Genomic DNA, 128510 nt, shown 5'->3' with positions numbered 1-128510 from the left:
TAAACCGGACACAAACCAGGAACTGCTATCCAGAATCCCTCATCATCTTCCTCTCCCCTCTCTCTCTGTGTTTCTACTTAACCAATCCCTAGCCAGCATGACAGGTGAGTAGGGAGTACACTCTTAGCCCCGAAACCAACGAGACGTAAGTTGCCGGTGAACATTATTAACAAGACGTGTACGCGCTCCAAAATGTAAAAAGGCAAATAAAAGTTCTTTCCTTTTAAAGGTTAACATTTTGTATTATTTTTATTATTCCAACAAGAACTAATGAAGCCAAGTGCCAACCAGTGTTGCACTACCCAAAGCAAAATAAGTTAAAAAGAAAAACAAGAAGCAGTTCAAAGAATTAAAGAAAGAAGCGGTTCAAAGAATTTTCGAGCATTTATTACGATAGGCAAGAGATTTTTTTTTTTTAAATTAAACTTTTCAAAAAATTATATTTTTTTTTGTGCTTATGTATTTTTATTATCGCACTATTTTTTAAATAATATTTTCAAATCAAATTCAAGTTTTACATCTGTTTTAATAAATTGTTAAGTGAAAGTAAACAACAGTTAGAAAATACCCTTCTCCTCCCATGTTAAGAATGGCTTTCTAAACAATATTATTTCAGCACGGTAACAAAAGTACATAAGTGCCATTTTTTTTTTTTTTTAAATAAACTCAACCGTTCAAAGGATTAGACTTTTTTTGATTTAACAGTTCAAAGAATTTACATTTTTTTTTTAAATTCAACAGTTCAAAGAATTTACATTTTTTTTTTAAATTCAACAGTTCAAAGAATTTACATTTTTTTTTAAATTCAACAGTTCAAAGAATTTATATTTTTTTAACTACACAGTTCAAGGAATTTACATGTCTTAAAATTCAACAGTTCAAAGAATTTACATTTTTTTTAAATTCAACTGTTCAAGGAATTTACATTTCTTTTAATTACACTGTTCAAAGAATTTAGATTTTCTTTTTAACTACACAGTTCAAAGAATTTACATTTTTTTTAAATTCAACAGTTCAAGGAATTTACATTTCTTTTAATTCAACAGTTCAAAGAATTTACATTTTTTTTAATTACACTGTTCAAAGAATTTAGATTTTCTTTTTAACTACACAGTTCAAAGAATTTACATTTTTTCATAAACTCAACCGTTCAAGGAATTTACATTTCTTTAAATTCAACAGGTCAAAGAATTTACATTTTTTAAAATTCAACAGTTTAAAGAATTTATATATTTTTTTGATTCAACAGTTCAAGGAATTTTTTTTTTTTTTTTAAATTCAACAGTTCAAGGAATTTACATTATTTTAAAATTCGACAGTCTGAAGAATTTACATTTTCAATTCAACAGTTCAAAGAATTCACAATTTTTTAATTCAAGAAATCAAAGACTTTACATCTTTTTAAATTCCTCAGTTCAAAGAATTTATATTTTTTAAATTCAAGAGTTCAAATAATTTACATTTTTAACAATTCAACAGTTCAACGAATTTACATTTTTTTTTAATTCAAAAGGTTAAAGAATTTACAATTTTTTAAACTCAACGGTTTGAAGAATTTGGATTTTTTTTCAATTTCAACAGTTCAAAGAATTTACAATTTTTATAGTTTATGAAATGAATGCCTCTTGTCTTGGGGAGGCTCCATGTTTTGTCAAGCTTCTGGTCTTGACCTTTACTCTTTATCTGAAAAAGAACACATACATCAAATCCGTCACCAAGGTCGCTGGGAAAATAATAAGATCCTTCCATTGACCCAGTAGATATCTCACTGTTGATGCAATTCTCTACCTATATAAGAGCCAGGTACATCCAAGGATGGAGTATTGTTGCCACATCTGGGCAGGAGTTGCTAGAAAGTCTTATCCTGCCTTGACAGAGTTTAAAATAGACTTTGTAGCCTAGTAGAAGATGCCATTTTCTCTTCCCTGCATCCTCTTTCTCACAGAAGAGATGTTCCAACCTGTCTCTGCTTTGTCGTTATTTTCATGGCAAGTGCTCATCTGAGCTCCAATATATGGTCCACACTCACCAAACTTTCACAAAAAATACTCGTCTAGCTAAAAAAAAAAAAACTATTAATAATTTCTCCACTCTTTATCTGTGCCTAAACCTAAACGTAGATTTTATGAACACAGCTTCTTTCTTAGAACTGCACGCCTGTGGGACTCTCTTTTGCTTGCCTGCTTTCCCACTGATTACAATATGGTCGTCTTCAAGTCCAATGTAAACAAGTTCTTGATGAGCCTTTCTCCTTCAGTAATCCAATTTACCAAATTCCCACTACTAATGATTACTACAATATTGTCCCATTGACTACTATACACTCTTTAACCCTTATCCTTGAGTTGCCTCTAGGCCTTGGTAGTTGGTGACTCCTATGTAAAAAAAAATAAATAAATGAATAGGTACATGCAAAATAAATACCGATGCTCAAACTATATAAATATTTTGACCCCTCCCTTTACTTAAAAATTCACTAAAAATCAGGAAATTAACCAATTTTAATGAAATTTTCATATCTTAGGACTTTCCTTTGCTAATTTATCTTTGAAATAGACCCCAAAAAATTAATATTTATCTTTCAAAGGATTTTTACAATAAATTTATTTAATTTCTAAATTTAGCTGAATTAGTAAGCTTGCAATGAAAACGTTTTTCATAACTTTTTTTTTTTTTTTCACGTGTAAAAATTGTGGGAGCCTTTTCTAGTTTCACACAAAGACACGCGTTCACATCTCAAGCTATATTACTTGTCATATACATGATGATTACAACGTCTTGTCAGACGAGTGCCACCCCCTCAGACACTGAAAGTTCATGAGCCCGAAAAAGACATATAGTCCTGCCAGCGAATTCACATGCTCAAGCAGACATGACACTAAAGACGGTCATTGTTATAGATACATATATATACACACGCACGCACACATACATATGTACACATATCACACACATATATACATGCGTACATGCACAATACACAATACGCACACATACATATACATACACACACACATGCAAACATAAACAAGACGGTCATTGGTATACATGCATATAAATATATACATGTATACATACATGTCTATAAGCATACGCTCATATATACCCATATGCATACACAATGCATAATAAACAAACATACATATACATACCCACATGCATACATACTCATATACATACATATACATCCACATATACAAATACATACACACATATACTTACACATACATATACGTACACATATGCACAAATATATACATACACTTACCTACATATACATACACATCTATATATATGCATTCATACACATACACACATATATGCACACATGCATACATACACATACATGCAATATACACACATATATGCATACAAACATATCAATGTATATATACACACACAAACATATATACACATAGACACATATACATACATATACTCATAGATATAAATACATATAAACACACATGTACATATATAAATATACACACACACATACATATGTAAATATACATACACATATACATACATAGATACATATAATGATGGCAGATTAATTGTTACATGCATCCAGCATTACAGGCGTACACACGTCACAGCTTTTTATCGCCACAGGACTTTTTTTTTTCTTTTTCTTTTTCTTTTTTTAATAGACAAATGCCTAAGGGAGTATCTATACACAGATGATGTTACAGAGTTTTAGCTTTGTACGACAGCTAAATCTCTCTCTCGGTTCAAAATGTTGACATCCAGCAACAAGCAAAAGCAAGATAGCCAGCAACAAGTCAAACTGCAGACCAGCTTAATGTGGGTACTGGTCTCCCGCTTTGTTGTTGTTGTTTTTTTTAAATAAAAAATATATATACATACATATACACATATACATACACACACACATACACACACACACATACACACACATACACACATAAACACACACATATACATACATATTAAATTCCACAGGCAAACAACGTCGCAGCCCACAAGAGCCATGACAGTCAAAGAACCAGAAGTCCAATAAATGTATACATATATATGCATATATGCATGCACACACGCATGCACATGTACACATATACATGTACGCACTTGCACAAACACACGTGCACGCACACACATACATATATATGTTTGTATATATATATGTATACGTACACATACACACACATACACATTATCATTATCGTGTCTATTCATTGAATTGTAACATCATCACTATCGCCATGTCATATACATACGCGCATACAAACATACGCGCGCACGTCCACACACGTACATATATTCACGTTCGCGTATATACACTCACATTCACGTGTATACACACACACGCTAACGTACACACATGTACTCACATATGCGCACACATATGCACACATGGACAACGTCACTTCCCCTTTCAAAGGAAATCCACACATGTGCAAAAAACCACCGGAAACAACTATAAAAGCAAGAGACAAGCTGTTTCCTGCCCTTTTCAATTCGGCTTCCGAGCTGAGAGGTTCTACGAACCAGCCGCCTCCCTTTTGGGAGGCGCGCACCCGCGCACGTCACATCCCCTGCTACTGTATGTGTCGGGGCAAGAGTTAACAGACAGTAAGTACACCTTACACGTTTTCTATCTCCATGGCCTGGATTGACTTTTTCTCATTTTCTCTCTCTCTCTCTATACTACAATAGACTTTCCTTCTCACCAGCTAACAGCGAGAGATGCACACCAAACTGGATTGATTTTCTCTCTTTCTCTCTCTATGACAATAGACTTTCCTTCTCACCAGTAAACAACAAGAGACGCGAGCCAAACTAAACACGTGCTGTACCCTTTTCATTCATGTGTTTCTTCACGAAATAAATTCTAGTTCGTTTAATTCAAGTAAATGCGTTTTTCCTTTCTCAAAGCAATTCATTTTTCCTATTTTATACGACTGGGGGATATATATAATATATCCACCAGTCGACTACAAATTGGCGACACCCGAACGTGAGATGAACATGCATTTCCTTCTATACCCTAGACCGCTACAAAATATTTTTTTTTCCTTTTGGAAATTAACTTTAGTGGTTCACATTAAAGAAGTAGGTTCTGCAGACAAGTCTTGTTCTGAAAACTCTGAACAGTTAGGTCACATGACAAGTGACACCGGTGCTTCTACCATTATTGATTCTTTGAACGAATTGTTCGCTATGCACTTTTTCGTTATGTTTATAGCAATAAATGTTTGAAATTTCTTTGAACGTTTTCTTTAATTCTTTGAATTGTTGTTTTTTTTTTAACTTTTAGCTTAACTTGCATTTATATTGTATATTTCACCAGTTCGCTTTTCTCTATCTATATAAATAAAATGAACTCATTTTTTCCCCGTCTGATTTTGACATTAATAGGATTAAAAATCAAGATATTTCATGCAAATATAATATGCACAAACGGCAGAACAATATCTGAGGTGTGTTATAGGCTTATTATTTCTCAAATTCCTCGATAATCTTAGATTTCTATACTTTTTCTGCTGAGAAGTCACGGCCAAAATCGGTTAAGATCAATGGAAGTGGTAAAATATTTTCTCTCTAATAAATTCCTCCTCCCCCTGCCACCACTTAACACCGTTTGAGGATCGTTCACAAGGAACAGTTGAGAAGAGAACACCGGTTTGGCTTCGTAGTTCTTTCATGTGAAGTTATTTAAAATCACTAAACTAAGCTGCAGTGCTCTGTGGCGTAGTGGTTAGCGTGCTGGACGATTCACATTATATTTTCACGTTCGCGCCGACCTACCGTAGTCGTTTTTTTTTTTTTTCTAAACAACTGGAATGGACTTTTCTTGGTGGCCGAACTGTTAACGTTGCAGATGTTTGTTTTTTTTTTTTTTTTCACACTTTATTTTCCTACTTTTACTCATGACTCCGGGTTTGATCCTTCCTACTTACCTACCATAACATTTTTTAAAACTCCCCCCCCCCGTCCCAGAAACAAACACTCGGGCAATGCCGGATACCCCCGCTAGTTAGTAATAAGTGATTGTGTCATTCAGCTTGGCTAGGAGCAAAGTGTTATGCTATACTTTGTTGCGGACCAAATGTCGGGGGTAATCAACCTTACAACTAAAAGACGACCCAGGCAAAAAAAAAAAACGACAATGGCAAAGAAGAGATGACAAATGTAGTGCGTATCGTCGTGAACGAATATAGATCTGTTCAGATTTATTTTTCCAAACAAACTGAATGGTGGTAGGAGGTCTCAGGCTGAGAGTTGGAATCCAGCTGATGTTTGAACTGGCACGGCTACGAGATCGTCGCTAGTGTCTATGGGAAACACGTGCAGACTTGAGAAGCTGGACTGTTGAGAATCGAGCACGTCGACAATGAGTGGTTGCAGCTGCTGCTACTGTCGGGGAGCTTGTCTAAACCATTTTGCATGGACATGACTGCTGCTACTGAGTTGGGTCGGCTGCTGACAGGCCCAATCTTGCTGTGCAGCGATCTAGCCGCGACTGACTGTTTGTTGAAAAAAAATGCTGTATTTATACTCGTCCGGTGAACGTAGTTGTAGACACTGTGGCTTTGCAGTGCTGGTCGTCGTTTTTCGTTCCTGATTTGTGTTTGTTTTTGTGTCTTTAAAGTATTTAAGGTTTATTATATTTATGTGTCATATTAAATTGAAGCTGGGAAAGTTATGAATATTATTCTAGCAGGAATTGTACTATTCAGAGTTCCACAGGATAATTATTCACGTCAAAGTACTTGTCGAGGGGTCGTCGGCTGTGGTTTGTACGTTTTGAATTGGGATCCTTTTTTTGGTGAGCGGTTTCTTTTGGTGGAAATCGTGACAACTTCACCGTTTCTGTCCTCAGTCAGTGGAGGAGAAATCCTTCTAGACTAAGGCAATTTAAATTTTTGTTCCCCGTTTTGGGGAGCTGGATTTTTCGACATTAAAAACTGACCTTGTGTTTAACTCTGCCCTCGTGGGGAGGCAAGTAAATAGAAAGAAATATGGCGGCTGAAAAACGTTTTTTCGACTCTTTTTTTTTTTTTTAAATGAAAGCATTTAAACCCTGAAGAATTTCTACCATGTGGCCTTATCGTTCTAAGTTAACAACTAGGCACTCCTTGTGTTTCAAACTTTAAAAAAAAAAAAGCACTTTAAAATGAATAAAAACACTAAAGCTTTTTCAGTTTGTCTTTTTTGGAAAGGTGGGGTGAGGCGCCCCTATTATCCCAAAGAACCAGTTATGTAAACACTTTGCAATATTCTTCAATAATTATTTACGAATATTTTTCTATGCGTTTACAATCACTTTTTATTTAAAATTAAGAAATTATTTTCTAAAATATATTGTCTATAAATGTTTACATTTTGTTTTGAAGTAAAATTAAGAAATGAATTAAAAAAATATATTGTTTATATCCATCTTCATTCAAAACAGTTACTTTTCGGTAGCTTCACCGGTTTTTTACTTAAATTGTTTGAATTTCAGAACGAGGCTCCTCTGCGGGATCTACTTCTTTAAGTTGCACCTCAAAACTATATTCCCTTATTTTTACTCCCCCATTTTCGCCCGTACCTAAAGTTCAAAGAATTTACAATATTTAACTTCTAATGAGGGTATATATTTAACTGCTGCCCACATCAGCAATATGTGGCACAAGGCCGGAAAGTGGGAACCCCGCAGGCTCCCCTAAAGAAGGGGCACTCCTGCAATTTTAAAAATTGCCTGAGTAACCCCCGTCGGCATTCCCCGGTCGGGGCGCTTCAGGCAGCAAGCAATAAACTTGCCCCACCGGAAAGCCCGGTGGCAAGGCCTGGGAGGGTGGACCTCCTAGGTATTACCCAGGCGGCGTACCTCAGTCCAACAGGTGCTGGGCTGGTTCCCGGCCCCTCACCTGTTGGGCTGAGTGTCAAGTGACGAATCCTTGACGAGTACTACCCTGTCTCCCTGCAGGCGAAGCTGCTAGGAGATCTTCCTCATCAGACGAGTAATGGGGGTATGAGACGAATGGATTCGCCAATCATTTTTATAACCAACGGCTGTGCTAAGCAACCAATGAAAACGTCCCAAAATTATTATAAAAATTGTCGAATTTTGGATTCAATCAGTTTGCCGTTTACTACGTCACGGACCGCATTTAATTCTTGACCGCCATCTTGGTTACTGATCTGAACTACGCCGCCATCTTTGTTCAACACAATATCTCAAAACTTAAAAGGTTAACTACGCTACGGACCGCATTTGATTCTTGGTCACCATCTTGGTTACTGATCTGAACTACGCCGCCATCTTTGTTCAACACAATGTCTCAAAACTTAAAAGGTTAACTACGCTACGGACCGCATTTGATTCTTGGTCGCCATCTGGGTTACTGATCTGAACTACGCCGCCATCTTTGTTCAACACAATGTCTCAAAACTTAAAAGGTTAACTACGCTACGGACCGCATTTGATTCTTGGTCGCCATCTGGGTTACTGATCTGAACTACGCTGCCATCTTTGTTCAACACAATGTCTCAAAACTTAACAAAATTCAACAGTTCAAAGAAGTATTCTAAGGGGTTAGGTTCTCCCTCGACATCCATTGGCGTTACACCCACGTTTCCCCGAACTCAGAGGCTAGATTTTCGGACTCCATCTTTATACCATAACCTAATTTCTAATTCTAAATAAGAACCGATTTTGGCACTTGTACAGTTTAATCAAGACATTAAAAAATGAAAATATCGAAAAAAGGTTATATTGTACGCATCCATTTTGAACTGCTCCGAATAAAAAAAATTCCCTTAATTTGATCGAGTAGTATTTTTGTTTTTTTTTTACCGATCCCTCGGCATTCATCTTTAATTTGTCGACTTTTATAGGTTTTCGGGTACGTTGAGAACGAATATCGCATTCAGTTTTTGCGCAAACAAGTAGTTTTTGTTTGTTTTTTTTTGTTTTTTTACACAGTGATCACCACTTATCAAGGCCCGGAAGCCACTCAGGGATAAGGGTTATTGCAAGTACATTACGTTAGTGTGGAGATTTGCTGAAGTGTTTACTTAAGGGGGCGGTTCATTAGGAATTTGTTAACATTGGACTTGAAGACATCTAAGTTGTAGTCCGGAGGGAAGCAGGCAGACGGAACAGAGTTCCACAGGCGTGCAGTTCTAAGAAAGAAGCTTTGTTCATGGAATCCGCGTTTTGATTTAGGCACAGATATAGAGTGGGGGAAATTTTTCACAGTGGATTCAGCTAGACGGGTGTTTTTCGTGAAAGATTGGCGAGGGGGGACCAGAGATTGGAGTTCAGACGAGCATCTGCCATGGAAATAACGATAAAACAAGGCCAGGCTCGCAACGTCTCTTCTGTGGGAGAGAGGTTGCAGGGTAGAGAAAAGGGCATCCCCCACTAAACCACAAAGTCTATTTTGTACTCTGTCAAGGCAGGATAGGCTGTTTTTAGCAGCTCCTGCCCAGATATGGCAACAGTATTCCATCCTTGGGCGTACTTGATTAAGAAAGTGAAAAAAATAATGTAATGTTAAGTAGTTATCCATATTTGAAGACATTCAGTATCCAACGTAATCACTATTGTTTTTGCTGGCGGCCATCTTGTTTCCCATTTAGATAAAAACGCTCAAAAAGGCCAAGGCATAGCATGACCCAAAAAAGCATTTTTGGGCTTCAAGGTAGAAATGACCCCCCCCCCCACTCACCCTTCCGGATATTTTTTCCGCTTCCCGATATCAAAACGGACAATCTTTTTGTTTTCACTTTCTTAATTACATTATTTTTTTCACTTTCTTAATTATATTCATTTTTTTCCCTCTCTTACGCACACGCGTGTAGTCACGTGACGTTTCACAAGGTGTGTGAATACATAGGGGGCATTTTAAATGACAAATATTTTTCATAAAATAAAGTTTTCACCTCATTTAATAGTAAAAACATTGCTGTCAGTAAGTTTTCACGAGCGGTTTACAAAAACATATTTTATGTTTTTCGTTCTTTTTGGGGGGCAGGGGGTATTCAATTATAGAACTTGTGTAGTTTAACAGGTGCTTCTGCAGTTTTATTAACTGTTTTTCCATAAGTAACGCCACAACACACCCACCCCGCCGCTCTACCGCCTCCCCCAAATGTAAACACGGAATTTCTGTGAAATGTTAAACAGTTTTCTACTCAGTAAATGTCGGCATGTTACTTATGGAAAAAACAGTTAATTAAACTGCAGAAGCGCCTGTTAAACTACACAAGTTCTATAATTGAATACCCCCCCCCAAATAACGAAAAACATAAAATATGCTTTTGTAAACCGCTCGTGAAAACTTAATTTTTTTAGATCAATTAAAAGGGGTTAATACCATGCAAACCGTAAATTTGCGACGGATTTGATCATCAGATTTGTGGCCAGCAACATCGAATATCTCTAAAAAAAATTAATGGTCGGTGTTCTGTTGTAGCGAAAGGTATTATTTACCTTTTAATTTATTTTAATAAATACTGCTTTTAATTTGTAGTTTTGTCTTTACGTTCTTTCCTTTCGCTCAAGATTTCTTGGAATTTGCCCCTTCCCCCCTCCAATAACCCTTTTTTTTTTGCGCCAACGCCGGTGGTGGGGAGGGGGAGGATTTCAGTTACATGTGGCATATTTAGTGTTTTTTCGTTATTGGAAAACAAGATGGCCGCCATTAAAAATGATAGAGATTACGTTGGATACTGAATGTCTTCAAATACGGATAACTCCGTGTTTGCGCAAAAAATAAATGCGATATTCGTTCTCAACATAACCGAAAACTTATAAAAGTCGACAAATTAAAGGTGAATTGCGAGGGGTTGGTAAAACTAAAAATTTACCAATACATTTTTCTAACAGCGCGTTGAAGGATTCTTGGATTTTAAAAAATTTTTGTTTAGATTCTAGAAACGCCACGGGGAGATAACTCAGTTTAAAGTGCCGATACTCCCTCAAATCACCACCCCAGACGCTCATCTTTAATACTAGCTTTTCTTCCTAAAAATCGAACTGTTTTTTCAAATTGTTTTTTCGCTGTAGTTAACAAACTATTTACTATAAGAGAATCAATGCCCGGTGCCAAAGTGATTCGGCCACACTGACCAGTAGGTTGGCAGGGCGCATTGATTTGAGTTGTCCCCTTAAGGACTATTTTTAGCCCTTTGGGATCTCAGCAAGCGACCTATACAGATCTCGGCAGTGTTGTACTTTGTCCCGAAAATGTTCGATAACTCTTGGCGGTTCACAATTTACTATGACACCGTCTAAGCAGGTGCTCGTTCATATTAATTTGATTTTACGCAGACGAATTTGAATAAATAACCCGACGCTTTTTCATTAAAGTTTCGATAAATTTGCCCTTTTTTTTAATACGCACGTTAAAGTTATTTCAAGTTATTACAAATACAAAATTATTTAATTTATTTTTAATTTTCACGTTTTAATCTTTTTTTAAGTTATTACAAATAAATTAATTTCGAACAAACAAAATATTGAATAAAATGACAATTGTATTAAGTTTTTGAATAAAAATTATTTAACACGAACTAACAAAATATTGAATAACATGAAAATTATTTAACAGGAACATTTTTATTAAGCATCTTGCTCTCGAAACAAAATATTGAATAAAATGGTACTTGTGCAGTTTTGCAATAGACATTAAAAAATGAAAAATATTGAATAAAATTTATTTAACACGAACAAAAAAAATATTGAATAAAATGATAATTATTTAAGAACATTTGTTTAAGCATATTGCTCTCGAATGCATTTAATGATGCGAGGAAATGCGTGCTCCTTCTCACGTCGTCTCCACAACTCTTCCATGAGATGAGTGGAACAAATTCTCATTTGTCGCTAACTCTCCTAAGTTTTCTTTTTATGTGGGACCAAAATCCCTCCACAGTTTGTGTGTGGACTGATGAGTCTACTGGATTTATGACATTTTGTTCGTGGAGCTGGAGCACCTTATCGTGACTGCTGGGCATACTTCCGTAGGCCGCCCATCCGTCACTGATGATCCTGGTCCCTGGCAGAATCCAAGATCTTATAATTGGAAGTAGTGTGTCCCGATCCCTTCGTTCTACCACTGTAAGGTTACATCGGCTACTTCCTCTTTCTACGGCTCCAAAAACCCACACTCCATTTTTTGCTCTCCCTCTATTATATTTCCTTCTGAAGAATAGAGACTCGTCGATCTCAACTTCTTTTGGTACATTTGTCTATTTGCATTCCAATTCCACCCAGTTGGGTTGTCTATGATATCTTTTTCACAGACTTCTCGGATGAAAGACATCCAGTTAACTATTGTGTGTTCCGATACACCGAATTCATCTTTTATTCTGCGCTGGATCATTTCCATGCTCCACCAGAATATTAATGTCAGCAACTTACTTATTGGCAAGCGGCTTCTTTCGAAGAAGGAGCCTTTCCTGACAGTGGCTGTGGATTTGCAAGAATCTGAGGGACAATTCCACACATATCCATCAGAAGTTTTTGACCGTTTATGCAGAAACCTACGATTGTTGCAACTTTGGCATACGCTGGTATTCTGTATCAGGCCTAAAGAAGCTGCAGAGTGTTGCAGCAATGCAGCGTCTGATCAGTTCCAATGACTTCGGTAAACTTTGCAAATGTCCAACTCGTTTCATGTATTTCGGCAATTGTTAACACACGGTTAACAATTTCTGTTCTCATATTGAACAGATAAATAAAAAATAAATAAATAATACAAAGATAAATTAATTAATTTGTAATAACTAGAAAGAACTTAAAAAATTAAAACGTGCAAATTAAATAAATTGTGTATTTGTAATAACTTGAAATAACTTTAACGTGCGTATTAAAAAAAAACGTGCAAATTTATCGAAACTAATGAAAAAGCGACCGTGTGCTTTTTAGACGGTGTATTTTATTTAATTTCGTTTGCGTAAAATCAAATTAATATGAACGCGTACCTGCTTAGACGGTGTCATAGTAAATTGTGAACCGCCAAGAGTTATCGAACATTTTCGGGACAAAGTACAACACTGCTCACTCCACTCACTGCTACTTGTTGACGACTGCACTAGTGCACTGCAGTCTGATGGCAGACGACACCTCGAAACAGACTTTTACACTTTCTTTTTCTCCAGTTTGAGATACAATCTCGCCTTTTTTAAATAAACCCTTTATTATTGTTTGTTAAAAGCAATGTCGTTTGGCCTTGTGTTTATTTAAGTAATTATTAGGAGAGAAATGCACAATATTTCCCTCCTATACTACTTGATGAAATTAAGTGAAAATTTTTCTCGAACTTCAATCCATTTAAGCTGACACCGTTTGCTGCGGACTGTTCTTCCGATTCACCGAATTCTAATTCTAAGTCATCATGTTTATATTTCTCGGCCATATTGTATTTGTAATGTAAACCGGAACCGGAAGACAAACCATAACAACAACAATACTACTTCCGGTGTTTTCGTCCGAAATTGGACACCATCAACTCGTGATGTTTACTTTTTCTTCCCGTGAAATGTTTCATCAATTTATTTAAAATGTCTATTTTAAATATAAGTTTATTATATTTTTACTAATTAATTGTGTAAATTTTTTAATGCCAAATTTTTATCACCGTAAAAAAAGACGGATATATATATATATATAATTTTTATTCTAACTTTACTATTGTGTTTACATTTAATTTTTAATCGAAACTTTTGATATTCATCGATTTTATTTCTCACTTATTTACGATTTCGAAAACAAATGAGTTTATTTGGATCGTAAACAAAAACAGCAGACAATTCTATTATTGTGAAAAGAATTATCTGGTAAAATCGGTTGCATAATTATTTTAACTTTAAGCAGAAGACGGAGTTTTTAAAAATATTTCACAAGAAAATTGAGAATAACACGTTGCTTCTTCCATTCTGTGACGAAATAAGGTAAATATTTTCTGTTTTCTATTTATTTATTTTTTTATTGATTATTTGGTTCTTATCGAGAATCCCCCTCCCATATATTAATATATATATATATATATATATATATATATATATATATATATAAGAACCAAAATCTGGGTAAATGTTTATTTTAACTACAACAGAACACCGACCAATAAAATTTGTGGTAAATATCCAGATCCGCTACTACAGAAAACTGACCACTCTAATTTGTTTTTTTTATAAGTAGTTGAGGTCGCTGACAACGAATCTGATAGTCAAACTTGGGGCAAATTTACCGTTTGCATGGTATTAACCCCCGAACCCACGAATAACTTTCCACCATTTTACAGCTTCCGTTTACGCTACGCGCGCGCGCTGCAGCATGAACGACGGTTTGCTTCAACAAGCAAACTGCCTTCTCACATGGCGTACCAATCAAAAAATTACGGACTGACATTTTTTTAATGACTTATAGTTAAAGAAAAGTACAACAAATTGGGGGACTTTTTTTTTTTTTTGTCTCACGTAGTTTTTAATGTGGTTTACAAAAACATAAGCACCAAACATCTTTATGTTTTTCATTTTTTTTTTTTTTTTTCGGGAGGGGGTTCTATTATAGAACTTATGTGGCTTAATAGGTGCTTTGTAGTATAGTTAAACGTTTTTCCGTAAGTAACGCACCGACATTTACCAATTAGAACACCATTTAACATTTTCCGAAGATGTTAAATGGTGTTTGGTGTTCTAATTGGTAAATGTCGGTGCGGTGCCTTACTTTTTGAAAATTTGAAAATTCTATGTCCTGGAAAAAAAAATCCCCTCCCCCAACGTAGTTTGCTTGGTGAAGCCGTCGTTCATGCTACAGCGTGCATGCGTGTAGCGTAAATGGAAGCTGCAAAATAGTGGAAAGTAGTTTGTGGGTTCAGGGCAAATACCATACAAACGGTAAATTTGCCCCAAGTTTGACTGGAGAAGCCATCCTTTACGCTCGATCTTTTTTTTTTTTTTAGTAAACATTTGTGTTTACAATTGCTGCACCTTAACCTCATTAGTTTGGAAAGCAATTTCTTTTCCTGCTGAAAATATAGTTGTTTGTCAGCTTTTTTAAGGTTCAGTCAATTTCTTCCCATTCGAATGTCGTCTGCTTTCATTTACATATCGCTTTTTCGTTGGCTAAGCAAACTCCCAGAAATTGAAGTACAAAAAATATTCAAATTAAATAAATCATTAAAAATAACTAATCATAAAATAAAAAAATTACTAAAAACATTAAAAAAAACAAAACAACTTTTTAAAGTCGAATTAGCCTTTCAACATTGGAACAACGGTCGGCTGACCCCGATGTTTGCCGGTCTCGCCCGATTCGGGCTTGACGGGAAATCATGAGAATTTGAGTCAAATTATGCAATAGTACCCAAAATAGTGCGAGGGTTCAGGGGTTAATACCATGCAAACGGTAAATTTGCGACAGATTTGAATATCAGATTCGTTGTCAGCGACCCCGAAAACCTCACAGAACCAAATTTTATTGGTCGGTATTCTGTTGTAGTTAAAGTAAACATTTACCGTTTTATTTTTATAAAATAAAATCTTACTTTATTTGACTCGGATAAAGCAGTAAAATGAATAAGAAATGTCGGTGCTAATGCAGAGAGTGATCCGCGCTACTTTTTAAATCGTATTTTCACGTTTAATTAAAGTTTTATGATATGTTTTTTTTTTATTCAGTTGTAAGATTAAAGTACAGAATAGGTACAAAACACCTTCCCCTCCCTATGTTAAGAATGGCTTTTTAAATAATAACGTTATTATTTCAGCACGGATCACTCTCTGCTTGAGTACTGATTTTTCTTTATTTTTGTTTTTGTTTTTTTTAATATAGAGGATGGTCTAGACAAGAACCCAAAAGTTGCATTTTTTTTTTAATCAATTTCAAAGTGTAATATCTTTTCTAGGTGAAAGTGCACTAGAGGACCATCCAAAGAATGTGCACTGCGGGGGTCATCCTTTAAGAAGTTGAAGTATTATTTTACTTTAAGGCCCATCTCACATTCGTATAGAAAAATATACATTTTTTTTTTTTTTTTGTAGATTTCAGTGTGCTTATGATAACCGTTTCCGTCGCAAATTTACCGTTTGCATGGTATTAACCGTGGTACAGTGGGGGAAGAGGTGGCTGGTTACATTAATGCATCTAAAACCAAGCTCCTATCTTTACATCATGAACGCTCTGATCCTCATCTGGCATCAATTGAAATGAATGGCTCTCGTCTTGGGGAGGCCCCATCTTTTGATAAGCTTCTGGGTTTGACCTTTACTCCTGATCTGAAATGGAACATGTACATTAAGTCTGTTGCCAAAGTTGCTGGGAAAATGGTGGGATCCTTCTACCGCTCCAGAAGATATCTCACTACTGATGCAATTCTCTATCTATATAAAAGCCAAGTACGTCCAAGGATGGAATACTACTGCCACATCTGGGCAGGAGCTGCTAAAAACAGCCTATCCTGCCTTGACAGAGTACAAAATAGACTTCGTGGCTTAGTGGGGGATGCCCTTTTCTCTTCTCTGCAACCTCTCCCTCACAGAAGGGACATTGTGAGCCTATCTTTGTTTTATCGTTATTTCCATGTCAAGTGCTCGTCTGAGCTCCAATCTCTGGTCCCCCCTCGCCAATCTTTCACAAACACCCGTCTAGCTGAAACCAATGTCAATAATTTTCCCCACTCTTTATCTGTGCCTAAATCAAAACCTAGATTCCATGAACAAAGCTTCTTTCTCAGAAGTGCACGCCTGTGGAACTCTCTACCGCTTGCCTGTTTCCCTCCTGACTTCAACTTGGATGTCTTCAAGTCCAACATAAACAAATTCCTGATGAACCGCCCCCTTAAGTAATGACACTTTATCAAATCTCCAGTACTAACGAATACTACAACACTATTCCATTGATTACTGTACACACAATAAGCCTTATCCCCGAGTGTCTTCTGGGCCTTGATAAGTGGTGACCTCCATGTAAAAAAAAAAACAAAACAAAAAAACCCTGAACCCTGGGACTATCTTCCGCCATTTTACATCCTTCGTTTACGCTACGTGCAAGCACATAAACGAAGACCGTGAAATGTGCACTCGCATACCAAATTAGCAGAAAATCTGTGCGCTTGCATGTACAGAGATGGCTGCCACTGATAACATTAAATTACATGGTTTCATATGAGGAAAAACTACTTGTTTTCCATTTAATTTTAAATTGTTCGCCGAAGATTATTACGCTATGTGATATGTCGAATTTCCTTCTGTTGAGGCTCGAAACACGGAGAAAGTTGCAACAGGTTGCCCTGTTGCGACCTCTAAGGTCTGGAAGCACTAATGTGTGTCCAATCTCTCTCGCTACCGGAATGCCAATGCAAAAAAAAAAACAACCTGCCCTTTGCGGTATTCAGTCGCTTTTTATAGGAAGTGGGGGTGCGGGGATAATGTGAAATCACGTTCACACGTGAATCATGCGTGCCCAAGAATTAAAAGTTGGCACCGCAGACGCCTAGAGAGGCCGACGCTTTACATAATTTCTCATAGTGAGAAGTCAATTTGGTACGCGAGTGCACATTTCACGGCCTTCGTTTATGTTGAAGCTGTGAAATGGCGGAAAATAGTCCCAGGGTTAAGGGGTTAATACCATGCAAACAGTAAATTTGCGACGGAAACGGTTATCATATTCTTTTAAAGCACACCGAAATCTTTAAAAAAATGTCTTTTTTTTTTCTATACGAATGTGAGACGGGCCTTAAAGTAAAATAATACCGAAGTGGATTACGGAAGGTTGAAAATAAGAAAATGCCTTTCGGAATAAACACCCTCAACCTCCCCATGTTAAGAACGGCTTTCGGAATAAACACCACTTCCCAATCTCTCCATGTTAAGAATAAACACCCTTTGGAAGTTGGATAACCAGTGCACATTGACCCTTTTTTTTGTTCTCGACTAATATAGAGAAAATCCTTTTAGATTGAGGCAATTTTTATTTTTTTTTATTTATTTTTTTTTTTATTTATTTATTTATTTTTTTTTTTTTGTGCTTCTACACTATTAGGACGAAATTTTGTAGTCGCTAAATGGAGTTTTCAGATGAAAAAAACAATGGTTTCTACTGATTATTTTTGTCAATTCTAAATAAATTACAAATGGGAGCTTCCAAATTATGCAGTCAAAATTACCTGAATATTACTGAATTATTATAAAAAAAAAAAATTTTCCTGTCTTTCCTCTCTTACTTTCCCTCTCTGTTCTGCTTTAACCAAGTATGCTGACCTGTTCCACAAACCCCAAAATCCTCAACATGAAATATCTCAAAAAAGAAAACACAAATAAACCTAGAACCCCATCCTCCTATGTAGACCCCTACTGCCATATCTCCTTCTCCAACATCAGGTGTCTACGTTCTAACCTTCCAGAGGTTGAAACCCAATTACAGGAGACGAAACCTGACATATTCTTTCTAAGCGAAATTGGAATAGGGCCGACCACCTCCCTAGATGAGTTCATAATTAAAGGATACTCTAACCTAACATCTAAATCTGACCCCCAAGATCGCCACGGGCATGGAATATGTGCCTACATTAAAGATGGCTTTCCATGTGGCAGGGATATCTCCAGAGAAGACCCTAATCTACCTTATATGTGCTTCCGGGTTGCACTTGCTTACACCACTGCATTTATATTTGCCCTCTATCGCCCCCACAACAGTGGAGTTACTGTCTTTCAGAGTATATCAGAAAAATTGACCACATCCTGTCTGCTCATCCCTCGGCTAACATTCACATTTGCAGTGACTTCAATGTCCATAATGTGGAATGGCTGACTCGCTCAAATAAGACTGATGAGGAGGGGAGGTTCTGTCATGATTTTGCCATTGCCTATGACCTCACTCAGATTTCCGCGAGCCCACCCGTGTGCCCGATAGTACTGGTCAGTTCACAAGCCTCCTAGACCTTTTTCTATCCACTTCCCCTGAGCTATGCTCATGTTCCATTCTATCTCCTCTGGGATCCTCCGACCACTGCGTCGTATCAGTTAAGATAAAAACGAAATATAATAAATCTGCAGACGTACCTCTCCACCGTACTGTATACTGATACTCTATGGCTGACTGGGATAGCTTCCATACATTCATATCTGATCTCGCTTTCCATTCCATGTTTAAAAAGGATGTGTCCTCTATAGTATCAGATCTGACCGAATGGTTACTTGTAGGCATAGGCCAATTCATACCATCCAAAAAATTCCAACAAAAACCTAACAGCCAGCCATGGTTCTCCCCCGAATGTGCTGCTGCTATCGCACACAGAAATCACTTTTTCCATAGCTACCAACGTAATAGATGCACTGAAACTAAAGCTGCTTTCAGAACCGCCAGCAACCACTGTAAAAGAGTAATACAAAATGCAAGAGAACTGTATGCGCAATCCGTTAAGTCCAAAGTAGCTGAGCAGCAGCTTGGTTCCCACCAGTTCTGGCAAATAGCAAATAGGATCTTGAACAGAAACGTGTGCTCTATCCCAACCATTATCAATAGACCAGAGGTCATCTCGACAGCATCCGACAAGGCCAAACTATTTGCCAAAAACTTTGCGGCAAATTCTACCCTGTGTGACGAAGGCCATCAACTCCCCATATTCCCTCCTATAACAGACAACATGGTATGCAACATATAAATAGCTGTGCATGAGGTCGCCAAGCTAATCAAGAACCTTGACTCCAGTAAAGCAACTGATCCTGATGGTATTCCAATTATAGTGTTAAAAAAATTACAACCAGAACTTGCCCCCATACTTTCCAAACTGTTTAAGCATTGCCTTAAGGAGAAGTGCTTTCCAACACCCTGGAAAACCTTATCAGTATTTAAGAATTCAGGTGATAAGTCATCCCCCTCTCAGTACAGACCAATAAGTTTCCTGTGTGTCATGAGTAAGTTGCTGGAATCCACAATAAATAGAGAAGTAGTCAACCACCTCAGCAGAAATAACCTTCTTAGCGACACGCAATATTGTTTCCGCTCTGCTAGATCTACAGCAGATGTGCTAATGCTTATATCTCATAGGATTAGCGAATCTCTCGACAAAGGCTTCATTTCTAGGGCAATTGCTCTCGACATATCAAAGGCCTTTGATAAGGTTTGGCATAAAGGCCTACTACACAAGATTTCCAGCTACGGTATAACTGGAAATGTTTTCTCTATCATTAAGTCATTTCTCTCAGATAGGCTCATAAGAGTAGTGGTTGATGGGCAGAAATCAGAAGCCCACAGTATTAATGCTGGAGTCCCTCAGGGGTCCATACTGGGCCCAACTCTCTTCCTGATCTACATCAATGATCTCCCAACACACATACTAAAATCTTTCGTTGACATCTATGCTGATGACACGACCATCTATGGCAACACATCAAAGGCCGTAAATGATGATATTCTCTCTGATTCTCTCTCCTCTGATCTGGTCCCCCTTTGCCAATCTTTCTCAAAAAACACCCGACTAGCTGAAACCACCGTCAATAATTTTCCCCACTCCCTATCTGTGCCTAAATCAAAACGTAGATACTATGAACAAAGCTTCTTTCTTAGAACTGCATGCCTGAGCAAAGACCAAATTTTTTAAAAATAACAGGTTTAATAGCAAATTATACAATATTTGTTTTTTTTAATCGGTTTTCTTTAAAAAAGATTTAAAGAAAATCAACAAATTTTAACTTGCTTCGATAAAATATATGTATATATAAATTCTAAAAAATCATTTACCTAGAAATAATATAAAAATATATATAATAAAATAATAATATAGTAAAATACTATTCAATAGGTACTTATTTATATATAATAAAATAATAATAATAAAATACTATTCAATAGGTACTTCCATTCTTCATTGTTAAGAATTTATCCATATATTTTAAATTCCATGTATTTTTTAAGTAAAAGAATTTTTTAAACAACTATTTGAAAATACCGCCATTATGTAAGCATTTTTACGGTGTTAGCGAAACGCCAAAGCGGTGTTTGTTCTTGTTTCGAAATACGGATGGACAGAAGGACATAAAAACCGCACGTTCGCATTAGCCATCTAGCCTTGTGCGTTAAGAAATATGTGTCTCCATAGTTTAAAACTAGTCACATTTTACTTATAAGTTTTTGCCTTTAAAAAAGAAAAATCAGTCGAGGAATTTTCTTTTCTTTTCTCAAAGAAATACATGAATTTTTGATTTAATATATTTTAATTCTTCTTTATCAAGTGATTTTGTTTTAAATATCTAAAAAAAGAAGACATTGAATGAAATAGAAAAAATTGTCGTCAGTTTCCAATATTTACTTGACAATATAAGCATAACATAAGCTTCCACTTGAAAAGAAATCAACGTGGTTTTTAAAAAAAAAGGTTTTACACTTTGGACTTTACAGGTAAATTTCCAAAAAGCACTTTTTTTTGTTTTAAATTAGAATATTTTATTTATTGATCTTTTATCTTCAATTTCTGATATATAAAACTTTGGTGAGTAAATTAATTTTTAAAAATTTAATCGATATTTCAAAATGGGGGATGAATTTAAAAAAACGTTTTTCTAAAATATTATATTTAGTTTAATGGAAAGAGCATAAAATTTCACATTGACCCTGAAAATATCGTACAAATTGAACAAATAGAAAAATTTTGATAGATTTTTAAAGTTTAAAAATTGAAAAATATTTAACTCGTAAAATTCAATTGATTTCATTACGTAAAAAAAAAAAAATGGCTGCATGAAAGCGCGCTGGCACTTTGTAAACACAGTTTTGTTTTTTTTTAATAATATTTCTATTATTTTTTTAACAACTTTAATAGTTTATTTTGGAAGTATATTCCATAAAGAAAATAAACAACCCACTTTAAAAAGAGAAACTACGAGTTTTTTATATTTTATTTGCAGTTTTGTGTTTGGGGTGTGAGAAATTCCCAAAAAATTCTGATACATCTAGATAACTGATCTCTTAAAATAAATAAAAGTGACAGTGGTTCAGTGGTTAATGATACAGATTAACGTCCTGAGTGTCCCAAGTTCGAATCCAGTTATCTTGTTGGATTTCAAAGTCAGACCCAAATAGCATTTAAGTTCACAAATTAAAATTTATTTCTGACTAGCCAATTTTCATTTACTGTAGTTTGTTCTTTTCATTTTCTTATCAGTTTGGTCAAGTTGGAGATGGGGTATCCTACTAGATTCCAACCAAGAGATCATTTTAACATTTTGGTCTAAGTGCAATAGTTTGTATCTTTCTTGCACTTGGTTCACCGAATATTTTTTTTTTTTTTTGTTTTTTTTTACACAGTGATCACCACTTATCAAGGCCCGGAAGCCACTCAGGGATAAGGGTTATTGCAAGTACATTACGTTAGTGAGGAGATTTGCTGAAGTGTTTACTTAAGGGGGCGGTTCATTAGGAATTTGTTAACATTGGACTTGAAGACATCTAAGTTGTAGTCCGGAGGGAAGCAGGCAGACGGAACAAAGTTCCACAGGCGTGCAGTTCTAAGAAAGAAGCTTTGTTCATGGAATCCGCATTTTGATTTAGGCACAGATATAGAGTGGGGGAAATTTTTCACAGTGGATTCAGCTAGACGGGTGTTTTTCGTGTAAGATTGGCGAGGGGGGACCAGAGATTGGAGTTCAGACGAGCATCTGCCATGGAAATAACGATAAAACAAGGACAGGCTCGCAATGTCTCTGTGGGAGAGAGGTTGCAGGGTAGAGAAAAGGGCATCCCCCACTAAGCCACGAAGTCTATTTTGTACTCTGTCAAGGCAGGATAGGCTGTTTTTAGCAGTTCCTGCCCAGATATGGCAGCAGTATTCCATCCTTGGACGTACTTGGCTTTTATATAGATAGAGAATTGCATCAGTAGTGAGATATCTTCTGGAGCGGTAATTTTTTAAATGCTTTTTCATGAGTCTTGTTGCTGCTATAATTACTGGAAGGATAGAGATCTTTCTAAGATTCGAGTTTCTTTTCATGTCATAACGAAATACCAAAGTCTTATAGATATTGATATTTTGTTATCTTTTCCCTCTCAGCTCTGTTTGACCCCAGCATCATTGGGGACACTGACTTCTACTAAGGTTGCTTCTTTCTCCTTCTTGTCCTAGATCACTATGTCAGGTTTAACAGCTCCGTTTTCTAGGTACATAGCTGTAGGAATTGCATAGTCATAATGGATGGTGTATAACTTATTTCCAACTGTTATTTCTGGTAAACATGTTCCCATGACTTGCTGCTGCATTTGCTATTCAACTTTTTTACAGATTGTCCACTGGAGATCTTTACATACTCCATTGTGTCGCATTTTATAGTAGCCGTCTCCCAGAAGAACCAGTCCTGGATATGACCTTAAACTATATCCAGTGGTGAGGCTCCAGCTTGCGGGCTTTGAGGAGTGTGGAGCCACCCTTTAATTACCATGCTCCCAGGTCCACTCTGACCCAGAGTGGTAGTACCTGTTAGGGTTCCAACTATGGGTTAAATAGAAACCGACTTGAAAACAACAAATATATTCTATTAAAAATTTTTTCTTCAAAATCTTTGGATTCGGCATTAAATAACCCGAAAAGGGTTGATATGCCGTAAAACAAAAACAACCAACCAACCCAGAAGAACCTTACAGCTGGATGATAGATGGCTCACGCTCTACTTCAACCTGCACTTGTCATTGCTGAGACCACTCATCTTTTAAAATGTATTGGTCATCAAGCCTTGATGTTGGGCAGCCATTATAATCCTCTTTGATGATAGTGAAGCGACCCTCACTCTTTTTTTTTTTTTTTTTTTTTTCATTCATGAGTCCAATTGGTCCTATAATTACTGAAATGATAAAGATCTTCCTAAAATTCCAGTTTCTTTTTATTTTTTTAATGTTGTGTATAAGACCTTAGTATTTCGTTATCTTTTCCGTCTCAGTTCTCTTTAACCCAGTATTATTGAAGACACTAACTTCTTTCATTTTTTTCTTTTTTTTCATCACATATCACTATATCTGATTCAATAGCTCCATTTTTAGGTGCATAGCTGTAGCAATTGCATCGTCACAGTGCACGGTGTATAACTTATTTCCAACTGTTGTTTTTGGTATATGTTCCCAGGACTTGCTACTGAATTCGATATTCAACATTTACATATCGTTCAGTGGAGATATTTACGCACGCCATTGTATCGTATCATATAGTAGCCGTCCCCCAGCAAAACCTTACAGCTGGATGTCAGGTGGCTCACATTGTCTACTTCTGTAAGACAGAACCTTGTTGTCATTGCTTAGACCAGCGGTTCTCAACCGGGGGCGAATCGCCCCCTAGTGGGCGAAAATCAAATTTTGGGGGGCGATTTTCAATCAATTTTATCTGTGAAAAATTTTGACATTTTTGCGAGTAAATTTTTTAAATTTTTTGAAATTATAAACGCGTAGCTAAACTATTAGTGCGAAACTTTGGTCACGTGACCTATGAATTGCTCTCTTATAAATGAATTGTCAGTTTTGAATATTCAATTTATTTCAGTAAATCCGATTCTCCAGTGACATTGTCTTACAAGTGTTTACAATTTTCATTCACTCTGTTAGCGTTAATCAAGTTTTCATTATTATAATTGTTGTAAAATACTTTATTTGCATTAAATTAGTTTTCATTTAAAAATAAAGTTTAATTATATAATATTTATTTGTTTATTAAAAGCTCAAAAAATTATATTGAGAAATAGAATATTGTTTTATGACCAAAAATTATAAGGGGGTCCACCAAGAAAAAAAAAGAAGGGAAAAGGGGTCCATGGGTCAAAAAAAGTTGAGAACCGCTGGCTTAGACTACTCATTGTCTAAAAAGCATTGGTCATCAAGCCTTGATTTTGGCCAGCCATTACAATCTTCTCCTGATCATAGTGGAACAATCCTCTTTTTAGCCAATCTATGGCGCTTTCATTATATAGTCCTGAGTGAATTTGTCTAGAAAATAATGGCACGCTGTTAGTTGGTCCATTGTTTATTAAACTCTTAGAAAACCGCCAAATGTAATTTTACGTACTTAAAACGAAAGATTGCCAAAATTAAAATTGTATTCATTTTAGTTGCTGAGGATTGTTATCTCAAAAGCGCTAAACTTATTTAAAACTAGCAGACCACCTGGCATTGCCTGGTGGTAAAATATGCTTAAATATATTTTGATTTAGGCAGATATTTCGTTTTTATTATTATAGAGCCAATACTCTATTGATTATTATATCATACCCAATATACAGTACTGATTTCAAAAGTAAAAAGAAAATATATATGACTTGTGTGCTACCAGCTAGAACCGCAACCAAAACATTTAATGCTCCAGCCTTGTATTATTATTCATCGGACTACTGTTCTCATCTTGAGTGTGATTTTCACAACGTTTTGTCGATATAACCTCTGATCTTTTTCAGGTGTATCTTGTCGAACTCGGGAATGCTTGTATCGAACTCGGGAATTTGGACAGAATTTCGAGCGGAACCTTTATTTACATCACGGTAGTAGCTTGCTCTTGTTCCGTCAGCTATGACTGGACAGAGGTCCTAAGTAATTTACAAATGTATTTTTTGACACAAAAAATTTGACGGAACAAGAGCACGCTATCCTCGTGAAGTAAATAAAGGGTTCCGCTCGAAATTTCGTCCAAATTCCCAAGTTTAACAGAAAAATTCCCGAGTTCAACAAGATACACCTGAAGAAGGTCGGAGGTTATATCGACGGAAACATGAAAATCACACTCAAGATGAGAACAGTAGTCTGATGAATAATTATACAAATAACCAATCCTCATCTCAAAAATTCAAAAATCTCCAGCCTTATTCATTACTAAATCCATTCACATATAAAAACTTTAATAATGTCCAAAGATATAAATGTGTATTTTCTTTAACAAAACACCACTTATCAAGGTCCAGAGGCCACTCAAAGATAAGAGTTAAAGAGTGTACAACAGTCAAAGTGACAATATCATAGTAATCATTAGAAGTAGAAATTTGGTAAATTGGATTACTTAAGGGGAACGGCTTATCAAGAACTTGTTTACATTGGACTTGAAGATGACCGTATTGTAGTCAGCTGGAAAGTAGGCAAATGGAAGAGAGTTCCACTGGTGTACAGTTCTAAGAAAGAGGCTTTGTTCATAGAACATATATTTAGGTTTAAGCACAGATAAAGAGTGGGGGAAATTATTGATATTTTCAGCTAGACAAGTGTTTCTCATGAATGTTTGGTGACGAGGGGGACTATGGATTGGAGCTCAGATGAGCACTTGCCATGAAAATAATGATAAAGCAGAGACAGGCTCGCAACGTCTCTTTTGTGGAGAAAAAGGTTGCAGCGAAGAGAAACGAGCATTCCCCACTAGGTTATGAAGTCTGCCTTGAACTCTGTCAAGGCAGGATAAGATCTTTCTAGCAACTCCTGTCCAGATGTAACAACAGTACTCCATCCTTGGACATACCTGGCTCTTATGTAAGAAGAGAATTACATCAGCAGGTAGATATCTACTGGATCGATAGAAGGATCCCACCATTTTTCCGTTGCGACCTTGGCAACGGATTTGATGTACGTGTTCCATTTCAGATTAAGAAACACGTTTAGTCAACATACTATTATTATGCTATCACATATTCGAACCCAAGAAATGCAGGGAAACTTTGGTAGATTTTTTTTTTGTAATAGAAATCGCTCCAGACGAGGCATAAAGCCACTTGATATAAGCTAAATAAATACTATGTCAATGTCAGAAACTTGCTGATGATAAGTGTTAGATGGAATAGATTCGGACTCAGATTACAACAGTTCTTTCCTCTTTGTCAGGTCATGGAATGTGAGGACTAAAGGACAAAATAAGGGAAGCTTATACTCTCCTTATGCTACAACTGGTGCTACCAGATCAGGTTGTCTGAAGATATTGGCTTCCTGACACGAAATGCACCTAACATTGATGCTTTTTATTTTTCTACTTTCTTTTGCAATACTAAATTATGTTTTGCAAAACCAAAACCAAAAACCCACCTTTTCCTTCTTCCCATTTCCCCTTTCTTTTTCTATCTCTCCCATTTCCTGACTGGTTTCCTAACTTAAAATGTACCAAACATTAATACTGTAAGCCTTTTCCCTCTCCCATTGCAAAACTCATTCATGTTCTGCAAGGCAGGAAACAAAAACGATAAAATCCAATACAAAACAACCAAACCAAACACTACAAACTAGCGATTGAAGATACAAAGAGCTTAAAGAATAAAAACCTTCTATAAAATAACTGGATGCAACATGAATACTATTTCCAAAATAACTGGATTCGGCATTAAATAACATGAAAAGGGTTGATATGCCGTAAAACAAGATAACCAAACCAAACCTTATGCTACAGGTAGTTAATTTGTATTTTAGTTATCTAAATTATTTGGAACTGGTGGGATCCGTGGAAATTCCATGGAATCTACTATTATTAAGTTGTCCCTAAAGTTTGTAAACATTTGCAAAAAATTTAAATTTTACTCGACAAGTACAAAAAAAAAAAAATCATCTTCCAAATAACGACCACCATTTTCCAAGACTTTCTGCCATCAATCTGCAAACTTTCAGCTCTGGTCAAAGTATCATTCAATCGACTTTGAATCAAAGGATTCTTGACACACTTCTTTGACTTCATCAAACGAGTCGAATAGACAACCCTTCAGAAAGTATCGCATTGAACAGAAAAGGCCATAATCTGATGGAGCGCAATAAGGACTGTACAACTTCAACGCTATCCATCTCTTCAAACTTTTCTTTGGTCTTTCTGGCGGTGTATGGCTTAGCATTGTCCTGTTGCATCAAAACGCGCTGGAAGTTGATAAAAGCCGGGTACTTTTGCTTCAACTTTTCATAGACTCTCACTCCAGTTGCTTACAGTAATGTTCAGCACTGATGGTACGACCATTTGGAACTAATTCGAAATGCATGGTTCCTTCAAAGTGCCATCAAATGCACAACGTGACTTTCATGCTGAATCGATCTTGTTTTGTAACCGTTGGTGTCTCTTACCCTTTCTGAATCCATCACTTGTCTCGATTGTGCTGGACCAGATTGACCCATTTCTCATCTGATGTCACAATGTGCTTCCAAAAACGCTTGTCCAATGGATTGCTGAGCAATTGACGGGAAATTTCAACTCGTCTGTTGGCTTGTGCTTTGGTGAGTCCGTGCAGATCTTGTCACAGTGTTTTCTGAACAAAATCAAGTTGCTTCAAGTGTCGGTGAATTGTCAATTTGCCAACTTCAAGCTCATCAGCCAATTGTTGAGTGCTCGATGAAGACGCAATGTCCAAGCTGATTTGCAAGTCTCCATCATCCAACTTTAAGGACCATTCCGAATGAGGCTTATATTCAAAACTCATGTCGCTAGAATCGAAACACTTGTACCACTTTGAGATCGCCGCATATGCAATTGTCCCTTCACCTTCGGCAGCACAAATCCCTTCTGTGGCTTTCCTAGTTAAAAAGCCTCACTTAGCAGTAACGAATAAAAACACGCAGCTCAATTTTATCAATTGCGATCTGGAATAGAAAGCTGAAAATCACTATAACAATATAAATGCAAAAAAAAAAAAAAAAATTAAAACCTGCATAAAAATTCAATTCTTCGCAAGTGTTTACAAACTTTTGGGACAACCTAATATATATTTGTCTGAATGCATGTGTGAGTTCGTTCACTATGGACTCGAAAACGACTGGGCTGATTTTTAGGAAATTTCACACAAAGGTACTTTATGTGCCTGGTAGTGTTCTTAGATAGTTTTTTTATCAGAATGTCTTTGATAAGTATTAATAATCAAAATAATTCGATAAAAAAAGGAACAGGTAATTTTAACCGAAGTTAACACCTTACACACTACACAGGTTGACATCACGAATGCATTTGAGAAGTTTTATTACCACACAAGCTGAAAGGCGCAACATATACAATCAACAAGAGGTTCTTTGATATGACAAGGGCACGTTCGAAACAATCATTTTGAACGTGCCCTTTAAAGCACAATTGAACCATGATACTTGACTTTTTCATTTTAAACTTAAATTCAAGCCATTATCACCACACAAGTAGTAATGCCAAGCATACAAAATCAACAGTATGTTCTTTGCTATGATAAGGGTGCATTCAAAATGAATGTTTCTGTTTAGAGCACAATTGAAACATAATACTTGACTTTTGCATTTACAACTTTAATGCAAGCCATTATATATAAAAATAATCTTATAAAATTAACAATAGGTTCTCTACAGTGCAATGTAGACTACAATATATTGTGGACTAAGTCACTGCAAGAGGCATGTGAAGTGGTAGTGAACTACTACTATGATGCTGCTATGGTATGCTTCCTTTATTTCTCTTTCTCCCTACTCTTCTACTTTTCCCTTCCTTTCTTCTCTCAACGTCACCAGAGGTTTCAGCCAATCGGAATAGAGGACTGTCTTGGAAGGAGATACAAAGAAGAAATCTGTCTCAGACATGCGGAAACGATAGAAGCATCAACACGTGACGGACCAGTTTCCCTGGGTAAAGACTTTTATCAAAGAAATGTACCATCCTCTTTGTACCCTATATCTTGGAAACCTTTATAAAACATCATCAATCCTAAAGTCTCATCACACTTAATTATAACCGATGTTTTCTTTTCCACAACCGTTCTTTTTCAGCACTCTAGTTCTCTCTCTAATGTCAGAGGTGCCCCAAAAAGGGGGCCGACTGAAATGGTGACTCTTTTTCAAACGTCGTTAAAATTTATGGTAACCGCCATAAAGCTTTCTCCTGGTGCATTGCGCTGCGTCCATAATCAGAGCAAACAATCAATCGATTTGATTGAAAAATGGGCTATTACATCGATTTCGATGACAATAAAAATGTGGAAGTGAAACATTCGTTGATTATCATTCAATCCCGGGCAACGTTGGGTCTTCCTGCAAGTTATTAGATAAAGCAAAATCATCTCTTATATCATCAGATTCAGTGTGACCCTGACCTAATTATCGTAAAGGAAAAAAAAAACATTAATTATTTCCTCGGGAATCCAGTTAGTGCGTGGGAACGGGGTAAAAAATTACATTTTTTTTTCTTCTTCTTGTTTATAGTGGGTTCAAAAACGTTGAAACTAGGTCAGCTCGTCAGAACCAAGTTGTCAAAAATGGAAAGAGAGATAGACGAGGGGGTGGGGGTTAAAACGAAAACAAAGTTTTTAAAGAATATTCTGTTCTTATTTAAAATCAAGCGCTTCTATATTATCCAAACGAAAAAATACTTTTTTTATTTTTTTTTTTTTACATAGGAGTCACCACTTATCAAGGCCCAGAGGCCACTCGCGGATAAGGGTTAAAGAGTGTACAGTAGTCAATGGGACAATATCGTAGTAATCGTTAGTAGTGGGAATTTGGTAAATTGGATGACTTAAGGGGAACGGCTCATCAAGAACTTGTTTACATTGGACTTGAAGACGACCATATTGAAGTCAGCCGGAAAACAGGCAAATAGAAAAGAGTTTCACACGTTCGCAGTTCTAAGAAAGAAACTTTGCTCATGGAATCTACGTTTAGGTTTAGGTATGGATAAAAAGTAGGAGAAATCGTTGATAGTGTTTTTTAACTAGATGAGTGTTTCTCGTGAAAGTTTGGCAGGGAGGAACCATAGATTGGAGCTCAGACGAGCATTTGGCTTGAAAATAACGATAAAGCAGAGACAGGCAAAGTGGGAAAGAGGTTGCAGGCTACGAATTCTATTTTGAACTCTGTCAATGCAGGGTAAGGTCTTTCTTGCAGACCCTGCCCAGTTGTGGCAAGAGCACTTGGACGTACCTAGCTCTTATATAGTTAGAGAATTGCATCAGCAGTGAAATTATCTTCTGGATTGATAGAAGGATCTCATCATTTTTCCAGCGACCTTGGCAATGGATTTGATGTACGCGTTTCATTTCAGATCAGGAGTAAAAGTCAATCCCAGAAGCTTGTCAAAACATGGAGCCTCCCCGAGGCAAGAGTCATTCATTTCAATTGATGCCAGATGGGGATAATTTAAAGTGAAACAAATGGTACCTATGTAATTATAAGTAATTGTAAGGTTTCAAATAGTGTCATATCCAAAAATTATGAAAAACGATGAGGTAGAAAAATAATTATTAATGAAAAAAGAAATTTGTGAAGGGAAATGAAGTCTAGATTACACCTACTAAAAAAAAAGGTGATAAGTTGGAAGGGGAGATAATTTAGTTCTGTGGGTTACCCTTTCTTTTTTTCTTTTTTTTTTACATGGGGATCACCACTTATCAAGGCCCAAAGGCCACTCAGGGATAAGGGTTATTGCGTGTACAGTAATCAATGAGATAGTATTGTAGTAATCATTAGTATTGGAGATTTGATAGTGTCTTACTTAAGGGGGAGGTTTGTCAGGAGTTTGTTTATGTTGGACTTGAAGACACCAAGTTGTAGTCAGGTGGGAAACAGGCAAGTGGCAGAAAGTTCCACTGACGTGCAGTTCTAATAAAGAAGGTTTGCTCATGGAATCTACGTTTGGATTTAGGCACAGATAAAGAGTGGAGAAATTATTGACAGTAGTTTCAGCCAGACGAGTGTTTCTTGTGAAAGATTGGTGAGGGGGGATGAGAGATTGGAGCTCAGACGAGCACCTGCCATGGAAATAACGATAAAACAAAGACAGGCTCGCAACGTCTCTTCTGTGGGAGAGAGGTTGCAGGGAAGAGAAAAGGGCATCCCCCACTAAATCACGAAGTCTATTTTGTACTCTGTTAAGGCAGGATAGGCTGTTTTTAGCAACTCCTACTCAGATGTGGCAGCAGTACTCCATCATGGACATACTTGGCTTTTATACAGATAGAGAATTGCATCAGTAGTGAGATATCTTCTGAAGCAGTAGAAGGATCCCACCATTTTCACAGCATCCTTGGCAACAGACCTGATGTACGTGTTCCATTTCCGATCAGTAAAGGTGAAACCCAGAAGCTTGTCAGAACATGGAGCCTCCCCAAGACGAGAGCCATCCATTTCAACTGATGCCAGATTGGGATCAGAGCATTGATGATGTAATGATAGAAGCTTGGTTTTAGATGCATTAAAAGTGACCAGCCACCTCTTCTCCCACTGTACCACGCGCTCAAGATCAGAGGAGAGAGAATTAGAGAGAACTTTGTCATTTATGGCCTTTGGTGTGTTGCTATAGATGGTCGTGTCATCAGCATAGATGTCAATGAATGATTTAAGTATGTGTTTTGGGAGATCATTGATGTAGATCAGGAAGAGAGTTGGGCCCAGGATTGACCACTGAGGGACTCCAGCATTAATACTGTGGGCTTCTGATTTCTGCCCATCAACCACTACTCTTACGAACCTATCGGAGAGAAATGATTTAATGATTGAGAAAACATTTCCAGTGATACTGTAGCTGGAAATCTTGTGAAGTAGGCCCTTATGCCATACCTTATCGAAGGCCTTTGATATGTCAAGAGCAATTGCCCTGGAAAGGAAACCTTTGTCAAGAGATTCGCTAATCCTATGAAATATTACCGTTAGCACATCTGCTGTAGATCTTGCAGAGCGGAAACCATATTGCATATCACTAAGAAGGTTGTTTCTGTTGAGGTGGTTTACTACTACTTTATTTAATATGAATTCCAACAACTTACTCATGACACACAGGAGACTTATTGGTCAGTACTGAGACGGAGATAACTTTTCACCTGAATTCATAAATACAGGGCATACTGATGAGGTTTTCCAGGGTGTTGGAAAGCACTTCTCCTTAAGGCAATGCCTAAACAGTTTTGTAAGTATGGGAGCAAGTTCTGGTTGGAGCTTTTTCAGCACTATAACTGGAATGCTGTCAGGGTCAATTGCTTTACTGGAATCAAGGTTTTTGATTAGCTTGGCGACCTCATGCACAGATATTTGTATGTTGCATAGCGTGTTGTCTGTTATAGGGGGAAATATGGGGAGTTGATGGCAAATGTCGCATAGAGTAGAATTAACTGCAAAGTTCTTGGCAAATAGTCTGGCCTTGTCTGATGCTGACGAGATGACCTCAAGTCCATTGATGATGGTTGGGATAGAATGCACACTTCTGTTCAGGATCCTGTTTGCTATTTGCCAAAACTGGTGGGAACCAAGCCGCTGCTCAGCTACTTTGAATTTAACGGACTGAGCATATAGCTCTCTTGCATTTTTTATTACTCTTTTACAGTGGTTGCTGGCATTCCTGAAAGCAGCTTTAGTCTCAGTACATCTATTACGTTGGTAGCTATGGAAAAAGTGATTTCTGTGCGCGATGGCAGCAGCACATTCTGGGGAGAACCATGGCTGGCTGTTAGGTTTTTGTTGGAATTTTTTTGATGGTATGAATCTGTCTATACCTACAATTAACCATTCGGTCAAGTCTGATACTATGGAGGACACGTCACACATAGCTCAGGGGAAGTTGTGAGGAAAAGGTCTAGAAGGCTTGTATACTGACCGGTAGTATCGGGCACATGGTTCGTTCGTGAACAATCTGAGTGAGGTCATAGGCAATGGCAAAGTCATGACAGAACCTCCCCTCGTTATCTGTTTTATTTGAGTGGGTCAGCCATTCCACATTATGGACATTGAAGTCACCGCAAATGTGAATGTTAGCCGAAGGATGAGCAGACAGGATGTGGTCAATTTTCTCAGATATGCTCTTAAAGATAGTAACCCCACTGTTATGGGGGCGATAGAGGGCAAATATAAATGCAGTGGTGTAAGCTAGTGCAACCCGGAAGAGGTGATAAGCGTAATTCAAAATTTATTTCACGTATAAACTTTATCGAAAACAGGTTTTCATTAATAATTATTTTTCTACCTAATCATTTCCTGTAATGTTTTGATAGGTTACTATTTGCGACTTGACAATTACATTTGTTTTACTTAAAATTCCAAATTTTTTAGTTTGTTTGTATAATATAGAAGCGCCGAAATTCTTTTGATGTATGTGTCCGTCACGAAACAAAAATATCATATTCTAAAAATCATGTAAATAGACCAAGTGAGTTTTTATTTTTATTATTATTATTATTATTATAATATATATATATCCATAAAAGTGAACGTGTCTGTGTGTGTGTCTGTGTACATTTCCCTACGCAATAACTCTGTCAATTTTTAGTCTACAGACTCGAAATTTGATATACAGGGTACTGAGATTTGGGAAAATCGATGTGATCGGTTTTGGGCCAGAAATTTGGCGATTAAGGGGTCAAAGTTCAACGATTTGACCGTAACTCTACCAAACTCCTCCGACAATTTTGGGTCTACGCACTTGAAATTTTAGATATAGGTTCCTTGGACATGGATCTAACTTAACTTGATTTGAGCCCAAAACAATAAATTTTAAGGGGTCAAAGTTAAAAAAAAATTGACCTCTGTGGTCTCTTCCAAATTACTCAGACAATTTCTGGTCTAAATATTTGAAATTTTACATAAAGGGTATTCAGAGATAGGGCAAGTTTTTTCATCAGTTTGGGTCGAAAATTTTTAGTTACCAATATATAAATGTATGTATGTATGTCTGTTTGCATGTCTGCCTTAAACTTTCAATAGAGGCGACAGATTTTACCAAGATCAGTATCTTTTTAAAATTCGACCTTTTATACGAAAAATATTGAAAAATTGGCTAAAAACATTAATATCTTCCCCTTCAACTAGGCACTTTTATACAGGGGGGAGGGTTACTTTTTTCACCGATATTGTTGAAAGTTATCCTCTCTTTTAGATTGTCTAGCCTTAATTTAAAAAAATGTCGCTTCCAGTTTGGCGGCGGTGGTGGTAACAGCATAAACGTTAGGTTTTACCTCGTTCTTTTCCTCCTTTGCGGTACGGGTTCGAGCCTGCCTTCCTACTACCACATTTTTTTTTTTTTTGCTCAACATACACATCCAAACACCCGGGCAACGCCGGGCTGAAATGCTAGTATATATATATAGTTAGTTATAAAATATATATGGCGATTAAGCTACACTGAATATTCTGCGTTTCATCGACTCTAGGACTCTTCAGGCTTATGCGCAAATTTTGTGGTTGGCTGTCGTGTTTATATAAGTGCATAATCATTGGCTGATAGGAAGGGCGCTGTGGATACTAGAAAGCTGATTGGCTAACTAAAATCTCAATAGAAGGTGCGTATATAAAAACGACAGACAACCACAAAATTCGCGCATAAGCCTGAAGAGTCCTAGAGTGGATGAAGCGCGGAATATTCAGTGTAGCTTAATCGCCATATATATTTTATAACTAACTAACTAGCTCTACATACGTACTGAGCACTTTTGAAGTAAATACTTAAAGTTTACGCATAAATTTATACTTTTGTATATTAATTTTATGTGAGTAAATGAAGTAGTTGTATATATGTATATATATAGGTCTGGACTAAACTGGACGAATAAAGATAGGGGAGCCTAGTTTGGAAAGCCGATTTATCGTAATTTTTTTTGTAGGTTTCTGATTACGTTTTGATTGTATTTGAAAGATTAAAGACTAAAGTTAATTTCCTAAACGAAAAAAATTTTTTACACATGAAAAAAAAGTTATGAAAAATGTTTTCACGGTGAGCTACCCAATTCAGCTAAATTTTGAAGTTAAATAAATTAATTGTAAAAATCCTTTAAAAGATAAATACTAGTTTCATGTGTCTATTTCAAAGACAATTAGTAAAGTCCTAAGACATTAAATTTAAAAAAAAAGCACCTTGTTTGTACAAAAAATAGCTTAATTAGCCCACAGAAGAGCCTGTCTTTGTTTTATCATTATTTCCATGGCAGGTGCTCGTCTGAGCTCCAGTCTCTGGTCCCCCCTTGCCAATCTTTTATGAAAAACACTCGTCTAGCTGAATCCACTGTCAAAAACTTTCCCCACTCTTTATCTATGCCTAAATCAAAACGTAGATGCCATGAACAAAGCTTCTTTCTTAGAACTGCACGCTTGTGGAACTTTGTTCCGTCTGCCTGCTTCCCACCTGACTACAACCTGGATGTCTTCAAGTCCAACGTTAACAAATTCCTGATGAACCGCCCCCTTAAGTAGAAACTTTATTAAATCTCCACACTAACGTACTGTACTTACAATAACCCTTATCCCTGAGTGGCTTCCGGGCCTTGATAAGTGGTGACCACCTTGTAAAAAAAAAAACAAAAAGCTGAGGATTCTGCTCTTCACAAAATCGCAACAAACAGAAGTTTTGTAAACACGGATTATACAGAAGCCCAAAATTTCAGCCAGTCGAAATGCTGTGTGAAAATGACGTCATGTAATTAAAAGTAGCTAGGGGGTGCTAGTTTTTCTTCCCCCCCCCCCCCCCGACGTGAATCCGTTTTTATATTATTTTTTTTTTTAATTATTGTTCAAGATTATATAAAAATTATGTTACACCAAAAGGAACCAAAAGTATCACATTCATGCAAGCAAGGAAAATATTAAAATCTTACATATAAAAATCGTGTGACACATGTAATTTTACAAAAAAAGTAGAAATATTTTTTGCCATTATAATTTGTGTGTGTGAAAATATTAAATAAGTAATGCTTAATTCAATGATAATATTATATCGATTCATTAATACGGACTTTAGGGTTTTTTTTTCGTAATGTTCCTGTAAAAATAAAATATTTTTATTGTCATATTTTACAATGCTTCATTTTCATAAAAAAAGCAAAAATAAATTCATTCATTTATTTTTTTTTTTTTTTTTACTACAGAAAACCATAACTTTAGTAAAGGTATTTTTTGTTTAAATAAAATAATACATTTTCACTAAGATTTAAAGAAAAATAATGGGTTCAATATTTTCCGTAATCATTATTTGATAAATACTGAAAATTTGATTAAAATTGGTTAATTTACTGATTTTTGGTGAATTTTTAAGTAAAGGGAGGGGTCAAAATCTTTATATATATATATATATATATATATATATATATATATATATATATATATATATATATATATATATATATATATAATCAATAGTAAATTGTATCTATTGGAAAGCTGATTTTGATCTCAATCGCTCAAATTGGTTTGTCTCCTCCATTTATTAAACATGTCGGATCAAAACATAACGTCTCGCTTCGTCATAAAATTTTATTTTCTTGATCAATTTATGATTTTTGAAATATAACATTTTCGTCCCTGACTTATTCTACAGTAAAGTTTTTTTTTGTTTTTTGTTTTTTTTTTTAAAGATTTAGTGCTTGTTAAGATAGTCGACAGATCGATTTTTATGTCGTTTTAAGCAAAAAACAATGTTATGTACTTAATGATCATGTCGAAAATAGTAATATATCCCAAAATTACGAAAATTCATCGAGTAGAGAAGTAATTTTTATGGAAAATTGGGTAAAATTGTATTTTTCTTAGATGTTGTGTTAGCCTTAGACTTTTTATTTTACTATAATAATAGTTGTTCTACTTGGTGGATTTTCATAATTTTTGGATATATCACTATTTGCGACATGATAATTAAGTATGTAATATTGCTTTTGCTTAAAAGGACATTTTTATTTTATTTTTTTTTAAATCGATCTGTCGACTCTAGCATAATAGGCACCAAAGATTTTTTTTTTTTGTATTTTTGTTTTGAAAATAGGTTTACTTCTAAATCAAAACCGATCCATTTTTTTTAATGCTCTAAGCAATGCTGGTCTATTTAAAACGAAATCCTCCCTCCCCTCGTCTAAAAATACTACTGATGAGATGAAGACGGAAAAAATCATGTCACATTTTTAGCACCAGTAAATACACTGAGGTCATGAGTTTTTCTCGACCAAGACTACTGAACCAGTGACCTTTTCGGAAAAATTCTTGGTGAACTTTGTTCCATGTGACTCGTGATTCCAACATTCAGTCACCTATATATATCCATTGCTAATGAAGGTTTATTCAAAACTATACTATTTGCACTTTCTTACAATTCAGAAGTGAAGTGTAGTACCTGTTCTGTTATGATACATCTTCCCAGGCATTACCTCCTCTTTTGGGAATGGGCTTGTGTAGCAGATGTTAATTTACCATGATACCAACATCCCAAGATAGCAAAACTATGCAACCAGATGAAGCGTATATTTGCTTTCTTGTATTATTATTTCTCTCATCAGTTTGTTTGAGCTGGGGATGGAGCATCCTACCGGATGCCAAATATTCACCTGCTAACTCCGATATTGCAACCGAGAGATCTTTTTAAGATTCTGACCGTCCGTTTTAGTGGAATTGTTTTGATCTCTCTTGCACTTGGTTCACTAGGTATATTTGCCAAGTAGTTTTTGAAATTCTTTTTTGTGAGTCCAGTTGCTCTTATAATTACTGGAATGATAGAAATCTTCCTAAGATTCCAGTTTCTTTTCATGTACAGGAGACCTTGGTTTTTTATCTTTTACCTTGTGTGCGAGTATATATATATAGTAAAACCCCGGGATATGTTTGTACTAGGATACGATTTTTTTCAGGTTACAATATGGAATACGGTATTTTTCCGGCCCCTTTTACGGTATTTGCCCCTCCTTATAATGTTATTTGATTATATACATATGTATTATATACTATGCCGTATTTAGTTACTAATTTTTAATGCCGTATCTCAGGGTTATACGCTCTTAGTGAGTTAGGAGAATAGAGTAAATTCAATTCTATAAGAAGAGACTTATCGAGATAAAATAAAGCTCAACAAAGTTCATTGTATATATATATATATATATATATATATATATATATATATATATATATATATATATATATATAGGAAAACAATGAGAGTGGAAAATGAAGCCACAAAAACTATATATTGGTGAATATAGAATGGCTCATTTATTTAATAAAGGTATACAAACATTTAGTTGGGAGATAGAGGGGACTATTTATATAGGATTTGTTTTACAATCCACAGAGGTACGAGAAAATGGTCAAAAAACAAATATATAACAAACTAGCAGGGAGATCCGACGTTGCCCGGGATTGAATGATGATCAACAAATTTTCCACACACACCCATATTGTGATTGTCATCGAAATCAGTGAAATCACCCATTTTTTTTCAATCAAATCGATTGAGTGCCTGCTCTTGTTAGGGACTCTTCGCAGTGCACCGAAATGGGATCTTCACATGCCTCTCACAGTGACTTAGTCCACAATACATTGTAGTCTACATTGCACTGTAGAGAACCTACTGTCGATTTTATAAAATTATTTTTATATATAATGGCTTGAATTAAAGTTTAAAACGCTAAAGTCAAGTATCTAAGTATCTTTGTTCAGTTGTGCACTAAACAGAAACATTCCTTTTTGAACGCGCCCCTTTCATATCAAAGAAACTACTGTTGGTTTTATATGTTGGGCCTTTCTGCTTATGTGGTAATAAAACTTCTCAAATGCACTTGTCATATTAGGCTGTGTAAGGTGTGAACTTTGGTCAAAATCGCCTGTTGCTTCTTTTGTCAGATTATTTCAATTATCAATACTTATCAAAAACACTCCGGCACAAGACGTATTGAAGAACACTACCAGGCACATAATGTACATTTATGTGAAATTTCATAAAATCGACCCAGTCGTTTTCAAGTTCATATGGAATGAACTCACAGACACAATTCCTTTTATATAATAGTAGAGGATATATATATATATATATATATATATATATATATATATATATATATATATATACTAGCAGTTTAGCCCGGCTTTGCTCTGCCCTATGTACTGTTCATAACTTGCGCTACGTGTTAATACACTTTATGTAAGATTTCAAATGTTTAGACCAAAATTTATCTGAGTAATTTTTTTTTTTTTTAATTTCTCAATTTTGACCCTTTAAAATTTATTATTTTGGTCTCAAATCAAAATAAAACGTTTTAACTATGTCCAAGTTACCTACATCTAAAATTTCAAGTGTTTAGACCCAAAATTAACGGAGAAATTTGATAGAATCTGCGAAGGTCAACTCTTTCAACTTTGACCTTTTGGCAGCCAAACTTTCGCCTCAAAACTGATTAAAATGCTTGCCGCATGCCTGAATACCCGTTATGTATAAATTTCAAATGTTTAGACCCAAAATTGGCTGAGTAGTTTGCTAGACACCGCAAAGGTCAAATCTTTGAAACTTTGACCCCTTGGCAGCTCAAAATTTTGACCCAACTCGATTAAAAAGCTTACCCTATCTTTGAATACCCTTTATGTAAAATTTCAAATGCTTAGACCAGAAATTGGCTGAGTAATTTGGTAGAGACTGCAGACGTCAAATTTTTTAAAACTTTGACCCTAATTTTGATCCCTTTGAGGCTCAAATTAAAAAGTTTGATCCATGTCCAAGTAACCCAAATTTAAAATTTCAAGTGTTTAGACCCAAAATTAGTGGTGGAGTTTGGTAAAGCTTTCGAAGGTCAAATCGTTGAACTTTGACCCCTTGACTGCCAAATTTCTAGCTGAAAACCGATTAAAAAGATTATCCCAAATCTCAATGTTCCTTATGGCAAATTTCGAGTCTGTAGACCGAAAATTGACAGTTATTTGGTAGGGAAATGTACACACACACACACACACACACACACACTTTTTATATATATATATATATATATATATATATATATATATATATATATATATATATATATATATATATATATATATATATATATATAAATATAGGGCGTCGGGATGAATTACTTGATGTACCTGTGATGTGTTCTGTCACTCCTATTGGCTATTTTATTTTTAATTTCATTGAAAAATTATTGAACTGGAACATATGTAATGATAAGTATATTGTATGTAATAATTATTACTAGCGAGACCTGTGGAAATTCCATAGGGGACTGACTCATCAATGTGTAATATATTGATGTTGGCATTCTGTAGATGTTCAGCGTAAATGGAGATGCTCTGATATTGTTGTAGCTTTTTTGTAAAAACTGCACAAGTATTTATCTAAGCTAGCAGGGACGCCCAGCATAGCACAATCGTAAAGTATGCTTTAATGTGATATTTTAATTCTTGCAGATTTTCTGTATATATTATTATAGAGTTAATGTTCTATTGATTTTTATATATTATAAAGTTGCGATTTCAAAAATAAAAAAAATATATATATCCATATAACTTGGGTGCATTATCTTGAATCAAAACCAAAACTTATGAAAAAAATGTGTGTGTGTGTATATATATATATATATATATATATATATATATATATATATATATATATATATATATATATATATATATACATACATAATTTGAGTTCCTTCAGTTATAACCGAAACCAAAACTTATGAAGAATTCTTGATAAAATTATTTATTTAAAAAAAAAAATATAATTTCGATTCCATCAGCCATGATCGAAACCAAAACTTGTGAAGAATAATTTGTAAAATTATTCATTACAAGAAATGGAAGACCATAACAATTAAACGATAGTCACTCGGATGTAAGCGTTACACACAAGATAGATAACACACACGCTATCCTATTAATATATGCATGTTTAATGTAGTAGCATTTAATGTACTGATAAACATGTTTATTATAATAAAAGATGTACTTAGTTTAAAAATAATATATATATTTATAATAATAAAAGATATACTTAGTTTAAAAATAATATATATATTTATTATGATAAAAGATATACTTAGTTTAAAAATAATATATATATTTATTATGATAAAAGATATAATTAGTTTAAAAATAATATATATATATATTTATTATAATAAAAGATATACTTAGGTTAAAAATAATATATATATTTATCATAATAAAATATATACTTAGTTTAAAAATAATATATATATACTTAGTTTAAAAATAATATATATATATTATTATAATAAAAGATATACTTAGTTTAAAAATAATAAATATATTTATTATGGTAAAAGATATACTTAGTTTAAAAATAATATATATATATATATATATTTATTATAATAAAAGATATAATTAGTTTAAAAATAATATATATATATTTATTATAATAAAAGATATACTTAGGTTAAAAATAATATATATATTTATCATAATAAAATATATACTTAGTTTAAAAATAATATATATATACTTAGTTTAAAAATAATATATATATATATTATTATAATAAAAGATATACTTAGTTTAAAAATAATATATATATATATAGTATAAGATATACTTAGTTTAATAATAATATATATTTAATATAATAAAATATATACTTAGTTTAATAATAATATATATTTAATATAATAAAAGATATGCTTAGTTTAATAATAATAATATATTTAATATAATAAAAGATATGCTTAGTTTAATAATAATAATATATTTAATATAATAAAAGATATATTTAGTTTAATAATAATAATATATTTAATATAATAAAAGATATGCTTAGTTTAATAATAATAATATATTTAATATAATAAAAGATATATTTAGTTTAATAATAATAATATATTTAATATAATAAAAGATATATTTAGTTTAATAATAATAATATATTTAATATAATAAAAGATATGCTTAGTTTAATAATAATAATATATTTAATATAATAAAAGATATATTTAGTGTAATAATAATAATATATTTAATATAATAAAAGATATGCTTAGTTTAATAATAATAATATATTTAATATAATAAAAGATATATTTAGTGTAATAATAATAATATATTTAATATAATAAAAGATATGCTTAGTTTAATAATAATAATATATTTAATATAATAAAAGATATGCTTAGTTTAATAATAATAATATATTTAATATAATAAAATATATACTTAGTGTAATAATAATAATATATTTAATATAATAAAAGATATGCTTAGTTTAATAATAATAATATATTTAATATAATAAAAGATATATTTAGTTTAATAATAATAATATATTTAATATAATAAAAGATATATTTAGTTTAATAATAATAATAATATATTTAATATAATAAAAGATATGCTTAGTTTAATAATAATAATATATTTAATATAATAAAATATATACTTAGTTTAATAATAATAATAATATATTTAATATAATAAAAGATATGCTTAGTTTAATAATAATATATTTAATATAATAAAAGATATGCTTAGTTTAATAATAATAATATATTTAATATAATAAAAGATATGCTTAGTTTAATAATAATAATATATTTAATATAATAAAATATATACTTAGTTTAATAATAATAATATATTTAATATAATAAAAGATATGCTTAGTGTAATAATAATAATATATTTAATATAATAAAAGATATGCTTAGTTTAATAATAATAATATATTTAATATAATAAAAGATATATTTAGTGTAATAATAATAATATATTTAATATAATAAAAGATATGCTTAGTTTAATAATAATAATATATTTAATATAATAAAAGATATATTTAGTTTAATAATAATAATATATTTAATATAATAAAAGATATATTTAGTTTAATAATAATAATATATTTAATATAATAAAAGATATATTTAGTTTAATAATAATAATATATTTAATATAATAAAAGATATGCTTAGTTTAATAATAATAATATAGTTAATATAATAAAAGATATGCTTAGTTTAATAATAATAATATATTTAATATAATAAAAGATATATTTAGTGTAATAATAATAATATATTTAATATAATAAAAGATATATTTAGTTTAATAATAATAATATATTTAATATAATAAAAGATATATTTAGTTTAATAATAATAATATATTTAATATAATAAAAGATATATTTAGTTTAATAATAATAATATATTTAATATAATAAAAGATATGCTTAGTTTAATAATAATAATATATTTAATATAATAAAAGATATGCTTAGTTTAATAATAATAATATATTTAATATAATAAAAGATATATTTAGTTTAATAATAATAATATATTTAATATAATAAAAGATATATTTAGTTTAATAATAATAATATATTTAATATAATAAAAGATATGCTTAGTTTAATAATAATAATATATTTAATATAATAAAAGATATGCTTAGTTTAATAATAATAATATATTTAATATAATAAAAGATATATTTAGTTTAATAATAATAATATATTTAATATAATAAAAGATATATTTAGTTTAATAATAATAATATATTTAATATAATAAAAGATATATTTAGTTTAATAATAATAATATATTTAATATAATAAAAGATATGCTTAGTTTAATAATAATAATATATTTAATATAATAAAAGATATGCTTAGTTTAATAATAATAACATATTTAATATAATAAAAGATATATTTAGTGTAATAATAATAATATATTTAATATAATAAAACATATATTTAGTTTAATAATAATAATATATTTAATATAATAAAAGATATATTTAGTGTAATAATAATAATATATTTAATATAATAAAAGATATATTTAGTTTAATAATAATAATATATTTAATATAATAAAAGATATATTTAGTTTAATAATAATAATATATTTAATATAATAAAATATATGCTTAGTTTAATAATAATAATATATTTAATATAATAAAAGATATATTTAGTTTAATAATAATAATATATTTAATATAATAAAAGATATATTTAGTGTAATAATAATAATATATTTAATATAATAAAAGATATGCTTAGTTTAATAATAATAATATATTTAATATAATAAAAGATATATTTAGTGTAATAATAATAATATATTTAATATAATAAAAGATATGCTTAGTTTAATAATAATAATATATTTAATATAATAAAAGATATGCTTAGTTTAATAATAATAATATATTTAATATAATAAAAGATATGCTTAGTTTAATAATAATAATATATTTAATATAATAAAAGATATATTTAGTGTAATAATAGATATATGTAACCTTATAATTTACATGAGACGTGATGTTTATGGGTTTAGCATACAAAATCAGAGTTCAGTTTTTTCACTAATATTATTGGAAAACATAGAAATTTTACTTGGCCTTTGGGACAAGATCAAAGTGTAGTATCTGTTCTTCAGATGCTGCACTTCAATTTCTTGTTCTCTGTCAGTGGAGGAGAAAACCTTCACGACTGAGACAATTTTTATTTTTGTTCCTTTTCTCCACATTAAAAAACGACCCTGGTGTCTAACTCTGTCCCGTGGGGAGGCATTGTAAATAGGAATATTATTGGAAAACATTAATCCATGTATTCTTCCTTTCGTTATGTGTTCAACAGTAGGGTAAACTAGACTCTCAGGCTTTATTTATAAACTATTTAGTCTAGGAAAACTCACAGATAGCACCATTCCTATATTTACTTGACCCCCTCCCACCATGGTTGGTTGTTGCCGCATTCACCCTGGATCAGTTCGGCCGGCTCCATCCAACAAATTCACTGCATCCTGTATAACGCTTGACCAGGCGCAGCGGTCAGAAGCTGTTTCCACTATAAGCATAAGGCATTCGTGGCTCCACCAGTGGAGTCCAAGAATCATTTCAATATCCTGTTTCACCGTTCTGAGCCAGGTCTTGAGTTGGCCACCACAGCGTTTTTTCCAGTCTGGTGGTTGGGCTGAGTCGATGGTTTCACAAATGAGGTCACCTGGGCTTCAGCAGAACACGGCCAAACCTACAAAGGCGTCTGTCAATGAGAGATTGTTGAAGGGAGCGTATCTTGCAGCGTGCCCGGACCGTGTTGTTAGAGATAAATTGTTGCCAGCGGACACGTAGGATGTGACATAGGCAGTGATGGTCAAATACTTCCAGCTTGTGAAGGTTACTTGTACGCAAAGCCCCCTCCCTATGAGGGCAGGGTTTTTTTTTGTTTTTTTTTCATGGAAATCGCTTCACGCAAGAAACTTTAAAAAACACTACTACTACTACTAGGTCAACATCTAGTCAAGAATAAGTGTCATATGGATAGATTCTGATCCAGAATACAGCAATTTTCCCCCTTTGTCAGAACCGGCACTCATGGAATGTGAGGACTGAAGGACAAAATAAAGGTAGTGAGAGTTAATTTACAACATAATTACATTGAAACACTGGTTCTCATTAGATCACCAAAGTTAAGTAATGTTGAGCCCGGTCAGTACCAGACGGGTGACCAATTTGGTAATACCAGGTACTGTAGGGAGACGTCGACACCTGCTTGCATCGTCATCTCCCCTAACGGGAATATACATGCGACTGGGGACCGCTTGTGAATTTCATACTCCCATGGAACTTCCTTCTTTGGAGGAAGCCGGTTAAACCCGCCTTAGGGTTAGTGCCTCAGTTTCATTTCATTCATTCAGTGAGAGTTACGAGTCTGCTGAAAGTAAACCCAGGGTCCACTTTCTAGTCTTCGTAAGGTCGGTTTTTTAAGTGTGTGGGCGTGGGAGTACAATTCTCCAAAAAGAGGGTCATTCTGGATTGGAGCAAAAATTGAAATTGCCTCAGTCTCAAAGGATTTCTCGAGGACAGAAAAATGTGTTGTATCAGAACAGATACAACACTTTACTCTTCGGGGTTTTTTTTGCTACAAGTAAAGTATCCGATCTCTAATTGTAGATACTACACTTTGCTCCTAGCCAAAATGCCAAAGAGTTTCCGATTGTCGTGGATTTTTCTAAAACCAGTGCCAGTTCAAGAAAAGTACAGTTGTGTAATATTATGAACTCCTTGTGCCTTACAGAGCATGTCCATTGTCTCTTCAGATTAAATACAAAGTCTGGGAAGGTTTGTTCGAGAACAAACCAAGAAGTGGTGGTTACACACGTGTAGTAGCAAGGTTATTATTTACAACTACTGTTGTCTGGCAGTTCCATGTAGAAAGCAGTTGGTTTCGATTGTTACTACTGCTGGAAACCAGGTTGCTGTTGCTGCTGCTGCTGCCGAGTAGATTAACACGAAGAAGGCAGTGACCGACAAGTTTGATCCTTGTTGATGCGGTTTGTTGCTCTCATTAAGCAAGCTGGACCTTAAAATTAATTTCAGGCTCTATTTTTAGTCAGAGGAGGAGAAATCCTTAAAGATAAAGGTAATTTGTGTTTGTTTGTTCCAATTCAAGGAGTTGATTTTCTTCTTTTTTTTTTTTTTTTTTTTTTTAGTTCGGAATGGAGTCGTGGAGGGGGGTATATTCCTACAATAGATAGGATTAGCGAATGAGAAAAAAAAAAAACTCATGACCACAACAGTGTATTTGTCAAGTAAACTGGGACACCATCAGGATGAAAAAAAAAAAAATGCACGCTTCTATATTATACAACCGAACAAAGATATTGAATTTCAAGTTAAACAAATGGTACCTATGTAATTGTCAGATCTCAAATAGTAACATATCCAAAAATTATGAAAAACAATAAGGTAGAAAAATAATTATTCATGAGAAAAAGACATTTGTATATATTACATTTACTAAAAAAGTTAACAGGGGAGATAATTAAGTTCTGTTGTTTACATCACGTGATAAACGTAATTTAAAATGTCGGACAAAGTTTATTCCTCATCAACTTTATCGGAAACAGTTTTTTCATTAATATTTATTTTTCTGCCTTATCGTTTTCTATAATTTTTGGATATGTTACTATTTGCTATGTAACAATTACGTAGGAATTATTTGTTTTACTTAAAATTTAATGTTTTTTTTTTCGTTTGTATAATATAGAAGTACCCCCCCCCCCCAAAAAAAAAAGATGCCAATGAAACTTTGATTTTTATTTCTAATAATGTGTTTTCAAATAGTGCCGGGCATTTCAAATAGTGCCGGGCAGCATTTCAAAGTTAATATTAAACGATGTTAAGAGTTTGAAGCATGAACACTTTTACCGAAATCGTTGGATTCGACATTAAATAACTCAAATTGGATGCTTTGCCCTCAGGTCAGGATCAAAGTGTAGTATCTGTACTGATGCTGTACAGCACTTTTTTCTCTTCATTTTTTTGGTCTGTGTAAGTGGAAAAGAAGTCCTTCATGACTGATACATTTTTTAAAAAATTGTTACTAACCAGAGTTCCCCTTTTTGGGGAGCTGTCCCCCCTACACTCACACTCACACACATACACACATTAAAAACCGACCTTGTGTCTAACTCTTCCCTCCTAGGGAGGTAAGTAAATAAAAAAAATTAAAAAAAAGAATCGGATTGACATGCCACAAAAACAAAAAAGTCAGAGTAATCCCCCTATGTTGATCCCCACCCCCTCCACTCTTGTCCATTCGTCCGTCTGCACTTTTCTCAATAAGTACGCCTTGGAATTTTTTTAAAACTTTGCACAAACATTAAACATGATATGAGTAAAAAAGTAACAGAACGGATTTTTCAGGAAATCTCCGATTGTCTCCCTAGGGGTGCCTTTCGGGTTAAAATGGCTAATATTGACACTGTTGTGCTTATTTAAAAAAAATGATGCTTTGGATTTTTATAAAACTTTCTGAAAAGTTGTAACTAACTGATTTCTATTAAAGTTTGTTTGTCTATACTTCACGGTAACTCTTGGGTGTGCCCCAGAGGCTCTTTTAGGGCTAATAAAAACACTCCGTTTTTGGGACTATTTTACAATATGTTGAACTTACGTCATTCTTTAATGCCTCGTTCACTATGCACTCACCAGGGACCGTGCATGCTTCACTTGTTTCTAAAAAGAAGCTATCATCTGTTGACTTTGAAATGATTTTTTTCTTTTTTTTTAAATCCATAAACAATTGATTATTTAAGTTGAGTATATTTATATTGTTGGAGTATGTTTATATAATTATTTTCTCCACGTGACGAAATTTTAGAAAAAAAAACAAAAAAACAAAAAAAAACTTAACTACATGTTCTATTTCCTACAGAATTATATTCTGTGTCAGCTGTATTTAGTCAATAATTTGAGTTTGATTTCGTTTTTAAAAACAGATTATGGAAGTAGGGTACATAATACCAGTGTTAGTACTTACATAGTATCGTTAGATTGGGTTAGTGTTAAGGAGAGTTGGAGATATTATGTTTCTGAATTTTTGAGATAAGGATTAATTATTTGGATTATTTAGATTATTGTTCTCATGTTGAGTGTTACTGGTACATTTCGATTAATATAAGTTATCAAAGTCTGGAATCTTTCTCCTTCCACAAGGATTCATGGCGTAATAGATAAAATATTTGGTAAAATTTAGTAGTGACATTCTTCCGGAGGTTGAATGTTTAATCTTCAGTGCAGACAATATTGAAGAATATAATAGCGAATTATTTTATGGCTAACTAGCCTTGGTGTCTGGTATTGCCTGAGTGTTTGGAGGTGTGTGTTGAGAAAAAAAAAAAAAAAAATAGAAAAATTGTTAGTATGCAGGCAGGCTCGAACCCGTACAACGAAGGAGAAAATGAAAAAAAAAAAGTGATGTGTTTGCTGTTGCGCCCATCGCCAAACCGGAAGTGACATAGGTTAAGGCTGGACAATCGAAAAAAGGGGATTACTTTTGAAAATATCGGCAAAAAAAGCGACCCCTTCCCGTAGAAAAGGGCCCAGTAGCGGGTGAAGGAATTAATGCTTTTGTTAATTTTTCGATATTTGTCATCCAAAGGGTCAAGCTTCAAAATGATACTGATCTCGTGAAAATCCGTTGCCTCTATCGAAAGTTTTAGGCAGACATACAAAGATACATACATACATACATTTAAATAGATAAGTGAGATCTATATCATAGTTGGAACGGGAGCATGCTATCCCTGAGGATTGAATAAAGGGGTTTGTATTACTGTACACATAGATTCGAAAAAGTTGTCAAAAAACAAATATATAACAAATAAATGTTATCAAAGGCAAGATAAGTTACTTTTCTACCAAACTGGATATATTTTTTGTGTTTTTACTCAATGTAACATGTTTATTCAGCTCGAAAACCATACAGTGTTTACCGATGTATTGGAACATTCAAGATGGCGTCTTATTCTCTCTTTAACACGGTAAGTGTGGGAAAAGATGTTATAAATAAAAAGCCGGATAAAATACTGTTAAAAACTCGCTCAATATATGTTACCGTGACATAGGTTGACATATATTCGGCGGGTTTTTAATAGTATTTTGTATAGTTTTTTTATTTATAACACCTTTTTCCATACTTACGGTGTTAAAGAGGGTGTAAGACGCTATCTTGAATTTTCGAATACATCGGTAAACACTGTATGTTTTTCGAGCTGAATAAATATGTTACATTGAATAAAAACACAAAAAATATATCCAGTTTGGCAGAAAAGTAACTTATCTTGCCTTTGATAACATTTATTTGTTATATATTTGTTTTTTGACAACTTTTTCGAATCTATGTGTACAGTAATACAAACCCGAATAAAGGGTTACATTCGAAATTCTGTGCAGATTCCAGAGTTCGAGAAGATGCACCTTAAGAAGGTTGGAAGTTACATCGGTCGAAACGTGCATCTCAAGATGAGAACACTAGTCTGAATAAGCCAAACAATCTAAGATACCTACAATATTATAGGTTGCGGAAAATAAATGTGACCTGTTGGCTTCCTATTTACTTGACTCCCCATGAGTAGAGTTAGACACAACGTCGATTTTTAATGTGCGTGAAACTCCAGCTTCCCAACAAGGTGCACCTGGCTTAGGACAAAAATAAGAATCGCCTCAGTTTAGGAGGACTTCTCGTTTACTGATCAAAGACAGAATAGATGGAATGTAGTATTAAAACAGACACTACAGTTTGATCTTAGTCAAAAGGTCAAGGATTGTTGGGTCGCAGATTGAGTTTAGGTTAGATTTTTTTAATAAAGAAAAAGTGAGTTTCTAAAGCCAGTTAAAATAGAAAAGACCAAATCCTCTCTCTCTCTCTCTCTCTCTCTCTCTCTCTCTCTAGATTCAATAGTATGACTGCTTATGGTGATATTTCCTTTTGCTTATAATGGACTATTTCAGTCTTGTTTTCTTTCTTTTCTTTATTACTTTCGACTGTTAATAGATTAAGCTATAGACATATAAAATTGGGAGGGGGGACGTTAAACAATATATGGGAGAGGTGGTGGTGAGGGTAAAAGTGATAGAAAGTTAATCAGAGATGAGTCGGATACCATAATACTTAGTTCGTTACACCTTATCATAATAAAGGTCCATACGAAATTTAAGCCAGGTCGACTCAGTTATCTACAAGAAAAAGTGGAACAGACAAAGAGAACTATAGGTATGACACTAATAAAGGCGGAATTTTCAACCCCCATAACAAATAACAGTAAAAACTTGTAAAATAAAATTAATTCATTGTAATTTTTGCAGTATTCTCAAGAAGACAAAATCTACAAAAATATATTTTTTTTTACTCTCCATAAAACCAGTGAATTTTTCATAAAATTTCCTAAAAAGCTAAAAATGGGACCGCATGTTATTTCTACATATTTTAATATAAAACAATGAAAACGGTGCAAGTTTTTAAATTCTCACAAAAATTAAATAATTGATCAATTTCGTTAATTTTTTTTAGACTTATATATAAAAAAAGTTGAACTATATATAAACTGAAATAAAATAATATACAAAAATAAAAAAAAACTTATATTCCCCCCTCCTCCCACAAGCGATTTTATCAGAATTGTTTTTAATTTTTTTACATATTAAAATATACTGGAATGATGAAATGATTTTGGGTCACAAATGTTGCCAATCTGTACGATTTTTCTGGATTTTTCAGCAAAAAAAATATCTTAAAATTATTTAATGTATTAAAATTATTTAATATATTAAAATTATTTAACTTATGAATAAACAGACAATCTTACTGTTAATTCAAAAAAAAATTTTTTAATCGATGCCGTTTTTGAATAGTGAATAATTTTAAAATTCAAAATGGCGGCCGATTCTCTCTTTAACACGGTAAGTTTGGAAAAAGGTGTAATAAATAATAAACTAGACAAAATACTGTTAGAAATTCGCTCAATATATGTTACCGTGACATAACTTGACATATATTCGGTGGTTTTTAATAGTATTTTGTCTAGTTTATTATTTATAACACCTTTTCCTGAACTTACCGTGTTAACGCGAGAATCGGCCGCCATCTTGAATTTTCCAATACATCGGTAAACACTACATGTTTTTCGAGCTGAATAAACATGTTAAATTGAATAAAAATACGAAAATTATATCCAGTTTGGTAGAAAAGTAACTTATCTTGCCTTTGATAACATTTATTTGTTATATATTTGTTTTGTTTTTTTTGACAACTTTTTCGAATCTGTGTACAGTAATACAAACCCACTGAAACAATCATGATTTAAGAATTAATTAAATTTGTTTGTGCTTTGCATGTTTTACAATCTGTTAATATTAAATAAAAATGTGACTTTTAGTTTTTAATTCCATACAAAAATTTTGTATGTAAAATAAGTTTCCAATAAAGTTAATTTAAGGATTTAGTTAAGATTTAAAAAAAAAGCTTAGTTTTAGGAATTAAAAATTGATATTCCCCAGAATAACGAGGAATTTAACAAAAATAATAGTCCGTGTTCACCGTTATGCCAACTGAAGACGCCTCAACAATTTCTTAAAAAATGACGACTCTTATAGGATTTCGGTTATGCTGAAAACAAATATCGCAGGGAAAATTAGTGCAGACAAAAAGTTTTCACGATATATATAACTGTATTTTATTATGTAATTTCTAGTAGTTTTATTTGGCCGCCATCTTTGTTGTTTTAATAAAATGGTATGTTGAGCATGTGCGCGCACGCGGCAGTGAGCAGACGATCTGTGTAGTTAACTCAACGCGATTCTGAAAGCCGTTCTTAACATGGGGAGGTGGGGGTGTTTATTTCGAAAGCTGTTCTTAACATGGGGAGGTGGGTGTGTGCATTTATTCCGAAAGCCGTTCTTAACATGGGGAGGGGAGGGATGTTTATTCCGAAAGTCGTTCTTAACATGGGGAGGTGAAGGTGTTTATTTTGAAAGAAATGACGTTGAATAAACGTTTGCAACTCGTAGACTTAACTATACACATCGCATACTCACTATCCCATTTCATTGAAAAAAAGATGGCGGCCAATTCAAACTGCTAGAAATTACGATGCATAATACAGGTATTTATATCTCGAAAACTATTTGTCGGCGCTAATTTTCACTGCGATATTTGTGTTCAGCATAGCTGAAACCCAAAATAGTTGTCGATTTATCGAAAAATTTAGAGGCGTCTTCAGTTGACGTAACGTTGAACTTTGACCAAAATAATTTAAATATTTTTTTCGGGCTACAAATTACGATAATAAAAATTAATAATAAAAGAAATTCTGTCAGTTAACGGGTGCCACATTCAACCGGAAGTTAATTGTTTTAGGTGTTATCTGCTTAAAATATGAATTTTTCTCGATATTCATATCTATATGTCCTTTTCATAATATTTCAAACGAAAGGTAAGACTTTTACTTTTCTATTTCATTTGGATAATGATTGAACAAACACTTTAAAAGGATGTAATATATATATATATATATATATATATATATATATATATATATATTTGTGCTAAGTTTTTTCGTGTTTTATAATACCTGTTTTGTATAATTGCGACGCCATTGTTGGTTGGTTGGTTGTTTTTGTTTTACGGCATATCAACCCATTTTGGGTTATTGCCGAATTCAAAGATTTTGAAGAAAAATCTTTTTAATAGAATATATTTGTTGCTTTCACGTCGGTTTCTATTTAACCCATAGTTGGGACCCTAACAGGTACTACCACTCCGGGTCAGAGTGGACCTGGGAGCAATGGTAATTAAAGGGTGGCTCCACACTCCCCAAAGCTCACAAGCTGGGGCCCTCACCACTGGATATAGTTTAAGGTCATATCCAGGACCCCCATTAAGGGACTTTTACCCCCCTCTGCAGGGGGGCAGTCGGCGTATTCTAATGCCCCACCGACAGGGTCGACGCCATTGTTAATTTTTCATTTTTTTTAAATGTTTTAGTTTTTTAGTGACGTTCAAATCAAATCTCGTCCGTTTTATTCGGTGTAAAATCAAGAATGTTTATATGCGATTTGAACCCTGATCCTTCCTCTTCAATATAAAGTATAAATTACGGTGAATTAATTTCAATTTACAAGTTTTAATTGTATTTTTTGTTATGGGTGTCAACAATTAGTATCATACCAAGAGAAATGCAATGTAGATGGTAAAAAATGTCTTGTATAAACAAATGTTGATTGTCAGCTTTACTGTGATAATGGAACAATTCAGTCCGTCGATGACTAAAATTTGTGTGTTTTTTTTGTGTTTTTTTTTTATATAAAGAGGGGGTAGTGTCAATAAATGTGTTACCAAAATGTTTATTTGGTCATTCGGTTTATTTGTAAGGTGATACTAAATGATAGGTTGATATCTATGTCACCTTTTCTTCTTTTTTCTTTTTTTGTTTCTTTTGTTTCTTGATAAAAGGTTAAAGATCGGTTAACACATTTTCACGTGTGTTCGATTTGATTTTCTTGTTCATAATCGAAGGCAAACTCTGCTAGAGATATCAGTATACACAGAAACAGTAAACACCTGGCTTGAATATAATTTGAAAATGGCAAGTACTTCTTTCGATTATCTGCTATCTAAAATGATGAATTGTTTTTAATTCATTCTATCTCTTCCTCTTCCCCCTCATCCTTCCACCCTTTCTCTACCCCCTAATCTTACAACCCTTTATTTACCCCCTCATTCTTTCACCCTTTCTCTACATCCCCATTCTTCCATCCTTTCTCTACCTCCTCATCCCTTCACCCTTTCTCCACCTCCTCATCCTTCTACTCTTTCTCTACTTCCTCCTTCTTTCTCCACCTCCTCATCCTGCTACCCTTTCTCTACCTCCTCTTCGTTCCACCGTTTCCCTAATTCCTCATCATTCAACTCTTTTTCTACCCACTCATCCTTACACTCTTTCCCTTAACCTCATCTCTCTCCCGATCCCATAGTCTTGTCTCTCTCCCGATCCCATAGTCCGCGTCTCTCTCCCGATCCCATAGTCCGCGTCTCTCTCCCGATCCCATAGTCCGCGTCTCTCTCCCGATCCCATAGTCCGCGTCTCTCTCCCGATCCCATAGTCCGCGTCTCTCTCCCGATCCCATAGTCCGCGTCTCTGTCCCGATCCCATAGTCGCGTCTCTCTCCCGATCCCATAGTCTCGTCTCTCTCCCCCTCACTCGCTCTCGGCCGCTCTGGTTTCTCTCTCTCTCTCCCCCTCGTCCACTCTGGTTTCTCTCTCTCTCTCCCCCTCGTCCACTCTGGTCTCTCTCTTTCTCCCCCTCGTCCACTCTGGTCTCTCTCTTTCTCCCCCTCGTCCACTCTGGTCTCTCTCTTTCTCCCCCTCGTCCACTCTGGTCTCTCTCTTTCTCCCCCTCGTCCACTCTGGTCTCTCTCTTTCTCCCCCTCGTCCGCTCTGGTCTCTCTCTTTCTCCCCCTCGTCCGCTCTGGTCTCTCTCTTTCTCCCCCTCGTCCGCTCTGGTCTCTCTCTTTCTCCCCCTCGTCCGCTCTGGTCTCTCTCTTTCTCCCCCTCGTCCGCTCTGGTCTCTCTCTTTCTCCCCCTCGTCAGCTCTGGTCTCTCTCTTTCTCCCCCTCGTCAGCTCTGGTCTCTCTCTTTCTCCCCCTCGTCAGCTCTGGTCTCTCTCTTTCTCCCCCTCGTCAGCTCTGGTCTCTCTCTCTCTCTCTCTCTCTCCCTCGTCCGCTCTGGTCTCTCTCTCTCTCTCTCTCTCGTCCGCTCTGGTCTCTCTCTCTCTCTCTCTCTCCCTCGTCCGCTCTGGTCTCTCTCTCCCTCGACCGTTCTGGTCTCTATCTCTCTCGGACGCTCTGGTCTCTCTCTCCCTCTCTCTCTCTCTCTCCCCCTCGTCCGCTCTGATCTCCCCCCCCCCTCGTCCGCCTGGTCTCTCTCTCTCTCTCTCTCTCTCTCTCTCGGTCGCTCTGGTCTCTCTCTCTCTCTCTCTCTCCCCCTCGGCCGCTCTGGTCTCTCTCTCTCTCTCTCTCTTTCTCTTTCCCGTCACTCACTCTCCTCTCTCTCTCTCTCTCTCCTTCGTTCCCTCTTCTTGTTCTTTTCTGTTCTCATTCTCTCCTGTAATTCTCTGGTTCTTTATCTTTCATTTTCGCGTTCTCTCCTTCGCCTTCTCCCCCCTCTCCTAAAAACTTTGAAGACGAACATAAAGATATTAGCTGACCCCCACTTTTTTGAAACCGCGAATGACCAAAATATGTGCAGGGCTCTGCTTTCGATCTGCCTTGATGCAACACGCAGTGAACACATTTTGATCCTGTTCAACACATTCCAGGTGAATGCCATTACGGTAGTGACAGTATTTTCGCAGTACAAGATGTAGAGTAACTTTCAGTATGATGTCAGAGATATTCTAATGATCCAGCCTTTATGTTATGTTGTAATTTTACATTGTGAACTTGTTTACTTTTTGCTGTTATTCCCACTACAAGATTTATTTCTTCACATGGTTTCATTGATAGTCTGCACCCACCTTATCTTTTACCTCCTCCCTCTGTCCTTACTCACTGCTCCTCCCACTCCTCCTCTTTTTCTTTCTTTCGTATACCTACCTATACGATGCATTTATTTCCTCCTAGCTTACTATTCTTTACACTCCTTCTGTTTCTCCTCCCATCACATGCCTACTACACACAGCATCTATTGCCTTCCTCCCCCTACTACCGTTTCTCCACTATCACTAGCTTGGTCCAGCTTTATATAATTTAACAATCACATATGTTGCCTTGTTTGTCCACATCTATAAACTAAATTTTGCAGTTTTTCTAAGAAGTTCATTTCGTATTTACTTCCTTATATATATATTGGTGGCCTGGCAAACTGGAGCTGCCTCCCAACAATATATATATATACAAATGTAGGTAAATTTGGTCCAGCTTTATATAATTTAACAATCACATATGTTGCCTTGTTTGTCCACACCTATAAACTAAATTTTGCAGTTTTTCTAAAAAGTTCATTTCGTATTTACTTCCTTATATATATATTGGTGGCCTGGCAAACTGGAGCTGCCTCCCAACAATATATATATATATATATATATATATATATATATATATATATATATATATATATATATATATATATATATATACAAATGTAGGTAAATTTGGCCATATTTTATTGGTTGAAAATATAGGTTCTTTTTTACCAATTGATGTAAAATTTTAACCATAGAATAGTATAATCTTCAAAAAGCATGCAAATTTTTTTATGTAGTTTCGTTCCATAGAACCAAAGATGTGAGCAAGTTTTTAAATGAGTAAAAACACTAAAAACATATCCAGATAGGTAGAAGAGTAAATTATCTGGCCTTTGATAACATTTATTTGTTAAAAATTTGCTTTTTGTTACCACTTCTTTGTACTAAATAGTCGGAAATGAGAAGACGAAGAAAAAAAGGTTCACGCAATAAATCATTTTCAACACTATCCCCCCCCCCTCCCAAAAAAGAAAAGCAGTTGATTTTATTTACTTACTGGCAGTTCAGCCCAGCTTTCCTCGGGCCTTTGTACTGTTCATAACTTTATATGCATATATATATATATATATATATATATATATATATATATATATATATATTATTAAAAAGTTTGACTCATGTCCAGGTAACCTACATCTAAAATTTCAAATGTTTAGACCAATTGTCTGCCCTGTCTAAATACACTTTATGTAAAATTTAAAATATTTAGAGCGAAAATTGGCTGAGTAATTTGGTAGAGACTGCAAAGGTCAATTTTTTAAAAACTTTGACCCTAATTTTTACCCCTTAACATTTATTGTATTGTGCTCAAATCAAATTAAAAAGTCTCTGGTCCCCCCTCGCCAATCTTTCACAAAAAACACCCGTCTAGCTGAATCCACTGTGAAAAATTTCCCCCACTCTATATCTGTGCCTAAATCAAAACGCGGATTCCATGAACAAAGCTTCTTTCTTGGAACTGCACACCTGTGGAACTCTATTCCGTCTGCCTGCTTCCCTCCGGACTACAACTTGGATGTCTTCAAGTCCAATGTTAACAAATTCCTAATGAACCGCCCCCTTAATTAAACACTTCATCAAATCTCCACACTAACGTAATGTACTTGCAATAACCCTTATCCCTGAGTGGCTTCCGGGCCTTGATAAGTGGTGATCACTGTGTAAAAAATAAAAAAATTAAAAAAAAAAAAATCACTTCCTATTAGCAAAGTAACTGAAATACATGATTAGCTTAATTTTGAAAAAAAAACAAACAATATCATTCAAGATTTGACCACATGGTGGAATTCAACATATTATATGCTGAAAATAAATTAAGAACAATGAAAAGCTCTTTTAATGTACACTGTTGGTGAGATTTGTACCTTAACAACTTACGAATGGGGACTTGTTCGAAAAAATATTCAGTTCCTGAGTCCATTTGAAGAAATCACCAAAGAAACAACTTACTGAACATCAACCATATCAATGATAATACCTACAAATTTATCTCTGAGGTTATTTCTGTCAAAAGCTGCCCAATCTACTTCTAGTATTTCTGACTTTAGTGGAATCCTTCTAACCATTGTTGAACAATTCAGGTTGTCAATGGAAACAAGATTTTCAATCTATCTAAATGATAAAAGCTTTTTTATGTCTACTTTCCCAGACTCATGATTCAAATATGCATTTTAAAAGATTGGCATGAAAACATATTTAGAATTGGATTCTACATCTACTTTCCACTGATAATGAAGCAGAATCAGCAGGATACACTACCCTGCTGAGGGTGAACAAGCACGAACAAGTGTAAATTACAAAATCGCAACTTTGAAATCAATAACCAGCAAAAATGTCACAAAAGGTGTTTTCCTCATTCCTAGTATAAGAATAATAAGAAGTAAAAGTACAATTATTTTTAATTAAATTTCGGCCTTCGTTTTGAGGTATGAAAAATGAGCATCATTTATAATAGCAAAATTGCACTGATGGACAATTTTTAAAGTATCATCAAATAAAACTGAATTAAATGACAGTAAGTATGTACGATCAATATAATTCTATACATAATGATTATTATGTCTATTTTTAAAGAATTCCAGCTGCAACTTAATTATAAGTCGATAAAAATTCTGATATGGTTAATTTTGGTGGCGGAAATAAATGTCAAACATATTAATTTCAAAATCGCACATCATGAAAACTGTTAAAATATACAGATCGGGAATGTTGCATGCCTAGTGAATACATATTGTAGAATGCTATACTATGTACTTCTGAAATAGCATCCTCAAGAAAATGTACGTAGTGTTTTTCATTTTTTTTATCATGGCGATGGAATTAAGTAAAAATGCATGTTCAAAAATGGTTACTCCTCGATTTTTAAATCCAGGTTTATATACCTATTTTTATTCTTTGTATCTGTTTTTTTTTTTTCTAAACAACGATATTTTTGATATTGCTAAAAAAAATTTTTATTGCACAATGTCTAGTATAATGTAACCATTTTACTAGACATTTTGGAAAAAAAAAAAAAAGAATCAATATTAAATATACTAAAAATAATCTTAATTCGTAAACTGTTCAAAAGGATATATTTTGACACAATAAAATTGTATACATTATAGTTATTAAAAACGATAATATAACTGATGTTTAATAATTTGGTACTTGTGCAGTTTATAGACTATGCTGATATAATAACATTATTTAGAAATCCATTCTTAATTAAAAAAAAAGGGAGAAATTTTTTGTAACTCTTCTGTACTTTCACCTAGCATTTTAATGAACAAAAATATTGTAAAAAAATTAAATTTAACTTGAAAATCCTATCTCAAAATAGTATGCTCCATAAACTGAAGTACTAATAATTTTGTATATATATATAATTAAATATATAAAAAATAATTTATATAAAATAAATACCTAAGAAATAATTTATATAAAATAAATACCTAAAAAATAATTTATATAAAATAAATACCTAAAAAATAATTTATATAAAAGAATTAAATACCTAAAAAATAGTTTATATAAAAGAATTAAATACCTAAAAAATAGTTTATATAAAAGAATTAAATATTTAAAAATAATTTGTATAAAAGAATTAAATACGTAAAAAAATGTTCATATAAAATAATTAAATACCTAAAGAATTATTTATGTAAAGAATTAAATACCTAAAAAATTTATATAAAAGAATTAAATACCTAAAATTGTTTATCTAAAAGAATCAAATACCTAAAAATAGTTTTTATAAAGAATTAAATACCTAAAATAGTTTATATAAAACAACTACCTAAAAAATTGTTTCTATAAAAAATTAAATACCTGAAAAATTGTTTCTTATAAAGAATTAAATGCATGAAAAATTGTTTCTTATAAAGAATTAAATGCATGAAAAATCGTTTCTTATAAAGAATTAAATGCATGAAAAATAGTTTATTTAAAAGAATTAACAAATTTATGCTTCCTACGTTATTTTTAATAAAAAAATATGGTTCAGTTTTAGAAGAGCTTTTACGAATGAATTATGTTTGAGAACTGAGATTCAATTCAAAAGTATGAGAAACAAAACGTCTAAAATATTTGAAACGACGGAGAAATTCTAGTTACTTTCTCTCTTTAAGACTGAAATGGGCCACCCCATTTGGCAGAAATTGCACTTTTCGCAAACATCTTCAAGTACTCCCGTTAGATTTATTTTTTGAAAATCCAACACAAATTGCGATTAACAATTAAATTATTCAAATCAAAGTCATTGCAGGGGAGACAACTCGTGCCTTATTTTATTGGAATAATTGTACTGAAACCAATGTTTTTCTTTTCAATTTTTTTTACTAAAATGTGGAAATTTATTTTTTTATTTCCAGATTTTTAACAAAGAAGATACCTTAACGATGTCAGAAACAACGAAACTTATTGATAATGAGGAAACGTCACCCTCACCCCCAGATAGGTGAGTATCTACAAAGATATATATATATATATATATATATATATATATATATATAATATATTTCTATAATAGTAAGGGACCTGGCGTTGTCCGGGATTGAATGAGAATCAACAAATGTTCCACCCTCCCATACTTTTATTTTATTGAAATCGGTGAAATCATCCTTTTTTTCAATCAAATTGATTGATTGATTGACTGCTCTAGGGACACCCCCATGCAGTGTAACAGGAGAAGACTTCGCATGCCTCTTCGCAGTAACTTGGCCCACAATACATTGTAGTCTACATTGCACTGTAGAGAATCTATTGTTGATTTTTTGATTTTATAAAATTATCTGTAAATAATGGCGTCATTTAAAGTTTAAAGTCTCATGGTTCAATTGTGCTGTAAACAGAAGCATTCATTTCAAACATGCCCCTGTCATATACAAGAATTTACATTTGATGTTATAGGGTGGGCCTTTCTGCTTGTGCAGTGATAAAAACTTCTGAAATACGCTTGTAATATTAGGTTGTATAAACGTGTTAATTTCTTTCTATAATCAGATTTTTTCGATAGCCGCCATCATAATTATATATTAAATTTAGTCCTTTATCTCTATACTAGACTACCCGTAACCCGTTGGATCAGTATGTTATATTAGCTATGGAATTAATTTATGAGTGTGACACTTGTGATGTAAAGATAATAGTGTGACATAACAAAAACATTTCTATGAAAGTATATTAAAATGTAAAAAGAATATAGATAGATTTCTATGAGTCGTTCTGTTTATAATTGTTTATTTTTGAAAAAAAAAAACCTTTACAGCCATTGAATTATAAGTGGTTTCCCATACTTATACATAAATGTGCACTGAACAGATATCATAATACTTAAATTCAAATTTTGATATATCTTTTAATTTAAACGCAAAAAAAATAATGATTGGGATGCTGAAAACGTACACAGTAAAATATGTTTTGTCGCGTTGATTATTTATTTGTAACATAATTTTAAAAAAAAACATTTTCGGAGTTATTTATTTATGTTGGTAGTGTAAAAAAATGTATGAATGTTTTTAAGAAAGGTGTATGAAAAAAATGGAGAATAAATTTAAAAAAGAAAAAAGGAAGGCGGTGGGTAAATCGCCGTTGTAAAATGCTCTTATGGTTGTCAACGGGTTAAAGTAGATTTCTTTGTAAGAAAATTGCGTTGAAATAACTTAAACGTAATACGGAAATAAACGATGTAAAACATTCAAGCAAAATAAAAAACGAGAAGTTGGAACGCTGGGGAATAGAACTATTGGCACTCACATTTGACGTAATCTATCGCCCTGGGTAAAAAGAATGCAGCCGCGGACACACTTTCTTGAGCGGTTTGCTCTTTGACTAACCCAACGGGCCTTCGAGACCTACACGTTTCATTGTGTCATCCAGGTATAACACGAATGTCTCATTTTGTACGCCTGTGTAATCTTCCTTATTCCATCGATGATATTCGACGAACTATTCGGAACTGTGCAGTTTGTGCAGAATTAAAACAGAGATTTTTCCATCCCACCAATTTCAAGCTTATCAAAGCGACTCAACCATTCGAACGCTTAAGTGTTGATTTTAAGGGCCCATTGCCATCTAACAGTCGAAATAAATATCTATTGACAATCATCGACGAATATTCGCGCTTCCCCTTTGCCTTTCCTTGTCGAGATATGACCTCACAATCATAAATTGTTTCTGTCAACTATTTTCACTGTTTGACATGCCTTCCCTCAGTCACTCTGATAGAAGTCTATCATTCCTCTCAACGGAACTAACAGACTTTCTGCATAAGAAGGGAGTAGCAACAAGCTGCACAACTGCCTATAACCCACAGGGAAATGGCCAGGTGAAACGACTGAATGCAACCCTATGGAAAACAATATCGCTAGCATTGAGGTCGAAAAAGTTACCAATTTCTCATTGGGAAACAGTTCTACATGATGCCCTACACTCCATCCGTTCCTTACTGTGTACTACTACTAACGCTACACCTCACAAGAGGATATTCCAGTTCAACCGTAAATACATATCTGGCATCTCTCTTCACAGTTGGCTTTTAAATCCAGGCCCAGTTCTGATAAAACGTAACCTACGGTTATCTAAGTACAAGCTATTTGTCAACGAAGTCGAGTTGCTGGAATGCAACCCTCAGTATGCCCATGTTAAACTCCCAACTGAAAAAGAGGAAACAGTGTCGTTGCAACAACTTGCCCCAAAACCGCAAGATACACTGCCACACACTAATGACGGTAATATCTCACAGGAAGCTGAACCTCTACAACCAGATACCTTGTTAGAACCGTGCATGTCTGAAACATCCCGGGAAATTTTATTCGTCGATATAGCGCCCGATAAAAACCCATCAGAACTTATTCATAAGCAACAACGTGTCCACCCCTACCACCTGAGAAATAGAGATGCTTAAACTTGAACTTTTGCATATCATTCCATAACCCCACTCTGAACATTTTCCACCCGGGGTGAATGTCATATTAACAATTCTCTTTCCTTTTGTTACTGTACTTCTTGATGAATAAAGCCTTGTTCACAGGTTATCATTCACCTTCCGTGTTGCCCTCACTAAAATGTGTATAGTAAAACAAACCCGAATTTTCTTTTCTTCCATGTACCTCACATAAAACAGAATTTCCATGAACAGAGTTTCTTTCTAATAACTTCCCATTTCTGAAACATTTTACCACATGGATGTTACTATCATATACGGCATAATCACGTTCACATACCAGTACGCGTTGGAAGTCTTGAAGTTAAACAATGTTGAGCCTGGTCAGTACCAAATGGATGACCAATTCCAGGTGCTGCATGTAGGAGGACATTGACACCTCCCTGCAAGAGTTGCAAAAACCTAACATCATCATCTCCCCTAATGGGGGGGGGGATATACATGTGACTAGGGATCGCTTGTAAATTTCATACTCCACCCCGCATAGGGTTATTGCCGTTTCCATGATCATTCCATCATGGATGTTTCCCTGCATGCTACAACGTGGTCATCTTCAATGTCAACAAATACTTGTCATAAACATCGTCATAAGAATGTAAATTTTATTCATTCCATTTTAATATGGTTCAACTTTCAACTAACAATCTATTCATCTCATTAACTTTTATCCTCAAGTGGTTTTGGGCCTTGATAAGTGATGACTAGGGCTATGACAACAGAATATTCTTTTCATTGTTTTGACTCTCACATATATATCCGACACAATTAGACACGGTTAGACAACCAAGAACCACATTACTCTATCTAAAAACATATAAGATATTAACTGATAAACACTTGAGTCAAAACAAGGAAAAGAATATGCTGTTGTCCTAGCCCTAGTGATGACTCATTATAATTTATTTTTATGTATTTATTTATTTTCAGATTTCGATTGGTGTTTATAATTTTTTATTTGATGGGAGTTGGCAGTCTTTTACCCTGGAATTTTTTCATTACTGCAAACAATGTGAGTTTTTTTTTTAATTTATTTATATATCTATATATAGTGAGAATGTGTGTGTGTGTACAATTCTCAACCTATATACTCAACGAATTATTGATCTACAGATTTGAAATTTGGTATATAGGGTATTCAGGTGTGGAAAACTTTTTCATTTTCATCCAGAAAACGAGCTGCTAAGGCTTCCAAATTGAAAAATTGGTACTTTTGGGATCATCGGATTTTTATCTGTCAACTGTTTCGTGACTGCGCATGCATGAATCAGTCGCATGACAGTTTCGTTACGTTAAGAATAAGTAGTTTTTAAAGGTCATGTCAAGCTGGCCTAATGGTTATTGTACTTGATTTCCTGTCTTAAGATTTTGGTTTGATCTCAACTTGAGTATTTTTTTAAATTTTTTTACTCACAAGAAGTGCACTGTTTAGAAAAAAAACAATACTCGCATGCAGTTTCTGTCTGTTTTTTTTTTTTGTTTTTACTTTGTTTCTTGAAAGGAATTTAACGTTACATTTAATACCAGGCAATGGCGGGTACATCTACTAGTCTAAAATAAAATGATTTTATTCTTTCGTTTTGCAATTTAATAAATCTTATTTCTTGATGCAACTAAAATATTGTGTGAATGACAATGACAAAGCTAGTAATGGGACGATTCCAATATTTTTTCCAATTCCAATATTTTTTCCGATTCCAATATTTTTTCCGATTCCAATATTTTTTCTGATTCCAATATTTTTTCCGATTCCAATATTTTTTCCGATTCCAATATTTTTTCCGATTCCAATATTTTTTCCGATTCCAATATTTTTTCCGATTCCATTTTAAATTCATAATTTCTTTTTATTTTACTCACCTTCACCCCAAACAAAACTTATTGCCACTTGGACGTAAGGGGTCACTAATTGGGACTATGCCTAAGACAGATTAAGATGTTGGTTTACGTTACATTTAAACTTCTGCATATCAGTACAGTTTGGGAAACAGGAAGAGAATTCCAAAGCCTAGCTGTTCTAGAGAAGAAGCTATTTGGGTAGAAAAGTTTCTGATATTAAGGAACCTCAACAGTGAAGGGGTGTGATTTTGTTGGTAATCAGGTTTGTCGGGGATATATACGTATAAGTGCAACGAGTTCATCAGAGCACATTCCATTAAAATACTTGTAAAATAGGCACAGGGATGCGACATTGCGGCGATGGGACAGGGGTTGGAGCCTAGTTGACAAAGTGGGGCCTACAGGGTGACCCCCAAAAAAACGGGCCCCAACTCTAATTAGGCCCCGTTTCTTAGTGTTTTGTCCGAATGAAATGAAACCTTGGTCATAACCAGTTTATTATATTCAAAACCTCACATCATAACACAAGGGTCTTTGGTCTTTTTTTTTCTCTGTTCTACAGCATATGTTCTAGATGGCCTCCATTTAGCTTTTGTTTTGTTTTTTTTTGGTCACCCTGTATTAGATTTCAGACCCTTTTTTTGGACCCATTCCAAGAGGGAGAGACTAGTTGGCCGAAATGTCATGAAACAACAAAAAGATGAGGATAATAGTCTGCAATAAAATAAAATCAATAAATAATACTCATCTCAATAATGAATTCCAATTAAATAATATATATATATCATTCGGTACGGACACGACCATGGAAGATCAGATAATAAATGTGGAGGCTTACTTGGCCAAGTCGTGGTGAGACGACAACTATGGATGGCAGTAATTGCTAATAAAGATGAGAATAATAGTCCGCAATAAATAAATTAATAAAATTTCCTTCGTGTTTCTTGTTTGCGACAGAGTCTACAATGTGTTGGGTGCCTACATCTTAACACATGTGTAAATATGTGTAACAGTACACTTGGAGTTGCCCAGGAGTCTTTTTAAATTCATTTTTAGTTTTACTCATGGACCCCCCCCCTTCTCTTATTGATTTTCTTGTAAAGAAATATTTACAGTTTTGGGAACATGATTTAGTTTATGCCAATAAAAATTGTAATTGTCTGTATTTTTGAGATGAGGTGTTTTCATTGATTGAGATTGTCGGACTGACTTCCTCATCTTGGTTGTTATTGTCACAACGTTTCGGCCGTTTTGCCCTCTGGCCTTCGTCAGGTGAACCGTTTGTTAGGAGTCTCGAACCCAACCCTTTATTATTATTACGGGGGTACCGTGTTCGGACTCCAGCTAGGCTTTGGGACATAGTTGGTGATTCTCTGTTTTTCAATGTTACTTTTTCACTGCCTTCGTTCAGTGACGTTCTAGTGACATATGGCCGAGTGGTCCTAGACGTTGTATCAAAGTTTACAATTACCCAAAGGTGCTGAGTTCAATCCTGAACGAAGGCAGTGAAAAAGTAACATTGAAAAACAGAGAATCAGCAACTATGTCCCAAAGCCTAGCTGGAGTCCGAACACGGTACCCCCGTAATAATAATAAAGGGTTGGGTTCGAGACTCCTAACAAACGGTTCACCTGACGAAGGCCGAAGGGCAAAATGGCCGAAACGTTGTGACAATAACAACCAAGATGAGGAAGTCAGTCCAATAAAAATTGCTTTGCAATAAAACTGATAGGACATCTTACAAAATGTCGAAATTTAAATCCCATGAATACTTGCACTTAAAAAGGAATGTTGATGCACCATTCCAATAAACGATTACCCAAAGAGATTTTTTACATCTCCAAGGAAAAAATGACTAAAAAAAAGAAATCGCTTGAAAAAATCTTTACTGAGGTAACTTGCTTCAAAGGTAAATAAATATTTCTTTTAAAGCAAAAAAAAAAAAAGCATATATCATTTTGGCTTTCTTTAATTTCGAAGTTTAATATTCATCTCATAACATTATGTCCAAAAGTGCCATCTTATAACAATGACTAGCAGGGATACCCGACGTTGCCTGGGATTGAAGGATGATCAGCAAATGTTTTACACTCCCATATTTTTATTGTCATTGAAATCAGTGAAATTGCCCATTGGTTGTCTGCTCTACAGTTGGGGACCCGTCACAGTGTACCAGGAGAAAGTTTCACATGCCTCTCCCCTTAGTGATTTATTCCACAATATATTGTAGTCTAAATTGCACTGTAGAGAACCTACTGTTGATTTTATAAAATTATATATATAATGGCTTGAATTAAAGTTTAAAATTAAAAAGTTAAGAATCATGGTTCAGTTCTGCTCTGATCAGAAACAATCATTTCAAACACGCCTTTATTATATCAAAGAACCTACTATTGATTTTATGTCAGACCTTTCTGCTTGTGTGGTGATAAAACTTCTCAAGTGCACTTGTGCTGTTAGGCTGTATAAGGTGTTAACTTTGGTCAAAATTGCCTGTTCGTTCCGTAATCTGATTTTTTCAATGACCGATTATCAATACTCATTGAAAACATTCCAATACTATACCTTTTTAAGAACACTGTCAGATACATACATTACATTTGTGTGAAATTTCATAAAAATCGGGCCAACTGTTTCGGAATCCATAGGGAACAAACGTTTACACACTCACACACACACTCAAAGTTCCTTTTATATAATAGTAGAGATATAGTTTTTTAAACAGTTGTTGCATGTTAGTGTAGGATTAGTGGATGGCGCAAAGTCAATCTATATATCTATAAAAGTAAAATTGTCTGTGTGTGTACATTTCTCTACCAAACTACTCTGTCAATTTTCAGTCTACAGACTCAAGATTTGACATAAGAGGTATTGAGATTTGGGAAAGTATTCTTAATCAGTTTTCGGCCATAAATTTGGCTGTCAAGGGGTCAGAATTCAATGATTTGACCTTTGAAAACCCTACCAGACTTCTCCACCAGTTTTGGGTCTAAACACTTGACATTTTAAACGTAGGTTATTTGGACGTGCAAACTTTTTAATTTGATTTGAGCCCAAAAGAATAAATGTTAAGGGATCAAAATTGGGGCTAAAGTTAAAAAAAATTTGACCTCTGTAGTCTCTACCAAATTACTCAGCCAATTTTTGGTCTAAACATTTGAAATTTTACTTAAAGTGTATTCAGACGTAGGGCAAGATTTTTAATCGTTTTCTGGCTAGAAAGTTGGCTGCCAAGGGGTTCAAGTTCAAAAACTTTGACCTTTGTGATCTCTAGGAAACTATTCAGCCAATTTTGGGTCTAAACATTTGAAATTTTACATAAAGGATATTCAGACATACAGCAAGCTTTTTAATCAGTTTTGGGGCAAAAATTTGGCTACCAAAAAGTCAAAGTTGAAAGAGTTGACCTTTGCAGACTCTACCAAACTCCTCCACCAATTTTGGGTCTAAACACTTTAAATTTTAGATGTAGGTTACCTGGACATGAGTCAAACTTTTTAATATATATATACATATGCACACAAAGTTATGAACAGTACATAGGGCTCAAGCAAAGCTAGGCTGAACTGCTAGTCTGTAATAAAAAGAATATCATTAATACATGGAGATGATGCATTCTTACATCTTCCCCTGGTGCTAAAGTTCCTTTAAGCCAGGTTTGTTTAATAGCTGTAGATTTTTCAATGCCCTTTGCATCCGTTGGATATTTACATTGGGCCTGACAATGGCTATATCTACTGCATCAGAAACAGTGTTGTCTGAAAGGACTTGTAGCGAGGAATTGTCAATCCTGGTTGGGTTTTTGGTTCTGGCAAGAATTATTGCAGTTGGTATTGGAATCAAGCACCTTTTTAAAAATCGTCTATTCTGCAGCAATACCCTCTTAGTGGTGCATCTGAACGCAGTATTGCTGGTATGGTAGGGCGTCGACGGTAGTACCCGGTTTGAACCACTTGGTTTTCTTCTTGCGTCTTGAATCCAAACGTGGGATATGACTTCCAAGATTCAAAGATCATATATTAGCATTGTATCGATTTCTCAACACCTGATCATGAACGGCAAATTTCTTCTCACGCTGTTCAGCGGAAACGATCCATTCACGATGGACTTGGTAATGTTGGGTGTTTGAGGGGATACTGTCTCGCAGTTTTCAATGAAACAGAATCTGTGCAGAACTTTATCCCAGCTCCAGTATGGGCTTGTTTCTGTATTGAAGGATCGCATAAACCGCTTTGTCATTATTGAGGCTGCTGTTGGTCGATATATTGTCATGGATGATGCATTTTGCAGCTTTGACTGCCAATTTAGCGCATCCATTTAACTATTGCTGCAAATTTTTTCAAATAGGAATGTAGCGGGATCATAAAGAGAAAATGGTTTTGGCGGTGTAGCAAGCGCATTTTCTGTGCAGTCCTTGCAACCGTCGCGATGGTCCTGAATATTTTTGGTGATTCCTGGCCAATAAACAGAAGCTTTTACACAATTCTGCATCATACTGGCTCGCTGATTTGCCAAATGAAGATTCATCAAAACTCGATACAAAGAGCATGAAGAATAACAACACGGTCATCAAAAAGAATGAGGTCATCTATGATGGACAATTTATCACGAACATCCTAGTATTCCCGAAGTTGAGAAGGTTCAACCAATGTCTGTTTTATGGGAAAACCCTGCTGAATAATGCCAACAATGTGAAATGTACGGCACAATCACATTGACACACCGGTTCTCGCCAGATCACCGAAGTTAAGCAACGTTGAGCCTAGCAAGTACCAGATGGGTGACCATTTGGGAAGGCTAGGCAATGTATGTACCTTCTGGGAAGGTTGGGCGTGGGGTCTGCACCCTCACCCTTTAAAAAGAACTCCTCGCTACAAAAGCATCTACAAAGTTGTAAATGGCCTATGCCCCTCCAGGGGGTCAAGGGCTATGTTTTTTTTTTTTTTATGATGTGAAATACAATGTTTTTCTGACCCCTAGTTACAGTATTTGCCCCACCTTATGGTGTTATAATGTTATTTGATTATATACATGTATGCTATATACTGTACTGTATTTTGTTACTAACTTTTTATGCTGTATCCCAAGGTTCTACTGTATGTTCATAATGATGATGAATTTTTATATATATTTTTTTTTGTCTTTCAGTATTTTATGTATAAACTTCGAAACACAACTACGGGTTCGCTTGAACCAACAACGACTCGGCAAAAAAATTTCGAAAGTGATTTGGCAGTTGCAGCCACGATTCCAAATGTTCTTTTCAACATCTTTACAGTGTTCATTGTCAGATAGTAAGTCCAAATTTCTTGTAACAATCTTTCTTCATTTCATAAGAACTCATTTCTATATTATCTATTAAAAGGCAGTTGTCTGTGGGTATGTGTGTCCAGCTAAAAGTAAAAAACTACAAAGCAAACACTTACAAAGTTGGTATTTTCTTGATCAGCATTACCCCAGATGAATAATATCCAAAATTTAAAAAAAAAAAAAAAAAAGAAAAGTAATTTTTCAGAGTCAACTGAATCAAGTTTCATCATGGGGGGGGGGGGAGTTTAGCCAATTTGGAAAGAAAATGCAGACTCTTTTCTTGAGGAATTCTTTGTCTTTTTTTTTTTTTTAACCATATAGTCATCACTTATCAAGGGGGAGCATATTCCATTTAAGTCCTTGTAAAACAAAAAAGTTGGTCACTCTAGACATCTGCTGGTGATAGCATCTTTCAAACAAAGAGAATATCTCTTGGGTGGTCTGACTCTGGCCAGAGATATTTTCAGTTCTCTGTGCTACGTATTCTCTTCTTTTGGTCAAAAGTCCATCACTGTGACGTCACACCATTTGTATGTCACGGATTGGGTAATGCGAAAATGTGCTGTGCAGCATGTTTTCGCATCACCCATTTTTTTTTTTTTTTTAAACTCCCCCCCCCCCCTTTCATTCATCCCATATTTTTTCTCTGATTTTAACAACACCTCGTTATTATTATTCTTGTTATTTGTTTCAGCCTTCACCAAAAGTATCGTATCAGCATCAGTTTTATCATCATCGCTATTCTCCTACTCATCACACTCGCCTTTGTCAACATAAACACGGACAATTGTAAGTATCATGATTTTGAATTGGTTAACTTTGCCATTTTTAGATTGATTATTTATTATTTTATTTTTTTTTTTTGGATAGATATGAACCTTAGCATATAGAAACACACACCCAGAGTCCAACTGCTCTATATGTGAAGCATCCAAGTCTGTTTTTCTCTTGTTTCACCATGTTTATTTTATTTTTATACTTGTAAACCCGTTTGATCCCCATCAACGGTCGCCATGTAAAAAAGACAACGACAACATGGTCAGAACTAAAACGATAAAAGATGAAGAAGACATTCATGGCACATGACATCTGGGATCGGCGATCTGTCAGTCTAAAGTGTTCCTGCAGTCATTCCAGCAAGTCATTTGAAATGTGTGGAGTTGCCCCAACCTATTATAACTACTGACAGCCTTCCCAACACGTCTTCGCTGTTTGCCCAAAACTTCTTAATGGCCAATATGTAGTGCTCGATATTGATGATGGCTGATCCTTGATTCTCATCTTCAAACTAATTATAATGACCAATCGTCCCATGTTTTAATATTGACCCTCAGAAGATGTGCCAGGAGAGGAATGTCTTAGAGTTTTGGCAACTCTGCAAGTTGTATCCGGGTGTGTTTATCATTAAATGGTGATAAAATAAAGACTGTCAAACACTCATGGCAAAAGTTTCGCAAAGCAGTCATGCATAGATTTTTTTTTTTATTTTGTCGATTCAGAAGTATAAGCGACTCTAAATATGACCGTACCGATGTCAGGTGAAAACCTAGCCTCGACGTAAAATGTTCCGATTACTAAACTGGGCTTCCTGTTTTAGTTTAAAATAAATGAAATGAAATATTGTTTGATTGCGGAAAATATTGTAAATTTTATTAATTCTGTAGGTGTGAGTTCCATGTGCTGCCCGCTTGCCAACCCCAACACTGTTTTTGTGGTCTTCTTCTTCGTCTTCTCTTCTGGTCGTGTCATAAGCTTTCACATTGGTGGCTGCCGTGGGGTGCGTATTGGCTCACAAGTATGTAAAAATAAAACAATAAAAAAACATAGAAAATCTTGTGTTAGTTGACTGCTAGGTGTGTGTGTGACACCATCACAAGAAAAATCTGTCGAGGTCTCTTTGTTGTTAGTTGATCAATTCATTTCCTCATCTTGACATCCTAAAGATCATTCGATTTCATTCAAGCCACAAACTGCGTTTACCTGTGTCAAACTCGAAACTGTCATCAACTGTCATAAACCCAAGACTGTCTGCAAACCGTCTCCAACTGTTGTAAACTGTTGCAAAACTCATAGCCACTCCTCAAAAATTGCCTCTTATAAAAACTAAAACTATTGCTAAAAATAAAAGATATAAACTAACACTAAAAACAAAAACTAAAAAGCAGCGTAAAAAACTAAAAACTAAAAATTAATGTTAAAAAATAAAAATTAACACTAAAATAAAAGCTAAAAACTAATGCTAAAAATAAAAAAATGCTAAAAATAAAAACAGAAAATTAACACTAAAAATGAAAATTAAAAATTAACACTAAAATAAAAGCTAAAAACTAATGCTAAAAATAAAAAAATGCTAAAAATAAAAACAGAAAATTAACACTAAAAATGAAAATTAAAAATTAACACTAAAATAAAAGCTAAAAACTAATGCTAAAAATAAAAAATTTTTAAAATAAAAACAGAAAATTAACACTAAAAATGAAAATTAAAAATTAACACTAAAATAAAAGCTAAAAACTAATGCTAAAAATAAAAAATGCTAAAAATAAAAAGAGAAAATTAATACTAAAAATGAAAATTAAAAATTAACACTAAAATAAAAGCTAAAAACTAATGCTAAAAATAAAAAAATGCTAAAAATAAAACAGAAAATTAACACTAAAAATGAAAATTAAAAATTAACACTAAAATAAAAGCTAAAAACTAATGCTAAAAATTAAAATTAAAAATTAACACTAAAATAAAAGCTAAAAACTAATGCTAAAAATAAAACAGAAAATTAACACTAAAAATGAAAATTAAAAATTAACACTAAAATAAAAGCTAAAAATAAAAACAGAAAATTAACACTAAAAATGAAAATTAAAAATTAACACTAAAATAAAAGCTAAAAACTAATGCTAAAAATAAAAAATGCTAAAAATAAAAAATGCTAAAAATAAAACAGAAAATTAACACTAAAATAAAAGCTAAAAACTAATGCTAAAAATAAAAAAAAATGCTGAAAATAAAAAAAATGCTAAAAATAAAACAAAATTTAGCACTAAAAATAAAAACTAACACTAGATATAAGAAGTAAAAACTAACACTAAATATAAAAACTAAAAACTAGCTCTAAAATAAAAGTCAACACTAAATATATAAGTTCAAAACTAACACTAAAACTAAAAACTAACACTAAAACTAAAAACTAATGCTAAAACTACAAACTACCACTAAAACTAAAAACTAATGCTAAAACTACAAACTAACATTAAAACTAAAAACTAACACTAAAACTACAAACTAACACTAAAACTAAAAACTAATGCTAAAACTACAAACTAACACTAAAACTAAAAACTAATGCTAAAACTACAAACTAACATAAAATATAAAAACTAACACTAAAACTACAAACTAACACTAAAACTAAAAACTAATGCTAAAACTACAAACTAACATTAAATATAAAAACTAAAAACTAGCTCTAAAATAAAAGTCAACACTAAATATATAAGTTCAAAACTAACACTAAAACTACAAACTAATGCTAAAACTACAAACTAACATTAAATATAAAAACTAAAAACTAGCTCTAAAATAAAAGTCAACACTAAATATATAAGTTCAAAACTAACACTAAAACTACAAACTAACACTAAAACTAAAAACTAATGCTAAAACTACAAACTAACACTAAAACTAAAAACTAATGCTAAAACTACAAACTAACATTAAAACTAAAAACTAACACTAAAACTACAAACTAACACTAAAACTAAAAACTAATGCTAAAACTACAAACTAACATTAAATATAAAAACTAAAAACTAGCTCTAAAATAAAAGTCAACACTAAATATATAAGTTCAAAACTAACACTAAAACTACAAGCTAATGCTAAAACTACAAACTAACATTAAATATAAAAACTAAAAACTAGCTCTAAAATAAAAGTCAACACTAAATATATAAGTTCAAAACTAACACTAAAACTACAAACTAACACTAAAACTAAAAACTAATGCTAAAACTACAAACTAATACTAAAACTAAAAACTAATGCTAAAACTACAAACTAACATTAAAACTAAAAACTAACATTAAAACTAAAAACTAACACTAAAACTACAAACTAACACTAAAACTAAAAACTAATGCTAAAACTACAAACTAACATTAAATATAAAAACTAAAAACTAGCTCTAAAATAAAAGTCAACACTAAATATATAAGTTCAAAACTAACACTAAAACTACAAACTAATGCTAAAACTACAAACTAACATTAAATATAAAAACTAACACTAAAACTAAAAACTAACACTAAAACTAAAAACTAACACTAAATATAAAAACTACAAATTTCTTTTATCGTCCATCCTTTGGTTTCCATTTACTGCGACATTGTGATTAACAATTCTATTCAGCTTTCGATTCAGCTTCCTTCTGTGTTCATTTGTAAATAGCTCCCTATAACTTTGTTCTGTCAACAAACCTATTTTCTTTTTCTTTTTTTTCCTTACTTCCCAACAGTTGGGGAGAAGATGATGTTCACATAAAGTAGCATTTGGGAATGCGGGTGACTCTGCATCATGGTAATATCATGTTGGAGAAGTTTACTTCCTAAACTAAAAACCCAAGTTCTTTATTTATATTTTAAGCGTCATTATGATTTCTCAAATGTTTTGTTTATTTTATTTGTTTGTTGATTGGTTTATTTTGATCTCTTTTCCAGATCAGAATGCATTTTTTATTTATGTCATGATGACTATAGTATTGTTAAGTGGTAAGTGGTCTATCTTTTTTCAACACACACACACACACACACATATATATATATATATATATATATATATGAGCAAACAGTTAATAAAATATGTTAAAAACATTTTGAAATGAGTTAAAAACGTATTTAATCTGAAAAGAAAACACTAGATAAAGTGAAGCAGAGGGTTTTATATTTATGTCTCGGAAGTAGAGTGAAAAGCATATCTTATTTTTCTTTTATTAATATTATTGGAATCTTTTCTTTTTTCCTTGTACACATTTTTTTTAATTATTCCATGGATTTCTGCCTTTGGATTATTATGAACCATCTTCTTCCAATTACGGGATTTCCTTGGATTTTACTTGTACAAATGGAAATTCTTTTAACTTTCTTGAAGTTATACATTTGGATTTTACCGTCACTGGATTTTTTATCTTCCACCAGACTATCCATTCATGTGTAATCACCTTTTTCTTCACCATATTCCCTCTGCTTCACTTTTTTTGTTTTCAAGTAAGATTTTGACTTACTTGTTGTTTCATCAAATACTTCTGCATTCAAAATCCGATCCCGCATTTTGCTAATTCCTACCCCCTGATGAGAAGGAAAGTATTTCTTCGAAACTCCGCGGATTAAGGACTATCCATTTATCTAGTGTTTCCTTTTCAGATTCCATATTTACAATTATTATTACAGAGCCAGTTCTTTATTGATTATTATATTGGACCCAATATATAGTAGTAATTGCAAAAGTTAAAAAAAAGAAAAGGCTTAGATATCATCAGCTTGAATCAAAACTGAAACATATTGCTCCTCAACGTTATTTGTTAGCATATTTTAGAACACAATTGAACTATGATATTTGACTTTTGCATTTTAAATGTTAAGCTATGATAAAAAATAATTTTATAAAATCAACTGTAGCTTTTCTATATATATATATATATATATATAGAGAGAGAGAGAGTTTTTTTTTTAAAGCCAAAGGCAATGCAGGGAAAGACTGGAATTATGAAAGTAAAGAAATAAAAACAAACAAATGTAGACGGGTATGCTTGAGTAGAGGAGTATCTAGCCGTTTATTCGTCTATCTTTCCTCACCTCGATGTATAATTATTTATAACCAAGTTGCTGGTATGTCCGGTGTATGTAAAGTCTGTGGATTTCGAGAGAAAGGGACCTCTCTTTTTCAAAAGGTCCCTTTCTCCCAAAATTAATCAAAGTTCCATATCCTCTTCCCTTGAGTCAAAAAGAACTTAAATTCATTAAATCAAAAACTTTATTTATTGCATAAAAAAAGCTATATAGTCCCCCAACTGATGCCTTGAATTTTATGAGAAAAATAAAAATTAGCCCCAAAAGGTGTTTTTTTTTTTACTCATAAAAATATTTTTTATGGCCACGTGGTTGAAAACCGGAAACTTTGGGCACCTTTACCTACATGTTGATCTGGTAATGATGTCACGTTGTCATGTTAACCGGCCCACGCTAAAATCGCATTTTCCTTAGACGTTATAAAGTAGACAGTAGGATTCTCGATGCAGGGAATATAACTCCGGAACGAATATTTTTGATTACTTGTGTCATGGCTTCAATATTTGTTGTCTATAGCAATAATAGACTTTATTTTATTAAAAATACAATAACAGTTGTTCTACTTGAATGAATTTTTGTAGTTTTTGGATATATTATTATTTTCGACATGACAATTAAGTATATTGTTTTTGTTTAAAATGATATATTTAAAAATCGATTTGTCAACTATATCTTAACAAGCAACACAAATTTTTCAAATACCAATTCCAATAGCCCAAAAAGTTCTGATTTTTAAGATTACCGATTCTGATTAATCGTTCCAACACTGGTATTGATCCTGACGGACATTTGATATTGCTTATTTCAAGAAAAAAAAAAAGGATTGCTGTAAATTATGCAAATTGCTGTAGAAAGAATTGTGGAATTTCCATGGGGTCCCGCTAGTTATGACCGGCTGTCTGAAGATACCTGCTTCCTGACTTAAGGCCCTGTCGGTGGGGCATTAGAATACGCCGACTGCCCCCCTGCAGAGGGTAAAACTCCCTCAATGGGGGTCCTGGATATGACCTTAAACTATATCCAGTAGTGAGGCCCCAGCTTGTGGGCTTTGGGGAGTGTGGAGCCACTCTTTAATTACCATTGCTCCCAGGTCCACTCTGACCCGGAGTGGTAGTACCTGTTAGGGTTCCAATTATGGGTTAAATAGAAACTGACGTGAAAACAACAAATATATTCTATTAAAAAAAATTTTTTCTTCAAAATCTTTGGATTCGGCATTAAATAACCCGAAAAGAGTTGATATGCCATAAAACAAAAACAACCAACCAAACAATCCTGACTTAAAATGCACCAAACATTGGTGTTATTGTTTATTTATTTTCCTTTTGCAAAACTCAATCATGTTCTGCAAAGACAAAAACATTTTTTTCTACAAAACAACCAAACCAAACACCCTGAATAAATGTTTCAAAGAATTTGAAGCATAAAAAAACTTGTATCAAAATAACTCAATTCATAAAGTAATCTGAAAAGTGAAGAATTAATTTATTTTTTTGTTTTTCTGTTTTACAGCCTCAAGTTCGGTACTGACTGCGTCAGTATTTGGCTTGGCAAGTATAATGCCCATCAATTACATAGCAGCCGTAATGAGTGGACAGGTATTGTTTCTGTTCTGATTTCTTTTTTCTTTTGTTGTTCAATTATTTCTTTTTTATTTATCAAAAATATCAGATATTAATTTGTCCAGATTTTGTATATATTATTATAGTCGTAATTTCGAAAGTAAAAAAAACAAAAAAAAACATATTTACGTGCCATCAGCTAGAATCCAAACCAAAACTGTATAGCATGCCAAGTTACCACTGTACCAACGTGACACGCATATAAACTGATTAAAAATTAAAAATAAACTAAGATAAATGTACAAAATATATAATGATTTTTTTCAATTTTGACCTCTTAAAATTTATTTTAACTGGCTAAAGACCCATAAAAAAAATGGTCCATAAAAAATCCAATCATTTGAGGCCCCTAGCGCTGCTGTGCAATTTTTAGTTTCGGTAGAGACAGAGTTTGAAAATACGGATACAGACAAACAGACATATAGCCTTCTATATATTAGATTAAGATCAAGTAGCTTCATGTCTTGTCTGGAGCAATTTCCATGAAAAAAATCACCACTTATGTGCATGATATCATAAAAAATAATCTAGACATTTCTAAAGTGTGTTGGCCTGATCTCCTCCCTGCCATACTAATTAGGAAATGCGGTGCTTATTAAGATTGGCCATTATGGCGGCAAATTAAAAGTAAAGAAAGTCTTAATGATGTATGTATTCATTACAGAACAAAGATGTCATATTCCAAAAATCACAAAATTTGATTGAGTAGTTTTTTTTTGTATTTTTTTATTCAAGAAAATTAAATTTTACTTAAATTTGTACACGAGGAGAAAAAAGTATCAATCAATCAATCAGGGTTTTATCACTCAATGAGGACCTCTCCCTGGACTTTAGGTATCTAACCCTGTCCCGAGCTATATGCTGCCATGTGAGACCCATGTGTTATATCAGGTCATCCTTCCATCTCATTCTTGGTCTTCCCTTTGGCCTCTTATGTTCACGAGGTGTCCACATTCTGTTGTCCTGATTGTCATGTTGTCTGGCTACATATTCTGTCCATTTGTGTTTTGATGGCAGTATTGGTGTCAATAACTCGTTTGTTGGCAGATCCAGATGTTTGTCTTTCTGTCTTTTAGAGTGATGCCTAACATTATCCTCTTTATCTTCCTTTATGCTACTGCCAAGATTTCACTTTGGGGCTATTCTATGCCAAATCACCCAGGCCATTTCACCCCTCCCCTCAGAATTTTTTATCCTTTTGACACCTGTAAGATATAAGTTATGATGAACCGCCAAATTTCAAACCCAGCAATCGATGGAAACACTGTTTTTGAGCCCAGCCAAAATAAGACCAATAAGACAAAAAAGGAGTGTCGCGATGCGTCATGATGGGATTACCCATCGTTACAAAATTGTAAATATTTTGAAAAGTATTTAGTTTCTGGCCTAGAAAATTGCACCTAGTGGGGGTTTTTGACCGAGGAATCCAAAAATCAACCTTAGAAAGGCATGGCAGTTCATCTTGTGGGAAATTTTGCCCATTTATATGTAGCGACAGCTTCTGCGGGAAGACCCAAAAGGGCATACTTTTGGGGGTCAAGAAAAGACAACTCTAGGGGTCAGAGATGATATCTGTTTTAATATTTAGAAAGCTAAAAGATAGAACTTTCAGAATATATGCAGGTTCATATTCGGTATTTTATTCTTTCACATTGAAATTTAATGCTGAAAGTTGACTTTTATTAATTTTTTTTTTTTTTTTCAGATAATGTCGGAAAGACGGTAAAAACATAAGATTTAAAACCAAATAATTTATTAACATCATTCATTTTTTTTATTTTTATTTTTCAGAAAAAAAATCTTTTCAAATTATGAAAACATTTTTTTTTGGAAGGGTCATTTTAAGTTAAAAACAAAATTTTAAGAATATTGGAATTGCTTTGGCTTTCACTTATTGGTAAAAATACAGCAAATTTGATTTTCAAAAAAAAAAAAAAAAAAACTACTTGATCAATTTTTGTGTACAAGTAGGTACACAATAAGTTTTTCTTCATTTTTGTTTATCGCCATTAGTGACAATTTGAATGAGCACCGGAAATGCTCTGCTGAGCTAACCCCTGTTATCATGCCAAAAATAGTAACATATCCCAAAATTACGAAAATTCATCAATAAATGCCAAGCCGAAATCCTAGCAGGAATAAACTCAACACCAACTGGAATTATATTATGTTGACATTCCAGTATTCTTGTTCTGATCAAATATATTCTTGTAGAGAAAACGTTGGTGTTGTCCTTCAAACTCTGGTGATCCTATTATCTCTATTTTAATACTATTATCATCTTCAACCGTTATCATCCTGAACATCTCTTAGAATGAAAAGGAATATTCCAAATGGTTCCAACCATTATAATGCTGAATTCCCTTAGAATGGAAATGGAATATTCAAAAAATACCAATAACGATAGTTTAATATAGATAAGTTAGTTATCGCCAGTCAGTGTTTGGTTAGTGCAGACTACCGCCGCTGCCGCCACCGCCACCATCGAATGTTCTTACACTTTCAGTATTTTATTGTCATTAAAATCGGTGAAATCGACCATTTTTCGGTGGATTGATTACCTCTTCTAGTTATTATTATTCAAGTCAAATACATAGAGGCCGTATCAGCAAAATGGCTATCTCTCTTGACCTGTTCAACAGAAATCTCCACTCCTATGATAAATTTATGTGCAGCCCATTTATTGGGATTTTTTTCATCATAGCAAGAGTTCATGGTTGTTGTCAACCTGTTTCATCTTCAAGGTCTTCGTTATAATTGCAGAATTTTTTAAACCACTTTCATACTGTCCAATTAGTTGTTGACCCTTCTATGCATAATCTGCGATCTAATTATCTCATTTGAAGATTCATAATTTGTATTCCATTTGTGGTATTGGGTTGTTCGGAAAATATTCATCGGATTCAAAAGCAAACCTGCTCGCCAACGTTTTTCTCCTTGTTTCTTCCCTCATCTTTCTTCCTTTCCCCATTTGCATCATCATTCTTTCTCCCTTTCCTCCTGTTCTTTCTCCCCTTCTCCTCTGTTCTTTCTCCCCGTTTTCTCTCCCCTTCCCATTATTCTCTCTCTCTTTCTCTCTATTCTCTCTCCCGCCATCTCTTTCCTTCCCTTTCTCTTTCCAGTCTTTTGCTCTTTCCCTCCCTCTCTCTTTCCAATCTCTCTTGCTTCCTCCATCTTTCTCTCTCTTTCCAAACTCTCTCTCTCCCTCTCTCTCTCTTTCCAATCTTTTTCCTTTCCTTACTCTCCAGTCTCTTCGCCCCCCCCTCTCTCTCTCCCTTTTTTTTTCCTTCCATTTGTTTTTCACACAAAAACCTGAATTAATCGTTATTCAACTGCAATATAAAAGCTAAAATCCAATGTCTTGAAATAACTATTTTATTCAATCAATTAAGTTCTGGTATAATAACGTCTTCCTTTCTCTTTTTCCCTCCAGGCTCTTGGTGGAACAATCGCAGCTTTGGCAAATATTCTGTCAATTGCCATCAGTGGCAGCAGTTCACAAGACGCAACGTCGATCAAAATAAGTGCGAGCATTTTCTTTTCTTCAGCTTTATTGATTACAGTCCTTGGCCTCATCGGATATTTCAGCCTTTCCTACTTGGTATGTTGTGAGCACATTTTTACATCACAAAATAAAATTCACAAGAATTAAAAACACAAAATTCTATCATAAAATCCTTTTTCATTGCATTTCAGTATCAATCGTCGGTTCTTGTCCAGAATTCAACCTAATTTTTTTTTAAAAAATACAGAAAAATCTTTATGATGTAAATACGTACTTGTCACAGAACAGAAATGTCATATTCCAAAAATCATATTAATTGATCAAGTAGTTATTTTTTTAGCTAAGAAAATCAAATTTTATGAGAAAATATAACATTGTTTTAATCCGCCATGTTTAATAAAGGGAGATAACTCAATTCGAACTACCAAAATCTCAAAATCAACCTTATAATGTCTACAGTATACTATGAATCACTAAAACATAAAAAGTGACTTTTATATAAAAAGAAATACTTAATCAATTTGTGATTTTTGGAATATGATGGATGAATTCTGGATAAGAACCCAATTACATTCTAATATGATTCTATAGTAAATTGAACAAGTGTATAGTCATCGGTTTCACAGACATTTTACATGCTGGTGTTACATGTGTTGGATAGCTTTTAGAAATTGACTTCCAAACTAACCTATCTCTGGATAGGTCTTCATTTATTTCTTTTTCATTCAAATCCATCGTTATTGCTTGCTCTCATGCTTTCCTTAGCCTTTCCCCATCAACCGACCCTGCTACCTTAACTGTTCAGGTACAATCACGTTGAAAGAATGGATGCAAGTTCTTGGGTTAATAAATGTAGAACGGTTGAAGTACAAGTTCAGTTCACAGAGGAATGCCAAGGAAATTATAGGAAGAAATAATTAAAATGGACATGTAGAGATATAGGAATAAGTAACAGGTCGGGGCTCTACAGTAATGAAGAATTGAGTATGTTAGCTGGATTAAATATGTGGTTTGTCTAGCTAGACAAAAAGAAGGTTAGAAAGCCAGTTTTGGAAACGGAAAGCTAAATATTTGGCAAGAGGAATTTTAAACAATAAACAATAACATTGGCCTCATTTGCAAACATCAAAGATGGCGCAATTGGAGTTTCGAAACAGCAATATAGGTTAATGGACTGATCGTAGGAGAGAGTAAGTTTGGAGTCGGTTACAGAGCAGAGTTATTCACTTGGTATTAGCATCATTTTTTTTTTTTTTTTACATTGAGGGAGCCAAATGGGACATTACAGCCTAAGATGTAAAAACTAGCAAGAAGAAATGATCCGGAAGTGCGACTCAATCCAACTGGACATGCATCTGTTGAAGACTGAACTAAAGTTATATTAAAACCTTTAACAAGAAGTTGTCTTGATGTTGCTTTGCATGCAGCTAAGTTGGATGAGTCTTTGTTTCAGCGTCAACATGATGAGTGTGAATTAACATCCAGAATTAGTGACGATGAAACTGTAAAAAGTTATTGTTATTACAAACTGTCCTGTTGTCTTCAGTGAATGTTTTTGTGAACTGTTTTTTGTGTCACAGGTACATATAACAAGCAGACGTTGATGCATCTTTCAAAGAGACGTAAATTTGACAACTTTATGATTTTAGACATACATTTATGGTCATACCATGTTGTTATATTGTAGACACATGTATGGCACAATCACGTTCATACACCATTTCTTGTCAGATCACCGAAGTCAAGCAATGTTGAGCCTGGCCAGTACCAGATGGGTGACCATTTGGGAAGACTAAGGCGCTGTATGTGCTCTCCGCTTATCTCGGCATTGTCTCCAGTCGTCCTGAACCTCCACTTGGCACTAGTATTCAACAATGTTGACCCAGGAGAAGTGTGGTTGGAGATTGCGCAACTCTTGCCACAAAAATTTCACACGCAAGCACCCTTATAGTGGATATCCATAGTCTGTCAAGGCTGAAGGAAGCCTATGTTGTAGAGACACAAAAGGATTATATGACTGTACTAGCGGAGGGTACCCGGCGTTGCACGGGTTTTTAGAGGCATGTAAGCAAAGTAATAATCCTGTTTAAATATTATAAAAACAAACAATGTTAAAACTATTTTTAAAAAATTATGAAAAAACAAAATCAATTATAAAAATGAACGTGATGCAATACGAACGGTCCGGCGGTGCCCAAGTGTTTGAAAAATCTCAAAAAAATTTGAGGGAGGGCGGGCTCAAACTCTAATCATTGAGGCAGAAGTGCAAAAAAAAAAAAAAAAACGTGATGAATTAACCTAAAAGTGAATTAGGTCAGATATCAATTCCGCAGTGAAGTTTGTTTTGGTTTAGTTTCAGTAGTCCCGCATCACACTCGAATTCTAAATGAATTTTTTTGTTTTAATTTTAATTTAAGTGTAATGCAAGTGAAATCAGAATATCGTTGCGTGGTAACAATAAATATTAAAGAATGAATTCTTTGTGTATAAGTAAATGTTGAGTTGAAAGCACTAATAAATAAATTAGATTTCACGGTTAGAATCGGTAAGAAGCGGTTAGTCCCGCAGGTTGCATCTTACACTAACTAAAAAAAAAAGTAAAAAGAAATTAATAATAATCGTGTTTTCTTTTTCTTTTATTTTATGGGAAAAATAGAAAGCATAAATCAGGGAAAAAAGATTAAAAAAAAAAAAAAAAACGGCATAAATAACCTTGTATGATTCCAAACCGGTGTTTCCTCGTACTGTTCCTTGTGAACGCATCTGCTGCTGTGTAAATGGGGAGCAGGGAAAAGAGGAATCTAATAGAGAGAAAAGATGTTGCAACTTCATTGAATCTGACCGATTTTGGCAGTGGACTCTCACCGGAAAAAATATAGGAATGTACCATTGTCGAGGAACTGTAAAGGTAATAGGCCTATAGCACACCTCAGATAATGTGCTACAGTTTGTACGTATTACATTTGCATGTAATGTCATGATTTTTAATCCTATTAAAGTCAAAGTTGGAGGGGAAAAAATGAGTTCATTTTATTTATATACATAGATAGATAGAAGAGATAACACATTGACCTGGCTAGAATGTTTTGATATAATAAGAGGATATTATGTCTATCGTCTGCCAAGGAGTGTTACTTGGTTGAGGAAACCAGCTCCCCGATCAACGATATCAAACAATAGGCACATGGAAACATCAACGGATGGATATGTCGTCGGCTATAACCGCTTGGCATGAGTCGTTTCTTGAGTCTTCATTGCGTGCAGGCAACATTGCTTGCATTAAATGGCAGGGACTGCATGCTGAAATTGAATGCTTGTACAAAAATAGCGAACAAATGCATTTTTCTAAAAATATAAAATTTATTTTACGTTAAACAATGGACGAGCATATTTAGTTGTCGACTCATGCATGCAGCAAAACTGCTGTCTATCCATCTGTCGTGCCTAGGATCTAAGTTTAAAAACAATAAAATTATATATTCAATTCTCTCTTTCTTCATTGAAAGAGAGTGAAAGAGAGAACCATAAATTTTAACGCATATGTTTTGTTGTTTTCAAATTTAGTTCCTCGCATGCAATACTGACCTTTCTCGAATGATTTTGACACTGCCAAATTTTCATAAACACGTGTCAGTAAAACCTGGTTGACATATTCTAACTTTTTCAAAATCACAAAGCATCTGAATGACACGCTTTCCCCGTCCCCACAAGTACAGAACAAGTTAGGCACAAGGTTAGAAGCTAGGTATAAGGGTTATTAATGTAGAAGACCCCAGCTCTCCCAAAATGGGAATACACTCAGCAAGCAAATGGATGTTCAGCAAGCAGCCAATCAGAAACCAGAATTGCTTCATAAAAATATTAAGTCTTTTAGCATTCTCACGCATGATTGGGAAGGAATTTGCTCTCCGTCTGCAAACTTTTACAATCTGACACTTGTACAGATCAATTACTCAATGGAAAATTATATTCCTCCTTTTTTACAACTTAAAGTTTCTCTGATTGATGGCTGCCATTTTGTTTGGAACAAGATTTGTTTCTTTTCTTCTGAAACCAAAAATGTCTTTCAATTCAATTAGGTTAGCTTTGAAGTAAATTTCTTAAAGCTGTCCAACACATGTCAGCATGTAAAACGGAATATTATGATGGTGTAAACCATTCAAAAGAAATTTTTCAAAGTATTTTCAAATGTATTCTTTTATTTTCAGAAATTCTCAAAGTTTTACATAACAAAAAAAGGTAAGTTATTTTTGTTTGATTTTCATATGTCTATTTTTATACGTCTATTATTAAATGTCTATTTTCATACGTCTATTATTAAATGTCTATTTTTATATGTCTATTATTAAATGTCTATTTTTATACGTCTATTATTAAATGTCTATTTTTATACGTCTATTATTGAATGTCTATTTTTATACGTCTATTATTAAATGTCTATTTTTATACGTCTATTATTAAATGTCTATTTTTATATGTCTATTATTAAATGTCTATTTTTATACGTCTATTATTATACGTCTATTATTAAATGTCTATTTTTATACGTCTATTATTAAATGTCTATTTTTATACGTCTATTATTAAATGTCTATTTTTATACGTCTATTATTAAATGTCTATTTTTATACGTCTATTTTCATGCATCTATTATTATACTAAAGCCAAGTTAATCAACGTTTATTTCCTCACGGCCTTTTCCTGTGTATTTTAATCATATAAAATAACGTTTTTAAATGTCCCTCTATTTGTTCCATCATGTTAACCCATTAACTTTTATCCTCAAGTGGCTCTTCGCCTTTATAAGTATTAACACAATATAACGATGTACGATCCGGCACCATTCATAACGTTACCGATGTGGCAGGTGTCCTTTGATTGTACCTTGTCTCGTTACAAGTTGACCTGTTGATCGTCCTTACCCACTGTGTTTTCATGGAGGGGCGCTTTTCCTCTCGATCGAATCGTCTTTCTTCCATGTGTAGAGAGTCTCCGGGTACATCAATCACTCCGCAGGTCCTTGCGGTTTGCTGAAAAAAATCAAAAGTCCTCACCACAAACAAACAGAACTCCGGTTTATAACAGTAACAAACTATTGTTTTCATTACTTCATAACAACTACTGCCTAATCTGAGGTGACTGACTATAGCAGTGAACGATGTAAGACCAAACCAGTAAAGTCACAGAGTTACCATTAACACAGGCTAGTTCCCATCATAACTTCAGGCCCTGAAGGGCTCCCCAAATCGGGAGCGCTGGACAAGCCCAGCCGCTCGGTTTGCTGGCTACGACTCCTCTGCTTAGAAAACCTTTTTCTAAATCTAACCCCTTTTTCCCCACCTCTCCTTCAGAGAGTGGTTACAAAAACCTTTCTTTCTTTCTTGCTTATCTCTACCAAACCTCAACCCCCACCTGCACTGAGGTTTTTACTTATGACCAATTAGGCGTGATTAGTCATCCCAGGTCAAACAATGCCTGGCGGTGACCCCTACTCTTGACCCCCATTCTTCATCTCGCTCAACAGAGATTTTAAAAAACAACCTTTCTGTTGTTAACAGATATATAACAGCAAATGAGATAAAATAATCATCATTTGTGTTTTTTTTCTTTCTGACAAAATCCCATAGTCTGTTTAAACAAAATCAGCCCATCATCATCATCATCATCATCATTAGAATTCAGCCGTGCGAATTTCTCTGAATTCGTGTTGACTAGCAAGGTCACTCGGCATCGCCCGGTCCCCATCGGGTCACAACAACAGTTACAAAAATAGGTGAACTACACTATTATAGTGAAATTTGGAAAACAAGCAAAAAAAAAAATGATTAAAAAAAAAAATTAAAAAAATGCTATTTACTAATGTTGGGATGATTAATCAGGAATCAGAAAAATTGGAGCTTTTAGTGGTATGGGAATCGTAATAAATTGTACCTATTTTCTGATGTCAAAAACGATTCCTTCGACTGCTGATAGTAAGGACAAAATAATGTTTTTGATTCCAAACTAAGAGTAAAACTGAAACCTATAGATCATCACTGCCACAAGTGTGCTTTTACATTTGAGAAATTATCTGCACATTTTTAAAGTAATCAGGAAACATAACATAAACCTAGAACCCCATCTTCCAACGTAGACCCCTACTACCAGGTCTCCTTCTCCAACATCAGGGGTCTACGTTCCAACTTTCCAGAGGTTGAAACCCAATTACAGGAGACGAAACCGAACATATTATTTCTAAGTGAAACTGGAATAGGGCCGACCACTTCCCTAGATGAGTTCGTAATTAACGGATACTCTAACTTAACAGCTAAATCTGACCCCGAAGATCGCCATGGGCATGGAATATGTGCCTACATTAAGGATGGCTTCCCGTGTGGCAGGGATATCTCTAGAGAAGATCCTAATTTACCCTATATGTGCTTCAGGGTTGCACTTGCTAACACCACTGCATTTATATTTGTCCTCTATCGGCCCCACAACAGCGGAGTTACTATCTTTAAGAGCATATCTGAGAAAATAGACCACATACTGTCTGCACATCCCTCGGCTAACATCCACATCTGTAGTGACTTCAACATCCATAACGTGGAATGGCTGACCCATTCAAATAAGACAGACGATGAGGGGAGGTTTTGTCATGATTTTGCCATTGCTTATGACCTCACTCAGATTGTTGGCGAACCCACCCGTGTGCCCGATACACCCAGTCAATATGCAAGCCTCCTAGACCTTTTTCTCTCATCTTCCCCTGAGCTATGTTCATGTTCCGTTCATTCTCCTCTAGGATCCTCCGACCACTCCGTCATATCAGTTAAGATAAAAACAAAATGTAATAAGTCCCCAGACGTACCCCTGCACCATACTGTATACCGATACTCTATGGCTGACTGGGATAGCTTCCGTACATTCATATCTGATTTACCTCTGCACTCCATGTTTAAAAAGGAAGTGTCCTCTATAGTATCAGATCTGACCGAATGATTAATTGTAGGCATAGACCAATTCATACCATCTAAAAAAATTCCAACAAAAACCTAACAGCCAGCCATGGTTCTCCCCAGAATGTGCTGCTGCTATTGCACACAAATCACTTTTTCCATAGCTACCAACGTAATAGATGCACTGAGACTAAAGCTGCTTTCAGGACTGCCAGAAACCACTATAAAAGAGTAATAAAAAATGCTAGAGAGCTATATGCCCAGTCTGTTAAATCCAAGGTAGCTGATCAACGGCTTGGTTCCCACCAGTTTTGGCAAATAACAAATAGGATCCTGAACAGAAGTGTGCGTTCTATCCCAACCATTATCAATATCAGGTCATCTCGTCAGCGTCAGACAAGGCCAAACTATTTGCAAAGAACTTTGCAGCTAATTCTACCCTATGCGACGAAGGCCATCAACTCCCCATATTTCCTCCTATAACACAGAACAAGCTAGGTAACATACAAATATCCGTGCGTGAGGTCGCCAAGCTAATAAAGAACCTAGATTCCAGTAAAGCAACTGGCCCTGATGGCATCCCAATTATAGTGTTAAAAAAGCTTCAACCAGAACTTGCTCCCATACTTACGAAACTATTTAAGTGCTGCCTTAAGGAGAATGCTTTCCGACTCCCTGGAAGACCTCATCAGTTTGCCCTGTATTTAAGAAATCAGGTGATAAGTCATTTCCCTCTCAGTACAGGCCAATAAGTCTCCTGTGTGTTATGAGTAAGTTGCTGGAATCCATATTAAATAGAGAAATAGTCAACCACCTCAGCAGGAACAACCTTCTTAGTGACACACAATATGGTTTCCGTTCTGCAAGATCTACCGCAGATGTGCTGACGGTTATATCCCACAGGATTAGTGAATCTCTTGACAAAGGCTTCCTTTCTAGGGCAATTGCTCTTGACATATCAAAGGCCTTCGACAAGGTATGGCATAAGGGTCTACTTCACAAGATTTCCAGCTACGGTATAACTGGAAATGTTTTCTCAATCATTAAATCATTTCTCTCCGATAGTATTAGTAGTGGTAGATGGACAAAAATCGGAGGCCTGCAATATAAATGCTGGAGTCCCTCAGGGGTCAATCCTGGGCCCAACTCTCTTCCTGATCTACATCAATGACCTCCCTACAGACATACTTAAATCATTCGTTGACATCTATGCTGATGACACGACCATCTACGGCAACACATCAAAGGCTGTAAATGACAAAGTTCTCTCGGATTCTCCCTCCTCTGATCTCGAGCGCGTGGTTCAGTGGGGGAAGATGTGGCTGGTTACCTTTAATGCATCCAAAACCAAACTCCTATCCTTACATCATCAACGCTCTGATCCCCATCTGGCATCAATTGTGATGGATGGCTCTCGTCTTGGTGAGGCCCCTATTTTGACAAGCTTCTGGGTTTGACCTTTACTCCTGATCTGAAATGGAACACGTACATCAAGTCTGTTGCCAAGGTCGCTGGAAAGATGGTGGGATCCTTCTACCGCTCCAGAAGATATCTCACTACTGATGCAATTCTCTATCTGTATAAAAGCCAAGTACGTCCAAGGATGGAATACTGTTGCCATATCTGGGCAGGAGCTGCTAAAAACAGCCTATCCTGCCTTGACAGAGTACAAAATAGACTTTGTGGCTTAGAGGGGGGTGCCCTTTTCTCTACCCTGCAACCTCTCTCCCACAGAAGAGACATTGCGAGCCTATCCTTGTTTTATCGTTATTTCCATGGCAGGTGCTCGTCTGAACTTCAATCTCTGGTCTCCCCTCGCCAATCTTTCACGAAAAACACCCGTCTAGCTGAATCCACTGTTAAAAATTTCCCTCACTCTTTATCTGTGCCTAAATCAAAACGTGGATTCCATGAACAAAGCTTCTTTCTTAGAATTGCACGCCTGTGGAACTCTGTTCCGTCTGTCTGCTTCCCACCGGACTACAACTTGGATGTCTTCAAGTCCAACGTTAACAAATTCCTAATGAACCGCCCCCTTAAGTAAACACTTCATCAAATCTCCACACTAACGTAATGTACTTGCAATAACCCTTATCCCTGAATGGCTTGCAGGGCTTGATAAGTGGTGATCACTGTGTAAAAAAAAAAACAAAAAAAAAACTCTATAGTTAAATATTTAGAGATGTATAAAGACTCAGAATCGGTAATTGTATCGGAATCAGGAAAAATATTGAAATCGTCCCATCACTAGTATCTACTGACTTTTTGTGTCTATTTCAACTAAAACCAAAAAATATCTACTTAATTAGAATGTCAGTACCTAAATATCACCACATGAGTTTTGGATCTTTAATAAAAAAAAAAAAACGCTCACCATATTTATTTTAAAAAATTGGCAGTAGTTGCACGTTATTTACCTACCTTTGGAACTCAGATGTTTTTTAGCAAAACATTTTATTTTCACTAATTTTCACCAAAAAATGTTTTGGTTACTAATCTTTTTTTTTTAAACGTTTTTCATAATTTTAGGATTTATTCATTTCTGTAACATGTCAATTAAGTGTTGGTTTACATTAAAAATAACTGGTGCTACCAGATCAGGCTGTCTGAAGATATTGGCTTTCTGAGACAAAATGCACCTAACATTGATGCTTTTTGTTTTTCTACTTCCGTTTGCGAAACTTAATTATATTCCAGAAAAACAAGAACAACCCCCCCCCCTTTTCCTGCTTTTCCTTCTTCCCATTTCCCTTCTCTCTTTCTATGTCCCCCACTTCCTGAATGGTTTCTTTACTTAAAATGTACCACATATTAATACTGTGACCCTTTTCCCCCTCCCATTGCAAAACTCGTTCATGTTCTGCAGGGCAGGAAATAAAAACGATAAAACACTACAAATTAGCGATTGAAGATACAAAACGCTTGAAGAATAAAAATCTACAAAATAACTGAATGCATTTCATGAAAACATGAATCCTATTTCCAAAATAACTGGATTTGGCATTAAATAACCCGAAAAGGGTTGATATGCCGTAAAACAACCAAACTAAACTCTACAAATAAATATTTGAAGATAAACTTGAAGCATAAAAACTATCCTGTAAAAACAAAAACAACAAACTTTTTCCGCCTTTTCTTTCTTCTCATTTCTCTTTCTATCTCCCCCAGTTCCTGATTGGTTTCCTAACATTGTATCAGCCATGAATACTGTAACCCTTTTTCCTCTCTTATTGCAAAACTCATTCATGTTCTGCAGGGCAGGGAATAAAAAACGATAAAATCCACTATAAAACAACCAAACCAAACACTACAAACTAGCGATTGAAAATACAAAAAGCTTCAAGAATAAAAAGCCTTCTACAAAATAACTGGATGCAACACGAATGCTATTTCCAAAATAACTGGATTCGGCATTAAATAACCCAAAAAGGGTTGATATGCCGTAAAACAAAACAAACCTTAAAAATCAATATTAAAAATTTCAAATATTGCTTTCATATTGTAGTTGTACCTAAAAACACAAAAACAATATAGAGGTTCAAAATTGTCCATAATCAATTATTCTGAAAAAGAAATTTTAATATAGTCAACGTTTTCAGTACAAAAAAAAAAAATAAAAATATTAGCAACTAAAACTCACTAATAAATATTATCTTTTAGATATGATTTCTTTTTAAATTAATCGAAAGCTGGGAGGGATATGAACTTTTCTATATAAAAAAAAAAATTAATAAATAATACAATACTTAGGTTTTTGAATTTTTGAGATGAGGATCGGTTATTCATTTTATTTGGATTCTTTGGACTTTTGTTTTCATCTTTAGTATCATTTTCACAACGTTTCGGTCGATGTAACCTCCAACTTTCTTCAAGTGTATCTTGTTGAACTCGGGAATGTTTCTGCCAAACTTGGAAATTTGGATAGGATTTCGAATGAAACCCTTTATTTACTTCACGGGGGTAGCATGCTCTCGTTCCATCAGCCATGACTGGGTAGAAGTCCTAAGTAATTCGCAATTGTGTTTTTCGGTTGCCCATACTGAGAATTGAACCTTCATCCTTCAGGAGAATATCACTTTTACAGCTGATTTTTTTTTCAAAGTACTCTAGCCACTGCACCAAGTAAATTCCCAAGTTTGATAGACAGGAAGAAGGTCAGAGGTTACATCGACCGAAATGTGAAAACACTCAAGATGAGAACAGTAGTCCGAAGAATCCAAATAATATGAATATGAACAATCAACAAAATCCCACCCCTACACAGTAGATCCGTAGATGCTCCAATAGTTTCTTCCCCAGAACAGCTAGACTTTAGAATTCCTTTCTGGGTTCCTGCTTTCCCAACTGTACTGACATGCAGAAGTTCAAGCGTAATGTGAACAGACGTCTTGCTGCTCAACTCCCTACATAGTATCCTGCAACTTATATCCTCGATAGTAGCCTCCTACATCAATGTGGCACTATGCCTTGTTTGGGATGAAAATGGAATAAAAAAAAATGACGTCTGGGAGCATGTTTGAGGGGACAGATGTCAGAAAAGGCGATCATGTTAGAAACGTGGGTGACGTTTGAGAGGTCATAAAAAAAGAGCGTATGATAATAAATGTCCGAAGGAAATCTGGTTAAAGTGCATAAGGAACTGCATACAACCTAACTTTACAAATCATTCATATAAGATGATTCCATTTTTGGCATTGGTTTCCCCGATATTTTTCTGGTCAGAATTCTTTCTAAAAAGATATCGGGTACTTACAGGAGCGATCACGTGAAGGTTGCCAACATCCTAAGTGAAAGTGATTTTTTTTTTTTTCTTTTTTTTTTTGTGCAGCGAACTAGATTCAAACTTGGAATGCCTAGGTCATCAATCTGTGTCAACTATCGCCCCCCCCCCTCCCGTTTGGAAATGAAATGAAAAAAATAGAAACAAATGAAAACTCTATCGTAAGGGTATAAATCATTTTGCATATGAAATATGAAATGACGTCACCGTAAGGATAAAGTAAGACCATGTAAACGAACATGTACGACAGACAGGAAAGCATGTTTGAGAGGACACACGTCAGTAAACACGATCACATTAGAGATGTGAGTGATGTTCGAGAGGTCAAAAAGAAAGTACCTGGAAATAAATGTTGTTACAAAAAAAAGGAGTCGAGATATTACTTGTCTTATGTTCCTTGCGACATCATGTGCATACAGCGTGGTGGGTCCATGTACAACCCTAAACTATCCCTAAAGTTTCATACTTAGTGTCATTTGCCTTGGATTTCAAATCACAAACTGTTCAGTCCACTTTCTTTTGATGAAACAAAGCCTTTTCTGAATCGGAGAAGCTACTTCTTTTTTTTTTTTTTTTCTTTTAGGTACGGAAATTCATGTTGAAGACGGTCAGTTATCTGGAAACGACGACAAATCTCCAATTACATTACAGCGGAATCAACATTCCATCTTTCATGTTTGTAAAAAGGTAATTCTTTATTTCTCTTTCATTTCTTCCAGACTTGTTTGACAATCAAAACAAATCAAACAGTACCTATCAGAGCCTGTTTCCATCAAGAATGCAAAATCGTAGGAGAATTTGGGGCATTTTGTATTTTTGGGTATGATTCAAATGAGTCTTCTCATCTTGGATGCTGTTCTAGCATTTCAGCTATGTTATACTCTGTCTAGGGAGTATCGAGTACCATTTTGTAAGTCTTTCATATGACTTGATCAAGGATTGAACCCTGGTCTCTCAATTGATTACTGAACATTCTTACCATTATTCAAAATGGGTTGAGTAACATTGTATAGGTCCGCTACTACCTGCTTTACCTACACTCTTACTTGAACTAATCCTATTTTTAGTTTCACAAATCAAACCAAACTACTTAATAAAGTTTATTATCTCGGCCTGTCAGTGCATGTGTCTATTTAAAAAAAAAAATATTTGTAACTTTTATTCAATCAAACAAAGCACCGAGATATAAAGGTCCAGATTTATTTAAAAAAAAGAAAAAAAAAAAATTCATATCTTTTATTCAAGCCAAACAATGTACTAGGATATAAGGGTCCAGATTCATAAAAAAAACAAAAAAACTTTTATTCAATCCAAACAAGGCACTGAGTTATAAAAAAAAAAAATGAATAAAATTCTGATAACTTTTATTCAATCCAAACAAGGATCTGAGATATAAGGGTCCACATTTATTACAAAAAAAATTATAACATTTATTCAATCCAAACAAGGATCTGAGATATTAGTGTTCAGATTTATTAAAAAAAAAAAATTCATAAGTTGTATTCAAGCCAAACCATGTACTGAGATATAAGTGTTAAGGAATAGAGAGAGGGAGAGAGAGAGGGGGAGAGTGGAATTATAGTGTAGACACGTTGACTGGAAGTAAAAGATCAGCTGATTTGATTGCGTGTGAGTCATGTGATCAGGTTAGCTGAATCAATGAGATTTGGTTGGGACTTGGACGAAAGCGGACGGCTTTGCTGTTCTCTCCTCCCCTTCAGGGGGTGGGGGGCGAACGCTGACGTGGTAGAAATAAGACCTAGAAGAAGAAACCACAGGCCAAATTCACTTTCCATTCCTTTCTGCAAAACATTTGTAAGGTGAATAAAAAACTATAGAACCAATTTCTTGTCTTGGAGTGAAATAATTCTTCGTCCCCAAACACAGGAATCAAGTCTCCCTCCCAGACGAGAATTTCCAAATGGACCAACAAATGGCAGAAGGTATGTTCAAATGACATGTCACACACATATTCACACTTAACAGCATATGAACATATGTAATAGAAAGACCACTAAACGATCACACACACGATGACATTAACTCTGATGAGATAATCAAACACTCAATAGACACGTTTTAATATATCATCTCCATTCCAATTTCAACCAATATACAACAAACACTCATTTTATGATACGACAATACAACGTAACATAAGGATCCAGATTTATTAAAAAAAAAAATTATAACTTTTATTCAAGCAAAGCAAGGCACTGGGATATAAGGGTCCAGATTTATTTTTTTAAAAGTTCTTTTAACTTTTATTCAATAAAAAAAAAAAGGAACTGAGATATAAGGGTCCAGATTTATTAAAAAAAAAAAAAAAAAAATTGTAACTTTTATTCAAGCCAAATAATCTATTGAGATATAAGGGTCCAGATTTATTAAAAAAAAATTTATAACTTTTGTTTAATCCAAACAAGGCACTGAGATATAAGGGTCCAGATTTATGGGAAAAAAAATCATATCTTTTATTGAAGCCAAACTATATACTGAGATATAAGGGTTCTGATTTATTAAAAAAAATATTCTTATAATTTTTATTCAAAAAGAAATTATTTAGTGTTTTATTTATATAGATTTTAAAAAGAAATTATTTAATGTTTTATTTATATAGATTTTTAAAAAGAAATTATTTAATGTTTTATTTATATAGATTTTAAAAAGAAATTCTTAGTGTTTATTGATATAGATTTTAAAAAAGAAATTATGTAGTATTTTATTTATATAGATTTTAAAAAGAAATTCTTAGTGTTTTATTTATATAGATTTTAAAAAAGAAATTATGTAGTGTTTTATTTATATAGATTTTAAAAAGAAATTATGTAGTGTTTTATTTATGTAGATTTTAAAAAGAAATTATGTAGTGTTTTATTTATGTAGATTTTAAAAAGAAATTATGTAGTGTTTTATTTATATAGATTTTAAAAAAGAAATTATGTAGTGTTTTATTTATATAGATTTTAAAAAAGAAATTATGTAGTGTTTTATTTATATAGATTTTAAAAAGAAATTATGTAGTGTTTTATTGATATAGATTTTTAAAAAGAAATTATGTAGTGTTTTATTTATATAGATTTTAAAAAGAAATTATGTAGTGTTTTATTTATATAGATTTTAAAAAAGAAATTATGTAGTGTTTTATTTATGTAGATTTTAAAAAGAAATTATGTAGTGTTTTATTTATGTAGATTTTAAAAAGAAATTATGTAGTGTTTTATTTATGTAGATTTTAAAAAGAAATTATGTAGTGTTTTATTTATATAAATTTTAAAAAAGAAATTATGTAGTGTTTTATTTATATAGATTTTAAAAAAGAAATTATGTAGTGTTTTATTTATATAGATTTTAAAAAGAAATTATGTAGTGTTTTATTGATATAGATTTTAAAAAAGAAATTATGTAGTGTTTTATTTATATAGATTTTAAAAAGAAATTATGTAGTGTTTTATTTATATAGATTTTAAAAAAGAAATTATGTAGTGTTTTATTTATATAGATTTTAAAAAAGAAATTATGTAGTGTTTTATTTATATAGATTTTAAAAAAGAAATTATGTAGTGTTTTATTTATATAGATTTTAAAAAAGAAATTATGTAGTGTTTTATTTATATAGATTTTAAAAAGAAATTATGTAGTGTTTTATTTATGTAGATTTTAAAAAGAAAGTATGTAGTGTTTTATTTATATAGATTTTAAAAAAGAAATTATGTAGTGTTTTATTTATATAGATTTTAAAAAAGAAATTATGTAGTGTTTTATTTATATAGATTTTAAAAAGAAATTATGTAGTGTTTTATTTATATAGATTTTAAAAAAGAAATTATGTAGTGTTTTATTTATATAGATTTTAAAAAAGAAATTATGTAGTGTTTTATTTATATAGATTTTAAAAAGAAATTATGTAGTGTTTTATTTATGTAGATTTTAAAACGAAATTATGTAGTGTTTTATTTATATAGATTTTAAAAAAGAAATTATGTAGTGTTTTATTTATATAGATTTTAAAAAAGAAATTATGTAGTGTTTTATTTATATAGATTTTAAAAAGAAATTATGTAGTGTTTTATTTATGTAGATTTTAAAAAGAAATTATGTAGTGTTTTATTTATATAGATTTTAAAAAAGAAATTATGTAGTGTTTTATTTATATAGATTTTAAAAAGAAATTATGTAGTGTTTTATTTATATAGATTTTAAAAAAGAAATTATGTAGTGTTTTATTTATATAGATTTTAAAAAAGAAATTATGTAGTGTTTTATTTATATAGATTTTAAAAAAGAAATTATGTAGTGTTTTATTTATATAGATTTTAAAAAGAAATTATGTAGTGTTTTATTATGTAGATTTTAAAACGAAATTATGTAGTGTTTTATTTATATAGATTTTAAAAAAGAAATTATGTAGTGTTTTATTTATATAGATTTTAAAAAAGAAATTATGTAGTGTTTTATTTATATAGATTTTAAAAAGAAATTATGTAGTGTTTTATTTATGTAGATTTTAAAAAGAAATTATGTAGTGTTTTATTTATATAGATTTTAAAAAAGAAATTATGTAGTGTTTTATTTATATAGATTTTAAAAAGAAATTATGTAGTGTTTTATTGATATAGATTTTAAAAAAGAAATTATGTAGTGTTTTATTTATATAGATTTTAAAAAAGAAATTATGTAGTGTTTTATTTATATAGATTTTAAAAAAGAAATTATGTAGTGTTTTATTTATATAGATTTTAAAAAAGAAATTATGTAGTGTTTTATTTATATAGATTTTAAAAAGAAATTATGTAGTGTTTTATTTATGTAGATTTTAAAAAGAAATTATGTAGTGTTTCATTTATATAGATTTAAAAAAAAATTATTTAATGTTTTATTTATATAGATTTTAAAAAGAAATTATGTGTTTTATTTATATAGATTTTAAAAAGAAATTATTTAATGTTTTATTTATATAGATTTTAAAAAGAAATTATTTGTTTTATTTATATAGATTTTAAAAAGAAATTATTTTATGTTTTATTTATATAGATTTAAAAAAAAATTATTTAGTGTTTTATTTATAGGACAGTGAAACATAATTTTTAAAGGGTTGCAGCAACTCTTGGAGATAAGTTGATGAATATAGATGAATTTTATCCTTTCTTCAGGATAATTATGCAATAAGCAGTAATATTATATACTGGAAGATATATCTGTTGCCCTGTAATAAACGTAATGTGAAATTCCTTTAAAAAAAAAAATAATGTAAAAAAGAACAGAAAGAAACTGAGACATGTGCATTCAAGTATTATTTTTGTTTCCAAGCAGTTCACTTGTAAGTAAAAAAAAAAAATCAAGCTGAGAGCGAAACCAAAACATAAAGACATTGACTAAAGTATGATAACCAGTACACCAGCTTGACACGACATTTATGAGTTTTCAAAATATCTCATTCTTAACGTAAAGAAACGGCCATGTTTATTGACAGCTCATGCGCAGTCGTGAAGCAATTGACAAAAAGATAAAAATCCAATAATTTCCATGTACCAATTTGCTAATTTTGACAGCTTAGCAGCGCTTTTTCCCAGATGAAAACTGATTTAAGTTTTCCATATGTCTGAATATCCTATATACAAAATTTAAAATCTGTAGATCAAAAAATCATTGAGTATATAGGTTGAGAAGTGTCCTCTCTCACACATACACACATTCTCACTTTTATAAATATATAGATTATCTTATAGATTTTAAAAAGGAATTAGATGATGTCCTATTTATGGGACAGTGAAACATAATAGGCTAAGTAAACTTTTTATTCAACAGTTTAATTAACGCAGGAATATATACATATAAAAGCGAAAATGTGTGTATGTTTGTATGTGTGTTTGTAAGTCTCGCAAAAACTTTCGACATGGGTCATGGATTTTCACGAGATTGGTATCATTTTAAAGCTCGATCCTTCGCCCGACAGATATCGAAAAATTGGCCAAAAACATTAATTCCTTCACCCTAAAATCATCAGTGTTCTACAGGGAGGGGTCAGCAAAAACCGTTCTCTTATAACAAGTTCGCTTCTACACATGCGCAAATGATGTCGGAACATGATTTAGTTTAAATATTAAAAAAAAAAACGCTCCAATTTCGTCGACGTCGTCTTAGCTCAGTTGCGTAGAGGGCGGCCTCATTATCTAAAGGTTTTGGGTTCGAATCGTGGTGTGAGATGTCTTTTTTTCTTTTATTTTCCATGTTTAAAGGTTTAATATTGAAACAGGGTTATTTACGCCATTTTTCACGTTCTATGTTTTTTTTTTTTTTTTTTGGCTTTTATTTTTCAGATTTTTTTAAAGAAGTTTTAACGTTCGTTTTTCTGTTTCCTTTTTCCATCACATTCGCGTTTTCTTTTTTTGTTTGTCTGATTTTTACATTTAACATCGTTCGTTTGCTTTACGTTACTTTTTTTTGGTGTTGTTTTCCATTTTTTTTTTAAGTTTTAACATTTTTTTATATAAAATATTTAATGATTTTATATTTAATATTTAAAAAATATTTACTTCGCTTATTATGTTTTGATTATACCCCCCCCCCACCGCCCGAGCACACACACCTCTAAACACCCGGGCAACGCCGGGTCCCCCCCGCTAGTACAAGATAAAAGACAAGACAAGTTGGTTCAACTGGCATCTATTAGCGAAAAGGAATTTAGTTTAAGTTTTAAATGGAAAATTGTGTCTTGCATCCATTATGCACAACCTAAAATTAATAGTTATCTCCCTTTTAACCAAAGAAAGGGAGAGTTATCGCCCTTGATAAAAGAGGTATGTTATAACAGTTTTGGAAGGTAACCAAATGTATCTCACATCACAGACTTTATATATATATTATTCCTTAATTGGAATTCATTTTTTGAGATGAGCATTATATGTTAATTTGATTTTTATTTCGGACTATTAGTCTCATCTTTATTAGTTGTTGTTTTTGAATCTTTTTATTGGTTCACAACGTTTCGGCCAACTTCCTCTGGCCTTCGTCAGGTGGTAAGTTCCTATCCATCGCGGTTACCACCTGACAAAGGCCAGAGGAAGACTTTAATCATCACGCATCCAGTTGCTTCTACCTTGCCATTTAATCTGTAAGTTGTTGAATAAATCTGTTAAAGATTATATTTGCCCATTGGTTTGTTGACTCATTATGGCTATTCCTTGTCTGCATTCTTATTGATTTTTTTTTTTTACACAGGCATCACCACATTATCAAGGCCAAGAGGCCACTCAAGGATAAGGGTTAAAGAGTGTACAGTAGAAATTGGACAATATAGTAATTGTTAGTAATGAAAATTCGGTAAATTTGATAACTTATATGGAACGGCTCATCAAGAACTTATTTACGTTAAGACTTGAACACAACTATATTGTAGTCAGCCGGAAAGCAGGAAAACAGAAGACAATTCCACAGGCGTACAGTTCTAAGAAAGAAGCTTTGTTCATGGAATGTACGTTTAGGTTTAGGCACAGATAAAGAGTGGGGGGAATTATTGATAGTGTTTTCAGCTAGACAAGTGTTTCTTGTGAAAGTTTGGCGAGGGGGTACCATAGACTGAAGCTCAGTCGAACACTTTCCATGAAAATAACGATACATTAGAGACAAACTTGCAACATCTCTTCTGTGAGATAGAGGTTGCAAGGAAGAGAAAAGGACATCTCCTACGAGGCTACGAAGTCTATTTTGAACTCTATCAAGGCAGGACAAGTCCTTTCTAGCAGCTCCTGCCCAGATGTGGCAACAGTATTCCATCCTTGGACGTACCTGGCTCTTATATAGATAGAGAATTGCATCAGCAGTGAGATATCTACTGGATCGATAGAAAGATCCCACCATTTTTCCAGCGCACTTGGCAACAGATTTGATGAGTGCTGCTTTAACTGTATGTGTTTATTGTTTGTCGATGGATTGGTAGTCGTTCATAAACGAATGCATATCATTCTCGTTTATAAATGCTTTTTCTGTGTTATCTGCGTAAAACAACATTATTCAGTCTTTCGTCCAAAAATAACTGTCACACCTTGCTTAACAATTCTATTCAGTTTCCTGTTGTGTTTCTTTGTGAACAACTTCCTATACCTTTGTTCTGCTGAAAAACTTATTTTCTTTTTTATTTCCTAACACCTGGAGACGAGGGGTGGTGGGGCAATGTAAATACTGTCAAACTAATTCATGTTTTCTGTTTTAGATTTGGAAATGGGGTTTTGCTACTTTTATAAGTTTTCTTGTGACCCTTTCGTGTTTCCCTGGAGTTGCTGCACTCATAAAACCAGTCGATGAATCGACAATCGTAGAATGGTTCAGTAAGTGTTCTTGCTTTTCATTAAAATGAATTTTGTTAAAGTTCTAGACTTGACTGAGTTTTTTTACTTTTTTATTTTTTAATTTGTCTTACGTAAGTTATTTAGGAGTTTGCATGATAATATTGTGAATTATTGAATGACATGTTGAGCACCATTCTAGATTCGCAGATTAGAACACAAATACGACAATTTAATGTGCTGTAATAGCCTCCTCATATGATTGTCATTCCTGTCTTTGATTGTGTGATTTTCAGATGATTTACAAAACCAGCTTTTGACAAAAAATATCTGCCACATACGGTGCAATTCAGTCATATATATATATATATATATATATATACAGGATGTAACAATAAAAGTGTCGCCCTAAAGAAAATAACACTACAGCTTTATCTGAAAACTTTTATTGAAAAAATCAATTCCGGTAACTTGATTTTGTAGTAGAGCTGACATCTATTCAATTCAGCCGCCTTCAGCCTCAATATGGGTCCGGAACTGGGAGCATGCCTTTTCCATCAGGAACTTGACGAATACTCGGCGGATGGCAGCAATCAGGCTGGTCAAGCAATTCATGAGAGGGATAGCTGATTTAGATGACTTTTATCTCACCAAAGAATGACTTCCTGTTTCTTTCCTCTGCATATGCACTCGGTGACTTTCTCTTAATTTTAACTATTTGGTTGAAACTTACTGGAGTTGTTTTATATATTGGTTTATTTCACTCCCAGGCATCTCATCTTCTGCAGCACGGAGTGAAATTGACGATTTCAGACTTGTGGCGTTTCTCTGCATCCATTTGGAGGAGACCGTCGCTCCCTTATGGAGAGACCTGTTTAACCCATGTTGCTTCCTCGGCTTCTTGGACCCAACACAACTAAACTTAACTCAGCTTACTCAAACCGGAGCACCTGACACGTCACGTCCGGTCCCCATATCATACTTCCGGTGCAAACTGACCGGTCACCTAAGTTTGATACATGTCACAACATGACCCTTTTACTCTTTCTGCACCTGCATGTTTGCTCAACTTATTGTTTCTTTGTTGTTTACTCCGCTTGACAGATAGACAAATAAGTAGATAGATAGATAATTTAATAAATGCTTTCTATCTGGTGTTGCCCAACTTATACCTAACACAAGAACTGAGGAATATTTTAACATTTATTTTGTGTAACTATATATAGAGAAAAAAAACTTTAGATAAACAACCATTATTCCAAGTTAGTATAATTATAAATTTTAACTTATCACCAAAACTAGAGTAATTTTTGTGTAAAAGCAGACTCCGGATTCTATTTTCTCTAAATGTCCCTTTATAATAGCTTAATATTTGAGAATGTGCAAATTGAGCAGCCATATCCATATACATGCGCATGTGATGTTTTAAGATGGTTGTAAGTTGCCAAAGAAGAAATAGTAATATTATATTGCTACCTAATTTACATGTATATTTGTGGCATGTGCAGCCATTATTTAAGTTCTTTATTGGGGAGATTACATCTTCAGGCCAAGAATTTCCCTCGAAAACTCAAACTCAAGATACAAAAAAACATTTTCTCATACCACTTATAATTTTGTCTTAGAATAGGGGTGGGACTGGTCTCTCTCTCCTATATATATATATATATATATATAATCATTCAAACACGGTAGTGTTTGAATATATGGTTAAGTGGCTGTTTTAGTCATGTAGAACTGCTTTAAAGCTTCACCGCTCACTCATTTTTCTATCAAATTTCAAACAATTATTACAGTTTATAGATCTCCTTCTCAGCTATATTGTGAAAAAAAATTTTTTTTCAATTTTCGTTCAGTAAAACAAAAGTTATGATGAATTTTCTGGTGTTCAGAATCATAAAAATATGTAAGGAGGTGGGTGACGCTTTTCATGACTGGTTTCCATAGCAACCACGTCGCTTCAGCGACTACTGTTGCTACTAATTCACTGCTGTCATGGAAAGAAAAGTTAGAAGTGAAACAGAGAAAATGAAAGGGAGATAATTGGGGGGATTTTATTGAAAGCAGACGAGTGCCATACATTGTTATTACATGTGTTTATGGGGGCAAAAAAAATAAGACTGAAATTAAACAAAGGGCAAGTTAATTTATTGGAAGCCTGGAAAAATCATAGACAAGTTGTTAAAACTGGAAAAGAAAAGGACAACATATTCTAGTAAAAAATATAAATTTATAACTTAAAATATTGCTGCATTAAGGATTTTTTTTTGATTCAATTTATAACATTATATAAGCAATTCTTAATGCTTCAATATTTTAAGTTATAAGTTTATTATATTTTTATTAGAATATCTTGTCCTTTTCTTTTCCAGTTTTAACAACTAGTCCTTTACTTTTCCATGTTTAAGCTTAACCATATTACTTTTCATGCTTGCATTTTTCTATTATATTTATTTATATATATATAAGGATTTATTTTGTGTGACTAAAGAATTATATATATATATATATATATATATAATTATTTTTTACAATAATAATTAAATACCTATAGACACTAGTGTTTCATCCTTTCAGGAATCTTCAGTGCAGGGTGTCACGATTAATACCAGTCGAACGATTTGAACCCTGCAACATGAGACATATCTGGCTCGATTAGCGAAGATCTAATCCATTCGGCTACCATTAACCGTGTGAAATAACGTTGAATTTAAACATCTTAATTTTAAATGTTCATTTACGTCAGTCAGACAGTGATCTAATCGTTATACGGTGATCTAAGCATAAGAGCTAAATTGACCGACTTTAATTCAACTGAAAGTGCTCAACGATAAGAAACGAATTTCTTAAAGGAGCTGTCATAATTGTTTTTTACTATAAAAATTAATAATATATATAACTTTAGATAAACAACCACGATTAAGTATAATCATAGATTTTAACTAGAGTAATTTTTTGTGGAAAGCAGACTTCAGATTCTCCAAATAATAATATTTTAAAACATGTAAATCTATTTTGTATTTATTTCATTTGAAAATTTAGCAGAGATGGATCACACATTCACTTAATTATCACTATGGCTAGGATAACAGAGTAATATTCTTTTCATTGTTTTAACTTTCAAGTGTGTATCCATTGATATATTGTATGCTTTTATATAGAGTGATGTGGCTCTCGATTGGTTAACTGTGTCAAAACAATGATAAGAATATTCTGTTGTCATAGCCCTAATTATAAATTATTTTTAACTAGAACAATTAAGACAGAATATTTTTCAAAACGTAAACAACTACAAGAACTGAGGAATATTTTAGTATTCATTTTGTGTGACTATATATATATATATATAAAAAAATAACTTTAGATAAACAAGCACTATTCGGAGTCACTTTCTTAAATGATTACAGAAACATTAATTAATATTAGGAAGTGGTTGAATGAATGAGAAAACCACATTGCTAAATGAGACATGGTTCTGTTAAGTACAAATTACAGCTAATTAGAATAATTCTTCTATAAAATCTGTCTTTTCGACAATCAACATTTAATGGCAACCAACAGCAGCAGGCATGACGGCCATTAATTGTACTTTCGAATGTTTTTTTTTTTTTAGAGCGTTTTCAATAATTATTTAAAAAATAATAAAACTAATTTCAATGATTCTTTAAAAATAAAACTAATTTCAATGATTCTTTAAAAAATAAAAAAACTAATTTCAATGATTCTTTAAAAAATAATAAAACTAATTTCAATGATTATTTAAAAAATAATAAAACTAACTTCAATGATTCTTTAAAAAATAATAAAACTAATTTCAATGATTCTTTAAAAAATAATAAAACTAATTTCAATAATTCTTTAAAAAATAATAAAACTAATTTCAATAATTCTTTAAAAAATAATAAAACTAATTTCAATAATTCTTTAAAAAATAATAAAACTAATTTCAATAATTCTTTAAAAAATAATAAAACTAATTTCAATAATTCTTTAAAAAATAATAAAACTAATTTCAATGATTCTTTAAAAAATAATAAAACTAACTTCAATGATTCTTTAAAAAATAATAAAACTAATTTCAATGATTCTTTAAAAAATAATAAAACTAATTTCAATAATTCTTTAAAAAATAATAAAACTAATTTCAATGATTCTTTAAAAAATAATAAAACTAATTTCAATGATTCTTTAAAAAATAATAAAACTAATTTCAATCATTATTTTAAAAATAATAAAACTAATTTCAATAATTCTTTAAAAAATAATAAAACTAATTTCAATGATTCTTTAAAAAATAATAAAACTAATTTCAATAATTCTTTAAAAAATAATAAAACTAATTTCAATGATTCTTTAAAAAATAATAAAACTAATTCCAATCATTATTTAAAAAATAATAAAACTAATTTCAATAATTCTTTAAAAAATAATAAAACTAATTTCAATAATTATTTAAAAAATAATAAAACTAATTTCAATGATTCTTTAAAAAATAATAAAACTAATTTCAATGATTTTTAATTAAAATAAGACCACCAAAAAAACTTTTCAATGATTATTAAATAATAAATTAAATAACAAAAATAAAAGATTGGAAAAAAATGTAATAAAAAGATTACCTGCATAGGGATCATATAGGCATGAGAGAAAAAAGCTAAGGGACTGATTTGCCTTGTCACTGCTTCTGTTAGCGCTATGCCAGAAGATAGGAAGTACGTTAGTTGATTGTAACCAAGAATTTTATTCTAATGTGTTTGATATAAATTATGTGTTTTTTGGGGGTGAGTGGGATACAAATTTTCAAGTGTGAACTCTTTTTCTTTTCTCTTGTTATTCCAGAACCTTTCTTCACACCTACCGTTATTTTCCTTTGTTTTAATGCGGCAGACTTTACTGGACGGATTGTAGCAGGAAAAATTCAGTTGGTAAGAATTGCATTCTAAATACTTTTTTTTATAAAAGGTGTTCTCTTTGGATTTGTTTTGTTTTTATTGAATTTTTACATTTCCTTGGCTCTTTGGTATGGACCAAAGGGTAGTATCTGTTCTGATTTGACACCGTACAACAAAAACAAATGCAACTTGGTCTTGTCAAAAGCAAAGGTTAATTTGTGAGCTTAAATGCTATTTGGGTCTGACTTTGAAAATCCTACAAGATAACTTTATATGTTAGATAACATGATACAACAATAACAAATGAAAAGTGTGATTTGTCGGCTTAAATGCTATTTAAGTCTGACTTTGAACCTCTGATAATCTTTATATCTTAGAGTAGCAGGCTGCTTGGCATTGCCCGGTAATAAAATATTCATAAATATTATATTTTAATTCACGCAGATTTCTTATTAATTGTTATACTTCTCTATTAGTTATTATCGAATGTATACAAGGTGCCTTCAACACGTTTCCAGACTTTTTTGTACAGGCATTTAAAATTGTCGTGGACTCTTGAAAATTCAGTATGTTATTGCTATACATCTTATGAGATGACTGACCAATTTTTATGATTTCAGGTTCAAATGAACAGCTACAGCAGGGATTTGAATACACCCTCCTACTAAAGCCTAATAATCACAATTGGGGAATTTCAAAATTGCAATTTGAATGTGAGGACATTTTAGAAAAATGATATGCAATAAAATTCTGTTTTAAACTTGGAAAAAATGACACATAGACATGTAGAATGCTTTAGGTTGCTTTTGGACCATCTTGCATGAATCAAGCATCAGTTTTCGAGTGGCATAAGAAATTCAAGGAAAGCAGGGAGTCTGTGAGGGATAAGAGGTGTGGGAGGAGTAAGAAAGTTAGAAGATCAGAGTTGATTGGCCAAATAAAGAATTTCATGGATAACAATTGCTGTGTGTCTGTAGAGACAATGAGTGTACAGTTTGATGTCGCTGTACACACAATTATTTGCGAGGAATTGAAGATGTAGAAGATTTGTGTAAAGTTTGTACCGAGGGTGCAGTCCATAACTCCATCTTAGTCATAGACTTTTTGACCAAAATGGGCATCAAAAGTTTCTTATCCTTCCTATAGTTCAGACTTGTTCCTTGTGACTTTTGGTTATTTCCTTAGCTCAAGGAAAACCTTAGAGGCTCTCATTATGAGATAATTGAGGAGATGAAAAACGCTGTGAGAAGGATCATTGACACGCTCATACAAGAGGACTTCCGTGAGGCTTTCCAGAAGTTGTTGGAACGGTACAAGTGCATTGCAGCCAGAGGAGATTACTTTAAAGGGACGAGAGTTTCATGTGTGTATATCAATTAAAGTGCTCATATGAAAAGAAGTCTGAAAACTTAAGGCACTTTGTATTAATGATTTCAAAAGTTATTAAAAAAAAATATGACTTGAATACCATTTTTTTTTTACACAGTGATCACCACTTATCAAGGCCCAGAAGCCACTCAGGGATAAGGGTTATTGCAAGTACAGTACGTTAGTGTGGAGATTTGATGAAGTGTTTACTTAAGGGGGCGGTTCATTAGGAATTTGTTAACGTTGGACTTGAAGACATCCAAGTTGTAGTCCGGTGGGAAGCAGGCAGACGGAACAGAGTTCCACAGGCGTGCAGTTCTAAGAAAGAAGCTTTGTTCATGGAATCCACGTATTGATTTAGGCATAGATAAAGAGTGGGGGAAATTTTTCACAGTGGATTCAGCTAGATGGATGTTTTTCGTGAAAGATTGGCGAGGGGGGGACCAGAGATTGGAGTTCAGATGAGCACCTGCCATGGAAATAACGATAAAACAAGGATAGGCTCGCAACGTCTCTTCTGTGGGAGAGAGGTTGCAGGGTAGAGAAAAGGGCATCCCCCACTAAGCCACGAAGTTTATTTTGTACTCTGTCAAGGCAGGATAGGCTGTTTTTAGCAGCTCCTGCCCAGATATGGCAACAGCATTCCATCCTTGGACGTACTTGGCTTTTATATAGATAGAGAACTAGAATTGAAACCAGAACATTTAGTGCTCCAACCTTAGTCATTATTTATCTCTCCAACATCGTTACTGTATGAGCTTTTTTTTTTTTTTTTTTTCACAAAGGGGGTCACCACTTATCAAGGCCCAGAGGCCACTCGAGGATAAGGGTTATTGAGTGTACAGTAGTCAATGGGATAATTTCTTAGTAATCGTTAGTAGTAGAAATTTGGTAAATTGGATTGTTTTATGGAACGGTTCATCATGAATTTGTTTACGTTGGACTTGAAGACAACCAAATTGTAGTCAGCTGGAGAACAGACTAACGGAAGAGTTCCACAGGTGTGCAGTTCTGAGAAAGAAACTTTGTTCATGGAATCTATGTTTCGGTTTAGGCACAGATAAAGAGTGGGGAAAATTATTGACAGTGGTTTCAGGTTTTCATGAAAGATTGGTGAGAGGGGACCATAGATTGGAGCTCAGACAAGCACTTGTGATGGAAATAACGATAAAGCAGAGACAGGCTCGCAACATCTCTTCTGTAGGAAAGAGGTTGCAGGGAAGAGAAAAGGGCATCCCTAACTAAGGTACGAAGTCTATTTTGAACTCTGTCAAGGCAGGATAAGCTGCTTCTAGCAGCTCCTGCTCAGATGTGGCAACAGTACTCCATCATTGGACGTACTTGGCTCTTATATAGATAAAGAATTGCATCAGGAGTGAGATATCTACTGGAGCGATAGAAGGATCCCACCATTTTTCCAGCAACCTTGGCAACAGGTTTGATGTACGTGTTCCATTTCAGATCAGGATTAAAGGTCAAGCCCAGAAGTTTGTTGAAACATGAAGCCTCCCTAAGATGAGAGTCATTGATTTCAATTGATATGGATACGAAAGATTAAAAATTAAGCGCTTTTGAGTTATGAATGTTTAATTTTGAGTATGCACAAAAGAAACAACAGGCATAAAATTTTCGTTTTTTACTTACTCTGCCAACGTCAACTGTTTTGTTTTCAATTTTGACTCCTTAACAGCAATTTTTGCTGGCTAAAACCAAAATTGAAAGTGTGTACTACAGGTCCAAATACTCTATATATCAAATTTTAAGTCTGTAGACTAAATATTCAGAGAGAAGTTTGATAGAGAGTTATTGCATACACACCAACAAGGTCACTTTATATATACATATATTAGGAGGTATATTTGGTTAAAAAAAAAACGGGAAAAAAGTGCTCCGCACGTTAATAAAGCTAAATATGTTTTTATTAGTTCAACCTCAGAGATTTTTGTTTAAATCATTACAAGTTGTTTCAATCAGTAGGACAATAAAATTATCCTGCCGATCTTGTCGGACAATCTAAGCCAAAATAAATTAGAAGAAAAATATTTTTTTAAATTACATCTCCATCATATTTTCCCTTCCCCCCCTCTTAACAATCTCCTCTCTTCTTTTTAATTCCTTTCCTTCTATTCTTAATCGTCAATTTCAATCCAAACTATAAATATAATCTATATTTCTCCCCCCCCCATCCCTTTTCTTTTCCTTTTCTTTCTATTCACTCCTCCCTCCCCCGTCTGTATCCAACACTTCAACTCTTGGTTTTTTGATGCTCATATATAATTTAAAAGAATTTTTTTTTCTTCTAATTTATTTTGGCTTAGAGTGTCTAACAAAATCGACAGGATAATTTTATTGTCCTGTCAATCGAAACAACTTGTAATGATTTAAGCAAAAATCCCCGAGGTTGAAATAATAAAGCCATATTATATAGTGTTATAGACAAGGTCTATAAGAGCAAGGAGTTATGAAAAGCTCACGAGGTGTTGTTAACGTAGAGCTATATATAGAAATAGTAAGGGGTTAATAATTGTGAAATTATCAAGTTTACATAGCGGGAAACATAACAAAATCCAATTTTTTCTTGTACGAACGTTTCAGAGACGATATCAATTTATTGCAACATGGAAACGCTATCTCACAAAGATTAAACAACTAAATTTACTTTGATAAGCTTGTTAAAAAAAATTTTGGTGCCTTTTCCCTCACCTACCTTTTGTGCTAATGCGGAGGCTATATCCAGAAATATTTAAATTATTTCTCGATGCTATCATTTTTATTTGTAAATATCGAATAAATAAATTGATATTGTCTCTGAAATGATCGTACATGAAAAAATTGGGTTTTGTGTTTCCCCTATGTAACCGATAATTTCACAATTATTAACCCCTCACTTATTGTTTATGTAAATATCTTGCTACGATGTGCAGACCGTTTTAATCATATTTGATCTCATCAGGCAAGAAGAATTAAAATACAAAAATTAAAATTTCATTGAAACAGTCTGCACATTGTAGCAAAATAATTTGATTGAGCACTATCAACGACCCTTGTTGAAATTCAATTATTCTTAATTTTTGAATATCTTTCTACCTATATTTGTGTGCTAAAACGTTTTCATCTTAAATTCTACACAATTATGTACCATAAGCTCGTGATTCAGTGAGATCAAAAATGTTTTGTTACTTTTAATGCATCTAAAACCAAACTTCTATCTTTTCACCACCAATGCCCTGACCTTCACTCCTGACCTGAAATAGAAGACCTACATGAGATCTGTTGATAAAATCAGTGGCAAAGTGGTGAGATCATTCCATCACTTCAAAAAGTGTCTCCCTCCTGACACAATCAAGCATCAGATGCATCCTAATATTGAGTACTGCTTCCACATCTTGGGAGGAGCTCCTAAGAGTACCCTTTTCTTGCTATGACAGGATACAAAACCGTTTTAAAAAACTTAGTGGACGGAGATCTTTTCATCTCCCTACATCTCCTTTCTCAAAGAAGAGACCTTGCAATTCTGTCTCTGCACTATCGTTACCTTTTATGGTAGGTGCTCGACTGAGCTCCAATCTATGGTACCCTCCTGTAAAATGTTGGAAACAAAATCAAATAAAAAGAGACAATGAAAAGAATTTGTTTTGGCATCAGAAAATAGGCACAAATTTTTCTGATTCTGACACCATAAAAAATTCTGATTTTTCCAATTTCAATTAATCGTCTCAACATATATATATATATATATATATATATATATATATATATATATATATAATGAATGAATGACAAAGTCTGTATTCCAAATTTCATGATGTTGACCATTTTACAATTTATTCCTTTAATTCAGTTGGCATTTACAATTCTTGACAGTATCTGTTTCGTAGCACAAAATCAATCACTTAATTATTATATCAATTCGTGAATCTATTTTGCCCTTAACTCATCAGAAGAAATAGCAACAATCAATCAACCGAAAGGAAATATAATGCGTTGTGACATGATTAAAAAATACAAAAATTGGAAGAGAAGTTGCAAATACCTTTTAGAATATAGACCTTTGTCATTTATTCATTATATGCTCTGTAATTACACTGAGCTCCTTCAATATGGATTGGTATATATAAAAAGGAAATATAAGTGAATAAATAATATTTCCATTGAAATCTATATATATATATATATATATATATATATATATATATATATATATATATATATATATATATATAAAATCAGTCTACTGAGGTGAATAGTATCCCAGATTATTGAATTGTGTGGTATCAAGTCTTACAAAATATTTTTGGAAGGCAATATTTTTATATAAGACAATCCTAGCCAAAAAAAAGGAATAGCTCAATATACTAGATAAAGCAAAATAAAATTTATAGTTTTTGGTCTCTCGACAAAAGGAGAGTGGACCTGTAAATTCACCCTTGTCCATTCGTCCGTTCGTCTGTCTGCAGCTTTCTCAATAACTACGCCTTGGAATTTTTACAAATTTTGCACAAACATTAAACATGATACGAGTAAAAAGTAACAGAATGGGTTTTCCGGGAAAACTCTAATTCCTCCCCTAAGGGTGTCTTTCGGGTTAAAATGGCTAAAACTGACACTTTTGTGCTTATTAAAAAAAATTGATGCCTTGGATTTTTATAAAACTTTCTGAAAAGTTGTAACTGATTTCTATATAATTTTGTTTGTCTATACTTCGCGATAACTCATGCGTGTGCCCTAGAGGCTCTTTTAGGGCTAATAAAAACACTCCATTTTTGGGACTATTTTACCATATTTGTCCAAATTTTTCTGTGTATGTCAATTTAGCAATTTTGCATGGTGCTGAACTCCAATTTAAATATGTTAAGGCCTTGGGGGTATTTGGGGGCTAAATGGGGGTGGGGACAAATGATGGACGTAGTCATTTTTTTTTTTTTGCATGGTGCACAACTCAAATTTATATTTTAAGATCTAAAACTGCAACATTTGTTTATTTTCACCAGGGTTGGACGTCCCTCTGGGGATTTTGGGGGCTAAGGGGGGGGGGCAAATGCTGAACCTAGTCATTTTTTTTTTTATACTTCGTTCACTGTGCACTCACGGGGGACCATTTATGATTCACTTGTTTATATTTAAATTTCATTCAGAAAAATAATTTTTCAAAACAAAATCCGCTGTTGAAACAGTGGACGAGGACCTTTTCATCTCCCTACATCCTCTTTCTCAAAGAAAAGACGTTGCGAGTTCATCTCTACTCTATCATTTCTTTGATGGTAGGTGCTCGACTGAGCTTCATCTGTGGTTTCTCTCTGTAAAACTTTCATAACAAATATTTGTCTAGCTACAACAGCTATCAACAATTTCCCTCACTTTCTGTCTGTGCCTAAAGCTAAATGAAAATTCCATGGACAGTTTTTTTTTTCTAGAACTATCTGGCTGTCAAACAATACTGTGGGGCTGCTTCCCTTTTGATTATAACATGGAATACATTTTCAAGCCTAATGTAAATAAGTTCTTGTTTACTCCTCTTGAATAATTAAGCCTAATTCCAGTTCCACTATTGCTGATCATTGCAGTGTTGTATTACCGTCTATCTAAGATTTATCCTTGATTGGCCTCCTGGTCTTAATAAGTGGCGACCCTCAAGTAGAAAAACAAAAAAACATTATAATCCATATATCACTATTAATGTAGTTTTGTTTTGTTTTTATTTCAGCTTGTGTTTAAAACTAAACAAAAATTTCATGGACAGAGTTTCTTTCCTAGAACTGTCCATCTATGAAATGCAATACTATGGAGCTGCTTCCCCACCAACTACAATATGATCGTTTTCAAGTCTATTGTAAATAAGTCTTACATTTCTGAATTTTTGAGATGAGGATTGGTTATTCGTTATGTTTAGATTCATCGGACTACTGTTCTCATCTTGAGTGTCATTTTCATAACGTTTCAGTTGATGTAACCTCCGACCTTCTTCGGCCCTGTCGGTGGGACATTAGAATACACCGACTGCCCCCCTGCAGATGGTAAACTATATCCAGTGGTGAGGCCCCAGCTTGTGGACTTTGGGGAGTGTGGAACCACCCTTTAATTACCATTGCTCCCCGGTCCACTCTGACCCGGAGTGGTAGTACCTGTTAGGGTTCCAACTATGGGTTAAATAGAAACCGACTTGAAAAAACAAATATATTCTATTAAAAATTTTTCTTCAAAATCACTGGATTCGGCATTAAATAACCCGAAAAGGGTTGATATGCCGTAAAACAAAAACAACCAACCAACCAACCAACCGACCTTCTTCAGGTATATTTTGTCGAACTCAGGAATTTGGACGGAACCTGTGGCGCAGTGGTTAGAGTATTTGGAAAAACCAATTGTAAAAGTGATATTTGCCTGGAGGTTGTTGAAGGTTCAATTCTCAATGTGGGCGACCGATAAATTCAATTATGAATTAACCCTACCAGACCTGAGCTACTGAACCTAATTTGCCCCTGTGCCTGGCCTCCCGAGCAAAATTGTGAAAAAGAATTTAAACGCATTAGTAATTTTTTGCCGCCAGCATTCAGCCTTCATGTGCCAGTTCACCCAGCAGATAGAGCCCTCCTTGATGCACATGATAATCTAGGCCCACTTGCATCATCAGAATTATCATCACTTTCTCCTTCATAATCATCATCACTAGCGTTACTTGATTCAGAAACATACTACTGATCAAATTCACCGTCTTCTGAATCAAAATTTGTCACTTTATCCAACACTTGTTGCACCATGAAACTCCTTGGTTTCGCTCTTTTACCTGTCGAAGTGCTTGGTTCGTCATTAGCTCGCTTCATGGTTACTTTGATCTACAAAACAACTCACAACTCCGCCAAAACAAAAGAAGCCATTTGCTGAACGTTAGGCTTGCGCTAAATCGATGCTAAGCAACGATTGGGTAGCAAATTTTGGCTGATGGAACAAGAGCATGCTACCTTCATGAAGTAAATAAACAGTTCCATTTAAAATTCCGTTCAAATTTCTGCGTTTGACAAGATTCACCTGAAGAAGGTCAAAGGTTACATCGACCGAAACGTTAAAATGACACTTAAGACGAGAACAATGTAAACCTATAGGTCGGTCACTGGCGTGTGATTAACCCAACATGATCGACCTACGTGTTACACTAAATGTCTTTAAAACGGTCCGCATAGGAAGATCTGTCGATTAGACATCTTTTGTCAGATGAAGAGAAAAGCATACCTGAGATGTTAAGTCTAGCTGGCTCGTTCTTCTCCCAGAAGACGTCTTGTTCCTTGAGGGTTCGACATGGTTGGACTCTTTGTCTCCAGGTCCGCTTCATTTATTAATGTCGACATTTAAGGCAGACACAAAAACGACGCACGACACAATCGTTATAAATGAGAAATATAATATACTATTTATTTTTTTTTTTTTTTACAAGAAAATATTACAATATTTTTACAAAAACAGTTTTCAAATGATAATTAACTTTCACAATTAAAACTAGCTAACCTTAACTAAGGCTGAGAGAGAGGGTGCTCCCCATCTCCTCTTATTTACGGAAAGACAAAAATATGTGCTCACCTCATGGCTGTCCGGACAAAATAAGATCGAGAAAAGGAAGGGAACTGTGGGATTGCATTTTGTTTTCTTATGTATCCCTCCGCCTACGGTCAAATCACCTCCTGGCCATGCAGGGAGGGGGAGGAGGTTAACAACCACCACAGCCGGTGAATCTAAGTAGTACGAAGAAGTGGCAACATACTTTGATAGAGTAGATAAAATTTCATGAGCAGAGTTTCTTTCCTAGAACTGACCGCCTGTGGGACAAGATACCATGGAGCTGCTTCCCGTCTGACTATAACTTGGTCCTTTTCCGGCCCTATGTAAATAAGTTCTTCTTAAACAACTAAACCCAACCCAAGTTCCACGATTACTGATCATTAATGACATTGTCTCACCATCTACCTAACCTTTATTGACTGTTATCCTTGAGTGGCCTCCTGGCCTTAATAACCCGTATTGATATTAATGTAGTATTTTCTGTTTTTTTTTTTTTTTTCATTTCAGCTAAAGCCGCATAATGCTAACATTGCTGTTTTGCTTGCTTTTGTGCGGATTATTTTTATTCCTCTCATAATGCAGTGCAACACGCTACCCAAGCATCTTCCTTCAATCAACGGTCCCGTTCATCTCTTCAATGATAACATCTCCCCAATCGTTTTGATCACATTCCTCGGATTGACAAACGGATACTTAGGAAACCTTTGTATGATGTATGGACCACAGTAAGTACTGACCATACCATTCACATGCCATACCATTCACATAGAAAAAAGATCTCTCGGTTGGTTTCAATAAAAGGCAGGGCAATGTTGGCAGCTGGTTTGGCTGCCTCATACCCAGCATTGCAATATTCAAAGGAAAAAAATTTTAAAAATAGACACATATACCTGTGACCTTCTTAGACAATCATCCATGTATATAAAGACAAAGGGTTCTTCTCCAGAATACTCTCCATATTAAAAACCAAACTAAGGAAAAATCTGTATGATGTATATACTCGGGGGAAAAAACAAAAATATCATATTCCTAAAGTCATATAAATTGATTAGTTTTGTTTTTTTTATTTTAAAAAAAATCATTTTTAAACAATTATTATTGTCGAGTTTTCTGTTTTCGTTTTTTTAGATTTTTTTTTTCAAAGTGGTAGACAAGATGGCCGCTCTTCTACTCATAAAATTTTATTTTCTTATTTAAAACTAAAACTTTATTTAAATTCTCTTTTATTTATTTTATTTTAAATTTAATTTTTTATTTTCATTTATTTTAATTTTATTTTAAATTTCATTTTTTAATTTTATTTTAAATTTAACTTTTATTTTCATTTATTTTCATTTATTTTGAATGTTATTTTTCTTATTTTACTTTGTAGTTTAATTTTTAATTTATTTTATTTTTAATTTCATTTATTTTTAATTTAATCTTTATTCAATTTTACTTCAATCTTTACTTTTTATCTGTTTTATTTAATTTACTTTATTTTTATTAAAAAAATTTATTTCATCTGATTAAATTTTTTGTTTTAAAATTTATTTTGTATTTTTTTATAAAGTTTTATTTTTATAAATTCTGTTTTTATTGTTTTAGTTTGATATTTTTTAATTATATTTTTCAGTTTAAAACTTTATTTTTTAATAACTATATTTTGTTTTATTATGATTTAATTTTTAATGTATTTTATTGTTTTAAATTTAATTCATTTTTTATTTAATCTTTATTCAATTTTAATTCAGTTAATTTTATTTGTTTTATTTAATTTATTATTTTTAATTTTTATTTAGGAAAATTTATTACAACTGATTAAATTTTTTGTTTTAAAATTTATTTTGTATTTTTTTTTTTCATGAAATTTTATTTTTATAAATCTTCTTTTTTTTATTTAGTTTGATGCTTTTTAATTATATATTTCAGTTAAAAACTTCGTTTTATTAACATTATTTTTATTTTCTCTTTTTCTTCAGGTTGGTGAATCCCGCTGAGGCAGAACAAGCGGGTACAATTATGTCGTTATTCTTAACACTAGGCCTGGCGATGGGATCGGTCATCTCACTCATTCTTGTGAACTTTTTATAACGCCAGAATAAAATGATAATTTGTATTTTATGGATTATTCAGAATATTATTCCCATCTCGGGTGCTGTTCTCAAAACGTTTCGGCCGATGTAACCCCCGACCTTGTTCAGGTGTGTTTCAAACTCAAGAGTTTCCAGAATTTCATTTATCCACGGGGGTAGACTATTCTTGTTCCATCAGCCATAACTAGGTAGAATGTTCAAGTCATTTTTAATTATATTTTTGTATTAGCTGCATTGAGGATCACTTAGTATTTTATTCATTGCGCCAGAGGTTCAAAGTTCAATCTCCAGTGTAGGCGATACTGAAAATATAATAAAGAATAAAATGAGATTTATACCTGGTCATGGCTGACAGAACGAGAGCAGTCTACCCCTGTGGATTAAATAAAGGATTCTGTATAAATTCCTGGGTTCAGTATAAAGATTAGACACACCTGAAGAAGGTCGGAGGTTACATCGGCCGAAACATTATGAGAATATTATCCGAAATGAGAGCAGTAGTCTGAATGATCCTAATACAAATTATCAATCCAAATCTCAAATAATTTGTCAAGACTTTTACTACAAAAAATTTAAAATTAAAAAAAAGAAATTTTTAAACTAAGGATTTTGTAGTTTGCTTGAAAAGCATTGTGCAAAATGTATAAGGGTTGTGTTTGAGGGCTATTACAATGGAGTTAAGGAAACGGTTTATGCAGTGTTTATTTCTGAACATAGTGTGTCGCACAAGATGATAAATGCATAAATTTCCAAATATTTTCAAGAAAATATATCTTCGTCTGGGGATGGGCAGGGGGTGGTTATAGACAGCTCGCCAGCATCATTACATTCCGTGTTGGTGCCAGATGTTGTGTGTTAGATTTGTGTATCACTCCTACATTTGAATTGGCTTGCATATCTATTATGTCAATTTCCGGAATAAAGTTCTGAATTCGATAAGTTTGAAAAGCTATCTACATCTTCCTTCTCCCCCCCCACCCGCCTCCCATCGATGGAGAGATACTTTCTCAAAAATATTTGAGAAACTCATGCATCTACCATCTTGTGCAACACACTGTTCAGAAAAAAATATGCATAATTAAAAATTAATGAAGCCCTTCAATATTGTCATCGTTATTTATCTTACTGCATAGATCGTTTCCATAACTGCATTGTTAAAACCCTCAAACATAACCCTTTCAAAAAAAAAAAAAAAAAAAAATAGAAAAAAATTATTTTTTCTATATGCAAACACTCTTTACTTCGATTCACATATAAACTCAGAATATGTGGGTAACATTTTCATCCCTTATTTTTATTTTTTGGGGGGTGGGAGGGATCTGACTTTGCACTATTTTGGTGTTATGGAAATTGAAAAAAAAAAAAGCTATATTTTTGAAAATATTCGAATGATTGTAAATTTAAAATGAGGACGAGAGATTTAATTTTTTTTTCTAGATTTGACTTTGTGCTATTTTGGTGTTATAGAAGTTGGAGGAAAAAATAACAAACTATATTCTTGAAAATATTTGAATGATTGTGAATTTGTTTAAAAAAAAAAAATGAAGACGAGAGAGAGGTTTAATTCTGATGCAAGAAGAAGAAAAGAGAAATTTTTCAAAAAGCAAACTGAACAAGATGGCGTCCAAAAGTTTAAGAAATTTGATCCTCTAAAGTAAAATGGACATTGATATTTTGTGGTCATGTGTAAATTAACACGCTCAGCTAAATCACTTCCTACATTAACAAAAAAAAAAGAGATTCTACTTTTTTTTTGTTAGACAATTATGTGCAAACACTCTGAAAAACTTAGCGGAAAGCAAAAAAAACAATTTTTTTGTTTTATATTTAGAGTAAGGAATCAGTTTCATATATAAATTAAACGTAAAATGATCCCCATGTCCGAGCCATTCTAATATTTTAGGGTGGTTAACTAAATTTTTTAAGCACCAAGTCCAACTAAGAAGGTTATAAAACTATACCCAATCACTCAATAGACTCCAGTTCTGGATATGATCTTAAACTATATCCGATGGTGAGGCCCCAGCTTGCGGGATTTGGGGAGTGTGGAGCCACCCCTTAATTGACATTGCTCCCAGGTCCACTTTTACCCAGAATGGTAGTACCTGATAGGATCTCAACTATGGGTTAAATAGAAACCGACTTAAAAAAACAAAAACAAATATATTTTATTAAAAACACTTTCATCAAAATCATTGGATTCGGCATTAAATAACCTAAAAAGGGTTGATATGCCATAAAACAAAACCAACCAACCAACAGACTCCACCTCTCCAAAAACAAAGAACAGTATTTCTCTCCCATGCTAAAAAAATTAGTTAACTACCTTAAAATGCTTCAATGGCCTGGAATTGAAATCATTATATATATATATATATATATATATATATATATATATATATATATATATATATATATGAAATTTATTACTGTGAGTCCAGAATGAGTTTACATATTGTTTCAGCTAGAGGAAGATCCTCAAAAAGAAGAGGAAATATTCGACTAGCATCGTCAGAATTCATAGTCCATCTATGAATTCTGATGATGCTAGTTGGATATTTCCTCTTCTTTTTGAGGATCTTCCTCTAGCTGAAACAATATGTAAACTCATTCTGGACTCACAGTAATAAATTTCCTATATACTGCTCTGGCTACACATTGAGCACTCTAGTCCGTTTTTTTCACCACTAGTAAATATATATATATATATATATATATATATATATATACATATATATATATATATAAAATGATGAACAGTCTATATTCCAAGATGTTGTTCATCTTACTGTTCATTTCTTACAGCATGTTAAAATGTTCAATTCTTGATAACATGTTGCTTATCGCTGAAACAATCATATAATTATTATGTCAATTTTTGAATATATATATATATATACAAAACTCTGTATATCTCTCACTCTAACTTCTAAAATAATTTTGTTTTTTATCTCGTTTTTTTGCCGAATTTTTCAGGATGCTCACATATAATCGCATCGGCATCCCCCCACAAAATAAAATCACATTTTGAGGGAGGAATTATTTAGCTGGGGGTGTAAATCTATTATAATACATAATTTGGATGCTTACTGACATTTTGTTTATTTGGCACTTGTACAGTTTAATTAAAAAATGAAAATATCGGAAAAAAAAAAAGTTATATTGTACATATCCGTTTTGGACTGAAGATCTTCGGAAAAAAAATTTCACTTAATTTGATCGAGTAGTTTTATTACAGCGGAAAAACACGTTTTTATGAGAGCGCGTTGAAGGCAGACATCTTGGATTTGTTTTTAATTTTTGTTTGAATTGTAGAACACTCCACGTTAAAGCACCGACACTCCCTCCCCATCTTTAATAACTAGCTTTTCTTCCTAAAAAGCAATCCTTTTGCTCGGTATCATAACAAATTGTTTTTTCACTGTAAAAAAAAAAAAAAAAAAAAAAAAAAAAATACTTGATGAAATTAAATGAAATTTTTTTTCAAAGAACTTTATTCCATAACGGATACGTACAATTTAAACTTTTTTTTTTTATATTTTCATTTTTTAATGTGGGGATTAAACTGTACAAGGATCATTTATTTTTTTCACAACATTTCAACCAGTGTAGTTTTTGTTATTTCTTGTCTCATATTTAAACATCTGGTTTACATTGAATGACTCCGAAAAGGATTGAGATGCCAGAAAACGAATACACCAAATTACCATCTGTTTCGTAGAATTCTGTGGGGACATCTCTAAAATGGGTGCAAAAATGAAAATATTTCTTCATACTAAAAAAGCGGAAAACTTTCATGTATATTTTTTGTAAATATTTTAGTTTTAAATTTGAGCCAACACTTTTGTGAAATTTGCAAAGTTTCTGAAATTACAACCAATATTTTTATATTTTTACAAGAAAACCTTTCTATTTTTTAATTCATTTCAAATTTTCACAAAAATAAAAAATTAAAAATTAAAAACAACTTTCCAAAATTGCAATTAATATTTTTATCATAAAACTTTTCCCTATGAACTAATTGTGAAATAATTTTTTTTAAAGAGTAAAGTAAAAAAAAAAAATTTTTAATTCATTTCAAATTTTCATAAAAATAAGGAAAAAAGATTAAAAACTAGATTTTTAAAATCAAGACCTAATATAAAATCTCACTATGATAAAAATAAGTTGTCGAAATGTTTTAAAATTTTAACTTTTAATAATTTACAGCCACCATGTTTTTTAAGACAAAACAAAAAACAGCTGCAAAACAACCAGCTATGATTTCTAGGAACTCTTAATTGATTAACCTTTCTTACAGAAAAAATGTGATATGATAAAAATGACGATCACCAGCGTGCACCCAAAATAAAGATGGCGGAAATGGATATGGTTGATGCCAATATGGAATGGAATGAAGCAAAATACGAAACCATGTAGAAATATTTTATTTAAAAAAATTTAGTTTTTACATTTTTTATCTTTTGAAGCAAAAATAAAACTTATTTTTATATTTTTTGTATTATCATGAAACAAAAAAAAGCTTTTTTTTACATTTCCTTGAATAAAGTTTTTTTGTTGTTTCAACACTTTTTGGATTCTGATAAAATAATAATAACTAGCGCGACCTGTGGAAATTCCACAGGGAACTCATTCATATGTAATATATTGATGTTGGCATTCTGTAGATGTTCAGTGTAAATGGAGACGCTCTGATATTATTGTAGCTTTTTTGTTAAAACTGTAAAAGTATTTATCTAAGCTAGCACGAACTCCAGACAAAGCCCACTCGTAAAGTACGCTTAAATATGATATTTTAATTCTTGCAGATTTGTATATATTATTATAAAGTTGTGATTTCAAAAATAAAAAAAATATATCCATATTACTTGGGTGCATCAGCTTGAATCAAAACCAAAATAAAAACTTATGAAAAAAATATATGTTCCTTCAATCATAATTGAAACCGAAACCACAACTTATGAAGAATTTTTGATAAAATTATTTAGAAAAAAATAGATTACTGGAGTGCCATGAGCTATAACCGAAATCGAAACCAAAACTTATGAAGAATTCTTGGTAAAATTATTTATGACAAGAAATGGAAGTACGTAACAATTAAATGACCCGGATGTAAGCGTGACACAGAAAATAACACATATGGCATCCTATTATTATATAGATAATCTATAAATATAAAAGCGAAAATGTATGTATGTGTGTTCGCTTTTTCTGTATGTCCACAAAAGGCTTTTTTCAGAGAAAAAAAAAACTTTGAAAACTTTTTATATCACATATAAATCGTAATATCTCACAGTTAACAATGAAGCTCGCCTGTCTATTTAATTTGCTCGACTTTGGGAAGATAAATATTCAACATTTGTCGCTCGCCGCATGTGGGTTAGTCTTTTTCCTGTAACATCTTGGAAAGCGTTCCCGCAGTAAATGAAATACTATCCCACAGTTAAACTTGACCTCATTAACTCATTAAAACGGGCACCTGCAACAATCCAAGTAATTAAATAAATTCAAACGTGTTTCTGTTAGCATGTCGCAGTGGGGCAATGGTTAACGTCGCACGTTTTTTTGTTTTTTTTTTCACACTTTAATTTACAACTTTGGCTCAACGGTTCGGGTTCGATCCTCATACTTTTTTTTTTTTTAAACCCCCGCACCCCCGGAGTTTCCACACACACCTCCAAACACTCGGGCAACGCCGGGTACCCATCGCTAGTATAAAATAATTCTTAGACTGTTTTTCCCATGTTTTATCACAGAAGTTTGTCATAAATAATGTATGAAAGTTTTGTTTTTTTTAATTAACACTTGTGTTATCACAATAAATAAAAAAAAAAATTTCTTTTTTTCTAACATTTCTCTAAAAATATTTCTTATACAGAATTTGCTTTCGTATTTCGTTTCATGTTTAGTGACTTCCATCTCGTATTTACATCAACTGAATCCATTTCCGCCATTTTTATTTTAGGAGTGCATTGGTTGGAGATTACCGATAAGACTTATCAAAATTTTTTAAAGAAAAATATTATTTCAATTTTTTCCAAAAAGCCAAAACTAGATTTTTACAATGCAAATTCTTACCTAATAATACAATAAAGTCTCACTATGATAAAAATAAGAGTCGTCGAATTATTTTAAAATTTTAATTTACCCAAATAATATATCCTCCATATTTTTCGAAGCCAAAAAACAAAGGGAAAACTGCAAAACTTCCAGCTATAGTTTATAAGAACTCTTTCTTACAAAAGAAGAGTTGCTAGCTTCTTTCTACTGTACCATTATATTCATAAGTGCTCGACTGAGCTCCAATTCTTAGTCTTAGCCCTCCATAAAAAAAAGTCACAGCAAAAATTCATCTGGCTACAACCACAGCAATAAACTCTCCTTTCTCTTTCGCTCTGTATCAAAAGACAAATGGAACTTCCCTGAACAAGAAACCACGAGTCTGCTTCCCAACCAATTACAACATGGTCATCTTCAAGTCTAATCTAAACAGATATTTGTTTTCTTTGAAAATCAAATCCTTTTAAACAATCTTCTCCCCATTCCACATATTGTTTCCAATTATTTTCCAACATCGATCATCATCATCATCATTATTCGACCAAAAATCTTTTTAACCCTTATCCTTGAATGGTTCCCAGGTCTTGATAAGTGTTGACTCATCAGTATAAAAGCAAAGACAAGCTTATTTTAAAAAAAAAAGAAAAGATTTTCCGCTTGACTTTTAAGATGAAGAGGATCAATTAGGGTTTAAGGATCTCAGTAGAAGGAGGGAACAAGAGGAACAGTTGTCAGTCGACTGACCTTCACCTCCGTACACTTACATGACATTCTGTAAACAAACATAAAAAAAAAATGAGTTGTCCAATTTTGCGCCAGCAAGATTTTTTTTTTTTTTTTTTATGCAAGGTGAGTTTTATTTTTTATTCATAAAACGCATTCTACATAAAAAAATAAATCTTGCGAGCAAAAAAATGAACAACTCGTTTTTGTTTTTATGTTTGTTTACAGAATGTCATGTAAAGGTGTAAAGGTCAACCAGTGTCGACCCAAAGCTGTTTCACTTGCCTGCCCCTCCTGCTGGGAATTTTAGGCACTGTATGTAGGAGGACGTCAAGACCTCCACGCAATAGTTGCAAAAACCTAACGTAGTCATCTCCCCTAACAGGGATATACATGCGGCTGGGGACTGCTTGTGAATTTCATACTCTCATGAAACTTCCTCCTTTGGAGGAAGCCAGTTAAACCCAAATACGGTTAGTGCCGACTGACACACACACTCCTGCTGGGGTCCTTAGTCTCTAATTGATCCAATGAAGGATGTAGATATTATTCTATCAAGTGAATTCAAATACATCCCATAAACACATTGGATGCTGCTCAGGATTTTATGCATGCATCAGCAATTTTTTCCCCTCAGAGTTTGGGCCATTCCCATAATGACCTGTTCTTTGTTGATTGTGGTGTAATGCAAATCCTGTGCAGTTCTAGGAGGTCCAGGCTTTGCCTTCTCTCTTTGAGAAGAGGTTAGTTTATTGCTAATCGCCTAAGATGCCTCTACCTGGGAATGTTGATGGGGCTGCCCAGCCATCCTTTGCCAGGTCAGAGTACTCCTTCTCTGGGGCACTGACTTTTCAATCTCGCGTTCTGACCCTTGTGTCACATTTCTCATTGTGAGAGAAAAATAAATACCGTCTGTAATGAATGGCCAGTTTTAACAAAATTGTCACACTCATCTAATGTTTTTTGTTAAAATCTCAATTCTTGCATATTCACTTGTTTCAAATGTTTTTCTTTTGATTACATGTGTAATCCTAAATAGATTTTAACTCGAAATGGTTCCTCATCTGTATACTATTCTGTTTGTTCGTTCCTTAGTCAATACGTTATGCTTTGAAAAAAGCCATATACAATTTTTGAAGGCCAAATTGCTTCAAAAAAGGCCAAATTCATGAAGTTTGGCTTTAAAAAAAAAAACAATCTTCGTGGCACAGTTGATAGAGGCGTTGAGTCTCTGTTGAAACCTGTTCCAGATGAACATTGTCTGAAGATAGCAGTTTCAATCCTACCCAAGCAGACCAGAGGATTAGTTGGCCAAATTGTCCAATTTCTACTGTACACTCTTTAATCCTTATCCTCGGCCTTGATAAGTGGTGATGCCTATGTAAAAAAACAAAAAAGAACGTGGTGTGACTACAACAACTATGGAAGGCAGTAATTACTGGGGATACTGTTACGAGACTCAGCATTCCTATCCCATCACGGTTAATCACTTGAAGCAGAGGATGAGTTGGCAGAAACGTGATGAAACAACAACTATAAGAATGAATGCACAAATTAAGAAGCCTCGTCTTTAAAAGAATTTAAAAATAGAAAATTAAATAAATAAAATAATGCGTAACTTTGCAGTAAATTTTGAATGTGTTTATAAAATTATAAAACTGTATAGAACCTGGAAATTATGTTTGAAATGTACAAATCATTTATGCATTTTTATTTTTATTTTATTTTTTTTAATGGTTCAAAATCACCCTGGGTGATCAGTCACCCCAACTTACGATATATAAATATTTTTTTTTTTTTTTTGTCCTGTTACCATGCTTTATTTGTAGTTGAGCACTACTACTACTATTATTATTTTTATTATTATTATAATATTATTATTATTATTTTTATTATTATTATAATATTATTATTATTATTATTTTTATTATTATTATTAAAATAATATTATTATTATTTTTATTATTATTATTAAAATAATATTATTATTTTTATTATTATTATTAAAATATTATTATTATAATAATATTATTATTATAATATTATTATTATAATATTATTATAATAATAATAATAATATTATTATTAACCCAGTGGTTGTTCTTTAGATTTTATCCTATGAACACATTTTTAACCATGACTACTATATGTATGTGTATATATATATATATATATATATATATATATATATATATATATATATATATATATATATATATAGAAAAATGCAAGCATGAAAAGTAATATGGTTAAGCTTACACATAGAAAAGTAAAGGACAAAATATTCTAGTAAAAAATTTAATAAATTTATAACTTAAAATATTGCAGCATTAAGAATTGATTATATAATTTTATAAATCGAATTTTAAAAAATTCGATTTATAAAATTACTAGCATTTCAGCCCGGCGTTGCCCGAGTGTTTGAAGGTGTTAGGGTTAGGGTTTATGCTGAGCAAAAAAAAACAAAACAAAAAAAGGTCAATTTTTTAAATATGACCCCTTAAAATTTATTCTTTTGGGCTCAAATAAAGTTATTAAGTTAGATCCATGTCCAAGGAACCTATATCTAAAATTTCACGTGTTTAGACCCAAAATTGTAGGAGGAGTTTGGTAGAGTTCTCAAAGGTCAAATCGTTGAACTTTGACCCCTTAATTGCCAAATTTCTGTCCGAAAACCAATCACATTGATTTTCCCAAATCTCAGTAACCCGTATATCAAATTTCGAGTCTGTAGGCTTAAAATTGACAGAGTTATTGCGTAGGGAAATGTAGACACACACACACACACAGACACCTTTATATATATATATATATATATATATATATATATATATATATATATATATAGATAGATAGATATAATCAATTCTTAATGCTGCAATATTTTAAGTTATAAATTTATTATATTTTTTACTAGAATAACTTGTCCTTTTCTTTTCCATGTTTAAGCTTAACCATATTACTTTTCATGCTCGCATTTTTCTATTGTAATATATATATATATATATATATATTTTTTTTTTTACATGGAGTTCACCACTTATCAAGGCCTGAAGGCCACTCAGGAATAAGGGTTATTGCGTGTACAGTAATCAATGAGATAGTATTGTAGTGATCATTAGTATTGGGGGTTTTGATAGAGTGTCTTACTTAAGGGGGCGGTTTGTCAGGAATTTGTTTATGTTGCACTTGAAGACGTCTAAGCTGTAGTCAGGTGGGAAACAGGCAAGCGGCAGAGAGTTCCACTGGTGTGCAGTTCTAAGAAAGAAGCTTTGCTCATGGAATCTACGTTTGGATTTAGGCACAGATAAAGACTGGGGAAAATTATTGGCAGTAGTTTCAGCCAGACCGGTGTTTCTCGTGAAAGATTGGCGAGGGGGGACGAGGGATTGGAGCTATATATATATATACTAGCTGTACCCAGCCACGCGTTGCTTTGTTAAAATGGAACACATGTGAAAGTAGAGAAAAGTTTGATTCTTTTTTTCAAGAGAATGTACAAATTATTTTTTTTTTTTTTAACAGAACACCGACCACTCTAATTTGTTTTTGTATAGGTAATTGAGGTCGCTGACAACGAATCTGATAGTCAAACTTGGGGCAAATTTACCGTTTGCATGGTATTTACCCCTGAACCCATGAACTTCTTTCCACCATTTTGCAGCTTCCGTTTATGCTACGCGCATGCACGCTGTAGCATAAACGACGGCTTCACCAAGCAAACTACGTTGGGGGGAGGGGATTTTTTTTTTCCAGGACATAGAATTTTCTAATTTTCAAAAATACATTATAGCGCTTTTTGGGTGGAAAATTTAAAATTAGCTGCAAAGAAATAAAATAAGAAAAGGAAAGCATACCAAGTTGGAGTAGGGGGGGGTTAATTTATCTGTTTTTGTTTTTTTTTACCTGGAACATCGAATTTTCAAATTTTCCATAAGTAACGCACCGACATTTACCAATTAGAACACTATTTAACATTTTCCGAAGATTTTACTTTGTACATTGGGGGGTGGGGCGGAAATTAAAACATACAGTGTTTACCGATGTATTGGAAAATTCAAGATGGCGTCTGATTCTCTCTTTAACACGGTAAGTTTGGGAAAAGGTGTTATAAATAAAAACCCAGATAAAATACTGTTAAAAACTCGCTCAATATATGTTACCGTGACATAGGTTGACATATATTCGGCGGGTTTTTAATAGTATTTTATATAGTTTTTTATTTATAACACCTTTTCCCAAACTTACCATGTTAAAGAAAGAATCAGACGCCATCTTGAATTTTCCAAGTCATCGGTAAACACTGTATGCTTTTCGAGCTGAATAAATATGTTACATTGAATAAAAAC

General features: G+C 33.3%; 1 protein-coding gene across 2 annotated transcripts; it reads left to right on the top strand.

Annotated features, from left to right (window-relative positions):
* Nucleotides 1–13426: 13426 nt before the first annotated feature.
* Nucleotides 13427–117979, top strand: LOC145256458 (equilibrative nucleoside transporter 3-like). 2 transcript variants are annotated; one of them, XM_080115386.1, is made up of 14 exons: nt 13427–13911; nt 60801–60886; nt 64301–64382; nt 70358–70503; nt 71214–71308; nt 75235–75285; nt 77875–77960; nt 81418–81585; nt 85698–85728; nt 93791–93894; nt 101420–101534; nt 106332–106417; nt 115811–116028; nt 117265–117920. In XM_080115386.1, exons 2-14 carry the CDS (start codon nt 60828–60830, stop codon nt 117374–117376), a joined length of 1353 nt encoding a protein of 450 aa, XP_079971512.1. In that variant the 5' UTR covers nt 13427–13911; nt 60801–60827; the 3' UTR covers nt 117377–117920. The 2 variants fall into 2 exon arrangements, with proteins under 2 accessions (XP_079971512.1, XP_079971513.1); XM_080115387.1 differs by lacking the exon at nt 13427–13911 and adding an exon at nt 46834–47003 and having other exon boundaries at nt 117265–117979.
* Nucleotides 117980–128510: the final 10531 nt, after the last annotated feature.

This window comes from Euprymna scolopes, chromosome 32, assembly GCF_053919585.1.
Source record: "Euprymna scolopes isolate OS-2025 chromosome 32, ASM5391958v1, whole genome shotgun sequence".
Taxonomy (NCBI): domain Eukaryota; kingdom Metazoa; phylum Mollusca; class Cephalopoda; order Sepiida; family Sepiolidae; genus Euprymna; species Euprymna scolopes.
Note: the sequence above shows the minus strand (reverse complement) of the source record. Positions and strands in the feature narration are given on the sequence as shown.

Bases quoted from the DNA above. Each gene is read 5' to 3' on its own strand.
- LOC145256458 (XM_080115387.1), top strand. From the start codon at position 60,828: ATGTCAGAAACAACGAAACTTATTGATAATGAGGAAACGTCACCCTCA. The intron at 85,729-93,790 runs GTAAGTTATTTT...TTTTTCTTTTAG, and splicing joins GTTTTACATAACAAAAAAAG to GTACGGAAATTCATGTTGAA. The intron at 116,029-117,264 runs GTAAGTACTGAC...CTTTTTCTTCAG, and splicing joins TGTATGATGTATGGACCACA to GTTGGTGAATCCCGCTGAGG.